This window comes from Eschscholzia californica, unplaced genomic scaffold (assembly GCF_041429995.1).
Source record: "Eschscholzia californica isolate CP2 unplaced genomic scaffold, dmEscCali1.0.p SCAF_4, whole genome shotgun sequence".
Taxonomy (NCBI): domain Eukaryota; kingdom Viridiplantae; phylum Streptophyta; class Magnoliopsida; order Ranunculales; family Papaveraceae; genus Eschscholzia; species Eschscholzia californica.
This window is the reverse complement of record NW_028238461.1, coordinates 12,328,907-12,472,068: the sequence shown is the minus strand read 5'-3', so window position 1 is coordinate 12,472,068 and position 143,162 is coordinate 12,328,907. Positions and strand designations below refer to the sequence as shown.

The window sequence follows — 143,162 nt, the reverse complement described above, 5'->3', positions numbered from 1 at the left end:
TCTCGTTGAGGTGAATTTATAGTTTCATGCCTCTCTCTCTCTCTCTTTCTAGTGTTAGAGCAATATTAAATCATGCTTTAAATTTTATAATAAGGTCACTTTTTTACATCAAGAGTACTGTCAATTTCACTTGTAACATTTGTTATTCTCTTCATTCTCCCACTCTTTTGACAGTCACTATTGTGTTAAAATTTTGTATATCTAGAATTAGTGGACTCTGTCTCACTGGATATCTATTTACCTCAGTCAGAGTCTCGTCTGTAAATTGTAAGGATTCTCTTGTGCATATATTTTAGGCAGGGGCGTTTATATACACTTAGATTCTTCTTAATACATTGAGTCATTGAGAAGTCTTGTGACCAAGTAAAATATCATATTCAAGGTATTATGCTCATCTACAATTATCTTTTAATTAAATATACACAAATATAATTAATATGGTACAAAACTAAACCGATACGTGATCAACATGCAAACTTGTGCACGTTACCCGTAGAAAAAACAAGCTTTAGCCCCAAAGAATACCGGTAACATCTCTTCAAAGAATACCTATAACATCTCTTGCTCGTTGTTAGTTAATTATGAGTTAGAATGTTCACATTGGTATTAGAGCCGAAGAGAATTTGTCTTCCAGAGTAGAAGAATGTGCTAGTCCTACATCATTTGAGAGAGAATATAGACCTGAGTTATAGGTGAAACCTTCGTATCGTTTGAGATGTTAACCCATTTTAATCGGTGTGTGAGAGGTCGCAGTAAGACCACAATTCAATGCCTTTTAGACTTAATCCCAGTGTTCAAAACAATTGAGATAATATCAACAGTACGTCACAAATTAGGTCATCTCCAATTCATGATTTGCATATATTTGGTTGGTTATTTTTGGGTTAGTCATTAGTCCAAATGACTATAGAAAAGGAGTGATCATGGCATCCCACATACATGTATAATTTAAAGTGAGATAAGGGAAGGTTGAGATGGAAAAAGGATGCCCTTTTCACCAAAATAATTTACAAGATCTCTATCTCTCTCTATTTAGTATCTACAATATAAAGGATGAGGGTCCACCAGGTAAGCAAGGATCTCTATCTCTCTCTATTTAGTATCTACAATATAAAGGATGAGGGTCCACCAGGTAAGCAAGGAGGAGGAAAACTATCGTTTTCATGAACCCTGGTCACACCAGAAAATGCTTACCTATTGCCAGGCTATTACAGTACCCCCCCTTCTTTGACCATCATCCACTACCAAGAGGTTTATTAACTTCTTTACTTACTTTAGTGGGAGTCTTAGGTGCCACACCAAGTATTCAAAACCCACTATTTCCTTCTTTTTTAACACATGAAAATGACCATATTCATTATAACCAATAGATAGTAGAATAAATACTATCGGTGAGAGCAAGAGATATCAACGATTTACACGTGAAAATTGAAAAACTAAAAAGGAAAATGCTAAAATTAAACATGTTTGACAAAAGAAGTTACCAAGCTGATGTGGCGGTTGTAGTTTGAAAGTTTGATTAAATCTGAACTGTTAGAGATGAATATCACAATCGCCACATCAGATGGGTAACTTTTTTTGTCAAAATCTTTTGTGATTCTAGCACTTACGAAATAAAAATTATGAAAGAAGCTTTCAATCTTATGTACTTAATAGTTTATGTATAATTCTACCTTTGTTGTTGGCTTTGAATCTCCTATTACTTTTAGATTTAATAGTCGAAACCGTGTTTAATAATGAGGGTCGGAAATATTCCGGACAATTTTTGGTGCTTATGTGAAATGGGTGGGGAAGGAAATAGGGAGGAAGGTTCGTAAGTAATGATACATTAATACCTTCGTATGAAAATTTTGATGTTGATATATCTTCGTGGTTTTTAATAGTTAAAGGGTAAAAGATTCATATTTGAATAGCCATCGACCAAGATTTTTACTACCTTATACAGCATTTGTCACCATCATTTCTTGACTAGCTAAATTACTATGTGACAATTTGCTCTCTTAAATGTATATCTATATATATCTAATATACATACATATAAAAGTCTTACATTTTTTGTGGGAATGGGGAAAGTCATGGCAGAAGGGTCTGAGATGGGTTCAGAGTTCATCAGAGTCGAGATAACATATGTGGGCTGCCCCATCCTTTTCTTCCTTCAAGAGCCAATAAAATCTGTGTTCATCCTAATTTCTTCTTCCAACTCTCATTATGTATTATGTTTGTGAGACATAAAAAGTGTGATTTTTTTTTTGCTAGATTTAACGTTAAGTTTGTGGTCATCCAACTCAAGACTGATTGTCATCGAGTAGAGAAGACTTAGAGTTTATATTCGTATATGTACTTGAGCTTTTTTTTCATGCTAGAGTATTTACGCTCACCCCTTCACCTGCGGCGTTTTTTGCGCCTTCGATGTGTACAATTTTTTGAGACACAAAACAAATGTGACTATTGAACCTACTACACATTAGTCTAGCTACACATTAGTCTAGCGTTGATACCATGTTAAGTTAACCACAATGTAATAGATAATGGTAAAGGTGTGAGACACACTAATCCAATTTAAGAGAATTGATCACACATAACCTATATATCTACATTATTTTTGAAAGGATTGCTTATTTGTACCGCTATTCTAATCAAACTTCATGTAAGTATTGTAGATTTTTATTGGCCACAATGTGACAACAGTAGTTTCTTTAGGCTGTGACAATGAACTCTTTACCTTGATCGTAACTGATGTAATAATTTTACACGGAAAAAAAAAATCACAATAGACCCCAATAGATGTTTATTTTATGATAGGGATTCTCTCAAATGTCCTCCTACATTTTTAATTTCTTTTTAAATTATTAGGATGTTACATTTTAATTTCTTTTAAATTATTAGGGTGGAATATTCTCATAACTATAATATATATATCACAACTAATTTCAATGGTTAATAGGTTCTCTTTTATTGTTGATACCCCATGTCCCTAAATTTCAGTGTTACTTGGGGTTCTCAAATTTACTCCTTCCAACTAAAATAATAACATTTTATTCATGACCAAGTTCTGCAATTGCATAGGTAAATTAAATACTCCTAAAATGGAAGACAAACACATTTTTCAACAAGGGTGGGCCTCAAGATTATTTGTACCACAACCAAAAACCCAAGTACTCTTATTGCATTGATCATTCATGTCTATGCATGCATGAATTCCATCACTAATAACAATTCTCTTTGCAACAAAAAATAACAATTCTCTTGGTAGATTTTACAACACTAGCTAATATAATAATCAAATGTTATGCCATAGACTTCACTTAGATGATATAAAAGAGAAAGAGGTACCAGTCGTGGGAGAAAAGTCTAAGAGCCCGATATTTTATTCGAAACACCTGAGTCTGACAAAACAATCATGTACGTGGAAGCCCGAAAATGAAAAGTGGGATAATCCTAATTAATTTCCAAAAGCTCTAGAGTCCTCACAAACTTGTCGACAAAGAATGTGTCCGCGGGTACTCAGCAGGGGCCTATTCCTACCCCTCTACAAAGGTCATTGTCAATATTTAAATGAATTGGTTCAAGTCTTAACAATATGGGTCATTTTCTCTCATTCATTGGCAATGTTGGGTAGAGATCTTTTCCTGAGGGAGCTGGATTCCATTGATCCAACCTTACCTCTTCCTGTTGTAGGATAAGGGAAAAACCTAGAAGAAACTAATTATGATGCAATGCATTTTGGAGAGGTAGTATTATTGGATTGCATTTTGGCACTAACAAGAGAGAGGTGAAGTAAGCATCTCAAAAGAATTGACTACAAAGTCATATAGAGAGCCAACCTTCACCTAAAAGAGATCTTTATAACAGTTTCTTTTGAATTTAAATTTGACTCGTATCTTGCTTGTGATAGTCCCACATCGCTCACGAAAGTGTCTGGAGCCTGGACTATAGGTGTATGCTCGAACCTTGTAAGTGTTGAGGTCTTTTGGGAGAGTTGGGAGTGCTCTCACCAAGAACAAAACCTCCTACCATCTGTGCGAGGGTGGTGCAGAAAGGGAGTACAATATCAATAATTATTGGACTTGAGGCGTCACTTTTTCTTCTCTATTTGGTGCTCGATGTCTACTCGGCATAAAAGTAGCCACTAAAAATGTTTCTATCAAAATAAACCAAACTTTTTCACATTGTTTGTCAATGTCATAACATGAAAACCAAAAGAGTAGTTTGCATGTCCTTTCAATTTGATGTGACACCATATATACTACTCTTACCCGATTTTCTTTTCTTGAAACCAAGCGATATGGAGGAAGAATTAGAGATCTTTATTGTCGTCCTATGCACTATAGTGCCTTAAAGACTATATACATCAAAGACATTTGTACCGATATAGTTACACCCATATATGTAATATGTCATTTGAGCATGAATGCAGATATCTCTTCTCTCATACCATTAAGAAAAACTTTAATTTTGTACGTCTCTCAACCTCCTCGTAGTGTAAGAACGTCCGTAACAAAGGATGAAGATAAACAGAAACAAGAAAAATAGTTCTCATTTTAAATTTTAAGCAACAATTTCGGAGAAGCATATTAATCTATAAAAAAAAAAGTACTAATTTAGATATTGAAATATTGAAGTAATTTTACCATTTTAGAACTAATTAGATTAAGGACTAATATATGGATATATATGATGATTTTTTAACCAATAATTATCTGGAGAATAAACCCTGAACTTTCTTGCTTTTTAATGGTGAAAGCAAGAATGAAAAAGACTTGCAAATGGAGTGATGGAACCAGCACCTGAGCAGCTTTAAGAGTAGGGACGAATAAAGGAGATTAGGTAGTGATAGTTGTTTTGTGGGGAGCAAGAAATTGAGACGGAAAAATGAGTTTGTGTTTCTTTTCCTATGAAATGTGAATCGTCACAAACAAAAATGAACCTAAATCGAATTTGTATCAATCATTCAAATTAATTAGACATCACAAGTCAGACAACTACAAATGATTTGAAATCATATTCGAGCCAATTCATATTGTAAGTTATTTTCTTTTCCTTACTTTCAACCTTATTCTCTCTTTTTCTTAGAGACTATAGTTCCATAAGAAGTTTTACGGAAATGACAAGAATTGAAACCTAAAACAACACATCAATGAATGGGGGTTTTTCTTTCTACGCCCTTAAAATTAATTAGTAGTATTGAGTTTATTCCTTAAAGGGAATATGACTCGTTGGGTTCAAAAACTTATTACAATAACCGAAAAAGCCATCATCTTTGCGTATTAACCAAAAGTTGTCATAATATTATTGATAATGATACATAAGGTTTGGAATAATATAGATAATTATCAATCAGGTCATTTTCTATTTTTTTTAGTTCCAAAACTACCCTTTAACTTTAAAACACTCCTATTTCCCTTGTTACAAAAATATACTGTACTTATGTCTTTACTTTTACTTTCTCTCTCTAGAATACCATGACCTTCGTCTTCTTCATCTTCTTCTCCATCAAGTAGTGTACAGTGTTCGATTTGATCCTGAAAGACGACGTTCTCATGGTTGAATTCGTATCTCTACTGATTTAATCACTTTTCTCTACTTATGACTGGTAACTCATTTTCAAATGTAAATGGATAAAATGCAAAAAAGTTGCTTGGTAGTTTTTTATTTGCTTCTTAAGCAATTAGGGTTTTTGATTGCCTCTTCAAATAAGTAGGTTTCACACTTTGTAATTGCAAAACTGGTTTTCGAATGCTTCTTCTTGGAAGTAGTGCCAATTTGGTTACTACCTGCTACTTATTTGTGAAACAATTAGGTTTTCTAATGTCTTTGGTAACCAACCGGTTCTCACTGGGGATGTAAGAATGCTTAATTAGCTTGAGAAAAATAAAGTGTGTGATTACTTTGCAAGAAACATGGATTCGCATTACTGTGTTTAACCTTAATGAGTTCATTGAAGAAGGCAAGAAGAGTAACTAACCCTAATTTAGTCTACTTCTTAAGGAAGAATTTCAATTTCCGATTTTTATTTTATTTCTTTGATGTTGAATGTGGATTTGTTGAATGTAGACGCAAGTTGTTCGATGAAATGTCTGAAAGAGATGTGATTCATTGAACTTCTTTCATTGTGCTTATGCCCAAAAAAAGAGAAATGGAAAAGGCTGTTTAGTTGCTTGGAATAGACCTCCATGAAAAATCATATGGGTTGTTTACTGTTGATACTAATTCTTCTCTGCCATGCTTACTAATTCACTCAATTTGAAGCCACTATTTGAAGAGATAGGAAAAAATCTCCAAAAAGGTGAGTATTGAATCATTATTCAGTCCCATTGTTGATTTTTGTTATTGTTCATGAATGCGCTAGTAATTGTAAATTGAAATGATCAACTAAATATTCTACCTACTTCTAAAAAAATATTCTTTTATTATTGATGAGTGATGTCCAATATGACTACAAAGGTAATTGTTTATGCGTCTGTCTTAGTCCGTCTATTCTAATTCAGCAGTGTGTAAAGTCCTTGAGTGTCTTAGTTCGTCTATTCTAATTCAGCAGTGTGTAACGTCCTTGAGTATGTTGATGAAGAAACTCACAGTGCAAATTGAACAATGGAGGAAAGTTGCTGATGCAGCAACAACTGTACTGTCCGGAGTAGATATGAAAGGGAGAATTGCTGAGAGATGTGGGTCAACGGACAAACAACTCTTTGATGTTGGATATTTTGGTTTCCACCCTTTACCATTAACACACGATGATTTTGAAGATGGATTTGACAGTGGAAAAAAGAAAGGCTCTGGAATTCGAATGTTCGGTGACTTGTGGAAGAAAAAGGGTCACAAATAAGCAACTTCAGTATCTTAGTGACTGCATTTTTCATTTGTTTCCTATCTCGCTTGCTTCTTTTTTAAGGTTCTGAAAATATTTCGCAATAACATCTCTAGTTTTTATTGTATTGTTCTTATTCGAAGAATGGTACTTTTGTCTATAAGAATTTAGTTTATCAGTATATTTCTTGTTATTTTGTCGAATCATCAAAACAACTTCGATAGCTTGTTCTTTTGCAGTGAAAATTTTGAATAATTTGATGCATCAACCAATTGAGCTGGACCGAGTGGTTCGAACATCCCAATAGTTTATATTCTCGATTTGCAAATCGAGTTTGCAGGATATGCAAATCGTGTTTGCAATCTATATTTTGCAAATACAGTTTGCAATTTACATTATGCAAACACATGTTTGCAAATCAGATTGTTGCAAACACTTTTGCATAACAGATTTTTGCAAACACGTCTGCATAACAGATTTTTGCAAACACGTCTGCATAACAGATTTTTGCAAACACGTCTGCATAACAGATTTTTGCAAACACGTCTGCATAACAGATTGTTGCAAACAAGTTTGCAGAAAAACGTAAAGGAAAAAAAAACGGCGTTTTTTCTGGTTTTTTTTTTTTGAAAAAAAAGTATTGAAAGTGAATCTTATTAGAAAGCTAATGAAAAATTATTTCTAAATATATAATTTTTATAGAAATCCGACATCTCAAACAAAAGTTATATCGATTTAAAATTTAAAGAAAAATAAAAAAAATTATTTACACAAAATGACAAAAAAAGGTATTTTAGTATTTGCACACTTTTTGACCTGAATAATAATTTTCAAATGTTTTGTGTTTTTCTACTTATTTTCAATATTATTTTGACCTTTTTAGAAATTACCTCCTTCTTAAATATTTGGTAACTCGGTTTACCTCCTTACACTTACTACTTTTGTCAAAAACACAAAGGCTCCGTTTGATATGTTTGAAAATGTTTGGATTTGAAAACATTTTCTTTCCTGTAGGAAAGACAACCAAGATTTTCTTGTCAAAACTTCATCTTTTAGTGTTTGATAAGCTTTTAGATAATATAATGAAAAGTTTTATAGAGGCACATCATTATTGCTTGTGACGCCTTTTATAAACATAAAGGGAGCGCTCATGGCTACATCATTGGCTACCTTTAGCACTTCCAAAACTTCTCCACCCAACTCGTCTTTCTCCTCCCAAATTCGATCTTCCAGTTAGATTTTCAATAACCCTTCCATCTCTGTCTCTATAAACCCCTATCCTACCTCTAAGAGGAAAATTTAATAATTCGATCTAGTACTACTTCCATGGTCACTTTACTCTCTTAACTCCCTTCATATTACTGTTACCAAAGTTCGTCCCCTTATCAAAATCCAAGTAACCAATTCTTCACAGATTTAATCAACCACTCAAATCTTTTAGCCTCAGAAGACGAACTTTTGTAAGGCTAGCAGGAAAAAATGGAGTTGAATCAAGTTACTCGGAGCAACCGCATCTACCTAGAACTTCATTTTCCGGTGGATTCAAGTAGGCGGAAATCAAAATTGAGTTCAGATGTTTCCCGTGGGAGTGAAGGAGAACGCAAAAGAGAGTAGAAGATTCACTCAGCAATGAGGAGATAAAGTTGAGAGGAAGAGTAGAAGATGCACATAGAGCGCAACTTTGTGACTCGTGGGGAAAGTGAGAAAACGATTTTCACGTGTGGAGATTGGTAAAATATGCAAGACGTTTTTCACACTTTTTTCTCATGAGAAATAGGTTTTCTCATCTTCTTGCCCCAATCAAACAACGAAAAACTAATTTTCGTAGGAAAAGCAGTTTTCCTACTCCGTTTTCACATGTATCAAATAGACGTGATTTTAGTAATTGTATGTGATTTCAGTAATTGTAATACTGTATTTCAGTGTTTGTTTTAGTCAATAATATAATTAGTAATAATTTGTAGCAGTTTTTCATCAATAATGTAATATAATTTTTAGTCCACCACCATTTGGTGTAGCGGTTGGACACCCCTCTTAAGCCCATGAGGTCGTGTGATCGAGTCTCGGTGAAAGCAGTTTGCATCAAGATTTATCCCATGTAATTTAGGCTATAAATAATGTAACAATTTGTCGGGCTTTAGGCCTCTTTCATTCTTGGTTTAAACTATAATTTTTGGGTTCCTAATCCAAAATCTACACCTAAACACATATTTAGTCCACCATAATATTAATATAGGATTTTAAGCCAAAATACTAATTATAACGAATATTTAGTACAAATTGACCCATCTCTATAGAAAAAATAGATCTTTATCATTTCTATTTAATCATAATACCCATTATAACCTTTTATATAAGAAAAACCCAACTTTTGTAAACCAATCTCCTAAATTCTCTTTCTTTTTTTTCTCAGATTTTTTCGATTGATTTCTAACATACTATCTGTTTCGCAATATACACGTTATTTAGTATCAATTACATATATTTCTATAATAAAACACATTTAGTATAGTTAAAGTATGTCTAGATGTCAAAGTTACAGTGTTTTTCTGTTTATTGATTCTTGTTTTGTTTCATAAATAACGTGTTATTTATTGTTAAAGTTTCATACTTTATTTCCTTTTTTTTTATATAACGTCATACATAACATAATGTATCAATAATGTTTCTTTCAAAAGGGATCGAAAAGGACTAAAATCTTATTTTTTGGGAAGATTTGACCTTAATCTCTTTTTGAATTTTATTTTGGGCCTAAAACACGTGGACCCTTTAAATTAGGCGGTTATCGTGCTTATTACATCTTCATGATGCATCAATACCTTGTAACGACTAACGTATATCGTAGTCGAATTCTCAAAAAAAAAAAAATATAATTTGTAACAACTTATTTTGTCTGTAGATTATTTAATTTATGATTCCAATTCTATTGCGCTAACAGAAATTCTATTTATCCCTCCATTTTGGTCCCTCCCCCAACCATCCGTTGTTGTAGCAACCTAGGACTGGAGTGTATTTCTCACCATTCTCTCTTCAATTGCTCCACACTCGAATGATATGTTGCCGCATTAGTGGAGGACTGGGGGGGATCAAAATGGAGGGATGAATAAAATTTCTCTTGCGCTAAATATGGCGGCTCTGGCGTTTTGCATGTTCAAATGAGAAGTGCTAGATTAAGGCCGGGGCGCAACTATGCATTTTAGTAGCCATCTTGAACACCCTTCATTATAATTCTTGTTTATGTTCGAACAAGGCTACACAACCCATCTCTAGGGACTCCCACTTGAATTGCATGTGAGAGTTTCTCTCTCATCTCACATGTTTAGTCACGTGGAGAGAGAAACAAGGGTTTCTCTCACATGCGGTTCAAGTGAGAGTCCCTGGAGGTGGGCTGAGTATACTTTTTATTTATGTTCTACTCAATTAACTATGTTCTACTCAATTAACTGTAATAATAAGAGATCTATTTTTCTAGACAAATGTATTTAACTCCGACGAAGGTAGATATTGTTTTTACAAAGTTCTCGGTCAGTAAAATCAGGTAAGTTGTATCACTTTCTAACAAATATGTTGTAGCGTAACAACTAACATATGCCTGTTAAAATAAAAATGTATAAATACATTAGATCAACAAAGGGTTTGGAGATTATTATACAAATACTCTGGAAAAGAAAACAGATCAAACATTTGATGTGGGCCAAAAAAAAATTGAACCACCACCATTGATGAAGAAAAGATGTCGGAGGGGGTTCCCCTAATGCCTGCACATTGCACTTAGTTTCCTCACCTTCCAAGAACTGCAGTTGTTCCTGGCTTCCTGCCAGAGCTCTCTCTCTCTTCTCTAAATCACTGTTAATTTCTCTCACTACACTTTCATCTATCCCTGTTTGTTGGTACAGTGTTAAGAAGTGATAAGACACCCAACCAAATTGCTATTAGCCGTAGTACCACTAGCACCTTTTGAAGTAGTAAAATTCTTGGAAAATATTTGTCGTCAAATTTAGATTGATTTGGATTTTGAACCATCACAAGTAATAATAGACTAGAACGAATCTGATCAATTTTTCAAATTATTTTGTATTGATGTAGTTGTGGAGAACTAGGGTTTCGGCTGAAGATGAGAAGAAATGAGATTAGGGTAAAAAGGTTAGAAAAGGGTTTTTATATGGTCAATTAAAACCCTTCTTCTAATCTGTCCCAGTCAAGTCAAATAGTTGGACCGAGACCATGCTCCAAGACTAAGTCAACAAGAGTAGACTGACTTCTATTGTGTTTTAAAGGCACCTGCGATATCAAGAAAACAGAGTTAGTTAAACTTGTTAGATTTCAGTTGTTTTCTGTTTTTAGGTTTTAAGTTTTCTGTTATAGCTAACTAACTACAACTCTCTTAATTCTCCTATAAAAGGATAATTGTAAACTAAAAAGGATTATTGAAATAAAATAGAGTTGAGAGTTTCTTCTTACATGGTATCAGTTAGGTTTTGTTTAAAGATCCATAGCTAGGGTTTCTGCTCATCAACTCAAGAACATTCAATCCACAATCTCGCAAAACAACCAACAAAGATCAAAATTCAGTTAAAATGGATCAATACTCAAAGATTATATCAAATTCAGACAACAAAGATCAAAATTAGATAACAAAGATCAATATCAAGTTTCAAGATCAAAAGTGTTAAGTGATAAAGAATCACTTACTGTTTTTTCAGACTTCTCTCCATCATCTCCTGGTTCTTTAATCATCCATTCAATTTTCTAATCATGGCAGCCTCTAATCAAGGTAATCTTCCCCCAATTTCTTCTGTTACTAACTTTATAACAGAAAAACTAGATGATAGCAATTATCTAATGTGGAAAGACCAAGTTGAAACTATGCTTGGAACCTATGATCTATTAGGGTTTGTTAATGGTACTATAGAAGAACCACCTCAACTTAGATATGTAAATGGTATAGAACAAGTAAACTCTGAATTTCAATCATGGAGATCGAAAGAGAGTTTTGTTAGGTCATATCTTAAGAGTACTCTCTCAAAATCTGTTTACTATGATACATATGGGCTAAAGACAGCAAAGGAAATATGGGAATACCTTGATCTTACCAACAATGAAGGTCTAGAATCAAAAAAGGACCAACTTAGAAGAAAATTACAGACAATTAAGAAAGGAACTGCATCTATTGCTGAATATCTCAGAGAATTAAAGCTAATTGCTGATTCTTTAACTTCAGTAAATGATAAAATTAGTGAATCTGAGCTAGTCAGACTAGCTATTCATGGTTTAAACTCTGACTATGATCAATTTGTCATTGCTATAAGGGCAAACAATGAGCAATTGACTTTAGCTCATCTAAAATCCAGATTAATCCAACATGAACAGTGGTTATTACAAAAAGAAACTGAACAGGAGGCATATTATGTTAAGAGACAGTATCCAAAGCCACATCAAAGACAATTAAATAAACCCTCACCATCTTATTATAAAAATCAAGCTTATGCAAAGAGAGATGGGTCTCCTACAAAGGGTCAATCTTCAGTAAACAATCAACTAAAAGGTCAAAAGGCTGAGGACTTTGATTTCTCTTCAGTCCCATGTGGTCTGTGTAAAAGATGGGGGCATACTCCTAGTGTCTGTTATTTTAGATACAAACCAAATAGAAGCTACCCAACTTATCATACTGAATCCCAATGTCCACAAGATGATATTGAAGTAGTTCATCATGAAGAAGATATCACAAACATGAAATCATACTCTTATATGGAAGAAGGCATGTTAGAATGCAATAATGCTGTACTAGTACCATATGAAAACAGTGATGAATATGATGAATTTCATGAGTGTCATACTGCTGTAGTGATTACAGATTTAGATGATGAAGTTTATTATGAATGCAACCCAGAACAGGAGCAGTGTTTTGTTACTACAGATTCTACTTCTGTATCAAAAAAGGATAGCTCTTGGTTGGCTGATACAGGAGCTAGTAGTCACATGACTCATAGTGAAGACAATCTTACACTAATTCAACCTTATAATGGTTCTGATGCTGTTATGGTAGGCAGTGGGAAGTTTTTGCCTATTTCTAGCACAGGTACATCTACACTTTCAACTTCAACTCACAATTTTGAGCTTAGTAAAGTTCTTTGTGTACCTAATCTTAAAAGGAACTTGCTATCAATTTCAAAATTTACAAAAGATAATTCATGTCCAGTTGAGTTTCTACCATGGGGCTATAATATAAAAGACATTCATTCAAAGCAAATCCTAGCAGAAGGGCCTGTCAAAAACAATTTGTATCCTATAGAAGTACATAATGCTATGTTACAAAATAGACATAAGGTTGCTTATCTATCTCAGTCATCTTCAAACTATGATATTTGGCATGCAAGATTGGGACATTCAAATAGTGCAGTTATAAAGCAACTTCATGAGGAGCTTAAAATTAGTCTAAGTACTAAGATAGACAAGACTTTTTGTAAGTCACGTGAATTGGGTAAAAGCAAGTGTCTACCTTTTGAATCTTCTTCTTCTACTACCAATACTCCTCTATATTTGATTCATTGTGACATTTGGGGACCAGCCCCTGTCACCACTCCAAATGGTGCAAGGTATTATATACTATTTCTAGATGATTTCAGCAGGTATAGCTGGATTTATGCAATGAAACTAAGGTCTGATAGTTTGAAGTGTTTCAGTCATTTCAAAGCAACAAATGAAAACCTTCTCAAAGAGAAGATTGTCTATTTTCAGTCAGATGGGGCACCAGAACTCAAAAAGGGAGAATTTAGAGAATTCTTAGACAAAAGTGGTATTCTTTTCAGATGTTCCTGCCCATATACTCCTCAACAGAATGGAAAAGCTGAAAGGAAGCATAGACACATCACAGAACTTGGTAATACACTATCTTTCCACTGTTCTTTACCAAAACATCTATGGTTTGATGCCTTTAGTACTGCAGTCTATATAATAAATAGAATACCCACCAAAACTTTACAAGGCAATACCCCATATGACACACCATTTCATCATTCTCCTGATTATTCATGTCTCAAAGTCTTTGGCTGTGCTTGTTACCCACACCTTGGAGAACTCAGAAAAGATAAACTCAGCCCCAAGAGTGTACAGTGTGTTTTCTTGGGCTATAGTAATGAACATAAGGGGTATAGATGTTATGATCCTTTAACAAAAAGGCTTTATATGTCTAGACATGTCACATTTGAGGAAGACAACTTTCCCTATGTCAACCTCATTGATAAACAGTCTAGTGGTGATCAGAATACACAGCCACATATCTCATTACCCATACCTTCTATTAATCATGTTCTAGACAGTCCAACTGAATTAGGGACACCTAGTATAAATACTAGTACACCAGCTAATTCAGTATCAAGGCTTTTGGCTGGTGATGAGGGCATTGCTAATGTTTCCACTAGTACACCAGCAACATCACCAGGAACATCTCATCCTCCACCATCTAGAACAATCACAACAAGAGGTAGAAATGGGATTATCAAAAGGAAAGATCTACCCAATGATTTTGTAGCTCATTATTCATCCTCTCACACTTTAGATGTTGCTTATTTATCCATATTACAACTACCAACTGAGCCAACATCTTATAAAGAGGCAGCTAAGCATACTGCCTGGGTTCAGGCCATGAATGAGGAGTACCAAGCCTTACTTGACAATCAAACATGGTCTTTAGTACCTTATCACAACAAAATGAATGTACTTGGGTGCAAGTGGGTCTTTAAGTTGAAACAAAAGAGTGATGGTACAATTGAAAGGTATAAAGCAAGACTTGTAGCAAAATGATTTCATCAACAAGAGGGTGTTGATTATGATGAGACCTTCAGTCCAGTTGTGAAAGCAAATACTATAAGATTGGTACTCACTATAGCAATTTCAAAACCATGGAATATCAAACAACTTGATGTTTCAAATGCTTTTTTACATGGAGTTTTAGAAGAAGATGTATATATGATTCAGCCACCAGGGTTTATCAAACCAGGAACAGACAACCTTGTTTGTCATCTACACAAAGCTCTCTATGGTCTTAAACAGGCACCTAGGGCCTGGTTCAACAAATTTACAACCTTTCTATTGTCATATGGTTTCCAAAAGAGCAAATCAGATCATTCAATGTTTGTCCTTCATCATCCAACATCAACAATGATTCTGTTGTTATATGTGGATGATATAATTCTAACAGGGAGTTCAATGTCTCAGATATCATCTCTTATCAAGGACTTAAGCAGTAACTTCAAGATGAAAGACCTGGGTCCTTTATCTTATTTTTTAGGAATTGAAGTCATCACTAATCAGAGGCAACTACTTCTTACACAGAACAAGTACACTTTGCAGGTACTACAAAAAGCAAAGCTTTTGGACTCTAAACCATCTAAATTACCAGTTTCTAGTGGTAAAAGGGTTTCAATCACAGAAGGGGAAGACCTCTCAAATCCCACTGAGTATAGGAGTCTAGTTGGGGCATTACAGTATCTAACACTCACTAGACCAGATATATCATTTGCAGTTAATTATGCAGCCCAATTCATGCATAAACCAACAACAGTACACTTGGTTGTGGTCAAAAAGATTCTAAGGTATCTCAAGGGTTCCATAGGGTCTGGAATAACCCTCTCTGCAGGTGAGTTAACTAAGTTTACAGCCTACTCTGACTCAGATTGGGCTGGTTGCCCAGATTCAAGGAAATCAACAGGGGGCTACTGTATATTCCTTGGTTCAAATCTAATATCATGGAGTTCGAAGAAACAGGCAACAGTAGCAAAGTCATCAACAGAAGCCGAATATAAATCACTTTCAAACACTGCTACAGAGTTAGTTTGGTTATCTTACCTCATGGAAGAGCTTCGTCTTCCACTAACTCGTCCTTTCCTTCTCTTCTGTGATAATATCTCTGCCAAATATCTTGCTTCGAACCCTATTTTCCATGCGAGGACCAAGCATATCGAAGTGGATTTCCATTATGTACGAGATCTGGTTTCTAATGGTTCGGTTATGGTGAATCATGTCTCCACTACAGATCAAATAGCAGATATATTCACCAAGGGGTTACCAGAAGATTTGTTTAAGAAGTTTCGAGCCAAACTGATGGTGTTTCATCTCTCCACACCATCGGTTTGAGGGGGGCTGTGGAGAACTAGGGTTTCGGCTGAAGATGAGAAGAAATGAGATTAAGGTAAAAAGGTTAGAAAAGGGTTTTTATATGGTCAATTAAAACCCTTCTTCTAATCTGTCCCAATCAAGTCAAATAGTTGGACCGAGACCATGCTCCAAGACTAAGTCAACAAGAGTAGACTGACTTCTATTGTGTTTTAAAGGCACCTGCGATATCAAGAAAACAGAGTTAGTTAAACTTGTTAGATTTCAGTTGTTTTCTGTTTTTAGGGTTTAAGTTTTCTGTTATAGCTAACTAACTACAACTCTCTTAATTCTCCTATAAAAGGATAATTGTAAACTAAAAAGGATTATTGAAATAAAATAGAGTTGAGAGCTTCTTCTTACACTAGTCTTAGAAAGTAAGCCTAGATTCGAAAACCGGATAGCACCAGCAAACTCTCAGACTAGCCAATCGCTCGTAGGAGGATAATGTTCTGCCACTCGAACTGTCTAGTCTGAATGCACTGTTAAAAAATGTAATTTGTAATTTCTAAGTGTGTTAGAAAAATCTAGAGGCGAGTAAATGAGTTGTGGTGGTCTTCAAGATAGATGGGTCTAGAGAAGTTTGACTAGAGATAAGTTTAGACTAGAGATAAGCTTAGACTATGACTTGTAAGTTCCAATGTGGAAGTCTCTAGACTTTGCTAGATGTGCTAAATCCTCTACTATAAATAGAGGTGTTTTGTAATGTTGTTGATGAAAAAAAAAACAAGTTAGAAAAATCAGGAAAAAATTAAGTTATCTAGCAATCAAATATCTTTCTCAAGTTATATAAATCCATAATCTTCCTTAGCACCCAACAAATTTGGTATCTAGAGCCAATTATCCCCTTTATCTATTTCAATCTCATAAAGAAATGTCAACACCATCTTCAAATTCCACCTTCAATCTTTCACCTAATTTCATACCAATTTTTGATGGAGAACACTATGATTATTGGAGCATTCAAATGAGGACAATTTATGTATCACAAGATTTATGGGAATTAGTTGATGAAGGTTATGAAGAAGAAGGCAAAACAATAGCTCAATTGAAAGAGCTAATTAAAAAGGATGCAAAAGCATTGCAATACATCCAACAAGGGGTTAGTAAATCGATCTTTCATAGAATTATGGGTGCAACTAAAGCTAAAATTGCATGGGATATTTTGAAAAAGGAATTTCAAGGTTCCGAAAAAGTTATTGTTATCAAGCTTCAATCATTGTGGAAAGAGTTTGATAATTTGGGAATGAAGGAGAGTGAAAATATTCAACTTTTTTCATCTCGTGTTACTGAACTTATTAACAAAATTAGAAGTCTTGGAGATACTATCGAAGACAAAAAAATTGTGCAAAAAATTCTTCGAAGTTTGCCGCAAAAATTCGATCATGTTGTAGCCGCAATTGAAGAATCTAAAGATTTATCTTCTCTCTCTTTTTATGAACTAATTAGTTCTCTTGAAGCTCATGAAAGTAGATTCAATAGATATCAAAGTAGTTCGGTGGAGCAAGCATTTCAATCGAAGATTAATATTTCAAAACAACAAAAAAAAGGAAGTAAGTTTTTCCAAACAAGAAATTATTTTGAAAAGCATCAAGAAGGACAAGGTTCTTTCCAATCTCAAGGAAAAGAACACAATCGAGGGAAGTTCGTCAACACAAAAAATTCTCAAGGAAATTCTGCTCCTTATTGTTTCTGTTGCAAAAAAGTTGGTCATGAATCTAAGGAATGTCGGTTTAAATGCACCAAATGCAAAATTCCCAATCATTCTCAAAGAGATTGTTGGTTTCAAAAAGGAAAAAGTGAAGCTAATTTTACAGAAGAAAAACAAGAAGCACAGTTATTTTCTTGCATGAATGTTGAAACACCCCCATCGGATATTTGGTATTTGGACAGCGGATGCAGCCATCATATGACTGGAAATAGAGAATTATTTGTAGAACTTGAAAAAAATGTTTCTACTCAAGTAAAGCTTGGTGATGGAAAATTAAAACCTGCCGGAGGAAAAGGTGTGATTGCAGTAGCTACAAATAAAGGTGATAAATTTATTCATGATGTTCTTTATGTTCCCGGTATAACACAAAATCTCTTAAGTGTTGGGCAACTCATGAGGAGAAATTACTCTCTCCATTTTGACAATGGAGAATGTGAGATTGTTGATAAAAGAACAAATCTTATTGTGGCCACTGTCCAAATGACCTCAAATAATGTTTTCTATCTTATTATGTCAAAATGTGAGAATGTTTCGTTCAAAAGTGAAGTTGATATGGCTCATATTTGGCATTTGAGATATGGTCATTTGAATTATAGAGGGTTGAAATTATTAAAAGAGAAAGATATGGTGGTTGGTCTTCCTTACATCTCAAAAAATGATGAAATTTGTGAAGGGTGTATTTACGGAAAAATGCATAGGCTTCCTTTTCCAAAAGTCTCTTCAAGAGCCCGTGCACCACTTGAATTGGTACATGCCGATATTTTTGGACCGACTAAAACACCTTCACTTAGTAATAAGAGATATTTTCTCTTATTTGTTGATGATTATACAAGAAAAATGTGGATTTATTTTCTTGAGCAAAAATCAGAAGCATTTGGTTTTTTTCTAGAATTTTTGGCTCTTGTAGAAAGACAAAGTGGCCAAAAATTGAAGACTCTCAGAACTGACCGAGGTGGAGAATTCATTTATAAACCCTTCATGAATTATTGCAAAGAAAAAGGAATTAAAAGAGAGCTCACAGTTCGTTATAGTCCACAACAAAATGGTGTGGCCGAAAGGAAGAATCGGACAATTGCAGAAATGGCTCGAAGCATGTTGAAGGGAAAAAGGCTTCCAAATAATCTATGGGCCGAGGCAGTAAATACATCGGTATTCTTATTAAATCGGTTTCCGACAAAAGCTGTTCAAAATATTACTCCATATGAAGCTTGGCATGGGAAAAAACCTCAAGTAGATTTTTTCAAAATTTTTGGTTGTCTGGCATATTCTCACATTCCTTTGAGAAAAGAAAAATTTGATGAGAAGGGTGAGAAATTCATCTTCATTGGTTATAGTAATGAATCCAAAGGTTATTGTCTTCTTGATCCCATCTCTAATAAATCGATAATTTCTCGAGATGTTATTTTTTATGAGATGAAATCTTGGGAAGGGGGAGAAAGTTCTTCTCAAATTGAAAATAAATCTGATTTTTTCCAAATTAATGATTGTCAAGAAGATCAAAGTTCTCCTTCATCAAATTTATCTGAGATGCCACAAATTTCTAAAAATGGAGGAGTTGAAAATTCTCCAAATTTTGATGAGGATTCTTCGGATTCCGAATCACCTCCAAGAAAGACACGTTCTCTAAATGATATCTACGAATCATGTGGGTTTTCTTTCTTCACTTATGAACCACAAAATTTCAAAGAAGCAGAAAAAGAAGAAGTATGGAGAAATGCCATGAATGGAGAATTGACAACTATAGAAAAAAATCAAACTTGGGAACTTGTAGATCCTCCAAAAGAAGATTAAAATGGATCTACAAGACCAAATTTGATGAAGATGGATCAATTAAAAAACATAAGGCTCGCCTAGTTGCAAAGGGTTATTCTCAACAACCCGGTATTGACTTTAATGAAACATTTGCTCCGGTAGTAAGAATGGAGACAATCAGAATTGTTCTTGCATTAGCCGCTCAAATGAAATTACAAGTTTTTCAACTTGATGTTAAATCAGCATTTTTTAATGGAGAATTAGAAGAAGAAGTTTATGTTGAGCAGCCGGAAGGATACAAAATAAAAGGAGAAGAAAATAAAGTATACAGACTAAAGAAAGCCTTATATGGCTTAAAACAAGCCCCCCGAGCATGGAATAGTAAAATTGACGGATATTTTCAGCAAAATAATTTTCACAAAAGCAAAAGTGAACCATCTTTATATGTGAAGAAAGAAGGAAATAATTTTCTAATTGTCTGTTTATATGTAGATGATCTAATTTTTACAGGCAAAAATCTAAGGATGGTTGAAGAATTCAAGAAATCCATGATGAAGGAATATGAGATGACAGATTTGGGTCTCATGAAATACTTTCTCGGAATTCAAGTTCGTCAATCAAAAGGAGAGATCCTTATTTCCCAAGAGAAATATGTTGAAGACCTATTAAAAAGATTTCAAATGTCAAATTGCAAGCCTGTTGCTACACCTATTGGTGTAAATGAAAAATTGCAATTAAATGACGGAGCACCTAAGGTCGATCCTAAAATTTATCGAAGTCTGGTTGGGTCTCTTATTTATCTAACAAATACAAGGCCAGATATTGTTTATCCCGTCAGTCTCATCTCTAGATTCATGAGTGAGCCAAGTAAAATTCACTTTGCCGCTGCCAAGCGTATTTTACGCTACATTCAAGGAACAAAAAACCATGGAATAAAATATGTGACTGAAGATGAAAACAAATTAGTGGGTTTTACTGACAGTGATTGGGCTGGTTCTCTTGATGATAGGAAAAGTACGTCCGGATATGTTTTTAAGTTGGGATCTAAAGTTATTGCTTGGGCATCAAAAAAGCAAAAGACTATTGCTTTATCATCCGCGGAGGCTGAGTATATTGCCGCTACCGATGCATCATGTGAAGTCGTTTGGATAAGGAGAATTCTAGAATATTTATTTCAAAAGGAACAAGGTCCGACAACTATCTATTGCGATAATATGTCCGCAATAGCAATGACGAAAAATCCGGTTTTCACAACCGCACAAAGCATATTGAACTTCGTCATCATTTCATTCGCAATTTGGTACAACAAGAAGAAATTCAACTTCAATTTGTCAACACCAATGAGCAATGGGTCGACATCTTCACAAAAGCTATTACAACGGAAAAAATTTTCAAGTTCAAGAACTACATGCAAATTACAAATTAAGAAGGGGTGTTAAAAAATGTAATTTGTAATTTCTAAGTGTGTAAGAAAAATCTAGAGGGGAGTAAATGAGTTGTGGTGGTCTTCAAGATAGATGGGTCTAGAGAAGTTTGACTAGAGATAAGTTTAGACTAGAGATAAACTTAGACTATGACTTGTAAGTTCCAATGTGGAAGTCTCTAGGCTTTGCTAGATGTGCTAAATCCTCTACTATAAATAGAGGTGTTTTGTAATGTTGTTGATGAAAAAAAAACAAGTTAGAAAAATCAGGAAAAAATTAAGTTATCTAGGAATCAAATATCTTTCTCAAGTTATATAAATCCATAATCTTCCTTAGCACCCAACATGCACGACCCCATTGGACATGGCAGTCAAATGATGAGGTCCCAAGTGATAATTGCAGTCAGAATGAGATGTGAAGATGGGACACAGTGAGAGTTTGGCCTCCCCAATTTGGAGAAAAACGCAATCAAATCTCAGTCTAGATTCCTTCAGCAACCCTACTACCACCTTGAAAAAGACCCTTCATTAGGTGGGTGGTGAGATTACATCTCTCTCTATATTAACATCTTCATCAAAATGATTACCATGATGCGACTATTGCCAATCACAAGAACAAATAACTAATATGGTAGTAGGTCTTACATATAGGCGCACTCAATTATTGCTTTACGTGCTCCATCACATATAAAATTCAATAATATTCAAGAGGGCTTTGTGTCCAATTGGAGCGTCGAAAAGCAACTATACCGAACACCTTTAAAATTGTCCATAACGATAAGAACATAAAATGTGAAATCATGATAATGGCCCCAATGACAATGAGTCTATATGTACGAACCTTTGTAGAAGTTTGTCACTCTGTGTATATATACGAACACATGATAATGACCTCAATAACAATGAATATATATGTACAAACCTCTGTAAAAGTTTGTGACTCTATATATACGAACACACATGGTTTCTTACGCGTCGTCCCATCAACTCATTTTTACTAATCATCATGTTCACCAAAAATCAAAAAATAATTATCAAATGTATCAAGTCCAACTGTTTCAGCCAAGCTACATAGTGTTGTTGTATGTAAATGTAAACAGTTTAAGTATCATCCTCCATGGTCCTTTCAAACTAGAGTTATGGATTCCTCAGTCCAATCTCTTGCTATGACATTCCTAAAATAGCCATTGAAATACCTCATAATTTACGTAACTAGAGAACAAAAAAAAAAAAACAGGCAAATTCTGGGCGGAAATTACATGTGGTTTGGCGTGATTTGCAGTTCAGTAGATCAGAATCATTAGAAGCGAAATCATGACAAGCATTTTTGTCCAGAGTTTGTTTGGTTTTTCTTGTTCCCTAGCATTTTTCTTTGCATAACTTCGAATGCAATTTTGGGATAAGGGTTGTCAACATTTGGGACATACTTAGCGACCCAGAGTTTGTTTGGTTCTTCTTGTTTCCTATCATTTTTCTTTGCATAACTTCGAATGCAATTTTGGGATAAGGGTTGTCAACATTTGGGACATACTTATCGACGGAAATCCTGTCTCTTGATGATCAATGAAACTAGCCCACAAACAATTGTGAATTCTTCAATGTTGCTAGTACTAATGAAGCAAACATATCTAAACCACCAACTACTTTTACAGAATACATCGTACACAAACAAATACAGAAACATAAAAGAGAGTTATACAAGAACTTAAGACCAACTCCAAAATAATTGTGCAGGCACTAGATATATTTTTAGTTTTGGTGGCCTATTTTGGTGATCGACGAGTCCGAGTGGTGGGGTTTTTAGTTTTGAGGAAACAGAGTTATATAAGAACTTAAGACCAACTCCCAAATAATTCTCCGTTTAAGGTGGCGGAATTGTGCACGCACTAGAGTTGCTCATTCATGTATCACGAAAAATTGTAATATAACAACTCGAATGGGTTTCATAATTAACTCTTTTCTAATATGTAACGGCGTGAGTAAGCCCAACTCACAGAGATGAAGGCCCAAGCCCGAAAGTAGCTGAACCAAGCGAAGCATAAGTTTCTACCCATTAGGTGTGAACCTCACTTCTGCAAACGTGTTTGTATTCGGTAACTCACTACATGAAACCTGAAAAACTCTTGCCCTTGGAAGTAAAAAGATGAACTGTTTTGTTGGCTTACCTCACTCTAGGAATTAATAGAACTTCTCCCCGCAGTAGTAAGCACTGGCGATCATAAGTGTAACTATACCACCTTGAACAACAAAACGAGCTCCCATAGTCCCATTAGCTTTTGACCTAACACAGAGTTCATGCTTGAACGAGGTTAAAGGAACACTAGTTAGTTTTCTTCGAAAAAGTTAACAAAGATTAAGATAAGGCTATATGTCTGTGAGCAGGAGAAGGAAAAAGAAGAATGAAAGCTGACCTAATAAATTTATCAAAATTTTCAGGAAAAAATTGCATTGTTTCAAGTACTATTGGGTACTTGGTCTTATTCAAGAATCAAGAATTAACCATGCTTACCTAAGACCTAACTTTGACATGCCAGGCTCATGTAGGCAGTGGCGCCCTCTTAGATGAGCAAAACCTGACTTCTGGTTCACGGGATGCGTGCACCATCACTCGTTTCTTATGTATGAGTTCCAAGAAACACAAATTCTAGTGCAAGGACCCGAGACAACGAACAATTGAGACAAATTAACTCTCAGTGGGTATACGTTAAAAAACTCCAGCACTCCAGGTGACGATAATACATTTTATAATGAAGACGCCACAAATTCATAACTTGCTAATTAGCTACCTTTTTTGGAGATTTATTAATTGACTACTTAAACTATGTGGTTTAGTTCATTGATACTGCTACGAATTTACACAAGTCTTCTGTTTAGCCCTCCACCAAAACCCTAACCGACCAATTAATTCCTCCAAAATCATCACTCTCCTGAGTCCTGACTCTCGCTTTCTCCAACCATGGATAACCACCACCTTTGGAGTGCTGTTACAAATGAAGTTGCGTCAAACCCTTAATGAAGGCAAACAACAATGCAACTGTTTATAACTCAAAACACTAGCAAAAAACAAACATTTAAAAATAAAGATAGAGCAGATAATGGAATTCACAGCTCTTGTAAAACTTTGATTTCAAACCACTAAGATTTCCAAATAATAAACTTCGAATCTCAGTGGAAATAGCAAGATTTATCTCATGTAATCTAGAAAATATATAATGTAAGTAATATGGAGTAATAAATTTGTCGGGTTTTAGGCCACTTTCATGTTGTCAGGCTCTAGGCTTATTCCATTCATGGTTTCAATTAGGCAGTAATCGTGCTCATCACATCTTCAATGCCTTGTAATGACTAACGTAGATCGTAGTCGATTTCTGAAAAAAAAACTCCCCAATCAAACAGTTTTATTGACAAAATTCAAAAGAATGTGAATGCATAGCGATCCGGTGTGCAATACTATGGGCGATAGACCTGCAAATCCGACATCTACACATCGAAAGTGATAATCTCAACGTCATCAAGCATCTCCACGATGCTAGCAGATCCATTCAATGGTAATCAGGCAAACATACAGAAGCAATCCTCAATCTTAATGAGAAAAAAACAAACAGTTTTGTCAATGTGGGTAAAAGATACCTCTCGGCGCACGTTAGCAAAGGACCGTTCCCTTGGAGAATAAAAGCGCGATCGTTGACAATTTTGGCGGCAATTCAACAGTCGGAGAAACGAAATGGGTGTTCAAGGTCTCTGGGAACTTCTCGCCCCCGTTGGGCGTCGCGTCTCTGTCGAAACCCTAGCCGGAAAAAAACTTGCTATCGGTCTCCTCTTTCTCTCTCATCAAAACCCTAATTTCACAATCCCTTACATTTATCTATTATCAATTTTCTGATATGATTTGATTTTTCTTTCAGATGCGAGTATTTGGATGGTACAATTCATGAAGGCGATGAGAGATGAAAGAGGAGAAATGGTAAGAAATGCTCACATTCTAGGGTTTTTTCGCCGTATCTGCAAGCTTCTCTTTCTTCGCACCAAACCTGTGTTCGTCTTTGATGGTGGTACTCCCGCTCTTAAGCGTCGTACTGTCATGGCTCGTCGCCGACAGCGTGAGAATGCTCAAGCTAAGATACGAAAAACTGCCGAGAAATTGCTTCTCAATCATGTCAGTATTGTCTTTACTTTTCCCCAAATTGAAGTTGTTTTGATGTTTGAATTTAAAGTTTTAAACCCTAGTATTGTTCTTTCTCTATTTGCAGCTTAAGGCGATGAGATTGAAAGAAATAGCAGATGATATTCAGAACCAAAGAAAGAAGAACGATTCCAAGGGCAAAAGTGTTGTATCTGGAAGTTGTGAAAGTTCAAAAGCAAACGACAAGGTTACTGATTGTTATAATCAGGAAGCCTTAGATGAAATGTAAGCTTCCTAGAGTATGATGGGTATCTGAATATTATACTGGTATTTCGATGTGTTTTTACGATTTAATTTAGGTTGGCAGCCTCTCTTGCGGCAGAAGAAGATGGGAGTCTTGTTAGTAATGCTACGACATCTGCTGGTGGTGTTGTTTCTGAAGAAGATGAAGAGGATGAGGAGATGTTAATTGTAAGCGTTACTGAGTTCAATTTCTGATGATCATTAATCGTAATGTTAATTTTTGATCACTTCTGTATGTATGTATGTATATTTTTTTAGGGTTTATTTTGTTACTAAACTGATATAGTGGATAAGGAGGAAATAAATAGGCAAGAACTAAATACTTTTTTGAAACTAAAGAACTAAATACTTTGACGACATCAAGATAACGATTCTTAAGCTTCTCTATTTTTGGGCAAAGAGAAAAAAATCTGGACATTATCGGTGTTGTTTAGGGACTTCAATTTAATGTGAGGCAATATTTGCGATATTTTAAGTACTAATTACTTGGTGTATTGGTGTGAGACCTCTGAGTCTTTTGCTTTTTAACATTTTTATATTTTGTGCTTCCAATTCGAAGTTACAAACATCATTCCTCAATAGACACCTGATGGAGATCGATTTTCTCAATGAGATAGCGCAGGATCTTCACTCACAAGGAAGACCTGTTCATAGAAATTAGGCACGAGCTAGTCTCATGATAGTCATTTTCTGTGGGGATGGAGGATGTTCATGAGGAATAGGGTCCTTGGGATCATGGTAAACTACATACATTTTAAGATTATGAGGGTGAAAATTATATAGCGTCTTGGGGGTGTACCCATTTAACGTCTGTTCTACTACACTGCATACTCGTTGTTCTTTTACCTCAACATACAAAAATTCCATTTCCATGTTTAACGGAGCTTGATTTAATTGACACCCGAATTTGGACTGCAGCCTACTATGCATGGAAAAATCGACCCATCTATTTTGGCTTCTTTGCCTCCCTCTATGCAGCTCGATCTTCTTGTTCAAGTAAGGCTTCTGACATGGGTACTACTTATTTTTGTTGTTTCAAATCTTTGTTTTTTGCTTATGCCTTAAACAAATGATGTTTTTTATAGATGAGAGAAGGATTGATGGCTGAAAATAGGCAGAAGTATCAGAAAGTAAAGAAGGTAGATCTTTAACATTCCTTTCTCGTTCATCATATTAAGTATCTTTGTAGGTTGGTTTTGAAATTTGAAGCAAACAAGCTGTTTTGACAGTTCTCGTATCAGAAAGCTATCAGTTATTTTTGTAAATCTTGTTACGTCTCATCAGGGTTCTATTGGTAATAAGAACCTTAGTCAAGTCCTCAATAAATTTTCTTTTTCTTAAACTATATATGTTAAGTCTTAAGTTGGGCCATTGATGCACATATGAGTAGGTTTTAAGTATATATCAGTTGTAATTATTCAACAAAAGTATTTATCAGTTGCCACTCTCTATTGTTTCCTCGCCTCACTTCTGCTTTAATTACAAACTTCTACACTACAATATCTTCCAATATGGATCTAGGTGACTTTTCAGAGCTTGTGAAAGCATGAAGTTGTTTATGCTGTCATTTTCTCACATATCATACTATGACGTGCTTCAATTTTCTTGGAGTCCACCAAACAGGAGAATTGTGGACTACACAAACTAACTGGTGGTTATATCTACGCCTAGGTGCCTGCAAAATTTTCTGAGTTACAAATACAAGCATATCTCAAAACTGTTGCTTTTCGTCGAGAAATAGATGAGGTGCAGAAATCTGCTGCTGGAAGGGGGGTAGGTGGGGTTCAGACTTCACGTATAGCCTCTGAGACCAATAGAGAATTCATATTCTCCTCATCATTTACCGGGAATAAAGAGTAAGGATGGTCGTAAACTCTCATTGAAAATTGGTCTTTTCTAATCTGCTTTACTTCTTCCATTTAAGCTCATAATTAGTTCTTATGTCAATTTAACTTTTAGAAGACCTTGTACACTTAGCTCATTGAATTTCATTGCTAACTGAGTGGCATTTGTAAACCAATCAGAACACTTGCAACTACTCGTGGTGACCAAACTGGAGGCATTGAGTCCCAGACAGTAAGGAAGGAATCTGCTGCTTCTTTAGTTTCAGCAAACCGCATTCCATCTATTATAGAGGCAACTCCTGCTACAGCATCATCGGGAGAAAATGTATCAGGAGATATTGATGATGGTGTTGAGACATACCTTGATGAGAGGGGACGCCGTCGTGTTAGCAGGGTAAGAGCCATGGGTATCCGCATGACCCGAGATCTACAAAGAAATTTGGATTTGATGAAGGAGATTGAACAGGAGAAGTTGAAAGACAACCTAGAGTCTGTCACGAGTGATTGTATAAGTGACCCTGATAAATTTCTGGAGAATAGCCAGCTCCATGAAGCTTCAAATGAAATTACTGGCTTAGATGATGGGACTAGTATGCTGGTGCAAGGGACTGACCAGAACCATAACGAACGGACTATATTTGAAAATGGAAGTTCACTTGAGATATCTTTTCTTGAAAATGAAACCTATAAATGTATCGACGACATTGATGGTGATGATGATGATGTATTTGCTCACTTAGTCACAGGAAATTCACTCGTGTTATCTTCTGCTGAAAATGCTTCTTCCAGTAAGCTTTCTTGTCCCACTGATCCAGATAGTGCCTTGAAGGAAAGTATTAACCGAGAAAAAAGTCATACTCTTGGTAATGATAGTAAAAACGAAAGTGGGGTATCTGCGGACAAAGGAAACAGTGAGGAAAGCGAAGTGGATTGGGAGGAAGGAGATTTTGATGTTCGTGGAAGTCCGTCATTATCTCCATCTAAACTTACTAATGTTGTTTCAAGAGGTTTTTTGGAAGAAGAAGCTGATGTCCAGGAAGCAATAAGGCGGAGTCTTGAGGATTACACCCCAATGAAATCCTCTGTGGCATTTACTGAAAATAATAGTTCTATAACGTCCATAACAATGACTAAGCAAAGCTCAAGTGATACATCGCCCTTTCAAGTTTTAAACTCTGAAAAGGATGGTCATTCTCTTAATTTGGAAGTAGATAATGATTCTCTTCAACACCAAGTCTCATGTCATCCAGCTGGATCTGAAAATATAGAAAAAGTAGTTGGAAATGAAAACCTCCAGATCAATACTATATATACAGACAAGCAATTGGAACTTCCCTTCAAATATATAATGGAATCTGGTGAGAAGGTAGGGCCGTCAAAGGAATCAGTTGAAAGGTATGAAGTTTCTACTTCTCAAAATTTAACTGAAGAAATTAGTGACAACAAGAGAGTGACGCCCTCCAAGAGTCTACTCCCCTCTGATCCAACAGAGTGTGACTTGAATACCAATCAGATTTTGGATTCTTCTAATGAGGTTGGGGAGGTAGCTAGCTTACCTAGGTCAAATACAAATTCTAAAGATATATCTAATGTTTCAACTGCACCGATGAGCGACATACCCGGTGACATGTGTGATGCTGCTCAAGATTATGAATCTGAGGTTGTTCCAACCTGTCATTTGCCCAAGAAACCTGCAAATGCCCATTCCCAGGAGGAATTACTAGTTAAAGGAGTAGCATTTTCTCATGACAAAGAGCAAAATGCAGTTACTGCAGCTGGAGTGCATCATGAGCATACTACGGTAAACTCTTCAGTTCATGATAGCATTGAGGTTCAGATGGAAGTACAGGGAGCTAGTCTAGAGGAGGAAATGCTTCTTCTAAAAGAGGAGCGTATAACTTTGGGTGAGGAGCAGAGGAAGCACGAAAGAAATGCAGAATCAGTTAGTAGTGAGATGTTTGCTGAATGCCAGGTGTGCTCTAATTTCTTTTTGAGGTTATATTATTTTTCTGTATGACAGAAATGTAGTCCTTTAATACAAGTTCAAAGCTCTTTTCTCGTGTTTCCTGTCCCCATTTCTTTGAGAGCTTTAGTATCAGACTGTCCCCATTTCTTTGTAGTCGTTCGATACAAGCTTCTGCTTTCTTACAAGATAAGAACTTAGTATGTTCTTGAAGAGACTGGGCTCTGATAACCGAGACCAAGCTGCTAGTCTTAGGAAATGGGTTAAGCATAGTCTTTCACACCGGTGTCGTGGTAGGTTAGCAGATACTGCTCGCGATACTTGCTTAGCAGCCCATCTGATATTGTTTTACCAGACGTATTCTTTAATGTAACGATTCCATCTGGTTATAAAAATTTAGCTCAATAAACATATTTGTCTTGTTAACAATATATCAGGAACTGCTGCAAATGTTTGGCTTACCATATATCATTGCCCCAATGGAAGCAGAAGCCCAGTGTGCATATATGGAACTGTCAGATCTTGTTGATGGTGTTGTCACTGATGACTCGGATGTCTTCTTGTTTGGGGCAAGAAGTGTCTACAAGAATATATTTGACGATCGCAAATATGTGGAAACATACTTTATGAAGGTATGTATACTGTATATAATTTCTTTTACTTCTTTCTTATTTGTTTAACTCTTTCCTAGTTAGCTTTTATCATGTCAATAGTTTCTCCAATTTTTTTGTGGGTTGGTACTTAATACCTCAATTAGATACTTAATCCGGCTGCATTAGTGGTTATTGTAAGGTACATGATATCAATCTTTATCTTCATACTGATGGTCTGCCTTCCTCATTATCATCACTCTGGCATTTTAGGACATTGAGAATGAGCTTGGGCTATCTAGAGAGAAATTGATTTCCATGGCAATGCTCCTGGGTAGTGATTATACTGAAGGTATCAGGTAAGCTTCTTAAGTGGGTCTTTATTAGGAGAACTGACACAAATTCTGCTTCCTTTTTTTCCATTGGTATAGAATTATAAAGTTTGTAGTTTGGAATGATGCTATGCCACTTATTTCACTATGGGCATGGGCATCAAAGTTAATAAATTTTAATCGATATAATAGATTTACTTATTATACTGTTAGCTGCAACAAGATGCTCAAATATGCCCTTTAATTTATTTTCTTCTCTTTATGAAGTGGAATTGGCATTGTTAACGCTATTGAAGTTGTAAATGCATTCCCCGAGGAAGATGGTCTCCGACAATTCAAGGAATGGGTTGAATCACCGGATCCTTCCATTCTAGGAACTCTGGATACTCAAACTGGATCTAGTTCAAGGAAAAGAGGTTCAAAATTAAGTAGTAGTGACAATGTAGCGGGAGGCTCTTCACTTGATCAAAGCAGTTCCGGAGAAAATATTAACAACGTTAAGCAGCTCTTCATGGATAAACATGTTAGTTCTTTTTCTTGTATATCTTATCCTGGCTCACTATGTCATTCCCACTTCTGAATCATCGTTTCTTACATCCCATCCAATTTTTACAGAGAAATGTGAGTAAAAATTGGAATATTCCAACAGTCTTTCCGAGCGAGACAGTTGTTTCTGCATATGTCTCACCACAAGTGGACAAATCAACAGAACCTTTTTCTTGGGGAAAGCCAGATCTCTTCGTTCTCCGCAAGTGAGGAAAATTCTTTCTTTTCCGCTTGTTACAGTTTATGTGGAGTCTTACCCTCTATTTTGCATCTATAGATTTTACTTATTAGTGGAGCGTAATAATATATCTCTCTCTCTGTCTCTGAATCCCCAAGAAGTACTAATTGCAATATTATATCCCATAATTATGCTTGATTTGTTATGTTGAAATATGTTCAATCTTTGATCAAGTGCATATTTGTTTAGGTTGTGCTGGGAAAAGTTCGGCTGGAGTAACAATAAGGCTGATGAGTTATTAGTACCCGTCTTAAAGGAGTACAACAAGCATGAGGCAGGTTCTTCTGTCTTTTTTTTTCTCGTTATTTTTCATTGGCATGCAAAAGCGGCTGACTAGTGAATTGTGATGTATAAAGTAATTTCATTATGCTTATATATATATATATATATATAGGTTAAACATCTTATCTTCTTTGGCCCGTTTTAATTATGGGAATCAGCCTGTGGTTAATCTAGTGGCGGTAGTTAATTTCTATCAGGCTATCTGCTTCCAGCCGGAGGAGTAAGAGCACAGTTCTACCATAGTACTAGAGAAAGGGGTATTCGGTGGCATGACAGAATATAGCAGAGATTTAGTTAGTGAAGACGGGTAGTTGAAGACTTCTTGCAATTAGAAAAATACCACAAACCAGAAAAGATAAATTTATGCTTTTAACGTGGCAGAAGACTTATAGAACCTTAATAGAGCGAAGACTAAAGAACTAGGGACATATATTATTGAATTCATAAGCAATATTCTTAACTCGTGCTGTTGTTTCCGCCATGTTTGCATCTTCTTCGCTTCTACAGTTTATATTATTGAATTATTATTTTGTATCTAAAGTTCATCCAATTAGTTACAAACATCTTCATTCTTGTTGTGGTGATTTGGCACACTTTGAAGTAATTTTCTTACTGTTCTGACCTTATGAGTGATTTAGAAATTTTGTTTAATTTGATCATAGAGATAAATCCTTTAAGAATTTCTCCTTATGTCTAGTCTTAAACATTTCACTTTATCTAAATCTTCCTTTGATAGTGAAGAAACTTTGTTTTCCCCTATCCATTACTTGAGCCATTTCATTTTTATGTTTGATGCAGACTCAGCTGCGATTAGAAGCATTTTACACATTCAACGAAAGATTTGCAAAAATCCGCAGTAGCAGAATTAAAAAGGCTGTGAAAGGAATAACAGGCAAGCATTCCTCTGAATTGATGGATGGCCTTCCATCAAAAGCTTCGAAGGCTAAGGAAAAATGTGGAACCCCCACTGAACCAAATCAAAACGAGTTGGACAACTCTATAAATGAAAGTAAGAACAGTGCTGCGGAAAATTTAAAGCAAACAAGGAAAAGGAGTAAGAGTAAGCCTAAGCCATCTGACCTAGGGCATTCAGAACCACCTATCCAGAAAACTAAAAGAAACGTGAAGAAAGGATCGAGTAATGTGAGAGGGAGAGGTAGGGGAAGAGGGAGAGGAAGGGGAAAAGAGGCTCATTGTGTTGAATCATCAGAAACCAGCTGTAGCATCAAGGATGATGAACTGGAGATGCAGGATGACACGACAGAGAGGTCATCTGAAGTGCGCAGAGTAAGTTCTCCATGTCACATAAACTTGTTATGTTGAAGTTAGCCATCTTGTGAAACCAAGTAAAACTATAAACCATCTAGGTTATACGTTCCCTAGACTCCTCAAACTATAAACCTAGTAAAACTATAACAGTTTTTTAGCATTTAGGCCCAGGTTTATCAAGTTTTTTTTCTTAACCAATTGTCCACTGATATTTCTGCAGTCAAAACGACAACGGAAGCACGTAAAATACACCGGAACTGATGTGGAAACCGATGACCTAAGCAACTCTTCTGACCAAAACGACAAAAAACAGAAAGAAGCTTCACAAGAAGAAGCTTTCGTCGAGGAGAGTGTCCAAGATGCAGATTACGGTGTCAGTGAGAAATCTGAAAATGCTCTTTCAAAAGAAGCTCTTTCTACAGACTACCTTGATCTGGGAGGTGGATTTTGCACAGAGGAACCTGACCCTGATGGCAATATGGTTTTGAACCAGACAAGAGCTTCAGACTTCGGCGAAGATGGTAACCGTTCTCCTGAAGGTGTGTTTTCTAGAGACTACCTAGATACTGGAGGTGGGTTTTGTATGGATGACGCTGAAGATGGCGGCACAGTTAAATCAGTTTCCAGCCCAATAAGAGAGTACGCTAATGAACAGGCTGATATGTCAAGAATGGATAATATTGCCACTTCAGCTTTAACTCCAAGTCTAAACTATCCAAATACTACTAACAATGTCAACGAAACAGATAATGTAGTAGGTGCCGATTCAACTGCTCCAATAAGCCCAACCACATCAGGATTAAAAGCTATGCCGTTTTTAAGAAGGAAGCGGAGAAAGACTTGAAGACTGAGAAGGAAAAAGAAATAAACTATTGCACCATCGTTATAGTCTGTTATTTGCCTTACATATGTGGGCTCATTACTCGTACAGTACAGACTACAAACGGATTGTGAACAAGATCAACGGAAATCACAGTGGAGCACACTGGACATCCAACTACCCAAGAACCCTAATTTGGAACTTAGATCTATTTTGGAGTATTGTAATTAATTTAGTTGTGTGTTTAACTATAGGGAAGCAAACGCTTGTGCTGACCTTATTTTGTTGAAACTGCTAGACTAGACAAAGGCTTCAAATACTGGCATGATAAGACGGATTTTATTTCTATGTAGCAACTAGCAACAGCCTCTTTTGTTCTCTTCAACAAAAAAAAACAGCCTCTTTGGTTACTTTCAATATATAATATATGTTGCATAAAAGTAAGTACAGACTACAAAATCGAATGCATCAAAGAAAAATATTGAAGTTGTGCAGTTTTACCATAGACAAGGCACACACCCTTAGCATTTGTGAAGCTCTCAAATAGGTTCTGGTTAGGCAATGGACAATGGCGGAACTAGGGGAGATTCGAAAACAATAATTACAACTATTAACCGTCAATCTTCCTTCCCTTGAAGTTAACTTGATTATTTTTAGTTTTTCACTTGTCTTTCTGCTTCAGTAAAATATATCTTTTGCTTGTCTTTCTTAATAGCGGTTTGTCAAACCTTTAGCGTGTGAAAGTTATACTGCATTCACATTGTTATGTGAATGTTAAATAAATATCTTATTTAACATCCGGTACAAAAGTTTCAAAATAAAGAAGGAATGAACAATTACAAATTACTACAAAAAAAGAAAAATTCCCACGACTTAAAGAAAAAGAGAGAAACCCTAGAATGGAGAAGTAGAAAGGATGATGAAATTATCCATGCACCAAATCTTGTCCTCATCTTCTAGTCTATAGAATATATGATAAAAGTTAATAGGACAGAAAGAATGACATATGAAAAAAATTCCCCAACTCACCTCTTCCCAAATAGATTGTTGGCCATTCTCCATTCCCATGGAGCATCAGCCAATTAGCTGAGCTGGGGTTGGGTGGTGGACCCTTTCAATATCAATCAACTCAACTACTAGTCTACTACTACTTCCCTCCTACTCTCTATCTAGAGAGAGAGAGAGAGAGATTAGAGAGAGGGTAGGACTAATGACGTCTGAATTAACATCTAATCTGGATATAAACTAGAGTATCAATTAGGATAATCTCTCGTCATCTTAGTCGGTCAAATACCTACTTTTAATTTATTTCTTCTTTTGAAATGAATATTCCTCTTATCTTATACTGTCATCCAATAAATAACGTGGAACCCCACCTCCCTCCCTCAGGTGTTCATACATATAACACTAATTAGGGGTCGCACACCCTAAATAGGAGAAAGTCTCATATCCGTCATGTTCACCTCAATCTGTTAAAACCCACAGACCTTGAAGTCCGATTCCACCACCCCTAACTTCAACATTTGCCATTTCAACCACTACCATCAACCACCACTAGGACCAATTGTCACCGCCACCACCACCAGCTCGAACCTTGGTGGCTCCTCAGGCTGATCGCCCTAGTAGTATAGTACTTGTGATTTTTGGACAGAGGGGTCATGTTCTTGGAAAAGCTAGTTTCCATTTGGTGACCCAATTAATACTTCAAAAGCCCCTTATCTTTTATTTACAAACTTCTTTTCTATATATTAGAAATGGATTATACAAATTTTCTTTTCTTTCATCATTTTGTCTATTCTCTTGGTTCTTTCGTAATGCATAATCAGCATGACTAAATATAATTAACTTAAACATTCATAATAATCACAAAATATATTTCCTCATAACAATTTTGACCCCATCACCATCAAAATACATATGAAAATATTAATGAAGCTAGTAATAAAATATAATTCCTTGAGAAAATTGTAGTTTCATAACCATGAATGACCACATTATATGTAATTCTTCTAAGGTACTTTTAGTCCTCTTATGCCGACCACTTTCGCTTTTTACTCGAGTAAGATATAGAAAGTAGTCAAGAACAAGAAGTTTTTTTTTGTCAAATCGTATAATAAGTATAAACTTTGACATGATCTCCATTTTTCAAAGAATTGCAGGCTTAATTATGTTTTTTTTGCTTATTGTTTGACGATAGAGAACTCGTGAAATAACTTTTAAAAGATCGAAAAGCCGCATATTTATAGATCGAAACACGAAATATTTTCATGCATAACCCTTAGAATTGTTCAGAGGGCCAAGTTATTTAGATGGTGGCTTTATGTAGTTTGTCAAGAGACACCATGCATTTTAATAAACTTAGGGTTTCATGCATTTGTATGCAAATTTGTTACTTACTTAAAACCCAAACTATATATTTATTTTTTTTTATTTTTTTTCTTATTTTTGTATTTTAAATGGAAAGAAGATAACTTGTTAGGCACAAATTATATTAGAATCATATCATGCCCTAATTAGGTGATATATGGGAGGCACGACATGAATAATGTGTTTATGCTGAAATGGTCAATGATAGTCAACTATGTATGAAATTTCATGCAGACTATAATGCCTCCTAACCCATAAGAATATTTGATTAATTAGTCAAATTAATATTCATTCAAAGAACTACCAATAGATATTTCTCTAGCTAGGTCGTTTTGATAGAGATAATTGTGATATATTCGCGCATGTTCGATTACCCTTTCCATGAGTCCACATTGGATAAAAGTCATACCATATATATGACTCTTGTCTCTTGATCCACAGACTAATTCTTTTGCCATTCGAAAAATAAATAAAAATTACAATAATATATCCTTGATTATTTCTTAATGCATATAAAAATGTTCCATATAATGCGCTCAACTAAGTTATGATAACATGTTGACGAACAATGACAATGTACTAACGTCAAAGACATTTCAAGACCTCGTCAAGGGCCACTAGACAACTTTCGGTTATAGGGGGCGAGCAAAAGGCCTCTTCGACCGACCAACCTAAGCTATTTTCACCTTTATAATAGCTCCCTAGCTATATTTTCTTTTCTTATGGTGGATTTCTTTTAAGTTTCAATACTATCATAATTTGAGTAGGTTAAACTATTAAGCCTACCTAATATGTAAACGGGATGGCCCCTAGATCATTTCACAACAACACCTAATTCCAGCCCCAAGCCCAAGCCCAAGCCCAAGCCCGTTTGAAGACTTATGAATTCCTGATTTACAATTTTCATAATTTGGAGGATCTAAAGTTAAAAGATAAAGTTAGTGGGTCCTTCTCCAATTTAGACCACAAATTTTGATACTTGAACACACGTCAGCAACTTTACTTTGATTTTAATCTAGTTAATTACAAAAAAGGACAAAAATTAGTAATAGTTCCTCTTAAACGCCTACCACAAAGTAGTAAAAAGGTTTAAAGAACAAACTAGATTAAGTCGTAATTTAATTAGTATGACATCCAATAAACAACAAACACGTATTAATATATTGGATTAAAATATCTATATGCTTATGTGTCATTACATCATTGGGTCACATAATTGGATTTTAGTATAAATTAGTAGACCGAATTGGTCTTAATCTTAATAATGGTGACATCATCTTTCCCTCCAATTAATATTTTTGAGATAGTCGAGTAGCAACTTCACGTCCAAAGTAGCTTTATAACATAATGAAAGGGTACAAGACAATGTGTCTATCTCATTTTCTCTCTCTAAATATCTCTCTCTATCTCTCATCTTGTCTTTTTATTTTTGATTTTGGATCTCTATATCTTTCTTAGTATATGTAGGAGACCAAGGATATCATTATAAGTTCATTATTCTCTTCAATTCCGATCTCGAAATATATTTATACGAACTTAAAGAGAAAGATAATTAGAAAAGAGATAGAGACGAGAGACGAAGATGGCGGCTGTGGAGATTGAATTCTATTACCCATCATATAAATATTTGTTATTGGATACAATACCATATATAGCTATGGTGGTGATGGAAGGATGTACGGTCGGGTTGACGATAATGACTAAAACAGTCATGGCTAGAGGGATGAATCATTTTGTTTATGTTGCTTATACAAATGCTATCTCTTCACTCATCCTTCTCATTTCTTTCTTCATCTCTCACAGGTCACGATCTATTCCTTTATCTGTTCTCTGTCTATCTGTTTGTTTGTCTGTCTCTCTTTTGGTAATCGTCAATATATTGTTATTATTTTTACAGGCCAAAGAAACCGTTCTTCACTTTCTCACTCCTTAGCAAATTCTTCTTCCTTGGTTTAGTTGGGTGAGTCCTTTTTCTCTCTTACAATTGTCTTGTCTATCATAAGTTTAATCAAATCTTTATAATTTAGGTTGGTAAAACAAACAAGTAACACATACAAAATAACATACTATAGAGAATTAGATCAACTTAAAAGAGAGACCAAAAAAAAAATCATAGATTGGCGGAGTTAAGCCAACTCGGTAAGCTCCTTTACATGGGGAATGAAATATTCGGTTCCCATATTTCATTATTCGAGGCATTCTACGGTGATTTTTTCCCGATATTTTATAGGCGCTTCCCGTATTTCTTGTGGTGCTTAAAGAATTTCCATAAGAATAAGGCATAAAATTCTTCTCTTCTTTTTTTTTTTGTTGAAATAAATTCTTCTCTTTTCTCTTACACAATTATGTCTATGGGAGTATGGGGCCAACTAGCTTTTCAAGCACTTGTCATGGACCACGAAAAGTAATGGTTATTATTGACTAGTAATGCTACATGTACTAATATCTATCCGTCGCTGTCAATGATACTTCACAACAGAATTACTATACGTACATTACCGTATTTCAGTATCTACATATATATAACCAACTTTACGTAAATATCTAACGTGTCATTAATTCTTTTTTTCGTATTAAGTTTACGTATCTTCTTATAAGATATTAGGTTATGACAGTATGACATTATAGAAATGTAACTTTTTTTTTTTGTTCTTGCTTTCTTATGTGTTTTAAATACAGGGTTGCTATAGCTCAGAACTTAGCCTTCACTGGGCTTAGTTATAGCTCTCCCATTGTTGTAGCTGCAATGACCAATCAACTCCCTGCCATTTCTTTCCTACTTTCCATCATTTCAAGGTTCCTCTCTCTCTCTCTCCCTTTTTCTTTGTTGGTTATCATGACTGCATCTGTATAGTCGTGATCATCTGACTGAACCACGTTCACCTAACTTTACTAAAAGTAATGTTTTTCCCGTAGTATGGATGTTTAATCGATCAATTGATTTGGTGGCATTATAGGGCAGTGAGGGTAGATTTGAGAAGCAGAAGCAGTCAAGCCAAATTGATAGGCACATTGGTATCAATATCTGGAGCAGTATTTGTTGCTCTTTACAAAGGGCCACCACTTTGGAAACCTCAAATTCCTTCTCATGAACTTCTTTCTTCACCACTACCACTACCACTATTTCTTTTTGGCTCCCTACCAGAGAGTTGGATCCTTGGTTGTATTTTGCTTGCAGCTTCCACTCTATGTGCTTCACTTTGGAACATCCTCCAGGTAAACAAACCAACAAGCATATATAATCATAAATATATGTAGTCCCACATCACTTACAAGAGCGTACTCCAGACTCAAAGCTATAGGTGACCTCAAGCTTAGTTATTGTTGAGACCTTCTGCGTGGGCTCATGAAGTCTTCACCAGGAACAAAACTATGTATTCCTTGGGCTTGGTTCTGGGTGTCAAAAGCAAAGACTATCGATAATTGCTAGGCTTGAGTCGTTACAAGTGGTATTACAGTAGGCGGGGATGTAATAGTCCCACGTCGCTTATATATATCTAATAAAGATTTTGAGTTCTTTATTCATTCTTTAAGATCGTGACAATGTATGTATATGATCAGGCAAGAACTTCATCAGAATACACGGATGCAACGACTATAGTCACCATGTATAGTTTCTTTGGGACAATTCAATGTGTAATAATCTCAGTAATTGCAGAAAGAGATTTATCTGCTTGGGTTATAACTGATAAGATGGAGCTCTCAAATATTTTACTCTCAGTAAGTAGTAAAAAAAACACTAAAAAAACTCAGTAAATTGATATTAAAATCATGAAATTTGCTAGTTCTTAATATTTTCTTATTGGGTTTTCATTTATGGATTAAATTTTCAGGCTGTTTTTGGAAGTGTAATTAGAAGTGGTGTTCAAGGATGGTGTGTTAGAAAGAAAGGACCTGCTTTTATTGCCATGTTCAAACCCTTCACTATTTTCATTGCTTGTAGTTTGGGTTTTAGCTTCTTTGGTCACACTTTTCATTTTGGAAGGTATGCTCACTTACTCTTATAAGATAATCGACGTATTCGACATTTTAGCTATGTCATTAACCACACTATCTCACCACATGATGATGTGACACTTTACCTTTACGCTTGATATTGGTCATTGTCGAATGGATAAATAACTTATTACACATTAACTGTCACGTAATATAAGTAGTTTGTACAATAACGAGATTTGTAATATTTAGTCGCCTTTATAGAATAAGAATAGATGATAATATTAACTTAGATATTTGAATGAATTTGTGCAGTGTGGTTGGATCATTTATAGTAGCAATGGGGTACTATAGTTTGATGTGGGGACAAGTTATTGAAGTAGAAAACAAGAATGACAAGAAGGCAATTAATGGTGATAGTTTGGGATCTTCTTCCAACCAAATTAGCTCTATCACTATCAAGACCCCTCTTTTGCAGCAACATGAACATGAGATTGAAGTATAGAGTTAGTGTGGTTGTATCATTTTAAGTTACAAGACTTGCATGAGCCACAAAAGGTCTAGCTCTACAAGTAAGTAATTTAAGATTTAAAGTCATCATCATATATATGCAGAGAGAGTCCGCGTCCACTTTATATCTAAAATCACGACTGAAATTCAAACAAGTGATCTTTGAAAGTAGACTTATCTTCGAACTTACAACATCACCTCTAGTATTTGTGTTGGGTTTTCTTTATATCACGACGATAGATTTTTCAAAAACACAGAATCCTTAATTGAGAAGATTATTCGATGATAAATTGGAAGTAACCATTTTTTTTTTAACTAAATAAGATATCAATTTGTTTATGTAGGTGGCAAATTTTGCAGCCAATGGAGGAGCAATTAAAGACTGTGGATTCTTGAGGGTGTGAAAAAAAAAAATGTAGAGATGTAAATTATTATCCTTTTGTTTATCAACATTATAGTTGATACTTGTAAGGGAATGTCAGGGTTTTACCAAAGTAATTTCCCCTCTAGTTATTTTCTCCACAATTTAGACAAGTGTAGCTAAATAGCTCTCTTGTTGTTATCCAATAAAATGAGAGAATTATTCGAAAACCGAAACAGAGATCAAACCCAATCTTACTGGTTCTAGTTGCCCACTTCAATACAAAAGCAAGAATCATCAATGAACAAGTGAATACTGCAATTAGTGGTGGTTGCTTGGGCTAGCTTTTAGTGACCTAAACTCAGCCTTTTAGGCCCCAAATATCGCATTAATTAGGTGTGGAATGCTTGACGGACCACACTTGGTCCTGCATCACTTAGGCACGTGCTCATACTCTTGGCTATAGGCGTGATACCAATTCTCAGAATGTCTAGGTCTTTCGAGTGTGCTTGTGAAAACTTACTTCCTCACAGTAGGAACAAAGCCACAGGCATGGGGTTAATCGGAACGTTATCAACAATTGTTGGTATCTGGTTCGATGTACCATCCTAACGTTGTTGAGAAGGGTGTGGGAAGTACCCCACGAGTGACTGGCAGGAGCAACACCTTAGATGCAAGGTAGTAGTACATCGGGATGTCGTGGCCTTGTGGTTGGGCTTTGTGAGGAAGTCGGTGAAAAAACGCCTGAGACGCGCTATGGCAGCTAATCGAGGACAACATCAGAAGTTGTCGGTTTGGTCGGCACAACAGCCATATCACATGCACAGGAAATAAAAACGAAACCAACGGGAGCCCTAAAACAAGAACAAGATATCCGCCAACAACGTTGTATATGCTTCAAGGCAGTCAACATGTTAAAAGAGTATTGGAAGCTAAGAAGCTCCAAAAGCAGTCACTTGCTCCTTGAATTGTTATGAAACAAACATCCATATAATGAATTGTATTGACATACAAAGAATCATCATGGAATAGGCTCTTGCATTCTACATTTCTTCCCCACCAAACAAAATGAGAAATTCATCCTATCAAAACCATTCACAGAAAATGTTATGATATCAAAAATATGGAAATCCATCTTATATATAGCTGCACTAACAGAAGGATTAACCATTAAAACAACTCCAAGATAGAGATTTAAAGTACTCCAAAATCTTATTTTTCATTAAAGGTGTTTTTGTCTGTATGTCTATCTTTTGTAATGAGTATACGGAATGCTATTACTGTTAAGACCTGTATGACCTGTTCAGTCAATACTATAAGGGAAAAGAAGATGAAGAAAGAAATGGGAGGACGGGATTTCCGCGCTTTCTGCTTGACCTCAAGTTCATGAAGCAACGGTATCAAGACCTACAAAAAAGTTGCAAGAGTTTCAATCCAATATCCAGAAAGAACTTTTGCAATGTTCTCTTGTATTGAAATGCTAATCTGAATAAATATCAAAAGGAGGAGAATATGTGAGAAGATAATAAATATTTCGAAACCCAAGTGAGAATGATAATCCTATCTAGTATCTACCTGCATCAATTGTTCAATGATCATGTCTTCAGATCATCGGATACTGCTGATGGTATGCAGTGTGTTGTGAGGATATCTAGTGTTGCAGCCTTGGCTGTTTCATTCCGAAGGACTACTATCTGCAACGGAGATAACAAGGGTTAATGTGGAGAAGTGAGACAAAGATGTTGGTACTAGACGTGATGGTTATGGATGTGTGTGTGTGAGAGAGAGAGAGAGAGAGAGAGAGAGAGAGAGAGAGAGAGAGAGAGAGAGACCTGTTCGTAATCCAGTTCGAACTTAAAAAATTCATCCTCACAGTTCTCCACCATGGTTACCAAGCCCTTAAGATTCTTCACAGGTTTACCATTGAATGCAAGAACCTGAACAATGAACACAAGAAAATGCTTTCAGAAATGCATAAGAGCACCCTAAACAACATAAGAGTGCCATTCTAACTTCTAGCAGCCTGACCTGAGTGTTGACAATGTCCTCGTACCCAATATTGATATCAGCAACAAGTACCTATAAGAGATTCGATAAATCATATCTTGGGTCACTATCAACATGAACAGAACATCTTAACGGTTGTAGTTGGTAAGACTACAAATTTATGAGAAAGAGTAAAGAAAAAGTAAACAAAAGCAAAGCGAGTAAAGGAGACCTGAGAAACCACCACTAACTGCTCATCTTCTGATTGTGCCATGGCATGCAAGTATTTTTCCAACAGTTTCACTGGTGCTTCATATTCATAATCCTTACCGTACTGGTATACAAAAAAAAAAGGATCTTACTCTAACCATCAAAGAACAATGACCAAAAGTAATGGCACGATTAATGAGCAGGTTTTTGCAGCTGCCTACCTCAGACCGAAGATATGGAACAGATACAATTGTAAAGACGAATCCAGCAATTATGTAGTATGAAGGTGGCATTTCCTTGATGTGAGTCTGAATGAGCCGTTTGTAAGTTGCAAGTTCTGTGTTGAGCTTGAGAACCTTTGACTTGCGGAGAACTTTAATAACAGCATTATCTCCAGTATATTTTTGAGAAATAAGGTAACCAAAGCCAATTCGCTCTCCATGCCTAAAGGAAACTGAAACCAGACGAACAAAAATCAAGTAAATAAAATACATAAAGGTATATATGTGATGCTCAAGGAAGATAAGGAAATAAAACTTATTAACTTCTACTTATCAAGAGCACAATCTTTCTCAAAAGTTAAAACCATGATATTAGGAAAAGCACAATCACAGACAGTACTTGTGCCGTAACTTTCACTAGATTCTCGAATGGCATAAACCCATAAAGGTGTATGACTTAACATCAACATATTCAGCACTAACTAGTAAGTCCAAGCTATAAAATTACAGCTAAACCGCTGTTTTCAGCTTTATAATAACTTGATGTCTACAAAAATCAAAGATTTTAAACTAAAGTCGATACAATAAATGGATATTGGATTCCAATGATGTCAAAATACAGGTCATTTCTACACTTTTAGAATGATGTCAAATTAGTAACTAAGTAGCAGAAAATTTGGATGATTGACAAAGATAGCGTAGGTGATTACTTACCTGTTCCATCGTTAGCAATATCAATTCCATCAAAACTGAGGATAATATCAGAGGGCTTCAGAACCTTAAATTGTGGAGATGTAGGCTCAATTCTTCTGATGCGAACACCCTTTTGGTCAGGTTTCATGCCCATAGCCGTTCGGAGATCAGGATTCTCCATCTTTTGCCACTCAACCCCAAGAGATGGAAACCCTGATAGGAAAGGAATTTAGATTTTAACCCAATAGTTGCCAATTCTCGAAAATTTATCAATCCGTTTATGTAAATAAAACAATCATTAGTGGTTGCCGACAAGAATGGTCTAGCAACCAATGTTTCAAAAAACTTTCGAGGCATATGCATCGAAGTGTGCCTCGAGGCGAGGCAGTCACTTGATGCCTCGAGGCGTGCGTTTTTGAACTCGAGACTAAAACGAGTGAATCTGAAATCATCTGTAATTTTTAGTTGTTGAGCAACACAAAAATATCAGTATTTTGTTTATTTAACACTGAGGAATTTATATTATGGTAGTACAGTATAAAAACTATGTTATGTTTTTACATAATAGATATTAGTTTTCTTAAGCAAACATATATTTTATGCCTTCTACGCATCAAGGCGCACGCCTCGAGGCACTGTCTCGCCTTATGAGAGCAACTGCCTTGTGCAGTAAAAACGTTTTGTAAGAAATTGCTAGCAATGACAAACTATTATATAATCAAAGGCTTCTTAAACATATAACAAATAAAATTTACAAAATAATATAATTTTACGTTTTCTTCCTTCTTCGGACATAGATTTTTCTTAATATACTTCTACAGTTTCAGAAAAAGTAAAAAGTAATCATAAACACATACTACGCATTTAAGCTTACCTGTATATTCTCCATTTTTCTCATAATCTTGGATGAAGTGCAAAATAACGGGTGTTGGTATGACATAGCCAATATTCTCTGCCTCTTCACTTTTAAGAGACTGGAATGCAATACCCACACAATTGCCCTCATCATTAAAAGCAGGCCCTCCAGAATTTCCTGAATTTATAGCTGCATCTATCTGCAAACCAAGATAGAGATACGACACATCAGAGATTCGTAGCAGTATCTCTATATCATATAAGTCTATAAGCTAGCAGGATATATAGCTAGGTAAATTATCGAAATCAACTTGAACAACCTGAAGCCCCAAAAGTTCAGTAGAGCCATGGACATAGGACAAGATCTCCATTCGTGACACAACACCACTCGTCACAGAAATTGTGTCTCCCCCGATTGGGTATCCAACAACGGTGACAGCATCTTGCAGAGCAGGCAAAGACCCAAACTCTATCGGTGAAACACCTTCCCAGAACTCATCTTCATTAACTGTCAACATTGCTGCAAAAAAACAAAACAGATACAACTTTCTTTTCACCTCTGAACAAACTCTCAGGTCATAAATTATTGAACCAGACATCGGTTATTAGACTAGGAGTAGGTTTCAAAGTATGAACACTTACCAAACATATTACATTGAATTAGATTAAAGCTACAAGCTACGTTTTTTTGTTGCCAAAATTATATCAAGAAAATCAAGCTTTCCTAGTAGTTTGATTGAACGTGGCGCATATGTGGGTCATTAATCACATGGTCATAATGGGTACATTCATGAAATTCCTAAATTGTACGAACAATTCCATTATACATAAAAACAATAAAAGATACAGAATCTCCTGCCATAAATAAGAACTTCGTTTCTAACACGTGTTGCCACGCCAAACCACGAGTCTTAACACCACCCTTTTCTATATGCGGACCACAACCTACTTCGTTTCTAACATGTGTTGCCACGCCAAACCACGAGTCTTAACACCACCCTTTTCTATATGCGGACCACAACCTAATATACAAGTACAACGAACACTTCGTAGTATGCTTTGCAATCACATAAAAACAGACGTCAACATTCCTTATACACACTCTTATTCTGTTATACCGGAATGGTTTGATCATTTCCAGTCCTTTTTTCCACTTCCATGACATCAAATAGTAAATTCAATCTCATCCACAGTTCACTTACAAACAAAGATAGACTACTAAACCTAAATCATTACTCTTTCGAGCCCTCCCTACAATTTCTACAGCGCCATAGAATACAAGATTAGAAATTGAATTTCCCTGATTCTCTCCATCTCAAAGACATACTAGTTATAAATCCACAGAGTCCTTCAAAAAAACAATCCCCCAAATCAAAATGATAAAATCAATATCACATCAATAAAACCCATAATTCAAATACCAAAACCACCACAAATCATCAATCAAGAAAAGATACAATCTTTAACAATTTAACTGATAAAACATGCAAGTTAGTGAATTACCTATATCACATTCTGTTCCTATAGCAAGAACAGTAGCTAGGTATTTAGTATCAGAACCGCGCTTTTTAAGCTTCACCTGAGTATAATGCTCAACTGAATGAGCATTTGTTAAAACCCTACGCCCATTAATGATAAACCCACTGCTACTAGAACTATATTGCCTTCTCCTTTGCCATGGAAGTGAGAAATTAGGTTCAGTATGAACACAAAAGACTTTAACAACAGCATCCATTGATGGAATCGTTTTCTGATAAGGAATATCATCTTCCTTATCAAATGGAACAATGGGTAAAACCCTAGAAGGGGTTTTAGTAGAGATTGAGAGATTTGTTTTGTTTTCATGTTTTGGAAGCTTTCTTGGTCGACCTCGTCCCTTACGAACAGAAGAAGGTTCTTGTTCAAGTGGTTGAGGTTCATCAAGTTCTGGTTCCGATTCATTATCTTCGTCGGTGATGGGTACGACATTTTCGAGACAGAAAACGTCGTCGTCCGTGTCGCCTGAGGGATTGGTTGCTGTGGCGGCATCCATTAGTTCAAATGGGTGTCTCCGACCTCTTTTCCTCTTCTCATCACCCATTGAAAAATTAGGGTTTTCTTTGAGAAATTTTCAGTCTTTATCGAGAGAGAATGAACCGAAATGGAGTTTCGAAAGGTTTTCTTGGAAATATATATATGAGAGAAGGCGAAAATGAATAGAAACTTTTTGGTGACAAATTCTCTTTTTTTGTCTGAACCGGCAGTGAAGGATTTGGTGTAGTCTTAGTGCCACCTCTCCTAAGGGCATATGAAAGGTGTTGGTGTCTTCGTGATACTTCTCAGCCGAACGCCGTAAGAACACGATCTAGTTTGTAGTAGGAGTACCGAGCAATTTGTAGAATTTCGAATTCCTTTACATAAATGAAATTGACTACACTCAAGTTCTATATCCCATATATGTTGTTTCTTCAACGCTCGAGTTGATGTGTGGTTGTGCAATCTCAAAATCGTGTTGTCCTGTCATAAGAATGAAAAATATATACAACTAAAAGAATGACAAAAGCAACGTAAAAAAAGAAGTAACTTGAGAAATTGCAATTACCCAGTCTAGTCGTCTTTCCGAATTTTATATGCTATGTGCTCTTCATAGTTGCCAAGAAGCGTCTAGTCTATCGCTCCCCTGGAAAAGAGTCGTAAGGACCAAATGCACCTTAACATCACCATCTTCGCCATTTGAAGATTGCATAACTTTATTTGTCGGCGAGTGGTGTCTTTGTTTCTTACGAGTTTCCTGCCTCATCCTTCTTTCACTCCTGATTGGAAGTACAAGACTTGTCATGACTAAAATGAACAAAGTAATAAAAAAGACTCTTAGTGCGAAAAGTTAGATAAAAATCATAACAACCTTAAAAAATCACAGATTATATAGAATCGATGGGCAAACCGAAAAATGTTAAAGAAAATATATGGCCTCGTGTCGATCGTAAACAAGAGATTCAATAAAGCCCACCGATTTGACCTTCAGTAACTTGAGTTATGTTACTGCAACCCAAATCGGTGACCCAATGTCGACTTCCTTAAAGGAAATCAACACGAGGCACTGATTTTGACCTCAGTAATGAGGTCAAGTTACTGAAGTCCAATTCGGTGGGTTACTATCGATTTCCACGTAGGATATCCACACGAGCCCACCGATTTGGACCTTATTAATGAGGCCAAGTTACTAGAGTTCAATTCGGTGAGCTACTGCCGATTTTCTTGTAGGATATCGACATAGGGCCACCGATTTGGACCTCAATTGTCAGAGTTCGTATCTTAAGAAGAAAAAAAAGGAACAAGAAATTCCTTTTTGAATGAGGGATCGTCATATGTAGACGTCTGTAAGCATTCCTTTTCGCCGTGAAGAAAGTGAGGAAAAGTGGTGGCGGGGATTGGGGCGCATATATGACTCGATCAATAAATCCCATTCAAAATCTTGTGTGCCCTAATTAGAGGAAAAACTAAAGACCGGCGAAAACCGCACCAGAGCGGACAAAAAAAATCGGACTAGAAAAACCATGTTTAGAATGGTTGGTCTTTTTTTGATTGAATTGGTCTTCAGGTCTGGTTCGGTCTTTTTTCTGACAAGCATGTGGGCCCCGAACCGGACCAAATTAAATGCTATGTATATTATATATACAATCATAATTCAGTTGAAATGCATAAATTTTGAAGTCATTCCAATTGAAGTTTTTTATTTTTTAATAGTCAATTTAGACATTATTGTTTATTGAAATCCGTTGCTCTTGTTCTCATTTTGGTCTCGATGCATAATTTAGTGAAAGAAATATTTGCATAGATTGCTACTGTTGTTGGATTATATTCATTTGATCTCTTGCATCCAATATTAGTCTCAAACTAATCTTTTGATTGTTGATATTTGGTTAAATAAAGTTTAACTTAGGTTTAAATCGAAAAACCGATTTCCAAATGGGTGGTCTATTTTATGTTGTACGGGTTTTTGGTCGGATTTTTTACATATAAAAACCGTACCATTATAATAGCTACCCATCCAAATATGTTAAAAAACCGGCCCACCCGGAACGGTTTCACCCCACGCCTAATTATTGTCCAAAACAATCTTTATCAACTTTGTGTTAATAAAGTATTAATGAAGAAACAAATGAGCTTTAAGCCTTATAGAATAACTTTTAGGGATCTTTGTAGTTTTTCCAACCAGACGCTCAAGAAATTTTTTTAAAAACTTCAGTTGTTAAGTGTTACTTGAGATTCTCTTTCCTAAGGAAATTTTTGTAGTATCCCCATTGAAGTTTGAGTTTTGCATTTCAGATTTTTTCTTTAAAATCCATCTTCAATGAACTCAACATAATTTCTAGAGTGATATGACAAGATTTACTTTAAAGATCTAAACGAAGACACTTTAAATTTAGAGCGACTTCCATAGTAACTCAAAGTGCCACCTAAGTAAATCAATTGGTCAAAGTTCAAGTTTTGGAGTTTCTCTTGGGTGTTACATAGGAGAAGGTTTTCTAATGGAGTATTTCTAAATGGCAATTTAAGAAACAGATGATTTCGAATCCAATTTTGTCACTCGACACATAAATTTTTTAGAGTTTTTCTTCAGTCGTGCATTGGATATGTCTTAAGTTGCAAAATAGATACACTCTAAATGAAATTTGTCTCCGATTAAGATCTCTAAAACAATTCCATTTAGTACACTTGTCACTCTTAAATTTAATAGACAAAAAATAGCTAAAAAAGAAAATTTTCTATTGATTTGTATTTTATAGTGTGATGAGGTGACACATAAAAAACTCAAATAAATACATTGAAGAAGGTTCTTTAACAAAATTGTAAAAATTATAGTTGACACTACAAATTTTAGAGTTTGAATTTCTTTACGATCTTTACCGTTAAAAAAGTCTTTAATGATGATAGTAACATGACATTCAATGCATAATGAATTTTCTTATTATGTATGTGTCGCTGAGACACGTAATTATAAGTCCTTAATTCCTTACTGTTAACAAGTTAAAAATTTCATAAAAAAAACAAGTTAAAAGTTCAATTCTGCTCATTGATTGTATTGTTTTTCAATATTTCTAATTTGAAAAAGAAAACAGTTGACGCCTTATCGTGTGTCATTAGCGCATATACTAGAAGAATCCATTTTATGTTCATGGCGTATATATTTAAGCAATGATTTTTGGGTCCTATTGCGGCTTACAAAGACATCCACTTATATCTGCCACCTCTTGATGTAGTAGTTGGACGCAACTCTAGAACACGTTAAATTCTCAATAAAAGTACAAATAGATGATTTATTGAATTTAAATTATTAAGGATAAAATTCCAACTTACGTACAGACTTCATAGAATACTTTTAAGCGCGTTTGCATGACCTACAAAGCTCAAGATGTATTTGACAGTAACAGTTACTTACCCAATTCATAGGTATATCTATATAATAAAACAGGTGGATGGGTGTTGTCTGGGAGAAATTCTTGGATAAATTCAACCGTCCGACCCACATCATCATTGGTTTAAACCGTTGGATCCAGCAAAACTATAGTTCCCCCTCTCCCTTCTCAATCGACACATCTTCTCACTTCTCAACTGACACATCTTCTCAGTTCCCAATTTATCCCATCCTTCGTTTTTTTATCTTCCGTTAGAGGTGTTTTAATGGCGGAGATTAATGAGAAATGGTCCATCCCCCACCATCCATTGAAGACATCTGTTACCAAAAAATGAAAAACATTTATCAATTGCTCAAGTGATCAAAATACCTATTCTTTAACACCTTTATCATTATCTATTCCTCTCAAGTAGAGCTAAGGGCTAGGGCGTTTTTATATGGTCACAACCCTAAATTGTTTATCCACTCTCTGGACGAACAATAACTGATCAAGAAGGGGAGGGCATTTTGGGTCTCTTCTTTTACAGAAGTTCAAACCACAATCTTTGGTCAAAGTTTCTCATGAATTGTTAGGGGAAATGATAGTGCCCAGCTAGAATGCCAGAAAAAAGGCACAAATTTCCTCATTTAGAAACAAAAGCGGTCCCAACCGTAGTCAAACTTTGGAAAAACCTTGTCTTTTAGTGAATTCCACGTCAGCTGGACACCCTTTTGGCCACCAAACTGGGCTCTCTAGCATCTCCCTTGTTAGGACGTCTCTTTTTCACAATATTTGAGTATATCTTCATGACTCAACTGATTGAGGTTTGAATATCTTAATTTTGATTTAGAGTAAACCAAATCTCTAATTAGAAGTTCTTATAATAATTTTTTTTCTCTCTCTCAACGAATTCAACTGATTTAGTAGGTGAATCGACGAACGGTCTTTTTCAAAGTAAACTTTTAACATAATTAACTTGTCTAGAATACGTATTCCTGTAGTTTGCGAAGGAATTAATGTGTAATACTTGCATATTGCATACGATGAAAGACACATTGATGACCAATAGGGCCTTGTGTGGGGAGTGAGGACCCCATGATACTTTTTTTTTTTTGATGAGAGAGGACCCCGTGATACTTAACCTAATGACCTGTAACATTTGTATTATAAAATTTGCCAACAAGGATAAATGTATGCCATGTCACCATGTAAAACTTTTATGTGGCGTCAATTGTGTGAAGGCATCATATGCTTTCTCTCAGTAGTCAGTAGTACACGCCCACTAGTGGAAACTTCCGCCTGAAGAAACTATAAAGAGCGAGACTGAACCTAAAAGGACAATTCTAGCCTCATCAGAGGTTAATATCTACCAGTCTCACCATTCTGGGTCGGATTATTGGATATATGAAATCCATGACCCGATTAAATAAAAAACCACTGTAAATTTGACAACCGTTACCTACAGTGAATAGTCACCTCCTTTACATCAAAACCCTCCCCCAAAAACAACCTATATGGTTTGGGAGACAGAAGTGTGGCGTCCGTTATAAAAATTTGAATACTCTTTACTAGTGTCACATTTATAAATTACAAGAAATCGAAGTGCTGATGCGCACAATGTCATTAAAGTCCATAGAACCTCATAATCTTATAATACATTATTAACACGATAATCTCTAATATAATGTAGTATCGGAAATGACATATTATGAAGCGATCACATAACAATTAGAGAATCTCTAATGCAATACTCAAATTTTAAAATCCAGTGTGCCATATAAGATCTTTTAGATTTTTTACTTTAAAATCTGTATCTAATGCAAAACTCTACTTGAATCTCTAAAATAATGAGACACCATTTATTATGTAGATCATGAAGATGACGTTCTAAATTTAGAGGGTATTTATGAGAACATCTAAGTGTCATTTAAGCAATTCAATTAATTATGATCAAAGAGTTTTTCTTGAGTGTCAAGTCGAAAAACTCTTTCAAATAGGATATCTCTAAATGTCTAAACAGAAAAGAAGGACAATTTAAATATCTACTTTTCATACTTGACACTTATAATATTTAGAGTTTTTTTTCAAAATGTTGTATTAGAGATGCTCGAAGTGAGAATTTTATCACTCTTTCAAAACTTAATGCAGAATGTATCTTTAGTAGTAGGAAAAGTTGGTCTGCACAATCCTATAATAAATCCCTAATAAAAAAACTGAATCTTAATAAATTTGGGGGATTTGGATGACTGGGTAAAACCCGACCCATTTTAGAGTAACTTTACTGCCTTTTTCTCACCGGCCACCACCACCACCACCACCGTCACCACCTCCTGCAATTACTCACCCAATATCTCAAAGATTCATACTCTTCCCGTTTCTTCTTTCAATATTTATGAACAACCAAAATTCAGTCAGGAGATTTTATTTCTTTCTCTCTCTAAAACAAATTAACCCAAAATCTCTGACTATTAATTAGTTTATCTTTCTACTACCACTAGCAACCAACAGGTACAGAGATTGTGGGTGAGAATCTTGTGACCTCTTTCTCTCTCTACCCCCCTTCTCTCTGCCCCCTCTCCCTCTCTTGAAAGCAAAACAAACCCACTCTTTATTTGCTTTCAATTCATCTTCTGTCTCTCTATCAATGGCTTCAAGTGCTTCTAGGTTTATCAAATGTGTTACAGTTGGTGATGGAGCTGTTGGGAAAACTTGCATGCTTATTTGTTATACTAGTAACAAATTCCCCACTGTATAATTCTTTCTTATCTTTCAAAATTCAATACTTTTAATTTGATTTCCATTTCTATATATAGCTTTCTTTGTCTTCTGATTCTGGGTTTTGAGTTTTCCCTTTGATTTTTGATTCTGGGGTTTTCAAATTTTTCTCCAATTATGGATTTTTAAGTGTGGGTTTGTTTCATAATTTGTTCATGTTATCTAACATTCTGTTTTTTTAGGATTATATACCAACGGTATTTGACAATTTTAGCGCTAATGTTGTTGTGGAAGGAACAACTGTTAATTTAGGTCTATGGGATACAGCTGGTAAAATTTCCCTCAATTTACAATCAATTTTGGCTTTTGTCATCTTGAATTTCAAAACCCTAGTTTTTCATTTGGAAGATGATGATTTCATTTCCCTAAAAAGGAAGTTCTTTATTTTAATTGATAATTTTATTAGGAACTATTACTTTCTTTTTATAGGGCAAGAAGATTATAACAGATTGAGGCCTTTGAGTTACAGGGGAGCTGATGTTTTCGTGTTAGCATTCTCGCTTGTCAGTCGAGCCAGTTACGAGAATGTTCTGAAAAAGGTGCTCATTAATGAGATATTATGGAAGTTATCTCGTATTACAAGATGTTTTTTTTTTCTTTTATGTTAATTGACTGTTTCGAGTACATAATTGAACTCTCAGTGGATCCCGGAGCTTCAGCATTTCGCACCAGGAGTCCCGGTCGTGCTTGCTGGTACTAAATTGGGTAAGAAACCAGAAGGAGAAGAAAGTTGGATTTCCTAGCTCATTGGCTTCTTTAGTTTTTTCATCTTGTTTTCTAGTGTCTCGGGGGGTAAAAGTAGTTTTGTTGGTAGTCTCGAGTTTGTTCATGTTATATCATTCACTATGCTGCTTGTTTTTGCATCATATTCTTCTTTATTTATGAGTAGAGAAGCCGAGAATACCGATACGACTGGGAATTTGTTTTCTAAACATAGGTAGGATAACATATTTAGAAGGTCTGTTTTGTATATTATACAGATTTCCTTCTGCAAAACGAGAAATACGTAACCTTTTGTGCCAAATAACGAGAAGATAACCCATATATGGTACTCTATTTCAAATCACGTGTTGTTTTTCCAGATCATGTCCCTATACCCCTAAATAGCATGCAAGGGTGGCGTACTTGCATCAAATTAGCTACTAAATACGTTGCTCTGGTAGAACTCATGATTGCATCTTTTTGATACGTTATGAACTTTCGTCTGGGCAATGATATCTCAATCTTTCTGTTACGATGAATTTTATACGTACAGATCTCCGCGAGGACAAGCATTACTTGGCTGATCACCCTGGATTGGTGCCTATTACAACTGCGCAGGTTTGATTCCCGAGACATGTGAATAAAAGACGCATGACTGTATTACTAGTTTATAGTTGGTTCCTTTTCCTTGTCTTTGGTAAACTATATCTGACTCATCTCCCTCACAATCGTTCTTTCTACCAGGGCGAAGAACTGCGGAAACAGATAGGGGCGGCTTATTATATAGAGTGCAGCTCAAAAACTCAGCAGGTAATCATAAACTTATAAGAAGAAATACAACTATTGGTAAATTTGGTGAATCCTGAAACCTGAATAGTTCTTATTTCTTACAGTAACTATGAATGAAATCTAGGAAACCCTCATAAACTATTAGAGCACTCATACTCGACAGGCATGACTTGACGGGATAGTTTGTTCTCAGTTCGAACTTCGAAGTGTTGATGGTTGAAAATCCATTGCTTGCTTATCAAAGAAATGACCCGTTATAGTTTCGTATGAACAGCTTTGCTATTAGATTGTTTTGTGGTTTTAACAATTTAAATCAACATCATGTTTAAGTAGACTGCCAATAGCTCTTGTTCGGTTCATTTTGATATCATGTTTCTTTTGTTTGAAATGAGCAGAACGTGAAAGCAGTTTTTGACGCTGCAATTAAGGTAGTTATTAAGCCACCACAACCCCAAAAGGAAAAGAAGAAAAAGCCACGGCACGGGTGTATGTTTTTGTAAGTTTTTTCGAAGCATTTCAGGAAATCCTTCTTAGGTCATCTTTTTCTATATTTCATCTTATATTAGTACTACTATCAATACTCTACTATGTGTGTATCGTTGGGGCTATCAATTTTTCCCTACATTAATTTACCTGAACTGGAGAACGTTTGTTTAGATGGTGCTTAGCTGTTGGTACTTATCCGAGACAGTACTTATGCGCCAGTATAGTTTTAAGAACCGTAAATTTATCTGTATAACAAACTTGTGCCAATCTCAGGTTTCTGTTTAGTAAATTTTGGTCACGACAAGTAACAGTTATGTAACAGAATTAGCTATATCCAGCTCAGTCTATGAACCTTGTCAGGTTGAAAGTCTGGGTTGTTTGTCCATGGTGTAAGTTTCTTTCCTGGTTGATCTTTCTTATCGGTTATGTCATGCTTCTACCTGAGGTGATGTAACGTAACAAGAGAGCAAAAGACAGTAATGCTGTTAAAACACACGCACACTGGCCTGCTCACTCACCCACACCCACATACACAGAAGCAGAGGCTCGGACCAGCGCACTCACACATGCACGGTCATATGCACACACAGACGCAGGTATACACACGGATGTACACACACACACACACATGCACGGTCATAGACACCCATAGATGCACATGCACATGAACACACGGGTGCATGCACTCATGTGTGTATACATATACTGATTTGACGATTTCATGGAAATTCTTTGTGATGCTTGAGCTATAAACTTGTCATGAACTTGGTCCGACTTTCTTAATGAGAAAGTTTCTGTTTTAATTTCAGGGGTGCTCTGTGGAGAAGGAAACTTGTGTGCCTGAAATGAAGTTCTTTTGATTCTGAAATCATCTCAAGACATTTTCGTCACCTTGATTATCTGCTCGAGAATATACCTTCCCCCTATAGTTAACTTGTTTTGGTTTTGGGAGTGACTTCAGTTGCACCATTGTAGAAATGAAGCAGTTTTCTTGTGAGAAACAAGTCTTGCCATTTCTATTCTCTTGTTATAACTTCTTAAAAACAAATTCAAAGTCTTTTCAACACTAATCTTTTCATGTATTGATTTTTTCCTTTTGTAAATAAGTGAATCTCAGTTGGTTTGGAATTCATGTTCTGAGTTTTGCATTGGAAAACTTAGAAGTGATTAGTGATAATTAAAGAAGTAACAGGCATGATAATGAGGAGGCTTCACTTTCGACTACGGTTTTAACTGTGGTCTCTCAGTATAATCCAAACTGTGCCATATTTTAATGTGGGTAAGAAGGCGTCAAAAGAAAAGAGTTTCGAAATGGGCATGAAGCAAAAGTGGATGAAAAAGGGGTCGCTAGAATCTAGACAAGTCAGAAAAGTTTGAGGACACCAAGTAACAAATCGTCACTAAGAGTGAAGTTGTGGAAAGCGTCCACAAAATGGCAGATGTAGCTTAAAAAAGTGCAAGCGAGGCACTAGAAGTATGTTTGGTGGGCTGGTCTCAAAAGTTTTTCCAGCGTCACAAAAAAGGCCATATAGAGCATCACAAAATTTGAGTGTCGATGGAGTCACAAGAAGAGTCAACAGAGCGTACACAAAAGTTTTGAGTCGATGGAGTCACAAGAAGAGTCAACAGAGCGTACACAAAAGTTTTGATGGGGCGTGAAAATGTTGGAGCGCAAGAAATTGTCGATGGGTGGTTCACAAAAATATCAAAACTGAGTGTTACAAAAGTGTTGGTTGGGTGGATGTCACGAAGTGTTAACAAAGCGATACAAAAAGTGCCAAACTGAGCGTCACATAAAGTTGTCAGCCTCATCTTATTAGCGGAACTCCACGGCTTTAGAGGCTTAATTTTGGATTCTATGTCTCAAACAAAGTCTTGATGACTTAAACTAAACCTAACTTAAGCCAATGCCTTAGTATGGTTATGTCTGTCAATACGAAACGTCACATTTGTTGACAAAGGGTCACAAAACACAAACAAATCGTCACAAAAGTGTTGTACGGAGTGCTACAAGAGTCGACGAAATGTCGCAAATATGTTAACAGAGCATCAAATAAAAGGTTTCTAAACAACAAGAGTGGTTAAAAGGAAAAGTAAAATTTATTCATAAAAAAAAAAGATGGTTAAAAGTGTGTAATGGAACAGATTCAAAGATTTAGTTAACAATTGTACTCACATCTTCACAAAAAAGATGGTAGGAAAAAAAAGGGTTTGGAGGCCATGGGACTTGAACCTGACCTCACAAGTGTTGACAAAGGGTCACAAAAAACACACAAATCGTCACAAAAGTGTGCCACAAAGTCGACAAAACGTCGCAAATATGTTGACAGAGCATCAGATGAAAGGTGTCTAAACAACAAGAATGGTTAAAATGAAAAAAAAGTTTATTAAATATGACTAGGACGGAATGAAACTAATTTATCATAAAAAATGGTTAAAAGTGTGTAACCGAACAGAAATAATAATTTAGTTAACAATTGTACTCACAGCTTCACAAAAAAAATGGTAGGAAAAGAAACGGTTTGGAGGCCACGGGACTTGAACCTGACCTCACAAGTGTTGACAAAGGGTCACAAAAAACACACAAATCGTCACAAAAGTGTGCCACAAAAGTCGACAAAACGTCGCAAATATGATGACAGAGCATCAAATGAAAGGTGTCTAAACAACAAGAATGGTTAAAATGAAAAAAAAGTTTATTAAATATGACTAGGACGGAATGAAACTAATTTGTCATAGTAAAATGGTTAAAAGTGTGTAATCGAACAGAAATAATGATTTAGTTAACAATTGTACTCACAACTTCACAAAAAAGATGGTAGGAGAAAAAAAGGGTTTGAAAGCCATGGGACTTGAACTCATAACATTAAAAGAAATTTAGTTAACAATCTCATCTTTCTCTTGACTCATAACATTAAAAGAAGACAAGTATATGATTTTTCTTTCGGTTCTCATCTTATTTAAATTAATTTGGAGGTCATAACATCTTTAATTTGTTTCATTCAAAATTAAGGTATCTATCTCTCAGTTGCAAAATACTTTAATGCTTAGTTTCTTATAGATTTGCTTCAAATAACTTTAATTTATTATTATTTTTGAAATAATAGTTTTATGTTTCTATATTCTTATCATTGGTGTTTGTTATTATTCTTTTTAATATGTTTCAATTTGGTCCACGGAAAAGATATCGGTAAGAACAATTGACAATTAATTAAAGGTACGCGACAAAATAAATCTTTTATTTTCATTATATTCTTCATAAACAAATTCTATATATATGTTTGGCTCCGATAAAATCATGGAGACACATTTTAAGCGAAAAACTATAAATTGAATCATCGTCACAACTCAAGAAGTTTCTTAGTAATTAACAATAAAGTAACAAAAACAAGATTTTAGGAGAAATCACAATGATAGGTAAAATTTGTTATTTCTTTTGACTTAAATGTGCTCCCACATCAAAAAATTCTTGGCCTCGCCATTGATGTTACGTTATACTGAGAGTAATTGAAGGGTCAAATCTATTTATGTTTGTGGAGGCTGGTGGCCTGAATCCCTTATACAGGCTTTCAACAAGCGCCTTCTCCGAACTTCTTCCTGTTGTTAAGCTCTCTATTTCATCTGTCGTCAGTCATGCCTTGGTATGTTTTACTTCACATTTCTCTTGTAGTTTTTCATCCACAAGCCCTGGATAAGTGGGCTCACCCGCCCCAATGTACGGATGGGATGTTCACCCCCCCCCCCCCCCCCACCGCTACCCATTTACGGGTGCCAGGTCCGAAATGGCCCGTGGTGGTCCATGCCTGAGACGGGCATGTCCCGTCCGACCCGACGAAATATAGTGAGCAGCCTCGGATTAAAAGGTTTACACGAGTCCGCTTGGGTTTTTAGTTGGTTCTTAAGAAGTGAAGTGTCACAACGTACTCGTTATGCTTTTGGTATATTTGTGCAGCGTAGAGCTGTGGTATAATGTCATTCTAGTTTTATGTGCCGGATACTTGAGAAATGCTGAAGTCTCAATTGTTACCTTCTCTATCTGGTATGCTTTCTGCTTTTCTATCCTATCTAGTTTTATATCTTCATTATTTTAGGTTGTGTTTCTTTTTTTGTCATAACTCTATACTAATAAAAGTCTTGATGTGGTGATTTCAGCCTTAATATACTAAGTTGGCAATTTATGATATTCCTCGGCTTCTCCACGGCAGCAATGTATGTATATATGTGTACAAGAACTACCACTATTTCTTTTCCACTTTTATTTTCAATATGAAAGTGTAAAATGATATGTTATGATAGTGTGCGGGTCTCAAATGAGCGCGGGGCAGGAAACATGAAAGCAGCCAAATTCTCCATTACTGTCATCATGAACTGGCTAACATAGTACAGTTTGAAACACAAGAAGAGAGCTCTTTAGGGGATGGATTGGGTATAGGGTTTGGTATGCGAGGTCAGGCAGGGAACGGCAAGCTGCCTGGGTCAACTAGTCAGAGAAAAGTTATGACGAAGTAAGTTTTATAACCTGTTTCATGCCTTTCGACATCTGTTTTGCTTGAGCTATTACTTTCACAACAATCGACGTTCAACATTTGTCGTTAACCTAATCCCCACCCTCTACTGCTTTCAGGTCCATGGGAAAGAAGCAGCACTACAGAAGTGGTAATACAACCTCAAGATTGCTTTCCAGTCTAGCATTTATGCCCGTCCAAGTGCGCATCTCTATCTCTATTTCCCTCAACACAGATCTACGTTTTTTATTTGAGCTTCTGATGTATGGCTTATAATCACGGGTTTGCAGGGAATTGAGCTTTCGAATAACGAAGCTCGCGAGAATAGCAGCGGAACTCAGAGTACGTATTTCTCTGAACAGGTACATTTTCGAAGACCAAGAAGACCTGAGAGCTATATAAACGAGGAAGCCCCCTTGCTGTTATTTCACTTCAGGTTCAAATGCTGTAATATATTTCTCCTATGGTTGCTGAGTATATAAGGGTGGAGTAGTATATATCGAAAATACACCAATTAAACTGAAATTAAAGCATATAACATTTCACCACATGAAAGAGGAAAGAAGGATGACAATAATGGTTCATATAACATTTATTAACCTCAAAACACCAAACTGAAATTAAAACATATAACGTTTCGCCACATAAAACAGGAAAGATGGAGTGGTTCATATAACCTTTCACATTTCTCTTTTAGTTTTTCATCCACAAGCCCTGGATAAGTGGGCTCACCCGCCCCAGTGTAGGGATGTTCACCCCCCCTACCCATTTAAGGGTGCCAGGTTCGAAATGGCCCGTGGTGGTCCATGCCTGAGACGGGCATATCCTGTCCGACCCGACGAAATATAATGAGCGGCCTTGAGTTAAAAGGCTTACATGAGGCCGCGTGGGTTTTTAGTTGGTTGTTAAGAAGTGAAATGTCACACTTAAAATATGAGTCTCTATAAAGTATTTCGGTCAATGCCCATTGATCTTGATAAAACTAATAAGTTGTCGGCTTATAACATTAAGATTGGGTGCTTTTAGCTAACTCTTATGTGAAAGATAAGATATCAATCATATCATCAACAAAATATGCATTGCTTGTGGAAAGTGTAAAAACTGAGATGTTGCCATTTCAACCCAATAATGTCCACCCTTGGATCTACATTGGATGCACCAATATTTAATGGAAAGTTTCACATTTTACCATTCAAATATTTTTAACAAAAAATAGAAAATTTTAGTTATGTACTTTTGAATATTTGGTTGTTTTTTTACGTCACTAAAAAAACACTGTACAGGGCAATACATATTTTTTTTTGAAAAAACAAGTTTTTTAAATAGTGGAAAGAGAGAAACCCTTGAATGGAGAAGTACAAAGGATGATGAAATTGTCCATGGACCGAATCTTGTCGTCTACCTTCTAGTTGATAAAAGTTAATAGGACAGAAATAATGACGTACAAAAAAAAAAAAGATTCACCAACTCACCTCAAACCAAACATATGATATGAACCCTAATCATATATATACATACTAGCGTATATCCTGTGTCCTAGGGCACGGACACTTGTATCAATCAAATGTTACGAAATTTATTGTTCTATTTTATTTTATTGAGAGAGAGAGAGATTTTTATTAGTTATTATTTTTTTGTATTATTTTTTTGTTTCTTTTCTCTTAAATTAGTTATTATTTTATTGAGAGATAGAGAGATTTTAATTTCTTTTTTCACCCTTGAAATTTATTTTGTTCCTTTTTTTCTTAAATTAGTTATTTTATTTCTAAGAAGGAAATAATTATTGTTTTTTTAAATAAGTAACTTTATTTCTACGGAGGACTATATTTTAAATTTTGAGAAGGACTTCTAGACAATATCCTTTATTAAAAAAGGATGTTTGTCCCAGTCATCGTTTTCCCTTCTGTTTTATTATATATATATATATATATATATACTAAGGTATATCCCGTGCCACACTTGTTACGAAATTTATTGTTATAATTTATTGAGAGAGAGAGAGAGATTTTTATTAGTTATTATTTTTTTGTATTATTTTTTTTGTTTCTTTTATCTTAAATTAGTTATTTATTGAGAGAGAAAGATCTTAATTTCTTTTTTTAACCTTTGAAATTTATTTTGTTTCTTTTTTTCTTAAATTAGTTATTTTATTTCTAAGAAGGAAAGGATTATTGTTTTTTAAATAGGTAACTTTATTTCTACGAAGGACGATATTTTAAATTTTGAGAAGGGCTTCTAGACAGTATCCTTTATTAAAAAAGAGTGTTTGTCCCAGCCATCGTTTTCCCTTCTGTTTTATTATATAAATATATATATAGAGAGAGTAATAATAAATATTTAATATTGAACCCTAAAACCAAACATATGATATGAACCCTAATCATATATATATATAGAGAGAGAGTAATAATAAATATTTAATATTGAAATGTATATATATTTAATATTTAATATATATATATATATATATATATATATAGAGAGAGAGAGAGAGAGAGAGTAATAATAAATATTTAATATTTAATATATATATATATATATATATATATATATAGAGAGAGTAATAATAAATATTTAATATTTAATATATATATATATATATATATATATATATATATATATATATATATATATATATATATATATATATATATATAGAGAGAGAGAGAGAGTAATAATAAATATTTAATATTGAAATGTAGCTACTACAATATCTTTCTTGAAATCTAGATATATACCATGTTTTTTTTTCTTTAGTGAACTGGATCTAACTTATTACATATATAAAACCTATATTACCAATAAACCTATATTACCTCCTTATTTACCACTGCCAAGCTCTCATTTTTTTTTCTCTTTTTTTTTTTTTCCTCTTCAGCCTTTTTCTTCTTCTTCTTCTGTGATTCAACATGATGCTGAACATGTGTAGAAACCTCTTCCACTACCAGCTTACCCTTAAAATTTTTGTTATCATTCTCAAACTCACATTTCTTATTACAAATAAACTTTGTTAAACGACATTGTAATTGATAAAAGAGAGAGAGACTGAGAGAGAGTAAGAGTTGTTGTTGTATGTGTTAGGTAATTGTTAAGTTATCATGATCTCTATATATATATATATATATATATATATATATATATATATATATATATTATATATATAAAGAGAGAGAGAGAGTAATAATAAATATTTAATATATTTATATATATATATATATATATAATATATATATATTATATATATATATATATATATATATTATATATATATATATATATATATATATATATATATTAAATATTTAATATTTAACATTGTAATTGATAAAAGAGAGAGAGAGTAAGAGTTGTTGTTGTATGTGTTAGGTAATTGTTAAGTTAGCATGATCTCTATATATATATATATATAGAAGATTATACAAAAATGTGGACTAAGAGTGATGAAACTAAGATTAATTCTATTCATCCTCCACCTGAAGCCTTGACTCTTAAAAATGACAATGAAAGTAAAGCACTAGAAGCAGTTCCATATGCTATACCTAGTGAATCAGTAACTACCGTCATAAAACAGCACAATCATACCAATCTAAGTCTTCAGACTATTGGTAGTCAATTAATCAGAATTGAAAATACTATTCATAATCAATTGAGTAGTATTGAAGAAAAACTTAAGGATACACCTAAAGTTTTATCTACCAAGGTTGAATCCACTTCAAAAAATAAAGACAAAGAAATTGTTGAAGTAGATGTTAAACCTAGTCCAGAAATCAAAGACTTTAAACTGTCTGATAAACAGGATATAGACTTTGCTAATTTAATCATTGAAAGAATGAAAAATTTAAAGATTAATATTATTAGCCAAGATTCTAGTACTGAAAACTCTGATCTTGAGTCTGGACCAGATATCAGTAAAGTTCAAACCATGTTATATAAACTTGGTAATGAACCTAATACAGGTTTTAAGACCTATTATAAAAGACCTACTCCTCAAGATCTCCTCTTTGAGGAAGACTTTTATCAAAATCAGAATTCTTATAATGGTCGTTCCATTTATGAATGGAATATTGATGGTCTTTCAGAATATCAAATTTATGAAGTTGTTCATAAAATGTTAATGTATGCCAGCATTTGTAAAGCTAGTGGTAATGATGATTCGGCTGTGGCTAAATTCATTGTTACTGGTTTTGTTGGTGCCTTAAAAGGATGGTGGGATAATGTTCTTACTGTTGCCCAGCAGACTGAAATTTTCACAGCTACAAAACCTGAACCAAATACTTCACAAATTAAACCTGATGCAGTTTATACTTTACTTCAGACTATTCTTTTGCATTTTGTGGGGAGTCATCCTCAAAGGCAAGAGAAAAGTCGAGAACTTTTACAGAACCTTAGATGTCCATCTTTAACCCATTTTAGATGGTATAAAGATGTCTTTATCTGTAAAGTTATGCAACGCAATGATGCTAATTCTGAATATTGGAAGGCTAAGTTCATTGATGGACTTCCTCCTCTTTTTGCTGAAAAAGTTAGACAAAGACTAAGAGATCAAAATAATGAAAACATCATCTCTTATAGTTATCTAACTTATGGACATATAATTACTACTTGTGTTCAAACTGGATTAGAAATTTGTAATGATATGAAATTACAATACCAATTGAAAAAACAGAATTTGCATGGGAAAAAAGAAATTGGTGAATTCTGTAGTCAATTTGCATATGATATGAAAATTGATTATCCAAAATCTCATAAAAGGAACTCTAGAGATTCGAAAGAGTGTTCTCAAAAATCTTATTATAAGAAAAGAAGAAAATACAAACAGAATAAAGAAATTTATTATCAGAAGCCTCGACATAAGAAAAGATTTAAAGGAAATTATATTCCTAATAAATCTGAAACAAAATCAGGACAAAAAACAAGTAATAAAACTTGTTTTAAATGCGGAAAAATAGGGCATTATGCTAATAAATGTTCTACAAAAAGAAAACTGAATGAATTAAAAATTGATGACAATCTAAAAGCTGAATTAAGCAAAGTTTTCTTGACCTCTAATACTGAAGAAGAATCTTCATCTTCTAGTGACTCTGAGGATGTCAATGAAATTGACTTTCTATCTTCTAGCCAATCAGAAGATATATCTGAAAAGGAACCTTGTGCAGGACAATGTTCTAAAAACCAAGACTATTGGAAAGCCATTGTAGAAATGAATGGCTTGAGTGTTAATGTTTTAACGGATACTCAATCAGAAATAATATCTATGATAGATAAAGTAACAGACCCTCTGCTAAAAAGTAAAATATTACAATTTTGCTTAGAACAGACAAAAAACTCTCCTAGTTCCTTTGAGAAACCGAATATTACTAAACATTACAGTATGAAAGAAGTACTTCAAAGACTTGAAGGAAAACCAGAAACTTCTTTAAAACCTTCTACTTCTCAAGATTTAAGAAGTGAGGTAAATATAGTTAAATCTGAAATAAAACTCATCAGAGAAGAGTTAGATAACCAGAATATCAGACTTATTCAATTAGAAAGTCTAGCTGAAAAACATCAATCAAAAGATAAATCGATTGCTATTCTAAACACAGAACCATCTAGTATTTTAGATAATAATCTTATCTTTTTAAATACTATGCAGAAAATTACCTATCAGAAATGGTATATAAGTATTAATATTGTTATCAACAAAGAATATACCATTACTAATGCAGTAGCATTGGTGGATAGCGGAGCTGACATGAACTGTATTAGAGAAGGTTTAGTTCCGACTAAATACTTCGAAAAAACCGTACAATCTCTACATTCTGCAAGTGGAGATAGAATGCCAATTAATTATAAGCTACCTGAAGCTTATATTTGTAATAAAGGAATCTGTATTCCACAAACCTTTATTTTAATCCGAAATTTATCTCAAGAAGTTATTCTGGGAACTCCATTTATTAATTTATTTTTCCCTTATAACAAGATAGATGAAACCGGATTATATGCTAGTTTTCAGGATCATAAAATACATTTTGAATTTATTACTAGCCCTGAAACCAGGACTTTAAATGAGTTAGAATATTTAATTAATTCTAAAACTGCTCATTTAAACTTCTTACAAGAAGAAATACATAATTTGAATATTTCCGAGAAATTGAACTCCCCAGAAATAAAACTAAAAATCAAAGAAATTGAAAATCAATTTCTAACCGAAGTTTGTAGCAATATTCCCAATGCTTTTTGGGAAAGGAAAAAATATATTGTATCTTTACCTTATAAACCTGAATTTGATGAAAAAACTCAGATTCCGACTAAGGCTCGTCCTAGTCAAATGAATGCTGAATATCTTGAACTTTGTAAGAAAGAAATTCAAGATTTATTAGAAAAGAAGCTTATCAGAAAAAGTTATTCACCATGGAGTTGTACCGCTTTCTATGTGAATAAAGCAGCTGAAAAGGAAAGAGGTGTTCCAAGGCTTGTAGTAAATTACAAACCTTTGAATGATGCTCTGAAATGGATTAGATATCCTATTCCAAACAAAAAAGATCTTTTAGATAGATTGCATTCTGCAAAAATATTTTCTAAATTTGATCTTAAATCTGGATACTATCAGATTCAACTAACTGAAGAAGATAGATATAAAACTGCATTTACTGTACCCTTTGGGCATTATGAATGGAATGTTATGCCATTCGGTTTAAAAAATGCCCCTTCAGAATTTCAAAATATTATGAACGATATTTTTATTCCGTATTCAAATTTTACTATTGTCTATATAGATGATATATTAGTATTTTCATCTAATATAGATCAACATTTTAGGCATCTTAGAATCACAAAAGATGTTATCAGAAAAAATGGTTTAGTCATATCTGCACCTAAAATGAAACTCTTTCAAACTGAAGTTAGATTTCTAGGACAGAATATTAGTCAAGGGACAATAATCCCTATTGACAGAAGCATTGAATTTGCCTCTAAATTTCCTGATGAAATCAGAGACAAAAATCAATTGCAAAGATTTTTAGGAAGTCTTAATTATATAGCAGACTACTACCAGAATATAGCAATGGATAGTGCTATTTTATATGATAGGCTTAAAAAGAATCCATTACCTTGGGATGATCAGCATACCCAAGCAGTCCGAAAAATCAAACTTAGAGTAAAACAATTACCATGTTTAGGGTTAGCAAACCCTCAATGGTTCAAAATTGTTGAAACGGATGCCTCTGATATTGGTTATGGAGGTATTCTAAAACAGAAAAACCCTTCTACTAATAAAGAAGAATTACTTAGATTCGCATCTGGAATGTGGAAGAATGCTCAGAAAAACTATTCCACCATCAAAAAAGAAATGTTATCAATAGTCAAATGCATTTCTAAATTTCAAGATGATTTATTAAATCAATCTTTTCTACTCCGTATTGACTGTAGTGCTGCAAAAGATATTTTGCAAAAGGATGTTAAAAATTTAGTTTCTAAACAAATTTTTGCAAGATGGCAATCTGAATTATCTGCATTCGATTTTAAAATTGAATATATTAAAGGAAATCAGAACTCTCTTCCTGATTTTTTAACCCGTGAATTTTTGCAGGATAAAGATGGAACCACCTGATAAAGGAGCAGGAGGATCTAGATATCCGAAGAAAGTAAATCAGAAAAAAGGGAAGTTTTCTTCTCTATCAGAATTCCCTGTAGTAGGATCATCCTCTCAGGATAAACCCAATCCGAAACTAACTGCTAAAGATATCCTAAAAAAGGAAATCATTTATGCTAAAAAGTTAATAACTGAAAAAATTCTATCTGTATCCTTAGAAGATGTCCAGTGGAAACATGATCCATGGCACATCAAGGAACGGTATTTAGGAGTACAAAACTATCCTATCCAAGATGGCAAGCATAGATATATCTATGAAGCCATTTTGAATGAAACAGAATCTGTACAAATGGTACACCACCATTATAATCTGAAAGACAGTAAGTCTCCTATAACACATTCTAAGTGTTATATAGTAAAAGTCTTACATATAACAGAATGGGCTCTTGACCCCTCAAGACCCAGAAGCCTGAAATTGAATGGTCAAAACTATAATTATTGGGATTATGTTTTGGCATGGTCATTCATGTTCTATTATCAGAATCCGATCAGGAAACACTCCTGGTTTATCAGTATTAACCCTGAAATTGTTAAAGGAAAAGGTTTCCCTCTCTGGTTTCTGCATTGGTGGGAGAAATTCGGTCCAGAACTGAGTTTCTTACCAGATACACTGAAAGACCCTTGGCTAAAATGGTATGAGTATCATCCAAAGCTCAAGGGAAAAACTGCAGAAAAAACCCCAAAAGGGTTATCAGCACTCTGTTATATGGCAGAATTCAAAATACCATGGATATGGAGATGGGATCTAGAATTTCACTTTGATGATCTCTTAATTCCATGTATTAGCAGAACTTTTCATTACAAATGGTGGGATGGATTTCCTATTACAGATACCCATAAACTCATTTGTCAAACTGTAATTGAGTATGAAAATGCCTATAAGGCTACTCAAAAATCCGTATCTATTTCACCTTCTGATAATATTTTCCAATTTTTATTGGATGATATTCAGAAAAAATATCCGAACCTTTCATCTATAGATCAACAGATTAAAACTATGGAAATAATTAAAAATCAATTCCTAGCTCATCATCAGAAGCAAGATATAGAGACTGAAATTCTTGATGACTCGTCATCTCAAGAAAATCAGTATGCTGTATTGGCTGGAGAAAGCCAAGATCCGAATGAGGATTTCGATGACTCAAAATCAGCAAAATCGGATACCTCAATGGCAGATTACTGGGATGCTATCATCGAAGTGCATTCTCAGAAGTTACTAAAATCTGCAAAAGGCAAACAAAAAGATCAGTAGTTTGCTACAGTTACTGTACAATTGTACAGTAAATCCGTATTTCAGTATTATTCGACATGATCAGCATCTAGAAGATACTATTCAAAATAGTGATTGTCAGCTTAAATAGTAAAGGTCAAGACTGTTTTGACAGGAAGAGTCAAGAACTATTTCGACAGGAAGAGTCAAGAACTATTCTCAACAGTAGAAGGCGGCTTACTGTGCCAACAGTAGATGGCGGCTTACTGTGACAAATAGTAAAAGGCAAATAGTAAAAGTCAATTTTACTATTCACTATTCATCAGAAGACGACGAAGTAGACCTGGAAACCGGAACTGTTCCGGTCATCTAAAAATTTTTATAAATTCCGAATGTTGGTTCATTCTGAACCTAAGTTTTTTCTTCTAAGTTTTTCCTTTTCAAGTTTTTAGTTTCTTCTCTCTTTCTCTGTCAAGCTCTGTAATAGTAGTTTGTAATTAAAGCTAGAAGATTAATAAAGCCGAAGTATTTTGAAGATTAAGTCTGGTTTCTGCTCTCCCATCTTTGTAAGTTTTCTCTTTATCGGTATTTTGAAGATTAAGTCTGGTTTCTGCTCTCCCATCTTTGTAAGTTTTTATATATATATATATATATATATATAGAGAGAGAGTAATAATAAATATTTAATATTGAACCTTAATCATATGATATGAACCCTAATCATATATATATATATATATAGAGAGAGTAATAATAAATATTTAATATTAAAATGTAGCTACTACAATATCTTTCTTGAAATCTAGATATATACCATGTTTTTTTTTTTTTTTTTTTTTCTTTCGTGAACTAGATCTACCTTATTACATATATAAAACCTATATACCAATAAACCTATATTACCTCCTTATTTACCACTGCCAAGCCAGAGCCGTGTTTGAGAGGGGCGGGCAGGGCGTCCGCCTTGGGCCCCCACCTCAATAGGGCCCACTTTCTATTAAAGGGCCACACGAGTTATATAACTTACAATATCACCTTAATCATCTAACTAGCTACTAGTAGCTCCGTGGGAATGGTGATGTTCTTCCATGTTTTTGACGCGGGTTCAAATCCCGATGGCTACATTTTGATTTTCTGTTAAATGAGAATATAATTGCTAAGTCAATCTCTATTTTTACTCCACCACACTTTGTCTTAACCATTCTTATATTAGGTGTATTTCATTAATTTTTGAAGTGTTTTTTAAGAAATAGAAAGTTAAATGTTTTTTCCACAAAAAAATAATAATAGATAAATACACATGTGAATCACTAATGATTTTCATCATCTTACATTTTGTTTGATTTTGTAAACGTAATTTATTTCCGTACGAAAAGCCCACAATTAAATTTCGCCCTGGGCCCTCAAATTCTCAGCCACGGCTCTGTGCCAAGCTCTCATTTTTTCTTCTTCTTTTCTTCTTCTTCTTCTTCAGCCATTTTCTTCTTCTTCTTCTGTGATTTAACATGACGTTGAACATGTGCAGCAACCTCTTCCACTACCAGCTTACCCTCAAAAATTTTGTTATCATTCTCAAACTTACATTTCTTACAAATAAACTTTCCATCCTGGTTAAACGACATTGTAATTGATAAAAGAGAGAGAGAGACTGAGAGAGAGTAAGAGTTGTTGTTGTATGGGTTAGGTAATTGTTAAGTTATCATGATCTCTATTTATACTGTCTCGAGTGGGAAAAATGGGCGCAAGTTGATTATCTTTTTACCCTCACCTGGTAACTTTGAAACTAAACCACCCCCTCGTCATTTAGTTACGAATAAAAACAAAACTATCGCTTTCTCTCTAAACGGTTTCCCTCTCTCTCTCTCCCTATCCCTCTCTCTCTTATTCAATGAATTACAACATATTTATGGTAACAAATTAAACAAATGACTCGTGTACACTGCGACATCTTATACAATTTCATATGCTTCATAATAAAGGATTGTGTACAAAAATTATGATATTGTTTTCATGCTTCCATACACAGAGTAAAGCACAATAGTTGGCCACCTTAATTTTAATTTAGATCGTATTTGACATTTTCCAGCATCACTTTTAATCTTCTAAGACATACGGGTAACTACAGTTGACGGTGGCCCTTGCATCTTTTAGTGACACATAATAAGAAGTTGTAAAAAGGGAAATTGTTAGCAGAGTTGTGTCTAACCCACTTTTGACGTGTCAGGACCATCCAAATCTATATAACACCACTAGGGTTTATCTGAAATAACTCTAATGGTGTGTTTGATTGCAGGATTCCTATCAAAAGTGGAATTTGGTAAGAATCATGAATCCTTGGTCTGTTTGGCTACCAAGAATTCTAAGACTCTTGAATCCTAAGGATTCCTAATTCCAAAATTTGTATTGGACCAAACTCCCACCCTACCCCATGGGATTTGCTAGGATTTTGGATTAATGAATCTAAATTTCAAACTTAAAATCAACAAAAAAATATTTCCTTCTACAAAATCATTATTCTTTTTCAAAATCATTATTTTTTTCAAAAATCATATTTTTTTCGAAAGACGTTTAAAAAATACTCAAATAATAATAAATCATAGGATTCTTAGTTGTCAAACAAGCCAAAAAATATTACTTGGATTCATGAATCCGTGGAATCATGAATCCCAAGGACTCATGATTCCGCCATCCAAACACACCAAATTATTTTGACTAGGAATAGGATCTAAAAAAGACTGTAGTAAATTGCAAAATGATTAATACGGGAGCTGCAAATACTTAACCATCCCTAAACATCTTGAGCTATACGTTACATCATAGTTTCTTGTACTCCATAATCATTTTCACACCGCTAATATAGAACGAGTGACCTTCGTATGATTACGAAAGTCATTGATAAATGGAAAGTTTGGGTCAAATGTTAGGTTTCGTTCTTTACGGTTGGTATCATATATAAGGATAACTTAAACCCGATACTCTCACCCCATTAGAACGATAGATGGGTATGTTGGGATACCTATATTTAAACTCCTCCGATTATAAGAAATTGGGAAGTTTTATAGGGCCTCCCCAATTTTGTTAAAAGGCCTCCCGATGAACCATTTTACTTGATAAATTATCATTGAGGGGGGTCTTTTTAACAAAAATGAGGGAGCCCTATAAAATCTCCCTAAGAAATTTACATGTGGATAATAGTCTAGTGGGAATAGGAAAAATGAGAACTGTGACAAACTATACACTAAGTTACAAAATTGGTTATAGATTGAAAATTGACATCATGGTAGACCTAGTTGCATATGCTCTGAATTACCCAAAAAGATACATGTAGTAGTTGAAAAGAACCCAAATAAGAAGATGGGTAAAAGTAAGAACAGTCCATAAGAAGATGAGTAAAAGTAGACCGAGTGGATCAAATATCATAGTCTCCATTCTTTTTTTTTTTTTTTGTTGAAATTGTCATAGTCTCCATTCAGTATTAATTTTTTTTTTTGATAAAGTCATTCAATATTCATTCGTGTTGCTTTTTTGGTCTATGGAAAATTTATGTTGCTTAGTTGGAGCTCTTTCATATATTACACATAGTGGCTTATGTACAAAGATCATAGTCTTTCAGTATCATAGTCTTTACTATGATATTGATACATTATTGAAACTAATTTATTTATACCTAAGTTCAATATTTATGAATTTCATAAAAAAAAGTTCAACATTTATGAATTTGTACTTATATAGAATTAAATTTGGGATTGGGACATCTGGATTACAAAAAAAATGCATTGCCAACTAGGTTATCGATCGTTGGGTTTCAGGGATTGAATTACTACGTTTTTTTATGAAAGAGTTACTCCCTTAAGAGTGAACTCATGAAATGAAAATATATTCCCACCAAAAAGTTATTTCTACACTTTGCTTTCTTCTTCAAACTATATGACCCAATGAAAGTGTGTGAAAATGACCCGCAAATGATTCAAGAATTAGAAAGATGAAATCCAAGCAATCAACACTTTGGATTTTCAAACTTTTCCAGGACTCAAGATCAGGTATGAAGAATTTTCTTATCCTTACCATTTCACTAATTATCTTCGAGTTTCTTCCTAGAGTATGTTCGGACTTTCTTGTTCCTTTGTATGAACGGATCACCAAAATTGGAGAGTCCGACATTTTCCAAGTTTTAATTTTCGAGCATCCCTACGCTGATAGAATTTTGAAGATGCATCACACGTCAACTTGTAAACAACCCAAATGTTCACAAATTAGAACAAATGAAAACCAACAAAAGAAAAAACTCTTGTTTTATCTTTCTTTACTTGCTTCTCTCTGTAACTTTTTCATCTCTGTACAAGATTAACTTGAACAATTATTTTTCCACAACTCACATTCAATTTTCTTACTATTCTAAGAGTTTAATCTATAACATTAATTTAAAAGCAATTGTTTTCTTTTTTTTTGTGATTAATGGTAGTTGTGGGTGCAGAGATTATAACCCGAAATCAGAGAACTAAATGCAAATGAAAAGAATGCCATGAAAGACATTCCTATTGAACCAGTGTCCATCTCTGTAAACTTATCTTTCCCCCAATTCGTTTGCCAATCGTCTACTCTAGTCACCGGCTCGCCGCTGATGAGGAAGCCGATATCAGAAGGTACGTCACTATCTACAAAAACAACCAAGAACGAACATACCATTTTTCGTTATTGACGATGAAATTTAGCTTCAGAAACACTGATTAGATCGTAAACAATTGATTCGAATAGTACGTAAAGAATATACTTGCAGTATTGTGTGAGACGGGTATAATTCAAATCTTTATGATATTTCACAGTTGAAGTATATACTTTTAGAGCCAAATAATACTTGAGAATCTACATTAGCTTGGGAATATGGCGATCTAATTAAAGATAAGTTCAATGAAAAACAGAAGATTCGCTTCTCGAACACAACTTTTTGCAAACGTAGAAACAATTGGTTAATCTAGAAAAAAAATCCATTATCCCTATGCAGGAATCAAAGAAATTCTAAAGAACTAGCTAAAGATCCACCTTAATAGGTCAAACATAGATCAACCAAATGGTTTTGATTTCTAACTATCACTGAGACTAGCTTTCGGTGTTTTTCACAAACACCCGAAACAAATTTAGTGGTTAAAGGCTTTTAACCAAAAACCCCTCTGTGTAGACAGTATGAAAGGTCCAATAATGTTTTCTAATTAGATATACCCGAATAAATTTTCATCTCAGACTACCTTGACCAAAGTTTGTTGAAATTACTTCAAGATCGAAACTTTTAAGTGTATAGATTTCCATTCACTTCTCTCTATTATGGCAGAAAAGCGAACCATTTGTGAAACATCAAAAGAAGCACAGCTATTTGAATATTTTCATTCAGACAAACTACTAATCCCTTTGACTTCAAGTTCGGTAACGTCGTTTTCCGATTTCCACAAAGACGTTGATTAAAGACGTTGATTAAAGAAAACAAAGCAAGAAATGATTGAGTTACCATAGAAACTAAAGATGCAGATCTAAACCACGAATGTTATAACATGGGTTCGCCAAATATAAAAAGCAATTAGCTCCCACGACAATGAAAGTCATCAAGAACCATAATGAAGAAGGATCTTCCAACTTTGTTACTCATTATAATTAGCTACCCATGTTAGAATATTAACATTAAACATACTTTGATTACAATATTTTCACAAGATTCAAGACAATTATAAAGCAACTTAATCGCAGTGGGAAATAGTTGTCTCTAATGTTAGAATTGCCCTAAATGGACATATAAAATGCTAATAAAACAGACGAAAGTTTTGAACTTTGCTCCAACGATTCATGAATGAAACCACAATTCCTAAATGAAATCACATATCAAAAATGGGTTCTAGCTTCCGCATAAAACTTTCGGGGAATTTGAGAAACACCCATTAAAAATGAAATTGAAAATCTTTAGTACAGAGATGAAGAACTCAAGAATTTACCTGATCCATGGAGAAATCGAAGTAGTATCCAATATGGCGAGGGATAATGTGATTCTCGGTGACTAAATTATACGCCAAGTCGAACGCTTGAAACCCCGAACAAACAAATCCTATTATAGTCACTGATATACAGTACCTGCAAAATTAAACTAATACTCACATTGAAGAACTCAACTTAAAAAACTCAAAATTTCAAATCATTTTTAAATTAATGAAAGAACAGAATCCAATTCAAATTCCAAGAATTGATGCTAATTTTATATGCTTTAATCTAAATTCTTCAAACCTATCAAAGGAAAGAATCTAATTTATCAGGAATAGAATAGATGAATTGAAGTCATCAGAACCCTAAAAATCTAATTTTTTTTTTTTGTTGTTCTTGATTGAAATTTGAAAATGAAGAACAATGGTGAACTTCAATAAAACCCTAATTCAAGGATGAATTTTGACTAACCTGTACTCTTTATATCGATGGAATGAATCACCAGCCCAACCTTGAGTTTTATCAGCAGCCAAAATGAAATCAAACAGTAAATAACTGCACAGACCCTAAAGCTACTCTTTTGATCATTTCTTCTTTACTATCTCTCTTAATAATGGATAATAGATGTCTAGGTTTTCGTTCATTTCCATTCTCCATATCTTCTCTTCTTCCTCCTCCACTTGGGTAACCATCTTCACCATTACGATCTGTCTTCCCCATTACTGAAAGTTCCTCCCTAATCGATCTGTTAACCATGAAAACTGGTGGCGAATTTTTCCCTTGAATTGATTCTAATGGAGTTTCCGGTGGTGGAGGCGAAAAGGGTTTCTGTTCAGGTGGGGAGAATTCATATAAACGACGGTCAACTGGAACTATTGCTTTAGACAAAGGACTTTCCGGTGGTGGAGGAGAAAAGGGTTTCTTTTCTTTTCTGAAAAATTTAAGCGGAGATTGAGTATTTTCCGGTGGTGGTGGCAGTGGTGGTTGGGAAGGGGAAAGGGGTTTTCCCTTGTTAGTGAAGACCTTGTGATGATGATGGTGTTATCAGAGTGTAAGAATAGCAAAGTTTTAAAACAAAAGTGTGGGTGCCTTAGCTGAGCTATTGAGTGCCTAAGCAAAATGTAATGTCTGCTTATATTCTAAATAGTTGTTAAAAGTTAGTTAAGAAGTTGTTAATCTAACAACTCTCTCTAACTAACTTTCTCTTTCTCTCTCTAAACTCTTTAAATAGAGCTAATCAGTTGTAATACATTTTGATCGATTTCCAAGTTAATAAAATCGTGATTTCTCTTTCTCCTCTCTGATAATCTTCATCTTCTTCATTACTAATTCATCACTAATTCATCATCTTCAATCATTATCCGCCATTGTTATCATTAAGCTAATCTTTACATGGTATCAGAGCCTGTTTAAACAACAAATTCACCTTCAATTCAACGAAATCGAATCAAGTAAGTTCTAATTTCAATCTCTCTTATCTCTGATTCATTCATATTCTAATGGAATCCTCAAGTTCTACATTACAAAATTCGAATTCAAACACAAATGTTTCAATCTCAAACATATCAAACTTCATATCTGAAAAGTTAGATGGATCAAATTATTTACTATGGAAAGATCAATTTGAAACTATTCTCTTAAGTACTGATCTTTTAGGTTACATTGATGGATCAATTATGTCTCCAAGTAAATATATTGTTGAAAATGGTGTGGAAATGTTAAATCCATCTTTTCTCACATGGAGAAAGACAAATAGTTTTGTCAAAGCTTGTATGAAAGCCACTTTCACTCGAGCTGTATCATCTGATGTTTTAGGGCTTGATTCAGCCACAGAAATTTGGAAATTTCTTGAAATGATGTATATTGAGGAGTATGAAGCCAAAATTGTCTCTCTAAAAGAGCAACTCCAAAATGTTAAGAGAGGAGATCTATCAGTTAGTAATTACTTAAGGAAGATAAAGAACATTTCTGATTCTTTGACTGTTGTGAGTAATAAAGTTCCTGAATCCGAGCTATGTCGAATAGCTTTAAAAGGATTAGGGAAAGAGTATAAACAATTTGTTATTGCTACACATCAAAGAGAATCCAAATTATCTTTTCCAGAGTTGAGAACTCGAATCATTCATCATGAACAATGGTGAAGTACTCAAGAAAATGATGAAATAAATGAGTCTGCTTACTTAACCAGAGGAATACAATTCAGACAACAAGCAAAACCAAATCAAGTTAGTCAAAATCAATTGAGGTATTCACAACCTCAACAACAAAGGTATTATGCAAATCAAGAGCAACAAAATCTCTCAAATAGCAACAAATATAGCAATCATAACAGCAATCAGTATAGCAATTATAATAGCATTCAAAAGTCAAATAATAGCATTCAAAAGAACTCTCAATCAGGTGAAAGGGCAAATGATTTCGATTTCTCTAGTATTCCTTGTGGGATTTGCAGAAAATGGGGCCATGCTGCCTCTAAGTGCAGATACAGGTATGCTCCTGATGACTCTTATAAACTCTATAATAGCAATAATCCAAATAATAATCATAATAGTACAAGTATTACTAATAGTAGCATAAACAAGAATTTTAATAGCAAAGACAGACCAAACTTTGCTGGTCTGCATCTATATGAAGAAGGTGAACCTTCTCATTCTCATTCTCATCATGAAGAAGAGAAACTAAGTGAGGAAGAAGCATATGATGCTCAATTTGGTCACTTTTCGGACAACAATGATTATGAAGAAGCTCTAATGGTTTTAGTGATTAAGAAAAATAATGATCCTTCTTCAGCAATTTGGTTAGCTGATAAAGGGGCTACAAGCCATATGACCTATGATGCAAATGCTATTACAAATGAAAGAAGCTATTCAGGTTCCAACTCAGTTATGGTTGGAAGTGGAACATGTATACCCATTTCTAGCACAGGTGATACCAAGCTTACAACTGATGATCATATATTTGATCTCAAAAATGTGTTAGTTGTTCCAAATATCAAAATTCACATCCAAGAAAAGTGCATAAACTTGGTAAACCACAAGTTTTAGCTCAAATTCAAGGACCATATTTTGCAATTGTGTGACTATGAGAAAAACCAACCGAACTTGCGGAGATATGATCGTTGTATGTTGATTTTGGCATATAGTCTCATGTCATGGTCCCACTTTTTTCTTCTATCTAGTTCAACTTCAATTCTTTACTAAGCGTAGTTTGAATTCACTTTTCATTCTATGATAATCTTTATGTATCAAAGTACTGGTAACATATTACCATCGATGTATACTTGGATATTGAGCACTGGTTGGTGGAAATCTCGAGCTCCTGTCGACCCGGACGCTGTCGTTGTGGTTGGATTCTTGTGTATTTGTTTACTAGGAGGCTTCATTTACATCAACAGGTTAGTACTCTTTCTGAATACATTTTACTATTTTCTGTGTAGGAATAAATCTCATTCGGAAACCAAGACTACCCATATACCAAACTCTAAACGTACGACCACACTTATCACCTGAATAACCGACAGAGCTGTGTACAATGGTGAAAATTTTCCTCCATGGACATCATAGAACTACGTGATTTTTCCATTTTCATATTTTCATGTTATGATTGCAGTGTGAAGCACACAAAATCCGATAGGACACAATGGAATCAATCGGTGAAACTTATTGTGATTATAGCGAGCTTATACTGTGTTTGGTGTGCAAGTCAAATTTACTGGAGAAACCCACCTCGACCGGCCATTGGTGAAGAGGCAGATCTTGGTGTTCTTGTGTTTCTTGCAATTTATTTTTTTCTCCCATATAGCTTGTGCATTATGTCAATGAACTCTAAAGATTACATCAACACAACAGAGCATATCCCACGATAACAATGAATGTTTGTGGATTGTCTCAGTAGTGAGATGGTAGCGACCGCCTCCTCTGACTCTGTAATTAAGAAGGTTTCGTGTTGAGCCCAGTAGCTCTTGTATATTGTAATAATAATCATAAATATAATAAAAGTGCTTGTTTTTTTGTAATCTTTTACTGTTAGACAATTAGGTTATTGGTTATATTGCTCCAAATCAGCCGTTATTTGGTGTTCTGTTGCTTCTACAATCTTGGGAAGTGCTGGTAGCTTATCCGCTTTAGCTAATATACCGAGGTGAGTAACTTACAGCAACTTGGCGCAAAGAGAAAAAATCTAGCAGGATTTTTTCTTCCACCTCCGAGTTTCGAAGAGGATACCTTGAGCGGACAGAGCTTTTTCTGAACGCTCCTCCTGGTCTGTGGAAGAAGGTTCATCGACTTCTATGTTCAAATTCTGCACTTGCAGTGAGAAATAACTTGGGGAGTTATTCGACAGGAGAGGGAGGAAAGGACACGAGGGAAGAGATTTGAACGAAAATTTGTAAAGTTACAAGAACTTCCTCCTGCTAAACGACCGAAGCCTCTTCCTGTTCCACAATTAGAGACGGAGAAGAAGAGGGGTGGTTGTCGTCTTCGAAATCATAAACAAAGGTTTGTCAAAACAGAGATGATGAAGCTGGCTAACAGAGTACAGTTTGGAACACCCGAAGAGAACTCTGTAGGGGATGGATTGAGTATAGGCTTTGGTATGCTAGGTCAGGCTGGGAAGGACAAGCTGCATAGATCAACTAGTCAGTGAAAGTTTGATTCAGAAGTTATGACGAAGTAAGTTTTATAACCCGTTTCATGCCTTCCTACATCTGTTTTGCTTGAGCTATTACGTTCATAACAATCGACGTTCAACATTGGTCATTAACCTAATCCTCACCCCATACTGCGTGGGTCAACTAGTCAGTGAAAGTTTGATGCAGAAGTAAGTTTTATAACCCGTTTCATGCCTTCCTACATCTGTTTTGCTTGAGCTATTACGTTCATAACAATCGACGTTCAACATTGGTCGTTAACCTAATCCTCACCCCATACTGCTTTCAGGTCCATGGGAAAGAAGCAGCACTACAGAAGTGGTAATACTACCTCAGGATTGTTTTCGAGTCTAGCATTTATGCCCGTCCAAGTGCGCCTCTCTATCTCTATTTCCCTCAACACAGATCTACATTCTTATTTAAGCTTCTGATGTATGGCTTATAATCATGGGTTTGAAGGGAATTGAGCTTTTGAATAACGAAGCTCGTGAGAATAGCAGCAGAACTCAAGAGTACTATTTCACTTTAGGTTCAAATACTGTAAATAGGTTGTCACTCTTTTAAGTACCTAATCAGATGCTAACTTACATTTTCATATGAAAATATTATGGTATCAACAAGGTGGTTTTTGTTTTGTAAAATTTAGTTCTGACCAATATGAATGGCCAACTCCTATTGATTTTGTTCTGATCAATCTAGCAATTTATGAATCTACCAAGTACACTATATTTTTATGCTTCTAAAAGGTACGAATATTGCAGTAATAATGGAGTCTTCAAACAGAGTTTGTTTACTCAAAACAATTCGGCGAGAAAAGACTACATCTGCTTCTATTTCCTGCTTCCTAATCTGAACAGACTACATCAATTGCTACTTAAATATCTTCGTGTTCGGTGTTCGAATTAGAAGTACTGCTAGAAGCCAGACCTATTGAATAAGTAAGAAAGTATAAATCTAGTATATTTTTCCAATGGTTGCTGAGTATATAAGGGTGGAGTAGTATATATCGAAAATACACCAATTAAACTGAAATTAAAGCATATAACATTTCACCACATGAAAGAGGAAAGAATGATGACAATAATTGTTCATATAACATTTATTAACCTCAAAACACCAAACTGAAATTAAAGCATATAAAATTTCACAACATAAAACAGGAAAGATGGATGGCAATAATGGTTCATATAACCTTTATTAACCTCCAAAATGTCAATCAGAAAAGAAAAGATAATCAAAAGTTTATGTTATAATTAAAAGTCGCGGAAGCTATCGAACCTATCCTTGAAATTGATCCGATTATGAAGATTAATCGAAAAGCTAAGCCAAAATCAAATATGCGAACAGAATTTAACGAGGTTCGGCTTTAAAGCCTACGTCCTCGGGCGAACAAGAAATCTTTATTGAAGGATAGATGAAGACGACTCACACAACCCGCAAGTTCGTCCCAAGATGGTACCGTATAGAATTTAACCTTCTATACTAAATCTTCGACGACCGAGAAATTTAACACCGCTCAAAACTATGAACAAAAAATTTCTCTCTCACTTGCTCTCTCTCTTTAGCTCTCTCTAAAGAAGAGTTGTTGTTGCTTGTGTTGGTGATAATGATCTCACAAGATGCCTCCTATATATAGGATATTAAACCGACTTAGGAAGTTACCAATTAGAAACTCCAATTAATAGAAACTGCCTCTCAATTAGAAACCAATTGAAACCGCCTATTTAGTGAGAAACCGCCTCCTCAATTGAAATCCAATTGAAACCGCCTCCAATTGCATCCAAAAACCGCCTCAAGCCATCTTCCCTCTTTCAATTCTCCACCTCGTACACAATTTGACACACTTCAAATTTTGGACGAACACCAGGATACTCCTTGTAAGATATATCTGCTTCTTGTAACTTCATCCGACTGCACCATATGACCATGGCTGCCTACGTACCCTTTTACAGGATCAAGCCTACCGTAGTTCTACCAACCCTTCACATAAAGATTACCTTGTCGCCATTACGCCCTTTCGGGCAACTTAACACGAGCCGATTTGCAGCAATTCCAGACAATGCTGAAACTTGCTACACGTCACCACTTTAGTCAACATGTCCGCGGGATTCTCATCTGTGTGTACCTTCATGAGAGAAACATCACCTTCCTCTATGACATCTCGTACAAAGTGATACCTGACATCGATATGCTTAGTGCGAGCATGGTGAACCTGATTCTTCGCCAAGTGGATTGCACTTTGACTATCACTCCATACATCTACGCACTCCTGCTTAATCCCCAGATCGTCCAGAAGACCCCACAACCACAATGCTTCCTTCACACCCTCGGCCATAGCCATATACTCGGCCTCCGTAGTAGATAACGCAACTGTAAATTGTAACATCGATCGCCAACTAACTGGAGCACCATGTACCCTAAATACATAACCAGTAGTAGATCGTCTTCTATCTAGATCGCCAGCATAATCTGAGTCAACATAACCGCTTACCTGACATGTGTCTCCACCAAAGCACAAACCCGTATCAACGGTACCCTTCAAGTACCTCAAGACCCACTTCACAGCTTCCCAATGTGTCTTCCCCGGGTTTGCCATAAACCTACTAACCACACTGACCGCTTGTGAAATATCCGGACGAGTACACACCATAGCGTACATCAAACTGCCAACTGCACTAGCATACGGTACACGATCCATATGATCCTTCTCCACCGTAGTAGTGGGAGATTGTTTTCCCGAGAGCCTGAAGTGTGGTGCCAAAGGTGTTGACACCGCCTTCGCATTCTGCATCCCGAATCGAGAGACTACTCGTTCGACGTAATCTTTCTGATTCAAGTACAGTTTCTTACTTGACCGCTCTCTCTTAATCTCCATTCCCAGTATCTTCTTTGCAGCGCCCATGTCTTTCATCTCAAACTCTTGACTGAGTTGAGATTTCAACTTATCTATCTCCACCATGCTTCGAGAAGCAATAAGCATGTCATCCACATACAAAAGGAGATAAATAAAGTCACCTTCGCGAAGCTTCTTGATGTATACACAACAATCATAGTCACTTCTGCGAAAACCATGCTTTAGCATGAAAAAATCAAATCGTTTGTACCATTGGCGAGGGGATTGTTTCAATCCGTAAAGAGATTTCCTCAAACGACATACTTGATTTTCTTTGCCCTCAACCTTGTATCCCTCAGGTTGAGCCATATAGATTTCTTCTTCCAAATCTCCGTGCAAGAAGGCAGTTTTAACATCGAGTTGTTCCAGCTCAAGATCACTGTGAGCAACAATACTCAATAGCACCCGAATAGAAGTATGTTTCACGACCGGTGAGAAAATCTCATTGTAGTCGACCCCTTCTTTCTGCGCATATCCCTTGGCCACTAGTCTTGCCTTATACCTTGTACCCTTGATTTCGGAAGAATCCTCTTTCTTTTTGTACACCCATTTACAACCAATAACAGACTTACCTTCGGGCAATGGGACAACCTCCCATGTCTTGTTCTTGTGGAGAGACTCCATCTCTTCTTGCATAGCAACCAACCAACTCTCTCTTTCCTCCGCGGTAATAGCTTGTTTGAAGGTGACCGGCTCGTCGTCTTCCACCGAGAGTGCATATTCAACCACATTTGCCTGCCCGTAATGCCTAAGAGGTTTGTCTGACCCTAACCTCTGTACCGGCTTATATAACCGTTTCGGCCTAGTGTGTACCGAAACATCCTGCTGTTGTTGTTGTAAAACTTGTGTACCTTCCCCTTGAACCTCCTCATGATCGGGTTCATCAATTTCCTCATCCTGAGTATTATCCTGATGCTCCACCTGATCATGATTCCTAGAAACCCGTTGGTCTTCGGCTTCTACTTCCACTACTTGAGCTTTAGTAGACCCAACATCACCACAACTAGGCACCGTAGCTTTCGCCATAGCTACAATAGATGACTCATCAAACACCACATCTCTGCTGATTACAAACTTCTTGTCTTCCGTACACCATAACCGATAACCCTTGACTCCTGTAGCATATCCTAAGAAAATTGTCTTCTTTGCTCTATTGTCAAGTTTGTTACCTTTAATATGGTAATAGGCCGTACAACCGAAAACCCTAAGTCTCCCGTAATCTGCATGTTCACCTGACCACACCTCGTAAGGTATGCCGCCATCTAAAGAAAAATGTGGAGACCTGTTCACAATATAACAAGCTGTAGCAACAGATTCTGCCCACCATTCTACGCCTAATCCCGAATTGGAGCGCATACATCTAGCCTTCTCAAGTAGTGTACGGTTCAATCTCTCTGCGACTCCATTCTGCTGAGGTGTGTTTACTACTGTCCAGTGCCTCACAATGCCTTCCTGATTACAAAACTCCTTGAATGCCCCATCCGTGTACTCGGTCCCATTATCCGACCTTAACGTCTTCAGCTTTCGACCAGTTTTGTTCTCAACCATTGCTTTCCACACCAGGAACATGTTGAATACCTCATTCTTATGCTTCAGAAAATAAAGCCAGACAAATCTCGAATGATCATCAACGAATGTAACAAAATACCTGGAACCACCCTTGGAAGGTAACTTTGCCGGTCCCCAGACATCGGTGTGTACGTAGTCTAACACCTCTTTGCTCCTGTGCTTACTTGTAGAGAACGTCACCCTGTGTGCCTTCCCGAACACACAATGCTCACAAAACTCCATGCAAGGCTTCTTCATGTCCTTCAACAAGCCTTTCCCGCACATCAAAGATAGACCCTTTTCTGACATATGCCCAAGGCGCATATGCCAAAGCCTCGTACTAGCCGTTGGATCCCTTCCACTGATTCCTACTGCTACATCTCCCGTAATTGTTGTCCCCAAAAGTTTGTATAAATTACCGTAACGAGTACCTCTCATTACCACCAAAGAACCCTTAACGACTTTTATGGAGCCATTCTCTATAATTATCTTACAGCCGTTCCGCTCCAACACACCAAGGGAAATTAGATTTTTCCGCAAATCGGGTATGTGTCTTACGTCCGTCAATGTTCTCACCACTCCATCGTGCATCTTGATACGTATTGTTCCGAGTCCCACAGTTTTACATATACTATCATCACCCAGTAAAACTGTACCACCATCTATACTCCTATAGGTAGTAAACAACTCCCTATTTGGACACATATGGTGTGACGCCCCTGAATCAAGCATCCACTTATCGAAGATTTTCTCAGACACCTCTGTCACCGAGAAACATTCATCCGCCTCTTCTGACACATATCCCGCCTCTTGCATCTCTTGTTTCTCCTTGTAGCCTTCGTTCTTTTGCTTCAACTTTCTCTTTGGACAAGCCGCTTTAAAGTGGCCAAGCTCACCACAACTAAAGCACGTTTTCTTGAAAGAGCCTCTAGATTTGGATCTAGATTTCCCGCCCTTTCCCTTTCCCCTTTCATTACTCCTCCCCCTCGTTACAAACAACCCTTGTGCTTGTTCTTTGTCTACTCCACCCGACGCCATACTGCTAGTAGCAACCTTACGAAGGTCATCCGCTAATAGCGAATTTCTCGTCTCGTCCATGCTTAGACTATCACCAACAAGCATCAAAGTTTGAACAAGGTTCTCATAGGATTTAGGCAATGAAAGTAACAATATGAGGGCTTGGTCCTCATCCTCAACCTTAACATCAATATCCTTCAAATCTGAGATAATCCTGTCAAACCTATTCACATACTCCTGAATAGAAGAACCCTCTTCCATTCTACATGTGAATAATTTGGATTTTAAGTAGACCCGATTCGTTAAAGTTTTCGTCATGAAACTGCTTTCTAGCTTTAACCACACACCCGCCGCCGTTGTTTCTCCGTCTACTAGGAACGCCACGTCCCTCTCAAGACACAACATAATGGTAGCCCGTGCTTCGAGATCTAACTCCTCCCAATCCTCATCTGACATATCTCCTGGTTTCTTTCCCGTCAACGTCTTGTGTAATTTCTGCGAGATTAACAGATTCTTCATCTGCATCCGCCAATAAGAAAAATCGTTTTTCCCATTGAACTTCTCTATCTCATATTTCCCTGATTTGACCGTACCACTTCTCGATCCCATCTTCTCTTCGTTCAATCTCAACAAGGCTCTGATACCAATTGTTATAATTAAAAGTCGCGGAAGCTATCGAACCTATCCTTGAAATTGATCCGATTATGAAGATTAATCGAAAAGCTAAGCCAAAATCAAATATGCGAACAGAATTTAACGAGGTTCGGCTTTAAAGCCTACGTCCTCGGGCGAACAAGAAATCTTTATTGAAGGATAGATGAAGACGACTCACACAACCCGCAAGTTCGTCCCAAGATGGTACCGTATAGAATTTAACCTTCTATACTAAATCTTCGACGACCGAGAAATTTAACACCGCTCAAAACTATGAACAAAAAATTTCTCTCTCTTTAGCTCTCTCTAAAGAAGAGTTGTTGTTGCTTGTGTTGGTGATAATGATCTCACAAGATGCCTCCTATATATAGGATATTAAACCGACTTAGGAAGTTACCAATTAGAAACTCCAATTAATAGAAACTGCCTCTCAATTAGAAACCAATTGAAACGGCCTATTTAGTGAGAAACCGCCTCCTCAATTGAAATCCAATTGAAACCGCCTCCAATTGCATCCAAAAACCGCCTCAAGCCATCTTCCCTCTTTCAGTTTACCCTACTTGTATCAAGACAATAGTGTAATTTGCTCAACATTGTTCCAATCAAGCTCTTGCGGCGTGTTATCTGCCCAGTTAGGTTCAATCCAGCTACAATTTAACTGCCTCTTTGTACCGTAGAAATCTTCAGCAGAATGTTGACTCCCAAAACAGTAATACCTACTTGTATCAAGACAATAGTATAGAATTTTGTTACCATGACCAAGTCTAGCAAAGAAGATTTTGTTCTCCATCATACTATTGGGAGCGATCGCCAAGATACTGGAGGTACCGCTGATGAATAACATGTGTTTTTGCAAACTGTTAACCTCAACCCAATTCATGTTTGAGAAGTCCAGTCTAAATACCGAAACATGCTTCCCTAGATGTCCTAAAAGCACGGATAACAACTCTCCTTGGCACTCTACCAAGAAACTCATATAGATATCACCGTTAATAGATGGCCTTTCAGGCTTGTCAAGAACTTCCCACTTACATACAGTATGCTGTTTTTCGAAAACACCCAAAGTTCCGTACTGGTCTATGCAATAGAAAACTCCTTTGAAAAAAACAGGATTGTTAAGCGACACCTTAAACTCCTTAAGATTTTCACGAGAAGGTAGTTCGGTATTGTAAACCCAAGAATCATCTCCCCTCGAAATAGATATGCAAGCAGGTTCTCTATTTTTTTCTGCAATGCCGAAAACTACGCAGTCTGAAGAAGTAGGTAAAGACGAGAAGGAGACACCAGAAAACATATAATATTTTTCCAAGTCCGGAAGACAGATTGTAACTCTGGTGAAGGGGTTGAAAAAGAATAGGTTTCTTTTTCCTCTAGACATTAGTAGCCAACCACCCTTAGAGAAGTGGATTGTTGCATCTAATAGAATTTCCGAAAGGGAGTTTAAGTGATACTTGTGGTTATTATGCATTGGATCTATGAAGTTCCAGACATTTTTTTGTAAAAAAACTAGATGTGGAGATGTAGGTTGTACAATGGCATAGTCTACCTCAGCAGGGAGAGTCTTTTGTGCTCCTTCCTCGTCGCAAAAGATGTCGCCCGATCTTCCATGTACGAGTCTAACCCAATCCTGTGGAGATAACGGCATTAGCTGATCCAAAGAAGAGTAGGGTAAACAAACATAAATAGAATCATCTTCTACGTCAAATTTATATACGCTTTCGTTTCCCTGAGTGAAGTACACACAACCCTTTGTGAGACCCAACTCGGCGGCTGAAGAAGAAGCAATACTGTTTTCCCCTAGAAAGAGCACATGATTGCCCATGCTTTCAACTTTTACCCAACTAGGAACCCCCTTTGAAGCAAAATTAAATTTGGAAATTTTTATGAAATACAATAGTGCTTTTCCAGAAAAGTAATCACGAAAACGATACGCTCTAACAATCTTAAACAGTTCATCACAACACTCCACATAATTTGTCTTAATACCAATTGTTGATTCTCCTTCTGCTGGATGACGTGCATTGTTGTTAAATAAAACTTTGAGTGAGTTAATAAATATTTGAGGCTCGAGTTTTTCGATCATATGGATCTTATCAAAATCGTCATCAGTACCCATGATGCATAATTTGGTACTACTACCTCTGAAGCAAAACAGACAAGGAGCCAATAATGAATAGTCTTGTTTCCTCCATTGTTTATCTCCTGGACAGCAAAATAGAAGAAAGCACAAATCTTGTCGAACTCTGTTACAGAAGCTAAAGACAACCATGGAATTATTTGAGGTTGGTGGAGAAGTCAGGATAGCACTGAATGGACCCGTAATTGTCTCATCGTCGAGAAAGGAGAAAAGAGAAGGTAACATAATTGACTCAAATGTTGTTGGATTCCAGAGACAGCAATCACCCATTTTCCACCTCCTCCTTTCATGTACACACCATATAATCAACCATCCTTGGTGAGAAGGTGATTGCTCATACATAAATATGTTGTTGTTGGCCAATTCTGCGCTCTTTATGAAAATTGGTGGTGCTATGAACCTGCTGCTTCCTTCCATACTTGGATTTTAAGAGAAGATAGATGAGGAGGAGGAGGAGGAGGAGGAGGCAGAGAAGAAGAATGAATTACTCATATAGAGTTGAAAACCCTTGATGAGAAGCTAGAAAAAGGATGAGAAGAGTATTTTAAATTCCTAGGGAAGTTTTTTTGTGTGTTGTCCATGTATAGAAACAAATATTTGAATTTTATCTTGCACACTAAATCAAATCAAAAATCAAATCTACAATAATAATAATTCTAGTAATCAAAGAAATATTACGAATATATTGTGGTTGATTTAGAGAGAATAAAGGGTGTAAATATATTTGTGATTTGGAGTGAATAGTTGAAAAACATTTATCCTTGATTGAGATAGAGAATTATGTGATTGGATTGACAGTCAATGAATAGCCTATCTAACTTTGCTGGGCAGACGGACATAGTTCGTCTCAGACTTCAAGCAACCAATTTCTCTTAATATTTGGACGTCTCAGATTGGATATCGCACTCTCGCTATCTTCCACTTCTATACTTATTATTTAGGCCACACTAATCATCAAAAATCAACCAACCGAATTAACATCATAGAGGTATGGAAACCCAAATGGCTCGGGGAGTGGATCGGAAAATTTGTCTACATAACAATGTCTACAATTACTATCTTAAATCCTCGGTTCTTATACAAGCGTAAATGTCCGGACCTTCCCGCATAGTCACATGGGTAAATGAAAATATTACTACAGTTACAGTAACAAATTATTAAATGAATTATTCATAGGAAAATCAAACTCACTAATGAAACACATACCGAAGACTACATTTTTACTAGGAGTTGTAATTTCCACTATAAATAATTATGTATAGTCAACTATCTAAACTAAGAAACAAGTGGAAATGAGGCAGTTTTCTTCTGAGAAACAAGTCTTGCCATTTCTAATCTCTTATTATAACTTCTCAAAACAAAATCGAAGTCTTCGAAACACTAATCTTTTCATGTATTGATTTTTTCCTTGTGTAAATAAGTGAATATCAGTTGGTTTGGATGGAATTCATGTTCACAGTTTTGCATTAGAAAGCTTATAAGTGATTAATGATAATTAAAGAAGTAACAGGCATGATATTGAGGAGGCTTCACTTTCGACCACGGTTTTAACTGTGGTCTCTCAGTAGAATCCAAACTGTGCCGTATTTTAATGTGGGTAGGAAAGCGTCAAAAGAAAAAAAGTTCCCAAATGGGCATGAAAGGGTTGCAAAAGTGGATGCAGAAGGTGTCGTTAGAATCTAGACAACACAGAAAAGTTTAAGGAGAACACCAAGTAACAAAGCGTCACAAAGAGTGATGTTGTGGAAATCGCCCAAAAATTTCAGATGTAGCTCAAAAAAGTGTAAGCGAGGCACTCAAAGAATGTTCAATGGGCTGGTCACAAAAGTGTTTCCGGCGTCACAAAAAAGCCCATATAGAGAGCATCACAAAATTTGAGTATCGACGGAGTCACAAGAAGTGTCGATAGAGCGTTCACAAAAATATCGAGACTGAGTGTTACAAGAGTGTCGGTTGGGCGGGTGTCACAAAGTGTCAACAGAGCGATACAAAAAGTGCCGAACAAAGCATCACATAGAATGCCGACTGAGCGACACAAAAAGGTGACAACATCATCTTATTACCGGAACTCCGCGGCTTTAGTGGCCTAATTTCGGAATCCATGACTCAAACAAAGTCTTAATGACTAAAACAATACCCATCTTAAGCCTTAGTATGGTTTTGTCTGTCAATACGAAACGTCACAAGTGCGGACTAAAGGGTCACAAAAAATGTCATACAGAGCGCTACAAAAGAGTCGACGAACGTCCCAAAATATGTTGACAGAGCATCAAATAAAAGGTGTCTAAACAAGAAACATATAAACAAATATATAAGCTTGTTTGATTGTTTACAAAAAGACACTACAATTTTGGTTGGAGGCATTTATATGGATCCCACCCAATGAAATTCAATTTTGACACATAAATAATTGAAGATTAGGTAGACCTGAAATCTTATGTGAAGATTGTTTTTATAAAAGCAGAGTACTATTCAGCAAAATAAAGAAAAGATTGAAAGCAGCTCTTCAACTGTTAATTCCCCTTTACCAAACAAAGAAAACAATGTTAACTCTATTTCACTCTCTCTCTCTCTCTCTCTCTCTCTCTCTCTCTCTCTCTCTCTTTTGTTTCTCTCACTTCATACAAAAGAAAAGGAAATGAGGACAGAGATTGTGGTTGCTATCTCCTTTTTCAGTACTCAAATGGTCTCCTCTCACCAGGTAACCCTTTATATTATCCCTTGCTTTCCCTTTTTCTTCAAGATTAAAGTTTTTATTTTCATGGGGTTTTATTGTTTTCTTTAGGGTTTACTTTTTTTTTCTATAGGGAAAATTCATGAAGGTGGTATTTGGTGGTTGTTGAATACTGTCAAAATCTAACTTCACTTGTACTTCCCTCTTGGTAAGATTCTTCCACCACCCTCCATTTCTTTCTTTATTTCATTCACTGTCTAGTACCCATTCTCCATTTTCTAAGCTTCAACTCTATTAATGGTTGGTGAAGTTGAGGTAGTTTTTTAGCAAAAAACTTTGATTCTTAGTTACTTTTAGGGCATTTTGTTAAATGGGTTTTGCAAGAAGTAGAAAACTAATGTGATAACTTGATCTGTTTTCTACAATTCACTCTTGAATACAGAGTGATTATGCCTTTCGGGTTCGTTTCAGCGTGGAAGAAGAGAAGGAGAAGCAAATCACTAGATTATGGTGACCCTTGTATGTAATTCTTCTTTTGTTCTTGTTTTGATTTGGTTTTTCACATTTTAGGATTGAATTAGTAATACGCAATATGTATTAGGGATTTATAAGCGTCTCGAGTATTGGCAACTTGATGATCATACACCATCTACTAAAAGACATTATGGATCATCTGTCTTCACTCTCAAGGAAATGGAAGAAGCGACGTGTTCATTTAGCGACAACAATTTGGTGGGTAAAGGAGGATTTGGGCGAGTTTATAGAGGAACTCTTCGGTCCGGAGAGGTTGGTTAATAAGCTATGAATCGTTTCAATATCAATCTAAAAAGACGAAGCTTCATATGGAAGCTCGAGCTTGATAAATGCTCGGTCACTTACGATGTGCAAAAATGGAACGCCCGCCTCTTAGTTTCATTTAGAGGATGATCTTGTTGTTGACGAAGTCCATTTTTGTATTTGATTCCACCAAGTCCTAATGACTTAACAAGGAAAAACATAGAATGAGACGTTTGTTCCAAAATCATGTTTGAGTTTAATATCTTTTCTATTTTCTAACTTCTTTTGGTGTTTCAAGATAGTGGCAATCAAGAAAATGGAGCTACCACCAAGTAAAGAAGCAGAAGGGGAACGAGAGTTCCGGGTAGAAGTTGACATGTTAAGTAGATTGGAACACCCAAATCTAGTTACTCTTAGAGGCTATTGTGCTGACGGCAAACATCGATTTCTTGTTTACAAATTTATGCACAAAGGGAATCTACAAGATCAGTTAAATGGTTGGTTTGTTGCAAAAATCTATAGCTTCGATAAACAAATATCGATTAGTTAAGTTTCTTAACTTGAAGTTGTTTGTGTTATAATTTAGGAGTTAGTGACATGAAGATGGGTTGGTCTCTGAGGCTTAAAGTAGCACTTGGAGCGGCACGAGGCTTGGCTTATCTGCATTCGAGTTCAGCAGTTGGGATTCCTGTGGTTCATAGAGATTTCAAGTCTACCAACATACTCTTAGATGAAAATTTTGAAGCTAAGGTATACTTTTTATGCATAGCTAGCAATTTGTTTGGGCTAATTCTATATGTAATATTTTCATGATATTTTCGACTTTCGTCTCACAGATATCCGATTTTGGCTTCGCTAAGCTAATGCCTGAAGGCCAAGAGATATATATTACCACAAAAATTCTTGGTACTTTTGGTTATATTGATCCCGAGTACACATCGGTATGCATCTTTCTACATTTAATTCAACTTAGTTTCTTCTGGTTTCGTTTCCAGTATCTCAGTATCCATTTATTCTTTTGTGTGCTGTATAGAGATGTTACCATGGAAAGTATTCATAAGAACGGGTGTATTAAGAAAATGTCATCTAAGGAGGGGCAGTAGTGGCTAAATGAGCCGCGCCTGTGACGCGCCACGGTCCATTCCGAAACTTGCCTTGCTGGGCTAGCGTCCTAATGAATGGACCGTGTTGCACCGTTTCTGGGCCAACACAGCCCGTTGGCAACCTTTATCCATATATTAGGGAATAAGGATGGGCTCTAACACCTCCGCAAGAACCAGCCATTGTTTACCGACCACATTTTTACATGGTGTTCAGGAACTTGGAATCACATTAATCCACACTATGTTCGAAAACAGTTCTTGTTTATATTTGTGTTACATTTTCTTCATTAATAAATTTTTTGACCTCAGACGGGAAAGCTAACTTTACAAAGCGATGTTTATGCATTCGGTGTGGTTCTTCTTGAGCTCTTGACTGGTAAAAGAGCGCTCGATTTAACACAGGGCTCAACCGATCAAAACATTATAATACAGGTAAAAATGTGACACTCTTTAGTGCATTTTATTCAATTTTTATAAGCACTTCGTATTAAAACGCCATCAAACATTAACCATGACCCACTTATTCAGGTTAAACATTTACTAAATGATCGTAAGAAACTTCGAAATATGATAGACCCAGACATGAGAAGAAGTTCCTATACTTTAGAGTCGATTTTCATGTTCGCAAATCTAGCATCCCGTTGTGTTCGTACTGAGAGCCGTGAAAGACCATCAATGGAAGAATGTGTTAAGGAGCTGAAACTGGTTTTATTTACTAATACAAAAGGTTTAGGTATGGGAATGCATTTATTCAGAACAAATTGAATGCTTATGATATTCGATTTCCTATTCTATTTTCTTTTTTAAATTCTTTGAATTTAAAATTCGATTTGTCTAAGAACCCAAGTGTTTGATATAATCAAGGGATTGTTTGATTTGTACTCCTAGTTTTATTTTGAGATTGTATAAACAATTTTTATGTGCAGAAAGTTTATTGTTCTAGGAATCGTAAGGGCACTTCATATATTTGGGTGTTAAAAGGTTTGGTGTGCTCTGTTAGATATCACTCAATGAGGCATATTCGGATCCAAGCGAGCTAGATTTATGCTCAAACCGTGTTTTATATAATCAAAGGACTAGTTTATCTATGTTGGTCTCCGGCAACAGTAGTACATGAAAGTTCATCTCATGATCTTTTAATGAGAGATTTGCTGTTTGGACCCTCTTTCGTATAATTGACCTGCTGTTTGGACTCACCTTTTTCCAGTGTTGCACTTTGGACTCCCTTTGAGAATGCTAAATTTATCGTAAAGTACGATTGACAAAGTATTACTTATATTTATGGATTTGTAATGTCTCAGAAACAATATCACCAATTAGAGGATGAAGACTTGTACCGATATGGAAGATTTGTAACTTCAGCTATGATCGCTAAGATATATACACACTATTGATTGGACGGTCGAACTTTTCAAAACCCATACCACGAAAGCAGCCTTGCGCAGTTAACAGTAATTGGTATGAAATTTAAGACATGTTCCAAAAAATAAATTTAGAGTGCTGGCCCGATTTAACGAATTGAGGCTTAAACATCACATTTCGAGTCCTACTTCATATGCCCAAGATTTTAAACAAAATTTGTAGAAAGATCTCATATCCGTAACGATCTACTTCAATATAAGACTCATTTTAAAATTGACAAATTAAAATATTGTTTGAAAAATGATTACTTCAGTTATGGATTATTGGGGAAGAAGTTTAAGGATGAATTTGGGCACATAGGAGGAGCAATTTTGAGTGGATTGGTGGGACTAAAGAAGCCTCAAAATCATGGAGTTCCATACTCTCAGACTGAGGAATTTGTAAGCATTTATAGGATGCATCCACTTCTGCCTGATCATTTCCAACCTAGGGATCTCTCTGCTGCACCAGCAACAAATAAGTCTCCACCCTTCATTCAAGAGTAAATTTCAAAAATCTCTCCCCCTACTCCCACTTCACTAGAATCCCTGCGGGCCGACTTGCGTAAGTCTGGCCCCATGGTAATTACCATCTCAGTACGAGTCGGTTACTCCTTGGTGATTACCATCTGAATACTACCCAAACCTCTAGCCCGAGTCCGTACAAGGCCAGTTCAGTCCAATTCAACTAGCCTCGGCCTGATCGTAGGGTTTAAGTAGGTCAAAGATCTCAGGAGTAATGTTGAGAACAAGAAAAATTACGCAGACTCGAGGTATAAATCCTACGTGACTTGAAACAATTCAAGATTTAGTAGATCAGTCGAAGCGATTCAAGATTTAGTAGATCAGTCGAAGCACGACAAACCACAGAGAGTGCCTAGTTTTTTTTTGTCCCTGCATTTTTCATATTTTAGTATTTGGAGTAAGATTAACCCATTGGGGTGATTGACATTTCTATACTGACAGTCAAATTGATTTTTGTTCAGAAGGTTAGAAGCAGATCGTTTCTTCACAAGCGACTTCAACGAGGAGATATATACAAAGACAGGGGCTATACTGGGTGAACACCACAGAGAGCTTGAAGGATGTGATTGATCGACATTACCTGGAGATGACGAAGAAATGGATGAACTCAACCAGTGGTTTCTCTGTGTGGAATTCACCTCCTAATCCATGTAACCCCATCCCTCTCTACCTTCGTTTCCCTAGCTGATTTCCCTTTCTGTTTAATGGAGCCTTCAAACACATGCATAATGAATATATAATATAATAATACATCATAGGTATTTGTGGTTTCCGAAAGAAACATATCATTTCCTTATCAAAGAAACTAAGAAAAAGGAAAGACTTAATTTTTTATACAAGTAATGCACAATATAAAGATCGTTTTGTGTTTACACCAATGATTTCACTTGTTGCTTCTACAAAAGTGAGCTAGATCGATTATCATCACTGTAATGTCATCCATACTACCCCTAGTTAGTGCAAGGTTCACAAGTTCTTTACAGGCAGAAATTAGTCCCACATTGTTTGTATTTTTATTGGTTCTTCCTCGACTTGGAGACTGACTCATAACTTTATTATGCTTTTTCACCACCGAAATTCTCCTCATCTTGGAAGGACTGGTATTTTCAGAAGCAAATTGATCTTCTCTTGAGAATTCCCTTATCCTTGATAGAGGACTGGTGTTTTCAGACACAGATTGAGCTTCTTCTTTTGATATTCTCCTTATCTTCTTTGGCGGGGTGGTATTTTCGGATGCAAATTGATCTTGTTTTGATAATTGTCTCATCTTTGGTGAAGGACTAGTGTTTTCAGACACAAACTGATTTTTTTTCGCTTTCTTTAATGGAGGACTAGTATTTTGAGACCCAAACTGATTAACATCTTCTTTAGAAACATAACATGCAGATTCTAGCTTGTTTGGTGCAAGATAGACCCGCCTCGCTATATCAGTTGCTTCTTGATTGTCAACCTTTTCCCATAATCCATCTGAAGCTAAGACAAGAAACTCCATTTCTGGAGTCAAACTCAAGATTTTCGTGTCAGGTTCAGCAAGTACCCAATCCTTCAAATGGATATCACCAATGGATCTAGAAACAGAAAGTATCCCATGAATTCTCCAAGCACCATGGTTGATCTCAACATATCCACCCTATATGAAGTTATCAAATTAACAAATTACGAAAACAAGAGACAAAGATAATGGAGAATTTCCAACTTTAACACTTTCGTATGAACATTACCAAGTTTGCCTAACATAAAAATACTACCTTACTTTCGATTCTTTTTCGCTCATCCTCACGTCGAGCCGTGTGGTCCTTTGTGAGGGCTTCGGCTACACCACCTCTACATAGAACTGCCCTGCAATCACCTAAGTTCGAGACGATAATGTCTTTCTCGTCAATTAGGCAAGTGACACAACAAGACCCACTGCTTAAACCCTGTAAGAAATCCAAATCACACCCAAACTTCCTCAGTACAGATAGAGAACATAGAGAACTTGATGGGATTGGAAGACAATCTAGTCGATTTGTTTTGGTTTACTTCTTCTGAGCATATTAACAAGTTTAGGTGCTAGTGCACTATGATAGTCTCACATTTCATCAACCAAAAGACAAACGTTTGATACTTTGGCCTGAAATAGTTTTCAGGACCCACCCGGTGGTCTACGCGGTTGGCCAGGACGGGCTAAGTACTTGGCTCATCATGGCCGACCACCAACCACGTCGGGTTGGCCAGTTTTTCCGGCCCGAATATCATTTTGGACCCAATGGTGTATGATAAGTTCATCTTTTAAACTACATAATCACAAGAAGATTGCTAATCTTGAAATTCATTAAAGTATACCTGTTTCAAAAATTCTTGGTCAGTTTTAAGATATCCTGCTTTAATGGCATCCTCTTTACCCAAATTTCCTTGAGAATTTTCCAACATTGCTAGTATATTCTTATGCAAATTCTCAGCAACAAAATCAGACGCTTTTCGACCTCCATGTCCATCATAAACCCCAAAGAAACCCTAAATTACAAAACAAAAAACCCATTCATCAATATCCAAAAATAAAAACCCAAACTTTATATGCAAGCATAGATAAAACCCACAAAAGATCACCTTCTTTGAATCTCCATTTAAACCAGAAAGAATCTTGTGGGTATCTTCCATAACCTTTTTCTTTCCTTTAATAGAGAAAACCCCAACTCCTGTTTCAGAATACTCTAGGGTTTCAGTATCTTCATCCATACTATGTTTGATCTTGTCCAATTGAATTTCTTGTAAAACAGAAGGAATCTGAATCATGGGTGGTCTTTTTCTTTTCACAGAAAGACCCCCAGTAGGTTTAGAAGAAGAAAGCATACTAGTAGTAGGATCAGTGATGTTCTTGATCTCCTTGCAAACTAACAATTTTTTCTGATTAGGGTTTAATGGTAGCTGAGAAACAGGGGCATTGTGTAATAAGGGATTGGTATTTTGATCTTCTGCAAGAATGCTTGGCATTGCTTCTAAGAACAGAGAGAGAGAGAGAGTTCCAACGGCTATTTAGAGAGAGAAGGTAGAGATAGAGGGTGGGAGAGCTCTTCACGGCGATCCGTTAGGGCATTTAGTCAAAAGGTTTGAAAGGGTTAGAGGAGGGAAAATAGAGAAACAACGGATCTCTTGAAGATATGGGAGGTAAATTCTTTTGGCCACTGTTTTGGATAAATAAAAGGAAATAAGCGAAGTTTTGGGGGCAATAAGTTTTGGGTGGAAACAAAAACTTTTTGTTTCCTCCAAACACTAGTAAATTCCGGCGAGACTCAACGACACTTCTTCTTTCACTTCTCCATCTATTTTCTATCTCTCTCCTCTCTCTATCTCTCCTCTCTCTTAACTCTATCTCATCTCTCTATATTTCCAGCGAAGGGGAGGAACCCTAGTTTCCAGACGAAATCGATCTGGTTTCGTCAAACCAAACTAGATCTCGTCTGGTCGTCTGGATTCCAGACGAAACCAGATCAGTTTCGTTTGGAAATCAGAAATCCGGCGAAGGAGTTCCTCTCCTTCGCTGGATTTAGGAAGGGACAGAAGAAAGCGAGAAGAAAGAGAAAGAGAGAAAAGAGAGACAAGAGAGAGACAAGAGAAAGAGAGATAAAGATAGAGAAGAGATAATAAGTCGCCGGTCGTCGCCGACCGTCGTCGGACACTTCCTGTCGGCGACATTTTGCCGGCGACGTTTAGGGTGTGTTTGGTTTATGTTTTTTTGGGTTATTTCCGAGATGACCCCTAGTTTATGACCAGTTTCCCGCAGAGCCTAATAGTTTATCGAAAATACCCACATGACCCCATTTTTGTTGTTACCTTCAATTGACAATTAAAATCAGACTTTTTCTTCGTAAGTTACCTTTTCTATTAATTTTTTTCTCTCTCTAAAAACTCTTTGTAGTTCATATTTTCCAAATGTTTCTCTCTCTCATCGACCCAAATGTTCATTATCAATACACTTTTTCTCTCATCAAAACACCTCAGTAGCTTTGTTTTTGTTGATAAAATATTTAGGCCTAAGAATTTCGAGATTGAAAAATGAAGCGCTTTCACAGCGCGACATGACGCAGGCAATAGGAAAGCCCTTAGGCTGCTGCAAAAGGAAAGAGAACAGGCTCGAGTCGAGGAAATGCGAAGCAACTACCACGAGCCATACACCCCCGAATTTATAGGAGGCGAATCAGAAGACACTCAAGATAGGCTTGCCCCTCTGAGCGCTTAGATATTGGTGGCCCAAAGGCCTAAGAATTTCAAATGTCCTAACCTCGACAATTACGATGGGACTAAAGATCCCAGCATATTCCTAAGAAATTACGTGTCACTGATGAGTCTACAAAAGACAGACCAGTCTGTATTATATGCATCAGGTACTCGTATGCATATAATACCAAATCGTCTTCAACTTTAATGAAAAAGCAAGGGGACGGTCCAACAAATTAAAGAACAACTATTATAGAACTTTAATCAAAATGAAATATTTTAGCCACTGCAGTAGGGCCTCAATAACATATAATACCAAGTCGCCTTCAACTTTGATGAAAAAAGAAGAAAAAAAAAAGGTAGAAGTGATTCCACAAGACAGTCAAATTTAAATTAAAGAACAACTGTTACATACTTTAATCAAAATGAAGATAACAGACTTTTCATCGTATTATTTTATGGTTGTCGATCTCTAATGTAGCACTAAAAGAAAGTGTAAACTCGTAATCTAAACTCTAGTGTATCTCAAATAAAGAGAATCTAAAAAGCAATTTCTTTTCACACCTCTATAGTCAAGTATTCAAATAAATTATATGGAACGAATCAGAAAGCATCGTGAATCGCCGTAGGCGAAATATGTTTCGCAGAATTTGCATCATTGGGTAGACTCTATATTCAGATGTAGACAAACGGGCAAGGTACAAATTACTTTATAAATCTTAATCATATGCTTTTAATTTGATTCTAAACTTTGAACACTTGAATCAATTGCCTAATTTTCAGACATAGTTAGGATCGGTCGCACCGATAAGTACATGTGGAATATAAGGAAACTGCAATCTATTCATATTTTGTGTAAAGAAAAGAGTCCCCGGCGGAAACCTAACTATACTTTTCATCTATGACATCCATCTTAAGTATTAAAAGTTGAGCAAGAAAGCTAAAACCAACCAAACCTCCTAACAAAACAGAAAAAGATGAACATTTAAATTAATTAATTCTGATATGCTTGGACAGAACAAACTCCACGACCCCATCCCCATAAGACAAAAGAGATGACCCACCCACAATCCACATACTCCAATGGACGAAACCATTTCTGATAGAAAGTCACAGGGATATCAAAATCAATGCACCCATTCAATTCACATGGAAGAGTTCGGAAAACATACCCAAATCCTTTTACTTGGCTAATGGTTGTGTTCACAGGAATTTTGTCTAAAATATGATGGTCTGAGCGATTGATACAGATAAAGTTTATTTTGTTCTTCCTCTTTAAATTTTTCCGTTATCCAATTTCACAAGTCATAGTTACATCAATTCATTCAATTGTTCTGTGGAAATCCAAATTCAACAATAACACACACAGAAAAAGCTATGGTGATCAGTGATAGCAATTAAAGATCCATATTTTCTATTAGGTCATCTCTTCTTTTTTGAAACATGCCTACATTTCTATAGGACATAATGTAGCAAACAAATTATTTGCACATGTAAATGCATGGATTGTAAGTCACAATAATTGGATTTTTGAACACTTCAAATCATTGAAACATAAACAAATTATTTGCACAAGTAAACTCTTCTTTTTTGAAACACGTGGAGTCAACAACTTCATTTTGGAACACTTCAAATTGGATAAAAGATACAACAATTAGTCTACGAGACATTTAATCAAACACTTCACCACCAAAACTCAACTTTGACCAAAAACTCTAAGATGAACCGAAATTCAAATTAGATTTTGGAACTACACAAAATGAAATTGAAAAAGATGAAAGAAACACAAACCAAACAAAAACTCAGAGAACTCTACTTTGACCAAGAGCGCTAAAATCAACTAAGACTCAAATTGGATTTTGGAACTCCACAAAACGAGACATTTCATCAACAAAACTCAACTTTGACCAAGAGCACTAAAATCAACCGAAACTCAAATTAGATTTTGGAACTACACAAAATAAAATTGAAAGAGATGAAAGAAACACAAATCAAACAATAATTCAGAAAACTTTACTTTGACAAAAATCAACCAAAATTCAAATTGGGTTTTGAAACTCCACAAAACAAAATTGAAAAAGATGAGAGAAACACAAACCAAACAAAATACAAATCTTTCCAGACAGAAAGTATAGATATTTCGATTAAAGAGATGAAAGAAACACAAATCAAGCAAAAATTCAGAATACTCTACTTTGACAAAAATCAACCAAAACTCAAATTGGATTTTGGAACTCCACAAAACAAAATTGAAAAAGATGAGAGAAACACAAACCAAACAAAATACAAATCTTTCCAGACAAAAAGTATGAAGATTTTGATTAAGAAGAATAAAAAAAAGATAAAAACCAGATTATGGAAATATAAGACTTCTTATCATCAACATAATTATATATGTTATAAACAATATTCAAAAAATGAATTTTTTTATATATGAGGAAGTTGAAATAGCGACGATTTTCTCTAACCATATTCAGCAGATTTCCACCACAGCGGGATCTACAATGTCCTCTAATCTTAAGGATTGCTTCTTCCCTCAAATCTCAGATGTTCAGAATGAGTCTCTCATGGTGCTTCCTCATTAGGACGAGATTGGAATGGCCACTTTTGCTCTTAAGCCAGGAGCGTCTACTGGTCCAGATGGTTTCCCTCCGCATTTCTACCAGTCTAATTGGGAGACTGTAAAGGAAGACATTCAGTTGATGACTTCCTCATTCTTTCAGAATTCTACTTTGCCAGCTGTCTCTAACCACACTCATATTTGCCTTCTTCCCAAAACTAAAATCCCTCAAACGCCGACTGACTACCGGCCTATTAGCTTGCTTAACACCACTTACAAAATCATTACCAAAGTTCTAGCCAATAGACTGAAACCCATTCTGGCTGATATAATCTCTCCTTTTCAAGGAGCCTATGTTCCAGGTAGGCAAATCACTGATAATATTATCATCAGTCAAGAACTCATTCATTCTTTCAAAAAAGTTAAGGGTGCCAAAAGCTACTTTGGTCTCAAGTTGGACATGTCTAAAGCTTTTGACAGAATTGAGTGGAGTTATCTGGAAAATATGATGAATTTGATGGGGTTCTCAAGCTCTTGGATCAATCTCATCCAAACTTGCATCTCCACTAGTTCGATGGCGGTTCTCATCAATGGACGTCCGGGCAGTACTTTCAATGTGAGCAGGGGTATTAGGCAGGCCGATCCTCTCTCTCCTTTTCTTTTTGCCATTGTCATGGAAGGTCTTAGTCGTCTTTTAGAGAAAAATCACAATGAGTCCCCTTTCATTGGCTTTCCCATTCCTAACTCGAACCTCACTATTAAACACCTCCTCTTCGCTGACGACTGTATCATTTTCGGGCAGAACTCTCTTGAGAATATTTTCAATCTTAAACAAATTCTGAAGGAATTCAGCGACGCATCTGGGCAGATGATTAATTATGCTAAATCGAATATCTTTTTCTCTAAAAACTCGCATCCGAAATTCAAACGGATGATTATTAGAGAGCTTAAAGTTCATCAGTCGTCGTCTGGGGATAAATACCTGGGAACCAAGCTTTTTTTTTATCGTAACAAAAAATAAGCCTTCAACTCCCTCATTATTCAAATTAAAAATAAACTTGCCAAATGGCAAACTCACCTCCTCTCGCAAGCTGGCCGCTCGGTAGTCATCTCAACTATCGCAGCGGCTGTTCCCCGATACTAAATGCAGTGCTTTGCCCTTCCCAAAGGCATTAGCGACAGCATTGAGTCTATTCAAAGGACTTATTGGTGGGGAAAATCCAAAACTTTCCATACTATCAACTGGAATTCGATTTGCAAACCTCGCAATCAGGGTGGTCTTGGTCTGCGTCTTCCTCAACTCGATAACCAAGCTTTTCTGCACAAGCTTAACTGGCGCATCGTCAAAACCCGGAAGCTATATGGGTTCAAGTGCTTAAAGGTAAATACTTTCATAACTCACATAAACCTACGCAGTCCAAGAATCATCATTCTTGGCCTTGGAAATCTATTTCCAAACACTATCATCAAATTGACAGCCTTATTTTTTGGAGTATTAATAAAGGCGAGCATATCAATATTTGGACTGACTATTGGATACCTAATCATCCACCACCAATCACGAATGATAGAGGTTGTACGTTCGAGAAGGTATCTCAACTTATTACGAATGGTAGGTGGAACTTAAATTTAATAAATATGTGTTTTGATAATGAGATTTGCAGCTTTATTCTCAGCATTAATCTTAATCCCAACGAAGAGGATAAAGCCATATGGACATTGACTAAATCAGGTAATTTCTCTCTTAAATCCATGTATAATTTTTTACGTAACAATACTATTTACAATACTCAAAACCAGATGGACTGGTTCTTTATATGGAACATGAACACTATTCCTCGGATTAAACTATTTCTTTGGAAATGCTGCACTAATAGCCTACCAGTAAGAGCGAATATTGGTAAATTCATTGGCAATAATTACTCATGTGTTAATTGTAACGAAGATGAGACACTTGATCATGTTATGCTGCATTGCTCTTTTGCTAAAACAATTTGGTTCCATTTCCATATTAGAACGGATAATATCTCTACTACTACTCAGTGGATTCAACAATGGAAACCGATGGAGGAAGAAACAATTAATCTTTATGCTAAAATTCTATGATTTCTGTGGAAAGCCAGATGTGAAAACTGCTTTACGACGAATAAACAAAATCCTTCACAAATGATAGAGAGGATTATCAATACCACGACTACTCCACTCAGAACTGAGTCTATTATCATCAATAAATGTAAGGAAAAAACGAATACCCAAACATGGAGACCTCCATCGACACCATATATTAAGATCAATGTAGATACTTTATTCATCAGTCTTAATGAGCAGGCGGGAATTGGCTATATCATACGAGATGCAGAGGCTAACTACATAATAGCGGTGGCAGATATTGTTCGAGGACAACATGCGGAAGAATGTGAAAGGTTAGCAATATTATCTAGTCTCCAAGGTGCTATGCAACTTCAAATTCCTTATGTGCACTTAGAAAGCTATAATCAAGCAATAATCTTAGCGCTCAACGGCAAGGGAGTAAATCTTCACTGGCAATCACAAAGAATCATCCAACAGATCAAAGACATCAAGGACAAATTTACAGGAATTATATTCACTCATATATCTCGAAATTGTAATACTTATGCTGATGCATTAGCTAAATGAGGTCGTACCCACGGTCATATGAAAACTTGGCATGATTTTCTCTCTTTATTTTTGGATTTCTAGTTGGTTTGTAATAGACTCTGGTTTAATAGTAATACTTTTCATCAAAAAAAAAACTTTCTCATGAGGTTTTTTTTATTTTCTTTTTTGTCGAGAGGTTTTTTTTATATTTGGACCCACATTGTAGACTTCTCATTCAGTTTTTCTTTTTCTTTTTTTAAACCTGTAGGATATAAAGTAAAAGAACCTCTTGCAAAAATACAAGGAAAGAAGAAGAGTTAATTCCTATATGGCCCCCTACTTTGTGACCAGCTTTCTTTATGGGCCTCTTTTTTTCGTAAATTCAAATATGGCCCCCTATTTTCCGACAAATGTCATAACTACCCCTCTGATTAATGTATTTTCAAAATAAAATAAAAAACTTAACCTAAATTCCACCTCACTTCCTTCTCCACCACTCATCTCTCTCCACGTCACCTCTCTCTCCAACTCACCTCTCTCTCTTTCTCTCTCTCTCTCTCTCTCTCCAAGTCACTCCTTCTTCTCCGACGAAGGTCGCCAGCCGGAAAATTTTCCTCTTCTCTCTCTCACCTTAAAAAGAAATTTTTTTTACCTCTTCTCTCTCTCTCTCTAGAAACACCCCTTCGCCGGAGAACAGACCTAAATTCCACCTCACTTCCTTCTCCACCACTCATCTCTCTCCACGTCACCTCTCTCTCCAACTCACCTCTCTCTCTCTCTCTCTCCAACTCATCTCTCTCTCTAACTCACCTCTCTCTCTCTCTCCAAGTCACTCCTTCTTCTCCGACGAAGGTCGCCGGCCGGAAAATTTTCCGGCCGGCGACCTTAAAAAAAAAATTACCTCTTCTCTCTCTCTCTCTCTAGAAACTCTGGCGAAGGGGTTTCCCCTTTGCCGGAGAACAGACCTTGAAGGTGAGTTAGAGAGATAAATGAGTTGGAGAGAGAGAGAGAGAAATAGGTGAGTTGGAGAGAGAGGTGAGATGGAGAAAGAGAGAGATGATGTGGAGAGATATGTGTGGGGGAGTAGGAAGTGAGGTGGAATTCAAGTTGTTTTTTTTTTATGTTGAAAAAATATTAATAAGAAGGGTAATCAGGACATTTACCTCAAAAAAGGGGGCCATATTTGAATTTACGAAAAAAAAAAGGGCCATAAAGGAAACTGGTCACAAAGTAGGGGGCCATATAGGAATTAACTCAAAGAAGTAATAAAAACCTAAACTAAGACTATTGAAGATTGGGCCCTTTTATGATGGTGGTGGGCCCAGACGGACATGGGTGGGATTTTGGCCTGAAAATTCAAAACCCGCCCACGGCCATCTAAGTCTGAAGGGGTCGTGACCGTTCGATGCTCGAATCGGTCCGTACCAGCCTGACCAAGAGGGCTTAAGCGGACGGACGCAGGCATAGGTCCTTATCCGGTAATCCGAACCGCCCGCTTATATAGTCCGCCTGACCGACCCGTCCATACACGCCCGTTTATCCTGCCTGTTATACCCGCTTGCCTATATGATTGGTTTTAAGCCTTAACATTTGTAGGGTTAGCTACAACCGTTACATTTCAAGAGTAAAAATATATAACTTTAGAAATCACTTTTCTTAATTTTGTCTTCGCCTCTCTACTTCTCTAGTCTCTCTCTCTCTCTCTCCTCCAAAATCTCAATCTCTCATCAATAACCTTAGAAATCCACAATACACCGATCGTAATCCATGTGAAGAAGAATAGAACCGATCGTAATCCATGAGAATCTCAATGATTAGCTTGTATTCATTTACTTTTCAAAACTGTAAAGTGGGGAGTTTAGAAAGTTGTATTTAGCTAATAAACAGTTTTCATGTCGAATAAAAAATTCTTTATTTGTTCATTAGTGACCGACATCCAAACGACCGATATCTGGTTTGCCCGATTATCAAAACGGTCACGGGCGGGCATTTTGTTGGAGAAAAATCTGAAATGTCCGTCCGTTTTGTCCAGATGTCCGAATGGACACTTAAGACGTATGCCCATTCCGTCCGGACCGGTTGAGTTAGCGTCCGTTTCCCCACACGTCCAGACCGATTCCCGTCCGTCTGGACCAATTCCCACCCCTAACCCTGCCTACCCGCTTAAACACGGGCCTACAAAGACACAGATGTTAGATAACATAGTTAAAGTTTAGTGGCCGAGAATCTAACATTGTATAATTGACAGCTTTTTGGCCCCTAAGAGCATCTCCAATGCAAAACTTAAAAAAAACTCTATTTGGCTTATGTGTTGAGTCTCAATTGAGATTCTCTTTCCTATGTGGCTAACTTGAGTGTCTCTAATTCTAGTCCTTCTCCAATGCAACACTCTAAAAAACTCTAGTAGATACACATGTCATACATACATTTAATAGGAAAAAGTGGTTGAGAAAGAAAAGCTTTCTATTGGTTCAAAAATTAAATTTGATGACTAGGACACTTAAGACTCTCAAAAGAAATCTCAAAAATAGAGTTTCTAGTTGAGACATCTTAAAACTTAATGCTTCCACATCAACTTAAGATCTCAATTGAGTTTTGCATTGGAGAGGTTTTTTCTCAAAAAAAACTCTAAAGTCCTAGGTGGCACTTAAGATTTTAAGATTGAGTCTTGCATTGGAGATGCTCTAACTAACTCTTTTTTAATTCTAATGATTGAGGATTATACATTTTGAAGTTTGGCCATTTCTTCATTTGACAAAGTAGGGTGAGGAAGCATTTTCCTTTTTCAACAACAAAAAGAAAAAACAAAATGCAATAAACTTAATAAAACGTGTATATAAGGATGCTAGATTTTTAATTAAATTATATACTAAACAGAATGCAATAACTTAATAATAAACAAGCTGAGTGTGGTACACTGATGGATCATGAAAATGTCCCATCTAAGTCGTTTAATTTAGTCGAGTTAGTTCGTTTCGGGTCTCTATTATAATAAAATGGTTGATTTTCTTGATTAGGTGTGTTTTGTGGAGTTAGGTGTAAAAAACGGTTAAAAACGAGGAAAAGACGCATGAAGGATATTTTGGTCATTTGGAGTGAAGGAAATTCTGGTAATTTGGCCAAGGTCAGTGCGTGGTTGAAAAGTAGAGGTCGAGACGAGTCCGTAGGAGAAAACGGAAGTCAAATCGGAGTCCGGATGGAGGAATAAATCAAGGTCAAAGTTGGGTCAACATTTGGTCAACATTCGGTACAAGCTCGGGCTAGTTTCTGACCCGCGGTACACCAAGGAACACGTGGCACGCTCCGGAGGTCGTTGCATCAAATTCCCGTATTCCCGCTGAGCATCCAAGCGCACCCTATAGGCCTGATCCAGTGGAGCGCCTTGCAAGTTAGTACGGTAGTCCCACTTCAACGTTTTAATCTTGACCGTTCTTCTCCGCGTGTCCCAGATCGACAGTTGCTGAGCGTCCTTCCAATCTAATGCTTCTGTGTAGCCCGTTGCAACTTAACTCCATGCTCCCGGGCCAACGTTTTAATCTCAGCCTCTCCCTTCCGCGTCCTTCAGATCTAACGGCTGCTGAGCGTCACCCCTTTGTTCTAATCCCGTGTTACCCGTAGCAGCTTAGCTGCCGTGCTCCCAGCCACGCGTCCCTTTCCTAACCATCCAGATCCGCGTACCCTTAGATCCGACGGCTACTGTTTGCTGCCGCACGTTAATTGCTCAGCCGAGAAGCACCATAGCATCCGAAACCCAACCAAACCCTACCAGCCGCCGACACTTGTGTGCTTTTAGGGTTTTTCAACTTTAAACCCTCCCAAATTCCAAAAGTAACCCTTCTTTTACCTTTTCCTACCATTTAACCCAACCAAAACCAAAACCCACCTATAAATAAGTCCCTTTCTCCTCCATTAAACCCTAGACTTCAACAACCCTCTCAAATGGCTTCCTTATCTAATTTCTAAGCCACTTCTCTTTCTATCTTCTAACCCTAATCCCCCATTCTTTTCTTCTACTTTCTCTAGCCACCATTCTTTTCTCTACCACCTTCATCTTTTCTCTAGATTTACTTTCTCCTTCTAATTTCTACTTCTAACCTTCTAATTTCTCCATACCTTCTTCTCTAAAATCTCTTCTTCTTCTATCTCTCTTCTAAATTTCTCTTCTTTTATCCTCTAATAAGCTATTATTTGGAGTTTTGAGCAATATTCTTGAGATACTTGGAGCTTAAATTGGATATCAAAATGGAGATACATGGGAATATGGATTGGGAACATTCTTGGTGATTTCTTTCCATTAATCTTTTGTAATTCCATTTATTTTATGAATTCAATGAATATTATTTTAGATTCCATGAGTAGCTAAATTTTGTATCTAGGGTGTAGAGGAAACCCATATTTGGGCTTATTTTGAGATATGTTATAAATCAATGAATCCTTATTTTGAGCTTCAATGCCTATTGATTGTCATTTCATGTTGATTCTATAACCTTATTATCATTCATGTATTATAATTAGATATTTCATGCTTTTATTGGTTTATTAGATGAGATATGCCTTTTAGATCTTGAATGATAGTGTAGGAAATTAGTTTTATATGGTAGTCAATCATACATTCTTGATTTTGAATTGTGTTATTAAAGAATATATTCCGAAATCTAAATAGTTTATTATGTTAGATTTTGAGTTATACATGAGAAAAGGGATTTGTTAATTAATGCATGTTTTAAGTAGTCCATTTATGTGGTGAAATCGAAAACCTTAGATTCTTCTTCTCATCTTGATTTCATTCTTATTAGTCTTTTAGTATTGCTTTCTTTTTAAAATAGTTTCTAAAAAAACAAATCAAAATTAATGAAAGGGAGTTTTAATTCGAGATTTAGATAAAATAGCTTGTCCTTGGGACGATTTCCCGATCTTATTATAAATACTATAACTTGACCCCGTATACTTGCGGGAATAGACCTATTTTTAGGCCTATCATACACAAAGCCCATAAAAGAATGCAAATTAACAATGTCGTAAGATTTATCACATCTGATTATAGAGCGATAAATAAAATAACGGATTTAGATAAGCGTTTAAGGTGTCAAATGATGGCTTGTAAGAGTTTATATGTTGAATATTGTCGTAATCAACATATAAACTCTTAAAAGCCATCATTTGAGACCTTAACATGCTGCCGAAAAGAAAAACACTACTAGTTTAGCCACAGGTCGTTCAAATGGAAAGACCAAACCCCAAGACTGAGCGTTCTACTAGTTTATCTATATATATATAGATATACACACGTAAAAGTAGTATATATGGGTGTTTATTTATACCAAGCTTAAGTGATAGATTGTATCTTAGATTTTGGATATATCATTAAATTGGGGCGCTATTTGCTTTGTAATTAACCATGAGATGGATCACAACACTTATCTCTAGACCCTTTTACCATTTCATCCGTGATGATTTTCACCTAGTTGTATCTAAGATGACTCTTTTGGACAAACTTCTCTTTCTTGTGAGTTTAATCCCTTAATCACCACTACTAATTATTCATTAGAGACTGAGTGATGAGCTCCATTCCTTACAACTTTTACTTAATCATAAGTTATTATCTTAATTATGTTATTTTGCAGATCATGCACTCTATTGACAAGCTTGGGATATGGCATCGTTTACCAGTTATATTTGGTGCGTTCTATCTCGGAATTAGGCGACATCTAAACCAACAGTACAACCTAATTAACGTAGGTGTTACTCCGGTGGGTGCTCGGTTTAATCCGGTTGACTATCCTTATCGAACTGCCAACGGAAAATACGATGATCCTCTCAGTGGAGGTGTTGGTAGTCAGGGTACCTTCTTCGGAAGAAACATATATCCTGTCAACCAAAAAGATAAGGTGTGTACATGTTTGTGCAGTTGTTTGCATAGAGAACCAAACCTAGAAAAAAGTTGGACATATCTCTTTAATCCAGACTAGCATGAAAATTGGGTCTTCAACTCAATCTTCTATTTTTCTTGTTACGAAATAACTAAAAAATGAATAACAAGGACAGACGTACTGACATATCGCATGATGCTGTGCAGTTACTGAAACCAGATCCAATGGTTGTTGCGACAAAACTCCTAGCAAGAAAAAGCTTCAAAGACACGGGAAAACAATTCAATATGATAGCCGCTTCTTGGATTCAGTTCATGATACATGATTGGATTGATCACTTGGAGGATACCCGCCAGGTACATAATTACTTTTTACATATTATACTTTGGTGGTAAGATTTCTAGTCCACTTTAAGAACTTAAGTGTATTTTCAAGAAAATAAAAATATTAACATTTCGCAGATAGAGCTAACAGCCCCAATTGAAGTAGCGAGCCAATGCCCCCTAAAGTCGTTCAAGTTTTACAAGACGAAGGAAGTTGCTACTGGTCTTGACGATATTAAGGAAGGCCATTTGAACACAAGAACCCCTTGGTGGTATATATCATGAATTGTTTATCAACAAAATATTCGAGTATTTAAATTTAATTCAAAAGGGTTGTTTGATATAAACTAATTAAAAACGAAACAGGGATGGAAGTGTAATATATGGTAGTAATGCAAAAAGATTAGAAGAGCTAAGAACATACATAGACGGAAAGCTTAAAATTTCTGATGACGGACTTTTGATGCACAATAAAGATGGTGTTGCTGTCTCCGGTGACGTTCGTAATAGTTGGGCCGGTGTTTCAGTCTTGCAGGCCCTCTTTGTTATGGAGCATAATGCCGTTTGTGACACTCTCAAGGTACCATTAGTTCTACTTCATACATTATAGTTGAGCATACTCGATTGACAAATAATGACTTTATATATAAAAATGTTGTAATCTTTCAGAAAGAGTATCCCCTGTTAGAGGATGAAGACTTGTTCCGATATGGAAGATTAGTAACTTCTGCCGTGATTGCTAAGATACACACGATTGATTGGACAATCGAACTTCTCAAAACTCACACCTTGAGAGCGTCGATGCGCGTTAATTGGTATGTAATTTAAACCATGCTCCAGAAAAATTGAACCATATATTTCGATATCGGTTGACTGAATTAAAATATTGTTTGGGAAATGCTAACTTCAGGTACGGAATATTGGGGAAGAAATTTAAAGACAAATTTGGGCACATAGGAGGAGCTATTTTGGGAGGATTGGTAGGACTAAAGAAGCCTCAAAATCATGGAGTTCCATATTCTTTGACAGAGGAGTTTGTAAGCGTTTATAGGATGCATCCACTTCTGCCTGATCATCTCCAACTTAGGGATCTTTCAGCTGCACCAGAAACAAATAAGTCTCCACCCTTGATTCAAGAGTAAAGTCCAAAAATCTCTCTCCAACTTCCACTTCACTAGAATCCTGGCCGTCCGACCTGCGTAAGTAGGGGTCGTGGCCGGCCTCGACCCCCACATATTGCGTCTGTTAAGTTCTTGGTCATCTAATTTAAAATCAAAATGAGTGGCAATGACCTAAACATTCTATATTGGTTACTGGAGTACTTTTTTCCATGTGCTACTATTCTCACAGAGTCAGACCTTACCCACCCAGTTGAGACCATCATCCCTGACAAAGTTTGGGTTGCTCAATTTTGTCTAATAGCTTTTATTTCTACATAAGGGTTGTAGAAACAACTACATTTATGCTGTTTGACCGACTAATACTGCTTTGATTTTATTTTGGCTCAACTTTGACTTTGAAACTTACTATCTTGACTTTTAAGATCTCAAATAATCCTGAGATTTGATACTAATCTCGAGATGAAATTGTGTAATGAAGGGTACCCATGAAGGATCTAATTGGCATAAATGGAGAGAAAACATTGTCTGAGATTGGATTCAAAAATCAAATGGTGTCAATGGGACATCAAGCTTGTGGGGCACTTGAACTATTCAACTATCCCTTATGGCTTAGGGATCTCATTCCACAAGACACTGATGGCAAAGATAGACCTGATCATATTGATTTGGCAGCACTTGAAGGTATAAATTTGACTCCTTTCCATCCATCTCCACCGTTTATTTTGGTACCTTTTATTTAATCCCAGTAGCGGTAGAATCACGAAAATATATAGATTTTGGAGATTCCAATTAAACAACTGAGATTTTCTCATATCAAGAAAAAATTGACAACTAGTTCAACAAAAAAAGAAAAAAAAAATTGACAACTGGGATTAATGGGAGTTCTAACATTTTCTTTCTAAAAATCTTTTGTATTGATTTTGGTTGATATTGCAGTTTATAGGGACAGAGAAAGGAGTGTTGCTAGGTATAATGAATTCCGCAGGGGAATACTATTGATACCAATCTCCAAATGGGAAGATCTGACGGATGATATTGAAGTGATTAATGTACTTAATGAAGTGTACGGTCATGATGTTGAGGAGCTTGACTTGTTGGTGGGCCTTCTGGCTGAGAAGAAAATAAAAGGATTTGCCATTAGTGAGACTGCTTTTGTTATATTCACTATCATGGCCTCAAGGTTAGCAAAATAAGTATATCATATCAAATATCATCTTTAAAGTTTAAACAAATGAGAAAAATGATATTTTGTCCAATCCTCGGCCCCTGACTTTTTTTTTTTTTTTTTTGTTGAAAGCCCCTGACTTAATCATAACCCTGTAAAACCCTGTAAGTGGGCGGACATAATTTAGAGAGAGAACAACACTAATCTTTTTTTATCTGCCTATATAAAGAGAAAAGAGTACTACATAAATCCAAGTCAATATAGGAGTATTTGAGTTATGATTACAAGATGGTCTGGACTCTGATTGACATCTCCATGTTGACATCGTCTAATTGATTTTTATTCAGGAGGTTAGAGGCAGATCGTTTCTTCACGAGCAATTTCAACGAGGAGACTTATACAGAGAAGGGACTGAAATGGGTAAATACAACCGAGAGCTTGAAGGATGTGATCGACCGGCATTACCCGGATATGACGAAGAAATGGATGAACTCAACCAGTGCTTTCTCTGTATGGAATTCACCTCCTAATCCATATAACCCTATCCCTCTCTACCTCCGTTTCCCTAGCTGATTTCTATTCTTATTCCGCTTGTGTTTTATAAATAAAAAACGATTGACCTTGTTCCTACATGATTATATTATTGAAATTGACTTTGTTACAAATAAAACGACTAGTTTTGGAATAATAATTATAGACGATGAGTGACGGAGAAGAATTAGTAATCGAACGATCGGGTCTTGAAAGAAAATTAGAGTCACATGAGTCTTTATTAGGATCGATTAAAGTCTGAAAAACTAAATTAAGCTTTAACTTAGATATTGAATCTACACTATGAACACCCATTTAAAATGGATTGTACATAAAATGAATACTTAACTTATACAACAAATTATATAGTCCTTCTGATGTAAACTCGTCGACAGAATAAAGCCCATTGGGCCTAATTGGCCCGCTCCAGTATGCATCACCTTCTAATGGATGTCCATTGGCCTAACCTTCTTCATCTTGATGATTCCACTTCCCATCTCTTCATAACCTGTAACAATATCTCATTCCATGTATCGACTGGACCCGGTAAGCACCAATGAACACAGTCGTTTTGTACGCGATCCTTGTATCCGTTGGCAAATGGAAACGGGTACATATAAGGCCCGGGATGCCCATCTGGTCTCATGAATGCTAATTTAGTCACATCTAATGCTTCTATTCTTAAGTTTTTGATTTCTCTTACCTTCTCTTTCACTCTCTCTACTTCTTCAACCTCAATTTGCCTCATATCTGCATCCATTCCTTCAAGCAACTTCTCTCCTTCCTTTAATGGCTTCTTCCTAGGACAAGCTCCCGCCTTATCCCATTCGCCTTCGAAATGTGCAGGCGAAAATGTTGTCAACATTACATTCATCCTATTCCCACTATCAATAATGGCCTTAAGAGAAGTCCTTACAGCTTTCCTTAAAACATCGAAAAACCCTATTTCGGTATGATTTAAACCTTCACAATAATGACATCCAATGACTACATCATTCTCGTAAAATACTGCAGGATGAAGAAACCAATGACCCACAGATAACACAAGCATATCGAATTGATCCATCTCCGTAGCCCAACGGTTATCGACTAAATCCAAATACAATTTATTAAAATTGAATCCTGTATTTGATTTTTCAATACCCTTGACTAAAAATGGTGACCAATAGATGGATACATTTATATTATGAGAAGGAAAATGCCATCTCCTAAACTTATTGTCTTCTCCATTTGTGTAAACAAGATTAGGAGTTGAAATAGTTGACATTAAACAAAGTAAAGATTCTAATTGGTTTCTAGCCATTGAATCACCAACAAAAGCTAAATGCTTGTTTTCAAGAATTGTTAGAAATTTTAATGGATCAAACCTTGAAAGTTTGCAATTTTTAGGTTTCCATCTCCAATAAAGATAACCCATGTCTGGTCTTCCATGATTCATACAATTTTGACCATCTTTGATTGTACCACAACTTGAACCATTATACAAAGGACCCAATTTGTCCTTAACCCATTTTCCATTACTATAATCACATTCAAAATTCTCATCTTCCACTGCCCAATTTCAAAAACACCCAAGTTTTAGAACTAAAATCTATAAAAAGACTATCATAAACTAGAAAACATAGAAATCAAAATTATGGGTTAGTATAAAAAGCTGAAAATTTAACTATTAGTGAAGAGAAAAAGGAAGGAAAAGAGTTAGTACCTGGATTAGGAATTGGGGTTATGATGATAGAGTTAGTATGAAGATCTTCTTGAGGTAATTGAGATTGAAGTGAGGGAAGTGGGTAAAAGTATAAACGAAGTAAAGCTAAAGGAAGAAGAGCATAGATTGCCCAAGGTAAAAGCTTTTTTGTGATAGATGAATTAGATTGTTGATCTTTGAATGGGTTTGTTGAACCCATCTCTTACCCTTCTTCTTCTTCTACCTGTCTCTCTCTCTCTCTAGAAATTAAGATCTAAGGCTGAACAGTGATACAGAAAAGTACATGAAACTTTGGGTTCTTTTTGGTTATGGAGAGAGAGAGAGAAGATGAGGGAAAGACAAAAAATGGGTAATGAGAGATGAATTTATTAGTCGTGGGTATTTTTTTTTTTTTTTTTGTTGAAGATTAGTCGTGGGTATTTGATAATGTTGGGTTGGCCTACTTTTTTTTTTTTTTTTTTGATGAGGGGTTGGCCTACTTGATTGAATTGTTTTTAATGTTTTTTAAACTCTTTTTTTTTGTTGAAAGTATAAATATATTAATTCAAAATTAGGGTTCTATTACAATATAATTTACAAAGAAAATATGGAACCTGTTTCCAAACCTTCGATCTGTTTTTCTTTCTTGCCCATTTTGCGACTTTATCCGCTGCCTGATTGAACTTTCTGCCTGTGTATGAGAATTTCACTGTTTCTAATCTCTTTCGTATTTCCTGGATTCTTTTGATGTGTATGAGAGATTGCCATTGAATTTCGTTTTTACCTTTCTGCAAGTACTTGATGATATTTATGTTGTCACTTTCTATAATAATTTTTTTGTATTCATGAGATTCTGCCCATTGTATTCCTTGCAAGATGGCGATAGCTTCTCCTTCTTCTGCATTCCTACTCCTGGTGGTAGAAGCTATCGCTACAATCATCTTAGATTCATTATCATGAACTAGCATGCTGATACCAGTGATGTTTTGTGTATTAGTAAAGGATGCATCTACATTTATTTTTATAAAATTAGTTTCAGGAGGATTCCATTTTCCGCTATTAGTTTTGAGCTTTGAGTCGTTCTCAACTGGGATTTGTGGGAATGAAGATATTATGTTTATCATTTTGTCAATGCCATTGATCTCGTGTTGAAAACAATGATCACATCTAAATTTCCATATGTTCCACATAATAGTAGCGTAGTGAATATTGTTTGTTGTGTATGCATTCTGGTCGTTAGACTCCCAAGAGAAAATCCAATCTCTTGTTGAAGTAATATTTTCAGATATAATATTGAAGTAGAACCAAATATTTTTTGCCAAAGGGCAATGAAGTATTACATGATCTATTGTTTCTATCTCGCTGCAGTTAGGGCAAATTCTATTGTTATCAATGTATTTTCCGATTCTGTCCCGGACTGGGAGAGCTTGCGTACAAATTTTCCATATAAACATTTTGACCCTGGGCACCACTGGGATGGACCAGAGAAAATTCCAATTAGGGGATTGTGGTTGGGGAGTATTCCTACTAGTGCTCAGATATTGGTACATGGATTTGACACTAAATTTACCCGACTTGGTAAGAGACCATTTTCTTTGATCATCGCTGTCAGCAGGTAAAGGGATCGATAAGATTAGGTTTTTAGTATCATTGTCGAACTCATTATTCAAGATCGTTTCATTCCATTGACCATGGTTTATCAGTTGTGATACTTTTTGAAGGTTTGAATCATGATTCTGCGGGAGAGATGGCATCGTAGGGATCCAGTTATCAGACCAGATGTTTATACTTTTTCCGTTGTGTACTTCCCAAATCGTGTGGTTATCTATTATTCTGAGGTATTTATTAATATTCTTCCAAATCCAAGAATGATTTGGTTTTGCCGGTCCTGGGTTCTCTGTCATCTCGAAGTACTTCGCTTTCAGGAACTTCACCCATACCGACTCCGGTTCCGATTTAATTCTCCAAGCTAATTTACTCATCATTGCTTGGTTGTCTAGCTCGGGGGAATGAATTCCCAACCCCCCTAAATGTTTCGGGAGACTAATAGCCGACCAAGACTTCGTACAAATGCCCTTAGACTTACCCCACCAGAACGACTTTTGCAAAGTCGTAATGCTTTTGCATGTGCCCTTGGGAAGGGCAAAGCATTGCATTTGGTATCGGGGTACGGCCGCTGCAATGGTCGAGATGACTATTGAGCGACCCGCTAGAGAAAGAAAACTATGATTCCACGTATCTAGTTTCTTTTTAATTTTCTGGAGGATATCATTGAAGATTTGTTTTTTGTTAGCGCCTATAAATAATTGTGTTCCTAGGTATTTTTCCGAAGTAGACGCATATTTAACTTTCAACGTTCGCATGATCATGCGCTTGAATTTAGGATGGGAGTTTTTAGAGTAGAAAATATTAGATTTAGCATAATTGATCATTTGGCCTGACGCTAAGCAGAAGGTATTGAGAATAGTCTTGAGAGCGTGGATATTGTCTAGTGAATTCCGACCAAATATTATGCAGTCATCAGCAAAAAGCAGATGGGAGATGGATAGGTTAGGGTTTTTCGTTGGGAAACCGATGAAGTTATTCCTTTCTTGTTCATCCTTTAGGAGACGACTAAGACCTTCCATTGCTAAGGTGAACAAAAACGGAGATAGAGGATCTCCTTGGCGAACTCCTCTCGTGGGATTGAAGATAGGGCCCGGACGACCATTGATGAGTACCGCCATAGAGGAGGTGGTGATACATTGGGTAATCATGTTGATCCAATGATTTGAGTAGCCTAGTCTAGACAAGATGTCTGTGAGGAAGCTCCATTCTATTCTATCGAAAGCCTTAGACATATCTAACTTGAGTCCGAAGTAACCCGTGGCTCCCTTCATGGTTTTGAGCGAATGGATGATTTCCTGACCCATTATGATGTTATCAGAAATTTGTCTTCCAGGAACATAAGCAGCTTGGAACGGAGATATGATATCATGGAGCGAGTGTTTGAATCTATTGGCCAATATCTTCGTGATGATCTTATAGGTAGTGTTTAACAGGCTAATCGGCCTAAAGTCTGATGGCGATTGGGGAGTTGTTGTTTTTGGGATAAGGCAAATGTGCGTATGGTTTGAGGTATCTGGGAGGGTAGCCTTTTCAAAGAATTCTTGCACTAGGTTGTGAATATTGGGGCTGACAGTGTCCCAGTTAGATTGAAAGAAATAAGGGGGGAATCCGTCTGGGCCCGGCGCCGCCTCTTTTTTTAGACTACCAATGGCCCCATTAATTTCTTCATGGTTGGGGATTTTGTTTAGCTCTATATTTTGTTCGGTCGTGATAGTCTGCTGGAAGAGATTTAAAATAGCGTGTCTATCACTATTGCCTTGTGTAGTGCTGATATTAAGGAGGTGAGCGGTGAAGATTGCTTGGATTTCTTCAAGACCTTCCTGCCAATCACCATTGGTGTCTTTTATGGCTGTAATTTTGTTAGTTCTATTACGTTGGATAGCTTGGGAATGGAAGTATTTAGTATTTTTGTCCCCTGCATTGAGAAAATTGTTCCTGGATTTTTCTTTCCACAGGGATTCTTGGAGCCTGTACAGTTCTTCTATTTTACTATTAATGCTGATGTAGGCAGATTTTGTACTGGCATTATTAAGTTGTATTATTAATTCTTTAATATTTTTGTCTATATTTCCGAATACTGTTTTATTCCAGTTCGTTAGTTGTCTGCTAAGTTTTTTGAGGTTGACTTGAATATTCTGATGATTGGACCAGTTGTCAGCGATGAACTTGTGACAATCGGGGTGGGACATCCAAGTACGGATGAATTTGAAAGGTTTAGGTTTAGTATCGCTAGCTTCGAAGTCTGCGAGAAGGATGGGTAGATGATCGGATCCTACCGAATCTAAGTGGGATATACACGAATTTTTGAATTTCTCTAGCCACTGGAAGTTGGCGAGTGCTCTATCTAATCTCTCCTGAATGAAGTTTTCTCCGAATTGTTTGTTATTCCAAGTATATGGGTATCCTTTGAATCCCATATCTGTAAGATTAAGGTTATTTATGTACGATTTAATGTTATTAGTATGAGAGCTAGAGGTCAAATTACCCCCATCTTTATCTTGGGAATCTAATATTACATTAAGGTCGCCTAAGACTATACGGGGTATGTCGGCTTGGGTATGAAGGTTGTTTAAGATTTTCCAAGGTTTGAGTTTGTTTTTTTGATATGGGCTACCATAAAAGCCCGTTATATTATATTCTAGAATCTTATTGCTGTTATAAATTTCCGTGTGAATCATGTTATTATCCGAGAATAGGATTTTAAGGTTGAGGGAATGGGTCCAGAACAGCGCAAGACCCCCCGCTTTATTAGTGGGCTCCACGAAGAAGTGGTCATATTGTTTGTTAATTTTAAGGTATTTATTAATGTTATTAGATTTTGTTTTTGTTTCAGAGAGGAAAATGATGTCCGGGTTGTGTTTGTTGATCATGCTCATGAGGTGTTTACGGGTACTAAAGTTAGTGAGACCTCTAACGTTCCAACTAAGCACCGAAGGGCCTGCTTTGCTAGACATTGAGGTTAAGCAATAAGGGCACGATATGAGTGTTAGGGCTGAGTATTGTTAGACCTATAGTAACCGGGCTACTAACACTGTTCGAGATGGGATAATGATGGAGGCGCCCTCGGCAAAGGTGCCTAGAGAAAATGAGAGAACTAATATTAAGGTTTCTAGGACAGTTTGAGGGCCCTAATCCGTCAATAGGGTGGCCCACCAACTAATTAGCTCCTCAGAGAATGAAAAACTCTCACTGAGCTTTAGAATGATAAGGTTATAGGCACCTTGCACCGGAGCTACGCGAGGTTAGTGGAGGAGGGATTAAAGGACTAATGGATAATGGTGTGATTAATCCCTCTCACTTGAGGAGGATTAACTAACCAGATGCTACTAAAAATATTACACTGAAGACAACAAGAGTCTAATCGCAGTAACTCTACAATAGACAAGATAATTAAACTAAATACTACTACAACCGAAAATAACTAAAGGAAACTAAAATATCAACCTTACTCGAATAACTTAGCTTAACAAAATCAAGATGATCACTGAGAACACTAACAAAATATCAGCATAACTGTACCTGTACTAACTGACAAGTATACCAAAACTAATCAAAATAACTTACAATCTCTAACTCAGTAAATTGATAGAGATTGACTAAAATTATCTAATACTAATGAAATTAAAACTAACTTAAACTATTTAAAACTTTTCAAAGACAATATAATTAACCAACAAACCAACTGGACTATTAACTGAACCAAGACGTAGGACTACTCATGCTCCCCTTCTTTCCTGTTATCCTTCATTTGCCGTTGGGATTCCAGTAGCTGCTCTTCAAGGGCATTCCTAAACTGTTCTTCCTGGCTTTCAATCGACTCTGGAGGGAGGATGTACCAACTAGGAGGGCCATAACCAGTATAGGAGGAAGAACCAGAGGATTGTCCGGATTGCCTACCATGGTGATAACTAGGGAAATATGGACTCCTTCCCAGACTCTGCTCTTTGAATTTCTTACACATAAATTGATGATGATCATCTATTTCTATCTTTACATCCATCAATTTGTCAAGGTCCTTCCTTTTCCCTTTCTGTTTGAATATTTCATGAGGAGGGATAGGGTTGGAAGGGGCCACTTGGGGAGGAACCACTGTTAGTGCCCAGTTCTCGGCCGGACCATGAGCTATGAAGTTAGTTTCCATTGGGACAGAAGAATCATGATCAAGAGAAGGCAGACAAGGAGTGATCGGATGCTCAACAATCCTACACTTGTGACATATGGCCTTAGGAAATTTGAGGTAACTAAAGTTGATTGGCTTACCTCCATCTGAGAAAACTGAGTTGAGAGTGGCTAGGAGAGGGGTTCGCACGTCATACATGAATTGAATACGTAAACTAGTATTGGTTACCTTGCTGAAGTTTCTAGGTTGGATTTGAAGAATCCAACCCATACACGAGAAGATGATATCTAGATCATGCCGGTTCTGTATGGATGAGGGTAAACCTGAGAGACTGCACCACATCGGCTCAAGCATGAGTTCGGGGACTTCACCATGGAAAGGAAAGTCGACTTCCTGCATGACCACTAAATAGCCTCTAATAACCCACGGTCGACCTTGGTTTATTTCGTTTAAGGCTATGAGGTTCCTGGGTTTAATCATGAAGTGATTAGGACCTGTAGAGGAGGGTAAGATGCGACTCTCTCTTAGAAATCTGGACTGGGCTGATAAATGTTTCCTAATAAATCCTATCCCATAGTCATATTGACAGCATAATCGGGCTAGGAATCCAGTCGAAATAACTGGGAGTTGCTTGATCTCGGCTGGTTTGGGGTAGTTGATGGTAAGCTTACCATAGTCAGAGAGGCTCAGTTGAATTGACATAAGTTGTGAAAGCTCTTCTGGATTGACTTGGTGATGAGACGACATTAGAGAGAGAAGAAAAACCAGAAGGAAATGGAAGAGATGTCTAAGCAAGATGAAGATGGACATAATAACTTATAAATGGAAGGGATGGAGACTCTTAGGCTTCTGCATGTTGAGGTGAGGCCCACGTGTACCTTAGTTTTCCATGTCGGTTCATCTTCCCAGAAAGACAGACCAGAAAGATTACACTTGGACGATAGTGGAAGTCGACTTAAGAATGCCTAGCGTCGAACAGCCCTCAGATTCCGGCGCATGCGAGGAGTTTATGAGTAGTCCGTCTTGGTTATCGATTTAGTTGGTTCCCATGCAGATTAGCTAATTAAATATGGACAGATGTAAATAGGATTAAAAGATTTGCTTACCTGGTTGCTTGATCTTCTGTTTTGCTTCTTCCCGAGACAAAGGTCGGCCTGATTTGCTGAATATCCTTGAATCCTTCCTTAGGATGTTCTTATCTATTCTTAAAGTTCTTGATTACCTTTTCTTATTTGTAGCCTTATCTCCTTTGGTTGATTCCTCTAGGTGTTTATTGATGTTGTGAATATCTAAGTGAGCTTTAAAGATAATGATTTGATGAGAAGCAATCGTTTAGTGAAAGTTATTAGTGATCTCGATCTTCGTCTAGGTTTCTGTTAGGGTTACCGAAAGGAGAGATTGAGAGATCTTTGGCTGACGTCAGCCCAGACCTTCTCTCTCCTCAAAAAAACCCTCCAATTCTTCAATCCCACCCGTTTTTTAAACTCTTGAAACTCAAATATTACCAGGCAAAGATTCTTACTTTGAATAATATTTACTACATCCTTATGGTTTGGACTTTGGACCCTGGTTTTATTAGGGTTTATTTGGTAAGTTTTGTTGACGGTTTGGTCTACATAAAAGTTTTCACTTTTAAATATCATATTTAAGTGAAACAATCACCAGATTAACATGTACCTTGTACAATAATATCGATTGATCGATCAAACAGTAGTTGAGTAAGATTGACGCAGCTAGTTGACTAGTTAAAGGGGACTTAGTTAAGCTTCCAGAGCATTTGAAAAACAACTCATACGTAGACTTTCCAGAGACGCCTATAGATTTTAAATGTCATACAAATTACCCTACAACTCATTTCTAACCCTGTTTTGGTAAATTATAAATTCTTACTCTTTAGTGAGAATCAAACCAATGACATCCAGATTTTAGAGTAATTGTCTAGCTACTGCATCAAGCAGAGGTGGACTCTATTCTTCGAGAGTTCTAGTAGAACAAGAAAATGTAAAATTTTACTGTAGAGTTTATGACATGAAAAAATTGTTTTATTCATTAATATTTTCAATAAATTTATCATGTTAGATTTAACAAACTAAACTAATTGTTCGGTTAAGTTATATGAAGAGCTCAAGGTTTATATTTCAAAATCTAGTGAAGGTATATTTAGTTTCCCAAATCATGCTAATATTCTCTGTCAAACACATGGTAGGTAAGATCTAACCCAAGGTTTATTATCTCTATTATGAGCATCAACATGTGAAGACTAAATTCTTTTATTTACTCAATTATGTCTTCTATATATAAGAATGCAATTTTATAGAGAGAGAAACGTGTAGAGTGATGATAGGAAGAAGAGGGAGGAAGTCCACAGTGGACTACAATTGGGGAGACAGCTAACCCACTCACCTTATTGGATTGGGCTTCCAAAAGGACCACTAATAAATTTATTTATTATTTATATGATAATAAAACAATGTCCTTATTTGGCCATTTCCAATTTTTCATCAACTCTTTTTCATCTCACCTTGGACTTAAAGAGGTATAGATGGCATCTGTCACTAATTCAATAGGGGGGCCATCTGTGTCTCTCATTTTCTCCTTTTCATTTAAGCCCAAGGAAAAGAAAACGAAACCCACCTTTTTCTTCCTCTCAAGCTTCTCATGACATCAAGACCAACTTCTCCCTGTTTTGTTGTTGGATTGAGCTAGGAGATACCTTCATGGTTCTTTATGTCAAAAGAGAGATGCTAAAATTATTAAAATAAAATATTCTCATGTCGCTCCCCAGAGTGTCTAGAGACAGGACTATAGGTGTACATTCAAGAGTGTCTAGAGACGGGACTGTAGGTGTACATTCAAGTTTAGTAAGTACCGAGGGCTTTTGGGTGGGCTCGTGGTGCTTTCGCCAAGATAAAAAAAAAACCCGTACCTGTGTGGAGTGGTCAAAGCGGGAACAATCTCGATAACTGCTAAGACTTGAAATATTACATGATTATACATGAGAAAGAACTTACCATGAAGAAGAAGACAAACGGTGAAGAAGACAGAACACTGAAAATGAACCTGAAATCCTCCTAAAAGTACCAGTCAATGGATAAATCATACTTCTATTAACTAATGGAAATGTCACCAAAATTCCAGAAAAAAAAACCTTTTTCTCTAAAAAAGATGCAGAATGTGTCCAACGTTTTAGGGTTATTTCTTTTTGGCTCAACTCCCCTTTCTTTTGGCTCCATTAGTTGTTCATCTTTCCTGCAAGAAAGTGTGCCACTAACTGTACGAATAGAAGACCGGCACATATTACTGGATCTAGGTCAATCAATCTGCTTTCTGTAAGCCATAATAAGAGTTGTTCAATCAGTCTGCATAAGTTTCTTCCTCTCTTGATCTTGTGAAATTAAGACACTGTAGAGCTGTTTCTGTAACTCTGTTCTTAGCCTATAATTTGAAGCCACACTTTTATCCAAGTTATCTTTAACTAATAGCAGCTCAGCCTTTCTTGCCTCAGCTACAACCATCTCTGAATTATTAAAACTTTCATTGTTGTTCTTAAATTCTTCAATGCTTGATTTGAGCTGAAAAAATGGAGTGCATCACAAATATGCACATTTAGTTAGTGAGCACAAATTTACAAATAGTAAACAAGTCAAGGAGTATAGTACACAAGTTTATAGCAACCTATAAACTTACTGACATTTATTAGACAAAAGTAAGGAACCAAGGCTCCAAAATAGACAAGAAAAATGACAATATACTTCCGCAACTCCTAAATCAAATCCGAGAGCAGATACATTAGGACCTGACTTTTTAGATTATTTTTTGACACTTCTAAAAATTTGGGAGTCAAGGCAAGAGCACTGACTGTCATAGTGTATTTCAACGACTAGGGTATAACCCATGCCCGGTGGGTACAGACAATTCTATAATCTCAACCATGGAGGGTAAGTTTGGGGGTGTAATCTAAACCATTGAAGATAAGTTTGGGAGATGTAATGTCAATCCTTTGAGATAAGTATGGGAGGTATAATCTCAATCCTTAAAGATAAGTTGCGGAGGTGTAATCTCAATCATTTAAGAAAATGGTGTAGTATATTCTAAAAAGATACCCTTCTCCCTTATTATATAGATAAATTGCAACATTACGATATTAGGTGCCGACATCACTTAGGGAGTGTCTGGAGCCTGCGCTACGAATGCAAACTCAAATTCAGTCCAAAAGCCTTTCGGGTGGCCTGGTGGAGCTTTGTCAACCTCGGTCCAGTTAGGGTGGGGTGGATGGCGAAAGAAGATAGTATCAACTATCAACCCACACTGAGTATTTGAAAGAGTTCAGATTGGAATTTGGAAGAATGTGAATAATGTTAGACACTACGTTTCAACATAAGAAAACCCTAATTTATAATCCACAACTTACAAAACAAAATTGCATGTATTTGTGGCCATACCTCATCTACTCTTTTCCTCATCTCCAGCACTTGCAAACGAGTTTCCAAAATGCAACTCTCCACTTTTTCTTTGAATTCCTTCATCTCAGACCTACTCAATTCATAAAACTTTTCTTTCTCCTTCTGGGAATTCTTAAGCTCCTCAGTTTCAATCTTCATAACCCTAAAAGGCTAAAACCTTATCACCAACAAGATTTAATAAACAAAAATTTTCCAATTCCATTAACATAGCACATCTAAAATAGTAAATTAACAGAAAAAAAAAATACACTACCGAAACTTATTAGCAGCAATCTGATATTTTGCTTCGATCGATTCAATTTCGGATTTGTAAGCTAAATGTTTGAATCTCAATGTAGATTCAATCTGTTCAAGTCTGAGACACCTTTGCTCCATACATTTGATGTTTGTTAACTTGGAAGATAGTAGTGAAGATTTGTTGGATTGTAGTTCTTTTTCAGCCTGAAATTGGATCTTGTTAGAGAGATAGATAATCAAGATAGAGGAAACAGAAGATGGAATCCAAGATAGGTTAGTTTTGAAAACCTGAAGAAGGGAAAGTCTGTAATTTCTGGTTTCGTCCATTTGTCGAAGCCTCTCTTGAAAAGCAAATGGAAGCGCCATTGTCGTGAAGGAAGGGGGAGGTGTAGAAGTTTGGGAAACAACTTACTTAATGTTTTGAGTATAAGATTGAAGAAGGAAGGAGAACCAAAGAAGTTCAGTGAAGCATTTCTTCAAACACTTGTTAAGCAACTTGTTTTTAAGCAAAATTACTTACTCAAACTTTACTATTCCAAAATCAAACTGTAAGGGAGAGGAGAAGAAGAAGAAGTAGGGAGATATTCGATTTTTTTTACCAATCAAGAACAAAACTGAAGTTGAATCGAAGAGAGAGAGAGAGGGATAGATAGAAATTGAAATTAAGAGTAACGCAAAACTGAATGTTGAGAGAGAGAGAGAGGCGAAGTTGAAGTCGGAAGAAGGGTGAAAACGCGGGAAAGAAAAGATTTGGTGGGCAAATGACGAAAATAAGGTATGGGAGAGATACGATTAAACGACATTTGGTTTGGCATGGGAGGAAGGAGAATTATGGAATTGGTATTTTCATGGAGAACCTAGACCAACAAATACTCATAGGAACATATCAGTAGATGCATAGAAACTACAAATAAACAACTCTAACGACAATGATGATGAAGAACACCTAGAGGGTATGGTGTGAGGACATATTAGAGTTCATGGCCCAGGAGGAGATATAGATGGTACGACACAGAGAGAAAACGACAATGGTTTATACTCAAACGAGTTCTATAGATTGTTAGAACAATCAAAGTGCGACGCCCCAAATTCATATTTCCAGGAAGACCGTCGTGAAATCAAAACTTAAAGCGTTTCTCCGTAGAGCAGTAAACATTATTGACTTACTCGTAAAAAGAGACAAATAACACCAAGTATGAAGCTCATAAGCAATGACAAATCAACTAAAAGAAACTCTATGGAGTTCTCAGAACTAAAACTATATCTTTAAATCATGTACAAGTGGGTTGAAAGTAGGGGTGTGCAAAAATAAACCAAACCAATCAAACCAAACCAATCCAAACCGGTCCAGTCGGTTTTCAAACCAAACCAAACAACGAGTGGTTTGGTACGGTTGTAGATTTTCAAAAACCAACTGGTTTGGTTCGGTAAGTGGATGCACTTTTTAGGAACCATTAAAACCAAACCAAACCGAACCAGTCAAGTTCAATTAATATATATAATTATATATTTACATAATTTTTTCTAAAATACATCTATCATATCTCTATAATTTCATACAAATACATATCTTTCATCAAGTTGCTATAAATAAGAATATCTACTACCCATACAAAACAACAACACTACTACAATATAATGTTACTAGCTAGTATTAGATTAAAATAATTCATGTATCATCAATGTTACTAGCTACTATATAATATTTCAGCGTGGGACCTACACATGTCTTTCATGTTTCAAATGTTTTTTCGATGCATTATGTTAGTTTGATTGTTTCTCCAGGTTTTTCAGGAGTGTTGTCTTGATTTTATACGTCAATGTATGAAGAAAGTAACTCGATTCACCGATTTTCATGGAGAACAAATTGCATTTTATGGATGGTTTGGTATCCAGTAGTATCCAAACCGCTTATGATGGTTTGGTTAGTAACTGAACCAAACTCTGACCGGTTTGGTAACGGTTTGACAAATCATTAACCAAACCATGAGTGGTTTGGTAACGGATGACATCAAAATACCGGATACCGAACCAACGAACACCCCTAGTTGAAAGAAAACGAATAAATGAAATAACTAAGGCTAAGAAACAAGGAGATGCAACTCCAAACCTATGAAAAATAATAGGTTGGGTCATAACCCAGTAAGTAAAGTTCCAAAATCGGTACGACCTTAATAGACGGTTTCAAGATCTATCAAGTCAACTAGATTTCTCCATAACATACAAAGGTGTCAATATATGTATATAAATAAGTAATTATGGAAAGAGATATATAGGCAAGTAACATTCAACAAGCAAACACAAGTGATATGGCGAGTTGGTGCCCATCTAGGGAAATCGGGTCTAGTAATACAAAAATTGGTCATCAATTAACTGAGGTCAATGAGCCAAGAAAAGATCAAAAGCTCGTGGGTCAATCCGCGTCAAGTCAACATGGAGGTTGAATCCGAAGGAGGTCTGCCACTCAAGCTCAGAATTAAGGGGTCGGTAAAGATCTTAAGCATCTAACTGACTTGGGCCTCAAGAGTGTCCCAAGGAGGAAACATCTCCTGAACTTGAAAACCTAATCTATCAGGGATCCTAAAACAGAGGAACTCTCCAATATCAAAGCTACGTGATAACTCCAAAAGAGGAAACCCTAAGTATGGTGAAACTCCACCACCTCAATTACGCCGCCTAACAAAAGTCAGTCAAATCAACCTATAAAATATAGTCAGATCAGTTCGAAGAAGTTACGTAAGCTTTACACTTTACAGACGAACTCCGTGATTCACTGTATACTCAGTACTCAATATTTTATTTGCAAGGAAAATCTGTTTAGCTTGAATGTCAGAGAGGTTTCTGAGTACCTTGCAGATTTTTCCCCCAAGTTTTCAAAACCAGGAGCAGGATTGATCGAGGCAAAACCACCTTCACGGATTCATCGTTCTGACTGATATTAGGAGAAACAAATTTTGACATTGGTAAATTTACACCAAAAGGAGGACAACTCCGGCAAAATCATCATCATTCGGTGACTCGGTTCCTTTCGAAATCCCTTTTTTAGTTTTTCTTTCGAAACTTAGGATGTCTTCACGTGAAGACACACCCGACGTGGCAGGACACCCCAGAATTAAAGAATTACTCACGGAGGTTGAACGCCTCACAGCCAAAAACAACGAGGCACCGAAACATGCGGAAGTTGTAAGAGAATCTCTTGAAGACCCGCCAAGAGGCAGACTCGGTAAGAAGAATTTAAGAAGCTAGAGATTGGATGACAAAATTAAGGAGCCTCTCAAAGACTGACTCGCGGAGTTGAACGACTTAATTTTCTATATTGATACCAGTTATATATACATGAAGACTGAGTCGTTTGAGTACGAATTGCCAGATCGAAAATCCAAGAGCAACTTAACTTGATCAAACATTCGACGAATTAATCAAATATATCATTTAGACAAGTCGGACATTACAATTTAGATAAAAAATAATAATTTAAATTCTAACTTAAATTGATTGAGACTTCAATCAAATATCAATTAGTTAGACTAATTATATGGAGAGTTTTTTTTATTGAGAGATTCCTACAGAATCACAAGATTGTATTTTGATTGTCATAAATTTATTTTTTTAATTATTCAGTGTGTGTCTCGAACCCTTGACCTCTAAGGTGGAAGGTTATACTTCTTACCACTCCAACCAAGGGTTGTTGGCGATTGTCATAAATGTTACATAATTGGTCTAAAACCGGTCTAGACTAAAATAATTATATTGTATTTTCTCATGATTTCATATTCCTAATTAATTGTAAGGATAAATAAATATCAAGTTTGAAGATAGTTTATTGATGTTCCCTACTTCTTGGAACCCTTAGAATTTTATAAATTACTGAGTTATGTTATTCTATCTTTTTTTTTTTTTTTTGTTAAGGAGAGTTATGTTATTCTATCTTATTATGTCAAATTCTTGATTTCTAATTTCAAATATGAAGATCTATCAACAAAAAAAATAAAAAATAAAAAATAAAAAAATTTCAAATATGAAGATGTAAACTTGTCTTGTTTGAATCTCCTAATAGAAAAATGAGGTTTTTGACCAAATAGGTCAAAATGACATTGAAAATAAGAAAAAGAGCACAAAATATAATTATATATGTTATTAATAGTTTAAATTTGTGGTTTTCCCACTAGTCAACATAGAAGGGTAAAATTTCCACTGCCACCAAGCCCTTCTCTAACCGTCTCTCTCTCTCTCTCCCTTATTACAAGGTTCAGTTTTAAGTTTTTTCCTCCGGCGAAGGGTAATCCCTTCGCCGGAACCCGTTTATCTTTCCCATGTAGTTTGTTTTTAGGGTTATTTCCCTAATGGCCCCCTACTTTGTGACCAGCTTCCCGCCTGGCCCCCTACTTTACAAGAAATACCCATATGGCCCCCTTCCGTTATAACACCGTTACTCTCTCTCTTCACAATCTTTTCTCTCTCCTCCAGCATGTTTTCTCTCTCTGCCACCTCGTTAAAACAAGCCACATCATCGTCTTCACCGACGGGTCGCCGGCCGGCCAAATTCCGGCCGACGACCTTCAAATTTTTTTTTTCTCTCTCTCTAAAAATATTTTTTTTTTTAGATTCTCTACTCTCTCTCTCTCTAAACTCCGGCGAAGGGGGTTTCCCTTCGCCGGAGTAGGTTGATGGGTCATGAAAATGTCCCATCTAAGTCGTTTAATTTAGCCAAGTTAGTCGGTTTCGAGTCTTTATTATAATAAAATGGTTGGTTTTCTTGATTAGGTGTCTTTTGCGCAGTTAGATGTGAAAAATGGTTAAAAACGAGGAAAAGACGCATGAAAGATATTTTGGTCATTTGGAGTGAAGGAAATTCTGGTAATTTGGCCAAGGTCAGTGCGTGGTTGAAAAGTAGAGGTCGAGACGAGTCCGTAGGAGAAAACGGAAGTCAAATCGGAGTCCGGACGAAGGAATAAATCAAGGTCAAAGTTTTGTCAAAGAGGGTTGACTTGCGGGACAATAGCGGGCACACATTTGGCGCGCGGTACACCATCAGACACGTGTCGACGAGCGGAGGCTGGTATACGCGATTCCCGTGTTAGCGCTCAGCAGCGAAGTGGCCCTTATAAGATTGATCCAGTGAAGCGCGTCGCAACTTAACTCCGTGGACCAGATCCTACGTTTTATTCTTAACCGTTTGTTGCCGCGTTTTACAGATCCAACGGATGCCATGATTCAGCTCCAGTTCTTCTAATCCCGTGCATCCAAAGCTGCTAAGTTTTCGTGCTCCCGGCCACGTGTCTGTTTCCCCGACGTCCAGATCCCGCGTTCTCCTGATCCAAGGGCTGCTGCTTGATGCTGCACTTCAAATCAGTAGCCGAGAAGCACTCTAGCGCCCGCTTCCCAGCCCAAACCCTAGGAGCTCTAGCACGCTGACATGTGTCTCCTTTATCCCTCCTTTGATAAACCCAGCCGACATACTTGTGTGATTTAGGGTTTCTTATATATTTTAAACCCCTAGAATTCCCAAAATAACCCCTTCTCTTCATCCTTTTTACCATTTAACCTAACCAAAACCAAAACCCACCTATAAATAAATCATTTTCTCCTCCATTAAAACCTAGACTTCAACAACCCTCTCAAATGGCTTCCTTATCTAATTTCTAAGCCACTTCTCTTTCTATCTTCTAACCCTAATCCCCCATTCTTTTCTTCTACTTTCTCTACCACCTTCATCTATTCTCTACATTTTCTTTCTACTTCTAACCTTCTAATTTCTCCATACTCCTTCTTCTCTAATACCTCTTCTTACCTATTTCTTTCTTCAACCTAATCCATTTTTCCCATTCTTTTTCTATCTTCTCTACTAATACTACTACTTTCTTCTCTACCACTATTCTTTCTACCATTAATAGTCATCTCCTTCTTTCTTCCATATTCTTCTATCATCTTTATCCCCTTTCATCTCTTCTTTCTAACTTCTTTCTACATCTAATTTCTTCCTTCTCTTTCTTTTTCTTATTTGGGTGGCAATAAAATAGCTATTACTTGGATTTCTTGGAGTAAAATTCTTGAGCATAAATGGGGCAAATCTTGGATAAAATGGAGATACATGGGGATATGGAATTGGACATTCTTGGTGATTTCTTTCCATTAATTTCTTAGTATTTTCATTTATTTTACAATGTCAATGAATGTAATTCTAGATTCCATGTATAGTTAACTTAGCAATCTAAGGTTGTGAATGAAACCCATTTTGGATCTTTATAATACTTGTTCTTGATTAATTAAATCCTTTGATGTGCTTTAATGTCGATTGATTGTTTATCTATATGGATTGGATTTTCTTTCCATTACTCATGCCTCATAATTAGATATTTCATACTTTCGTTAAGTTGTTAGATGGAGTATGCTCTTTAGATGATGAATAATAATTAAGTGATCCGAATCTATAAGGAAGACAATTAAAATTAGTGATTATAAAATTGTTTTATCTAGAATATCATCCGGAATCCAAATAGTTCATTATATTGGATCCCGAGTAAATACAAAAGAGATTTAAGTAATTAAGTGTTTGTCTTATAAAGTGAAATTATGTGGTGGATTTTATAACCTTAGATATCTTCTTACCTCTCTCTTAGTGAGTTTATTTAGTTTTAATCGTTTTCTTATTTTTTACCAATCAATCATCAAACTTATAAAGTGGGGTGTGTGTGTTAGTCTAAGTTAGCTATTGACATTTTGATTATTGGGCTAAACTTGCCGTCAATATCCGAAATTGCCTACTTATCCCTTGGGACGATACTCGATCTTATTTTCAATACTATAACTTGACCCCGTATACTTGCGGGAATAGACCTATTTTTAGGCCCATCAAGTTTTTGGCGCCGCTGCCGGGGATAGGTTTAGTAGTTCGAATATTGTTTGCTTGTTTTGTTCATTAGTTTAATGGTATTTGTTAACTTAGACGTTTTTCTTTCTTTATTTTCGTAGTTTCTTATCTTTTCTTTTTTTTCAGGTACCACTTTAAGAGTAAAGCCAAAAAAACAGGAACATAGGAGCGAAGGGGAACAAAAGAATCAGAAAGGAATCGGAAGGAAGAACGAAACGAGAGGAGCATCCGCTAGTATCGTATTCTATCTCTTTCTTTCTTACTTGTGTGTGATTGGTTGGATAAGTTTTGATTTGCATTGATAGCTTGTTTGTTAGTTCCTTGAGCATTGTGAGATCATGGCCCGTTCTTATAACGGTTGGTCATTTGATGTTGATGATGATGAGCTTATTTCGAGGATTCCCCGCACTAACCGACCTGATATGACCTTAGGTGAATACCAAAGGATGTGTAGGGATGTTTCGATTAGTGAGGGGAATAGACCATTTGAGCCTGACCGGTCTCGTATGACCCTAGGAGAATACCGACGGATGTGTAGAGATGGTCGAATTAGTGATGGATATGGTCCGACACTAAATATGTATGAGAGACCTTATAGTCCACATTATTCTGAGACCAATGATTTTAGAGGCAGGTATGATCCTAGTATGTACAGTGGGAGTTATTATCAAGAGTCTTCATTTAATTACACTTGTGAGCCTTATCATGAAGAGACTCTTGAAGATAAATCTCAATTAGAGTCTGTGAGACGTCTGACTGAAATGATGTTACAACTTGAAGAGACACAATATCGATTTGAACAAGAGTTACATCAGAGGTTTGAGTCTCTAGATCATCAATTAGAATCTCTAACTCATCCATTAGAGATGATGATGTCACAGTTATTAGCCGACGAGGAAGGGGTATTACCACCCCAAACTGAAGAGGGTACTAGGTCCGATGGCGAGGGTAATACGTCATACCCTAGTACTAAGTTAAATGTCGACGAATCAACTGAGAGGACCCAAGAACTTGAACAAACTGATAACCTTGTTGTCTCGTTTCCTCACCATGTGTTGTCTCATCATGATAGAACTATATTAGACTTTGAGATTCAAGATGATGGCTCTACGAGCAAGTTTGAGGATGACACGATTCCGAACTATCCAATTTTTGACACTTGTAAGGAGTCAATCTTAGATGCAATGCTAGGAAGGCCTGATATTATAACTGACTGCGAGGCCCCAGATGTCTTTAAGGATATTGATGACGTAGTAGTTAGAGATATGTTGGATAGTTTGTCAGACTATTTACCTAAGGAAACCATGGACCTTGACTTGGTCCCCGAGCATACTGCCTTACCCTTAGAGTCTAGTTCGACTTTCCACATGATCTCAAACTCGGTTGTTGATCCCTTTTGGGACATTTCAGACGTCTTTCCAAAGACGTCTATGGACATAGTGGATATTCTGTCCACTAAGCTTCCCGATGATTTTTTGCTTTCGACTGATATTTTGACTCTTCACATGTATGTCGATCCTTTTGATGATTTCTTTGTTGTCGTTCCTTCTATTTATACCTACTTAGTGGACTGTGTACCCACTAAGTTTGGGGATGGCTTGTTTTCTTTTATCGTCTCATGTGCACTTTGTATTCTTTATTTTTTTTTTGAGACGATTAGCACCTGCATATAGCTTTCTTTGGGTTGACCCCCAAAATTTTCGTCTTTTGCTTTATGATCGTTAGGCCGATTAATGGGTCTTGATGTTTGTGGGTATCATCTCTGGAAACCCTCCACGAGACATAACTCGTGTTCTTGTGTGAAATCAAGAGAAGTAAAGGCTAATTGCATAGCTCATTGCAATCGTGTATACCCACGTTAGTGGTAGCTTTGTATGTGGTCATGTCTTTTATGTGATTCATTCTCATGATATTTGTTGATATTTTAGGAGCAATTCTTATATGTTTTACTTCTAAGGCGTGGTTTGTTCCAAGTTTGGGGATGGCGCGAGCTTGGCATCAACTTGGAACCTCTTTTTACATGAGCCTTGGTAGTATCATCTTTTATCTCCTTCGGTTATGGTAATATCTCTCCACTCTTCTCTTTAGATTGATGTGCCTCTTTATCTTTTGGTGAGTATATGATGGGCCTAGAAAGTTTCCTAAATAGGTCACCACCCGCAAGTGCACGGGCGTCAAGTGATAATTCCGGTAAGTCCGGTTCGTTCCTCAGAGACTAAGTCAATCTATTCTAACTCCTATAACTAATTTGGATTTACTTTGGAAATTGATTTTTTTTTGTGATGAGACGATAAAAATAACGAACTTGATTAAAACAACGGAAATATAATTAATGGAGAAACTTATGAGGAGGAAACCTAGGGTTTCAGAATCCACCTTATCATGTATGTAAAATGACCTAGTTTTTCACAATCAAATATTTTTCTTATAACTCAAGGGAAGGCAACCATTCGTACCAAACCTCGGATAATTATAATCTTTTAAAACGACATAAACATCTAATATCTTAATTTCAAGACAAATATTCAAGAGATGCTCCAACTATTACATATCAAACCCTAAGCATGATACATTAAAGACTCTAAGTCTAAACATGTAACATCAAATTGTAAGCATAAATAATGAAGGAGATACTATAAAATAAGTGCAAAGAAATTAAATTTATCTATCAAATCACATCGAATATATTTATCGTGAGAAAAATGTCATCCTATCATACAAGATTAAGGCTTCATCCTAACCCTAGATTAGAGAAATTAGCTACTCATCACTAAAGAGGTCATAATCATGGTGGGATAAATCAGAAATAATAACATTAAAGAAAGAAAAAGATTCGGAGAAGAAAACACCTTTTTTCACTTTTTTTTTCCTTCTGCGCAGCCAAACAGAACCTTAGGGAAAATTATTTTCTCATCTTCCCGGAAACGATTTCCAGGTGAGAAAATAATTTTCCTTCTCTGGTTTTTCTCTTTCCTTCTCTGTTTTCTCTTTCTTTCTCTTTCTAAACTTTCTCTTCCTCTCTCTAACCAAACCAGAAACACTCTCTTTCTCTCTCTAATAGTAATGATAAAGAAAGAAGAAGAAAAAGATAATGAAATTTTATTTGAGTTTGATAAAATTGATTCAATCTCTCTCTACAGTATCTCTCTCTCTCTCTCTCTCTCTATTAACTCTTTCTATCTAATCTTCTCTCTCTCACAAAGAGAAGAACTAAAATATGAAAAAGAAATAAAGAAAAAGAAATTCAAACTCTCCCTCTCTCTCTAGCTCTCGGGTTTGTCAATGGAGACCCTTTCTCAAAAACTCTAAACCTTTCTTCTTCCTGTTTCTGTTGTTTAGCCGTCGAGAGATAGCTCCAAAACCGAGCTCTCCTCCCTCTTTTAATTCCCAGCCGAAACAACTTTCTCTCCCTAAACTTTCTAAAAATTTAGAGCTCCTTCCATCTCTGTGCTTCGGTTTTAGAATGTGTCTCCTCTGATTCTTTCCTTCTCTAGAAATATATTATCATCACTCCTCCTATCTTTCCTTCTCTTTCTATATATGTTGTTTTGTTCTTTTTAAAACTAACACAAACCAGAAAGTAGGGAAGAGATATAGGAAGGATCAGCAGCCAATCACGTGTAGATAGCTGGCGAAAGAGGCGTTATGGTGTGTCGGGGAGCAGCATAAGAAGGTGAGACAAGCTTCAAAGATGGTGCCATATGGTCGTGAGCAACAGCAGCCGTCTGATCTGGGTATAAAGTCTCATATGATCTACACTCGGATACGAGGAAGCGTGGACCCCTGGAGAAACCCGGTACACACCTAAAACTGACCGAACACATCCCGAAGCGTTTCCCAGCCATGCGATCTGATTCCCTCTTGCGCGCCACATGTCGCCAAATGCCCATGTTAACATTTAGTCAACTGATTTCGCTCGAACTTTGACTTGCTCCTATTTTCGCATCCGGACTCCGATTCCGCTTCCGCTTTCGCCAATGGATTCGTATTGGACTCTACTTTCACATGGTCACTAATATTGACCAGAATACCCTTGTCATTAAAATGACCCAAATGCCCCTCAAGTATGTCTTTATCACGATGTTATCGCGTCGAACTCCGTAAATGAGACCTGGAAAGAGAAACAAGCAAATTATCAGAGTAAAGGCTCGAATTAGACTAACTAGCCCGAGTTATGAGACTCAGATGAGACATTTTCATGACTCATCAAACATCCTCAAACTTAGATTTTGCTAGTCCTCGAGCAAAACAGAAAAATAAAACTAAACCCAATTAACCACTTTCGTAGGGACTCACGATTGCACTTAGCACGTGCAACAAGCCGTTAAACCTCTAGGTTACCCTAGAGGACGAGTTTTGTCTCGTGAGGGTTTGCAGTGAATATACCCACAAAATTCAAAATTTCAAAAATGCAGAAGGGTCTAAATATGGTATGGGCTAAAAATGTTCATCCGGTAAATTTTCGAAAGTTAATGGAAATGAAATCAAAGTTGACCAAACCGTACAAATGCTAAAAATCCCTTCACTAGTAATCAAGACCTAAAGTGCACATGACCAGCCAATTTCAGTATCATTTCGGTTCCAGACAGACAAGACCTCGATTACCTTCTCAATACATTTCGCCTCGACTACTGCCTCACGGTCATACACTCAAAAATTCAAGTCACTCAGAAATGTTTCACTCAATGTGCGAGTATGAGCATGGAAAAACTCAACACATTACAAAAGACGGACTAAATATTTGGTAAACGACTGATCTCATAGAAAGGAAACAACCACTAATACGGAATGGGGAAGCTAACCAACTCTTCTCACCTGATCAACTATCTAACAATGCTTCCTAGAGGTCGATAGACACTAATGATGATGTGACTAGAACTCCTGAGAACTTGACGTCTTCAAATCTTCAAGAATTTCTTCAAAGGATAAATACTTAAACTAAACAAACACACTTTTTCTTTCTTTTTGTATCTCTTTTTTTTTTTTTTTTTTTTTTTTTTCTGGTTTTTTTTTTGCATTCAATACACTTTTGGTAATAAAACTCAAAATACACAAAGTACTTTCTTAACACTTTCCTTGGGTATAATTATCTCTACTTTGCTTCATGCCTTATTCTCAGGGTTCTAAATGATGAGGTTCCTATCTTCCTCTAGTTGACATTGTTTTCAAGTTTCCAGACTACAAGAGAAAGGTTTACTTCCTGATGACATCCCTAGTGGTTGTAAAATTTGAACTCAAGAGATCAACTGAGCTCTAATGAATGTTGCGAGGTTGAGTAGCTCTTCACTCTACTCGGAGTTAACGCAGAAGAGGTCACTCAAAGCAAAAAAGAAAGGTTCAGAATCTCACATAGGTTAAGTCTCCACTAATGATCGATTAAGTTCTCTTAGAAAAGTCTACTCTTCACCTATCTAACACTCACATGGCTAGTGCACAGACAACTTCAAGACTCGAAATTCGTGGAAAAACCTTTAGCAAAAGTGTAGTACAACCAACTAGACTCTATAACTATTAACAAGCAAAAACAACTAGACTCACTTTTTCAATCCAAAAACATAAAATTTTGAAAAATTTTGAACCCTTTTGAATTTTTGATATAAGGACTAAAAATTCAATCCCCTATCCCCAAACTTAAACCGAACATTGTCCTCAATGATCTGAAGACTATGTAAAAAATGATAGGATGAGGGAAAGATATTACCTGATTCGGAAGTCCTAAGCGTGGGTTGCCTCCCACAAAGCGCTAAGTTTAACGTCTTCAGCCAGACGATTCAGATGTTTCAACAAACCTTAAGAAACAGCTCCATAAACTAATAGGCGAAACATCTGAGGATCTACCCACAACACGAAGTGTTTAGTGAATGATAGTCTCACACTTGTGTAAATATGCAACAGTGCTTGTGAGACTACCGTGATCAGAGAGAAATCCCCAAACTTAGACGACAAAAAGGTCGTTAAGTTTGGAAATGGACTAGAAAAACTATAGTCCTGATAGAAAGGATCTATGTAGTACGGAGAACCTAAGTGGGAGATTTCATAAACTTCCAAACATGACCCTGAGAGACAAGATAAGAGGTGATCTAAAGGACTATCAAAGACACCTGGATTTAGACTAGAAGTTTCTAAAACATGTAAGTTGGGTTTTTCTAAAGGAATACTCCAGCCATCCGACTCTAAGTCCTCAAAAGTCGGTTTAGATAAACCTTCTATACTCTCTCTTATCCCGATGTAAGCAGGGTCCTTAAAGGCATCTAGATCTTCACCTAAGTCAAGTGAGCTAATGGTCTCATTCAACAAGTCAAGTAGCCATGACTCATCATCTTTGGTTGTGGATTGACTCTCAAGTTTATCCACATGAAAATTGGATGAAGGTGTCGACGTCGAAGATACCACAACCTCGACTTTTTGCTCCTCCAAAAGGGGCACAAAAGTCTCCTCAGAATTAACAATGGGTTCACACGGGAGTTGTGTCTCTACGATTGACAACGTAATTGGTTCAGACACCAACCATGAGCTAGATTCCAACATGTTATCCATCTCATTAATAATACCCTCCTCATCTAAGCTCAAAAGGGCTAATAGAGTTCCTAAGGGATCTCTCGACTGAGTCGTTGGTAATCCATCTTGAACTAATAACTCTACCAAGTTCAACCCACTAAACTCATCTATGTCATCCGGATGGAGTCCAGCATTAAAAATATTCATCTCCACCGTCATATTCCCAAATGACAATCTTAAAAGACCACTTCTACAGTATATGACAGCATTTGATGTAGCTAAAAATGGTCGACCTAAAATGACAGGGATTTGACTCTGAGTATCATGAATAGGTTCAGTATCTAAGATGATGAAATCTATAGGAAAGATAAACTCACCAACTTTTATCAGAACATCCTCTACTATGCCACGTGGTCGCCTGACAGACCGATCTGCCAACTGAAGAACGACAGAAGTAGGTTTTATTTCTCCTAAACCTAACTGTAAGTACACAGAGTAAGGGAGAAGGTTGACACTAGCACCTAGATCTAACAAAGCTCGTTCGATCTTATGGTCCCCTATAGTGCAAGGTAATGTAGGGCTTCCTGGATCTTTGTACTTAGGTGGGAGGTTTTGCTGGATGATAGAACTCACTTGTTGAGTTAAGAAGACCTTCTTATGCACATTCATCTTACGCTTTCTAGTACATAGGTCCTTAAGGAACTTAGCGTAAGCTGGGATCTGTTTAATTGCATCTAGTAATGGAATATTAATGTTGACTTGTTTAAATATTTCCATTATCTCCTCGAACTGAGACTTCTTCTTTGGTTCTACGAGACGCTGAGGATACGGGGCTCTAGGAATGTAAGGCTCAGGCACTACAGGTGTTTCCTCGGACTCAAGAGCCTTCTTGGGCTCATCACTAGAAGGCTCATCACTAGAGACTCTGGTTGGCATAGAAGAGGGTTCATGATCTATTTCACTATCTTCGGGAACTCCTACCTTATTGTCAATTACCCTACCACTTCTAAGGGTGGTTACTGCATTGGCCTGATCCATTGGTTGTTTACCTAGTGTACCTTTTAGGTTTTGCTCAGTTTGACTAGGAAACATACCCTTTTCCCTCTGGCTAAGGGCTTCTGAAAGTTGACCTACCTGGATTTTTAGACTATTCAAGGATTGGTTGGTCTCTACTTGGCTATTAGCTAGTTTTATGAAGGCCTCCTCTAAAGAGTTCTTGTTCTCCGGAGGATATTGTGCACTAGGCTGAGTATAGGGATTCCTAGAGGCATTAAACTCAGGAGGGTTTATGGAACTGCTAGGTTGACTCTGGTTTTGACCCTTGTACCAAGAGAAATTGGGATGATTTCTCCAACCTGGATTGTACGTGTTGGAATAAGGATCATACTTCTGACGATTGTCTGGCCTAGAGGTTTGATAAAGAAAATTGGCATGTTCTTTTTCATCATAACCAAATAACAAGGTACACTTGTTCCCTGTATGAGAAGGGTCTCCACAGACGGAGCACGGATAAGAGGTGGATTCATTTACAACACTCATGATGTGAGTGGGATCCTCCCTGAATGCTTTAGGCTGACCAAGCTCTAGGGCTTCTATTCTTCTAGCCATGGCAGCGAGTTTAAGTTCTGACTCATCAACTTTATAGATGCCACCTTTATTTGGAGTAATATTTGTCCTAGTAGGAGGTCCTCTAGAAGTTTCCCATTGGTGGGATTTCTCAGCTAATTCTTCTAAAAAGGCCATGCAATCATCAGCACTCTTACCGATAAACCCGCCATTACAGAATGACTCTACCATGGATGTAGTTGAATAATTTAGTCCATCATAAAGAATCTGGACTAGTCTCATTTTTTCAAAACCATGATGTGGACACTGCAGTTCAAGTTCTTTGAACCTCTCAAGATAGTTATAGAGAGACTCTCCTTCTTGTTGCACAAAACTATTAAGACTTTGCCTTAAAGTGATAGTTTTGTGTTTAGGGAAGAATTTCAGAAGGAACAAATTGCTTAATTCTTCCCATTTAGTAATGGAATGAGGTTGTAAGGCATACAACCAAGATTTTGCTTTCTCTTTTAAAGAGAAAGGGAACAACCTAAGTCTCAAAATTTCATCAGGCATATTGGGGAGATTCATAGTCCCACAGATTTCTTCAAAATCCCTAACATGGTGGTAGGGGTTCTCGTTCTCAACCCCACGGAAGGTAGGGAGCATTTGAATAATGCTCGGCTTCAACTCGAAGTGAGTCGTGGAGTGGGGTAACCTTATGCTTGATGGTTGACTTTTTCTAGTAGGATTCATGTAATCCCTGAGTGTCATAGGTGGGTTTTCGCCCCTGGCTTGGTCTGGATTTTCACCCATAGTGTCACTCAAAGAGAGATTCGCTAAAAGATTACTTAAATGTGTTTCTCTACTGATGAAACGACCTCTCTTATCACGATATCTATCGGGCATAAACTAGAGCCCAATGACCAAGGATATTCACAACAAAACTTTTTTTTTTTTTTTTTTTTAAATCGAAAACCGAGGAATCACTACGAAGACCCTAGAGGAAAGCAAGCACAATCAGTCTGACTCCACCAAACAACCTAAACAGAATCTAGACAGACAAGTTGGTCAGATTCACCCTAAAATTCTAGACAGCTCCTACTTCGTTGCAAAGCTTGAACTATAATTGTTATGAGGGTTACTCCGTCAAAGTAATACGGTCAAACAATTCTTGGTGACGACCAACGATGAACGTTGTGATAGCCGTCCAACCTTCGGTAGCGTTGCCTCTTCTCGAGGTGACCTTTTAAAGAATTGATTAACACTTTCTTTTGAGGAATGCCCAAATAAAAATCAAGTCCCTGAATTGTTCCAAAGATCCTATGAGCTCGTCACCTTAAGGGCTGATGTCTAAATCAAATTTTAGTTTTAGGTGAGGTTTAGGATCGTGAATGTTGTTACCTACTTGGGCAAGAGAACAGTGATGAAATCCGTCTCCTATCTTTCAATTGGGTTATTGCCCTTACTAGAATGCTTATACTAAACAATTCGATCAAGCAATTAAGCACACAAAACACACAATTACCCACTGACAGGGGATTCGTGGGTGATTAAAGAAATTACCTCCCGTTCAAGACGGGCGATGACCCTTGCAGACGACCCGGGCCACTCTCCCGTGAGTGTTCGAACCCGAGGCTTCGTTTTGGTTTTCGGTTACAATTTATAAAGCCCTCCAATTTAGGGTCAAAACTTTAATACCAAAAATAAAAACTAGAAAGTCTAAAAGTCTCTCTCTCACCAAAAATAAAAAAACACTAAAAATAAAATGTAAATTTTCCTTCTTGAGCTCCTCTCCTTGTTGCGCCTTTTACTTCGCTCCTTAGCGTTCTACACACCAAAAATGGAAAAGCAAGTCAAAGTGTCCAAAAATAAAAACTTACCAAAAATAAAAATTTCCAAATATAGAAATAAGATAAAACAAATTTAAACTTAGTCCCCGGCAGCGGCGCCACATGTCGCCAAATGCCCATGTTAACATTTAGTCAACTGATTTCGCTCGAACTTTGACTTGCTCCTATTTTCGCATCCGGACTCCGATTCCGCTTCCGCTTTCGCCAATGGATTCGTATTGGACTCTACTTTCACATGGTCACTAATATTGACCAGAATACCCTTGTCATTAAAATGACCCAAATGCCCCTCAAGTATGTCTTTATCACGATGTTATCGCGTCGAACTCCGTAAATGAGACCTGGAAAGAGAAACAAGCAAATTATCAGAGTAAAGGCTCGAATTAGACTAACTAGCCCGAGTTATGAGACTCAGATGAGACATTTTCATGACTCATCAGTATACGCTTAGAACATTGAGGACAATGTTAGTTTTAAGTTTGGGGATGCGGGATATGACCATAACCAATGCATGACCATGGGTTTCAAAGACAAAAGGGTTCAAATTAGCCAAAATTTGAAAATTTTGAACATTTTGAGTAGATTTGCATGTGATTCTAGTGATAGTTTTAAGAATTTTGATGCATATGTGTCGAGTTGATGAGTTTTGTGATTGCTAATGACCTTTGCATGAAAGTCGAGTCTTTTAGTGTTTGTGTTGTGTCATGTGAGTTACATCTTAGTGAAGAAGAAACTTTTCTAAGAGACCTAAAGTAGTCATTAGTGGAGACTTAACCCATGTGAGAGCTCAAAGCCTAAATTGCCATTCGAGTGTACTCTTTTGCGCTAACTCCGAGTAGAATGAAGAGCTACTCAACCTCGTAACTTATAAAAGAGCTCATTTGATCTCGTGTGCTCAATTTCCTTAGCCACTAGGAGTGACATTAGGATAGCGAATTAACCTTGCCCTTGTAGTCCATGAAACCCAATGAGAATGCCAACTAGAGGAAAGCGGATACTCCATCACCATCCATCATCTTATATCCCGAGAATGAAGACATGAGATAAAAGAATGAAGAATGTCAAAAGCAAGTATGAAATGAAAAGTTGATTGCAAGAATAGAGTTGTTTGTGTTGTATTTTATTTTGGTTGTTTGTATTTGTGTTATGAAAAGAAAAAGAAAAAGAAAAGAAAAAAAAAAGAAAATGAAAAAAAATATGAAAAAAAAAGTGATATGAAAAAAAGAAAAAAAAGAAGAAAGAAAAATAGTGAAATAAAGTGATTTTTGTGTATGTTTGAGCATGTGTTAGCTCTTTTGTGTGAGTGATGTGATTGTATATATGTGTTGGTGTTTTTGTTCATGAATAAGTATTCGAAGCAAGAAACAAATGTTGAGATGCTTAAGAGGTTCTACCAAAATGAAGAGGTCGAAATTCTCGGGAATCCACCACCATCACATCATCTATTGTATCCGCTAACCTTTAGAAGGCATTTTTAGAGAGTAGAATGGGTGAGAAGGGCGAGTGAGCTTCCCCACTCTATATAGTGGCTAATTCTTTTTCGAAGATCATTCGTTCCAAAATGTTGTCCTCACCCCTTTTTATGTGTTGAGTCCTAGTTAAGTGATCACACTCACACATACGAGCGAACCATTCTTGAGTGATTTCATTTTTGGAGTGTATGTCCGCGAGGCCGAAGTCGAGGCGAAATGTACTAACTTGAGAATCAAGGTTTTGTGACTTCGGAACATAGATGTGCTTATTATGGTATGACACTTGCATTTTAGGGTAAGATCATTAGTGAAGGGGTCTTTAGCTTTCACATGTACTTGTTTACTTGATTCATTATGTTTTGACATGCTTAAACCCTTTACTATATCAATCATGCCTATCTACGATTTGGATTTTGGACCCTTGTGTATTTGAAACCATGATGTTTGTGGGTGTCATCTATGGAAACCCTCACGAGACCACACTCGTCCACTAGGGCAACCTAGGGGTTTAACGGCTTGTTGCATATGCTAAATGCAACCGGGATTCCTCCGAAAGTGAGTTAGATTTTTGTTTTCTTTTGTTTTGTTTTGCTCGAGGACTAGCAAAATCTAAGTTTGGGGATGTTTGATGGGTCATGAAAATGTCTCATCTAAGTCGTTTAATTTAGCCAAGTTAGTCGGTTTCGAGTCTTTATTATAATAAAATGGTTGTTTTTTTTTATTAGGTGTCTTTTGCGGAGTTAGATGTGAAAAATGGTTAAAAACGAGGAAAAGACACATGAAGGATATTTTGGTCATTTGGAGTGAAGGAAATTCTGGTAATTTGGCCAAGGTCAGTGCGTGGTTGAAAAGTAGAGGTCGAGACGAGTCCGTAGGAGAAAACGGAAGTCAAATCGGAGTCCGGACGAAGGAATAAATCAAGGTCAAAGTTTTGTCAAAGAGGGTTGACTTGCGGGACAATAGCGGGCACACATTTGACGCGCGGTACACCATCAGACACGTGTCGACGAGCGGAGGCTGGTATACACGATTCCCGTGTTAGCGCTCAGCAGCGAAGTGGCCCTTATAAGATTGATCCAGTGAAGCGCGTCGCAACTTAACTCCGTGCACCAGATCCTACGTTTTATTCTTAACCGTTTGTTGCCGCGTTTTACAGATCCAACGGATGCCATGATTCAGCTCCAGTTCTTCTAATCCCGTGCATCCGAAGCTGCTAAGTTTTCGTGCTCCCGGCCACGTGTCTGTTTCCCCGACGTCCAGATCCCGCGTTCTCCTGATCCAAGGGCTGCTGCTTGATGCTGCACTTCAAATCAGTAG

At 36.4% G+C, this 143,162-nt stretch overlaps 10 protein-coding genes and 1 pseudogene across 17 annotated transcripts in view; 5 read left to right on the top strand and 6 right to left on the bottom strand.

Moving 5' to 3' along the window:
• LOC147542793 (uncharacterized) overlaps positions 1-97 on the bottom strand; it is a 2,126-nt gene extending 2,029 nt beyond the window's left edge. The window contains exon 1 of the mRNA XM_086634120.1: positions 1-97. This exon is cut by the window's left edge and continues 225 nt beyond it. The gene's annotated coding sequence lies outside the window, so the exon portion shown is untranslated.
• A 24,341-nt stretch (positions 98-24,438) lies between these two features.
• Positions 24,439-33,597, top strand: UVH3 (5'-3' exonuclease family protein). Of its 2 annotated transcripts, none has more exons than XM_086673358.1 (15): positions 24,439-24,659; positions 24,753-25,003; positions 25,098-25,255; positions 25,338-25,441; positions 26,192-26,269; positions 26,359-26,412; positions 26,945-27,129; positions 27,298-29,089; positions 29,518-29,712; positions 29,944-30,029; positions 30,270-30,525; positions 30,618-30,754; positions 30,976-31,060; positions 31,867-32,355; positions 32,558-33,597. In XM_086673358.1, the coding sequence occupies exons 3-15, from the start codon at positions 25,249-25,251 to the stop codon at positions 33,179-33,181; spliced, it is 4,092 nt and encodes a 1,363-aa protein (XP_086529484.1). In that variant the 5' UTR covers positions 24,439-24,659; positions 24,753-25,003; positions 25,098-25,248; the 3' UTR covers positions 33,182-33,597. The 2 variants fall into 2 exon arrangements, with proteins under 2 accessions (XP_086529484.1, XP_086529483.1); XM_086673357.1 differs by having other exon boundaries at positions 25,330-25,441.
• Positions 33,598-36,846: 3,249 nt separating this feature from the next.
• Positions 36,847-40,561, top strand: LOC147542791 (WAT1-related protein At1g70260-like). The gene is made up of 8 exons (XM_086633850.1): positions 36,847-37,327; positions 37,422-37,484; positions 38,204-38,320; positions 38,482-38,740; positions 39,086-39,244; positions 39,358-39,509; positions 39,776-40,032; positions 40,315-40,561. The coding sequence occupies exons 1-7, from the start codon at positions 37,107-37,109 to the stop codon at positions 39,963-39,965; spliced, it is 1,161 nt and encodes a 386-aa protein (XP_086489976.1). The 5' UTR covers positions 36,847-37,106; the 3' UTR covers positions 39,966-40,032; positions 40,315-40,561.
• Positions 40,562-41,524: 963 nt separating this feature from the next.
• LOC147542790 (protease Do-like 9) lies at positions 41,525-46,811 on the bottom strand. 3 transcript variants are annotated; one of them, XM_086633846.1, is made up of 10 exons: positions 45,800-46,811; positions 44,617-44,816; positions 44,316-44,496; positions 43,463-43,654; positions 42,749-42,981; positions 42,550-42,651; positions 42,360-42,410; positions 42,164-42,268; positions 41,907-42,025; positions 41,525-41,816 (listed from the first exon to the last, which is right to left on the bottom strand). In XM_086633846.1, the coding sequence occupies exons 1-9, from the start codon at positions 46,374-46,376 to the stop codon at positions 41,927-41,929; spliced, it is 1,740 nt and encodes a 579-aa protein (XP_086489972.1). In that variant the 5' UTR covers positions 46,377-46,811; the 3' UTR covers positions 41,525-41,816; positions 41,907-41,926. The 3 variants fall into 3 exon arrangements, with proteins under 3 accessions (XP_086489972.1, XP_086489973.1, XP_086489975.1); XM_086633847.1 differs by having other exon boundaries at positions 41,525-41,738; positions 45,800-46,647; XM_086633849.1 differs by lacking the exon at positions 45,800-46,811 and adding an exon at positions 44,939-45,019.
• A 5,032-nt stretch (positions 46,812-51,843) lies between these two features.
• Positions 51,844-55,582, top strand: LOC147542789 (rac-like GTP-binding protein 3). Of its 2 annotated transcripts, XM_086635225.1 has the most exons (8): positions 51,844-52,423; positions 52,632-52,719; positions 52,879-52,988; positions 53,091-53,154; positions 53,705-53,769; positions 53,896-53,961; positions 54,336-54,436; positions 55,236-55,582. In XM_086635225.1, the coding sequence occupies exons 1-8, from the start codon at positions 52,319-52,321 to the stop codon at positions 55,273-55,275; spliced, it is 639 nt and encodes a 212-aa protein (XP_086491351.1). In that variant the 5' UTR covers positions 51,844-52,318; the 3' UTR covers positions 55,276-55,582. The 2 variants fall into 2 exon arrangements, with proteins under 2 accessions (XP_086491351.1, XP_086491352.1); XM_086635226.1 differs by lacking the exon at positions 55,236-55,582 and having other exon boundaries at positions 51,994-52,423; positions 54,336-54,440.
• A 16,419-nt stretch (positions 55,583-72,001) lies between these two features.
• Positions 72,002-74,749, bottom strand: LOC147542788 (CASP-like protein 4A3 pseudogene; annotated as a pseudogene). The gene is made up of 3 exons (XR_015223527.1): positions 74,207-74,749; positions 73,753-73,888; positions 72,002-72,429 (listed from the first exon to the last, which is right to left on the bottom strand). The product of XR_015223527.1 is annotated as a CASP-like protein 4A3 pseudogene (transcript).
• A 14,365-nt stretch (positions 74,750-89,114) lies between these two features.
• LOC147542787 (putative serine/threonine-protein kinase PBL28) lies at positions 89,115-92,131 on the top strand. Of its 3 annotated transcripts, XM_086636800.1 has the most exons (9): positions 89,115-89,333; positions 89,440-89,514; positions 89,749-89,825; positions 89,908-90,092; positions 90,382-90,580; positions 90,670-90,833; positions 90,920-91,024; positions 91,496-91,618; positions 91,715-92,131. In XM_086636800.1, the coding sequence occupies exons 3-9, from the start codon at positions 89,756-89,758 to the stop codon at positions 91,949-91,951; spliced, it is 1,083 nt and encodes a 360-aa protein (XP_086492926.1). In that variant the 5' UTR covers positions 89,115-89,333; positions 89,440-89,514; positions 89,749-89,755; the 3' UTR covers positions 91,952-92,131. The 3 variants fall into 3 exon arrangements, with proteins under 3 accessions (XP_086492926.1, XP_086492927.1, XP_086492928.1); XM_086636801.1 differs by lacking the exon at positions 89,115-89,333 and having other exon boundaries at positions 89,373-89,514; XM_086636802.1 differs by lacking the exon at positions 89,115-89,333 and having other exon boundaries at positions 89,514-89,621.
• Positions 92,132-93,884: 1,753 nt separating this feature from the next.
• LOC147542786 (Protein phosphatase 2C family protein) lies at positions 93,885-96,260 on the bottom strand. Its single transcript, XM_086638172.1, has 4 exons — positions 95,701-96,260; positions 95,437-95,607; positions 94,860-95,030; positions 93,885-94,741 (listed from the first exon to the last, which is right to left on the bottom strand). Exons 1-4 carry the CDS (start codon positions 96,082-96,084, stop codon positions 93,995-93,997), a joined length of 1,473 nt encoding a protein of 490 aa, XP_086494298.1. The 5' UTR covers positions 96,085-96,260; the 3' UTR covers positions 93,885-93,994.
• An 11,509-nt stretch (positions 96,261-107,769) lies between these two features.
• DOX1 (Peroxidase superfamily protein) lies at positions 107,770-111,636 on the top strand. The gene is made up of 10 exons (XM_086633852.1): positions 107,770-107,993; positions 108,112-108,375; positions 108,564-108,713; positions 108,819-108,952; positions 109,047-109,260; positions 109,350-109,495; positions 109,591-109,818; positions 110,280-110,482; positions 110,738-110,981; positions 111,314-111,636. The coding sequence occupies exons 1-10, from the start codon at positions 107,886-107,888 to the stop codon at positions 111,537-111,539; spliced, it is 1,917 nt and encodes a 638-aa protein (XP_086489978.1). The 5' UTR covers positions 107,770-107,885; the 3' UTR covers positions 111,540-111,636.
• Positions 111,637-111,706: 70 nt separating this feature from the next.
• On the bottom strand, positions 111,707-113,582 carry LOC147542784 (xyloglucan O-acetyltransferase 1-like). The gene is made up of 2 exons (XM_086633854.1): positions 113,203-113,582; positions 111,707-113,048 (listed from the first exon to the last, which is right to left on the bottom strand). Exons 1-2 carry the CDS (start codon positions 113,399-113,401, stop codon positions 111,970-111,972), a joined length of 1,278 nt encoding a protein of 425 aa, XP_086489980.1. The 5' UTR covers positions 113,402-113,582; the 3' UTR covers positions 111,707-111,969.
• An 8,358-nt stretch (positions 113,583-121,940) lies between these two features.
• On the bottom strand, positions 121,941-124,778 carry LOC147542783 (cytomegalovirus UL139 protein). Its single transcript, XM_086638501.1, has 4 exons — positions 123,898-124,778; positions 123,626-123,813; positions 123,352-123,514; positions 121,941-122,481 (listed from the first exon to the last, which is right to left on the bottom strand). Exons 1-4 carry the CDS (start codon positions 123,973-123,975, stop codon positions 122,260-122,262), a joined length of 651 nt encoding a protein of 216 aa, XP_086494627.1. The 5' UTR covers positions 123,976-124,778; the 3' UTR covers positions 121,941-122,259.
• Positions 124,779-143,162: the final 18,384 nt, after the last annotated feature.

What these genes read in the sequence shown, in the direction of transcription:
- UVH3 (XM_086673357.1), top strand. Translation starts at nt 24,572, where the DNA reads ATGGGTGTTCAAGGTCTCTGGGAACTTCTCGCCCCCGTTGGGCGTCGC. An exon ending in CGGAAAAAAACTTGCTATCG is followed by an intron (nt 24,660 to 24,752) that starts GTCTCCTCTTTC and finishes TTTTTCTTTCAG; the next exon opens with ATGCGAGTATTTGGATGGTA. An exon ending in CAGGAAGCCTTAGATGAAAT is followed by an intron (nt 25,256 to 25,329) that starts GTAAGCTTCCTA and finishes GATTTAATTTAG; the next exon opens with GTTGGCAGCCTCTCTTGCGG.
- LOC147542791 (XM_086633850.1), top strand. Translation starts at nt 37,107, where the DNA reads ATGGCGGCTGTGGAGATTGAATTCTATTACCCATCATATAAATATTTG. An exon ending in TTCTTCCTTGGTTTAGTTGG is followed by an intron (nt 37,485 to 38,203) that starts GTGAGTCCTTTT and finishes TTTTAAATACAG; the next exon opens with GGTTGCTATAGCTCAGAACT. An exon ending in CACTTTGGAACATCCTCCAG is followed by an intron (nt 38,741 to 39,085) that starts GTAAACAAACCA and finishes GTATATGATCAG; the next exon opens with GCAAGAACTTCATCAGAATA.
- LOC147542790 (XM_086633846.1), bottom strand. Translation starts at nt 46,376, where the DNA reads ATGGGTGATGAGAAGAGGAAAAGAGGTCGGAGACACCCATTTGAACTA. An exon ending in CTGAACTTTTGGGGCTTCAG is followed by an intron (nt 44,497 to 44,616) that starts GTTGTTCAAGTT and finishes CTTGGTTTGCAG; the next exon opens with ATAGATGCAGCTATAAATTC. An exon ending in TTCCATATCTTCGGTCTGAG is followed by an intron (nt 42,652 to 42,748) that starts GTAGGCAGCTGC and finishes TTTGTATACCAG; the next exon opens with TACGGTAAGGATTATGAATA.
- LOC147542789 (XM_086635225.1), top strand. Translation starts at nt 52,319, where the DNA reads ATGGCTTCAAGTGCTTCTAGGTTTATCAAATGTGTTACAGTTGGTGAT. An exon ending in AGGTCTATGGGATACAGCTG is followed by an intron (nt 52,720 to 52,878) that starts GTAAAATTTCCC and finishes TTCTTTTTATAG; the next exon opens with GGCAAGAAGATTATAACAGA. An exon ending in CGGCACGGGTGTATGTTTTT is followed by an intron (nt 54,437 to 55,235) that starts GTAAGTTTTTTC and finishes TTTTAATTTCAG; the next exon opens with GGGTGCTCTGTGGAGAAGGA.
- LOC147542787 (XM_086636800.1), top strand. Translation starts at nt 89,756, where the DNA reads ATGCCTTTCGGGTTCGTTTCAGCGTGGAAGAAGAGAAGGAGAAGCAAA. An exon ending in TCTACAAGATCAGTTAAATG is followed by an intron (nt 90,581 to 90,669) that starts GTTGGTTTGTTG and finishes GTTATAATTTAG; the next exon opens with GAGTTAGTGACATGAAGATG. An exon ending in ATCAAAACATTATAATACAG is followed by an intron (nt 91,619 to 91,714) that starts GTAAAAATGTGA and finishes CCACTTATTCAG; the next exon opens with GTTAAACATTTACTAAATGA.
- LOC147542786 (XM_086638172.1), bottom strand. Translation starts at nt 96,084, where the DNA reads ATGCCAAGCATTCTTGCAGAAGATCAAAATACCAATCCCTTATTACAC. An exon ending in ACCAAGAATTTTTGAAACAG is followed by an intron (nt 95,031 to 95,436) that starts GTATACTTTAAT and finishes GATTTCTTACAG; the next exon opens with GGTTTAAGCAGTGGGTCTTG. An exon ending in GAAAAAGAATCGAAAGTAAG is followed by an intron (nt 94,742 to 94,859) that starts GTAGTATTTTTA and finishes AACTTCATATAG; the next exon opens with GGTGGATATGTTGAGATCAA.
- DOX1 (XM_086633852.1), top strand. Translation starts at nt 107,886, where the DNA reads ATGAGATGGATCACAACACTTATCTCTAGACCCTTTTACCATTTCATC. An exon ending in TGGACAAACTTCTCTTTCTT is followed by an intron (nt 107,994 to 108,111) that starts GTGAGTTTAATC and finishes GTTATTTTGCAG; the next exon opens with ATCATGCACTCTATTGACAA. An exon ending in ACTTGGAGGATACCCGCCAG is followed by an intron (nt 108,714 to 108,818) that starts GTACATAATTAC and finishes AACATTTCGCAG; the next exon opens with ATAGAGCTAACAGCCCCAAT.
- LOC147542784 (XM_086633854.1), bottom strand. Translation starts at nt 113,401, where the DNA reads ATGGGTTCAACAAACCCATTCAAAGATCAACAATCTAATTCATCTATC. An exon ending in AACCCCAATTCCTAATCCAG is followed by an intron (nt 113,049 to 113,202) that starts GTACTAACTCTT and finishes GAAATTGGGCAG; the next exon opens with TGGAAGATGAGAATTTTGAA.
- LOC147542783 (XM_086638501.1), bottom strand. Translation starts at nt 123,975, where the DNA reads ATGGCGCTTCCATTTGCTTTTCAAGAGAGGCTTCGACAAATGGACGAA. An exon ending in ATTGCTGCTAATAAGTTTCG is followed by an intron (nt 123,515 to 123,625) that starts GTAGTGTATTTT and finishes TTAGCCTTTTAG; the next exon opens with GGTTATGAAGATTGAAACTG. An exon ending in TGAGGAAAAGAGTAGATGAG is followed by an intron (nt 122,482 to 123,351) that starts GTATGGCCACAA and finishes CCATTTTTTCAG; the next exon opens with CTCAAATCAAGCATTGAAGA.